At 38.7% G+C, this 144,179-nt stretch overlaps 7 protein-coding genes across 9 annotated transcripts; 4 read left to right on the top strand and 3 right to left on the bottom strand.

Moving 5' to 3' along the window:
- Nucleotides 1-33,967: 33,967 nt before the first annotated feature.
- Nucleotides 33,968-76,926, top strand: LOC124396142 (chromodomain Y-like protein 2). The gene is made up of 7 exons (XM_046865153.1): nucleotides 33,968-34,261; nucleotides 55,456-56,011; nucleotides 63,931-64,148; nucleotides 68,658-68,830; nucleotides 73,896-74,106; nucleotides 74,379-74,522; nucleotides 75,121-76,926. The coding sequence occupies exons 1-7, from the start codon at nucleotides 34,238-34,240 to the stop codon at nucleotides 75,277-75,279; spliced, it is 1,485 nt and encodes a 494-aa protein (XP_046721109.1). The 5' UTR covers nucleotides 33,968-34,237; the 3' UTR covers nucleotides 75,280-76,926.
- A 4,704-nt stretch (nucleotides 76,927-81,630) lies between these two features.
- Nucleotides 81,631-85,186, bottom strand: cmc2 (C-x(9)-C motif containing 2). Of its 2 annotated transcripts, none has more exons than XM_046865177.1 (4): nucleotides 84,957-85,186; nucleotides 83,704-83,802; nucleotides 81,892-81,963; nucleotides 81,631-81,752 (listed from the first exon to the last, which is right to left on the bottom strand). In XM_046865177.1, exons 1-4 carry the CDS (start codon nucleotides 85,023-85,025, stop codon nucleotides 81,669-81,671), a joined length of 324 nt encoding a protein of 107 aa, XP_046721133.1. In that variant the 5' UTR covers nucleotides 85,026-85,186; the 3' UTR covers nucleotides 81,631-81,668. The 2 variants fall into 2 exon arrangements, with proteins under 2 accessions (XP_046721133.1, XP_046721134.1); XM_046865178.1 differs by having other exon boundaries at nucleotides 85,047-85,186.
- Nucleotides 85,187-85,527: 341 nt separating this feature from the next.
- cenpn (centromere protein N) lies at nucleotides 85,528-91,284 on the top strand. Its single transcript, XM_046864549.1, has 10 exons — nucleotides 85,528-85,885; nucleotides 86,747-86,792; nucleotides 87,103-87,162; nucleotides 87,264-87,337; nucleotides 88,035-88,208; nucleotides 88,293-88,394; nucleotides 88,757-88,808; nucleotides 88,927-89,036; nucleotides 89,732-89,855; nucleotides 91,045-91,284. The coding sequence occupies exons 1-10, from the start codon at nucleotides 85,715-85,717 to the stop codon at nucleotides 91,164-91,166; spliced, it is 1,035 nt and encodes a 344-aa protein (XP_046720505.1). The 5' UTR covers nucleotides 85,528-85,714; the 3' UTR covers nucleotides 91,167-91,284.
- Nucleotides 91,285-91,829: 545 nt separating this feature from the next.
- On the top strand, nucleotides 91,830-99,893 carry atmin (ATM interactor). The gene is made up of 4 exons (XM_046865059.1): nucleotides 91,830-92,078; nucleotides 94,893-95,018; nucleotides 95,136-95,335; nucleotides 95,425-99,893. The coding sequence occupies exons 1-4, from the start codon at nucleotides 91,869-91,871 to the stop codon at nucleotides 97,157-97,159; spliced, it is 2,271 nt and encodes a 756-aa protein (XP_046721015.1). The 5' UTR covers nucleotides 91,830-91,868; the 3' UTR covers nucleotides 97,160-99,893.
- A 10,257-nt stretch (nucleotides 99,894-110,150) lies between these two features.
- si:ch73-103b9.2 (uncharacterized protein LOC100150067 homolog) lies at nucleotides 110,151-112,796 on the bottom strand. Its single transcript, XM_046864420.1, has 3 exons — nucleotides 112,658-112,796; nucleotides 112,363-112,554; nucleotides 110,151-111,274 (listed from the first exon to the last, which is right to left on the bottom strand). The coding sequence occupies exons 1-3, from the start codon at nucleotides 112,736-112,738 to the stop codon at nucleotides 110,351-110,353; spliced, it is 1,197 nt and encodes a 398-aa protein (XP_046720376.1). The 5' UTR covers nucleotides 112,739-112,796; the 3' UTR covers nucleotides 110,151-110,350.
- Nucleotides 112,797-113,653: 857 nt separating this feature from the next.
- On the top strand, nucleotides 113,654-122,193 carry LOC124395688 (protein phosphatase 1 regulatory subunit 3E). The gene has a single exon (XM_046864421.1). The coding sequence runs from the start codon at nucleotides 113,663-113,665 to the stop codon at nucleotides 114,605-114,607; it is 945 nt and encodes a 314-aa protein (XP_046720377.1). The 5' UTR covers nucleotides 113,654-113,662; the 3' UTR covers nucleotides 114,608-122,193.
- Nucleotides 122,194-133,554: 11,361 nt separating this feature from the next.
- Nucleotides 133,555-139,398, bottom strand: LOC124395850 (CBY1-interacting BAR domain-containing protein 2-like). 2 transcript variants are annotated; one of them, XM_046864725.1, is made up of 9 exons: nucleotides 139,303-139,398; nucleotides 138,048-138,282; nucleotides 137,165-137,233; nucleotides 136,235-136,336; nucleotides 136,133-136,138; nucleotides 135,731-135,835; nucleotides 135,532-135,645; nucleotides 134,253-134,411; nucleotides 133,555-133,874 (listed from the first exon to the last, which is right to left on the bottom strand). In XM_046864725.1, the coding sequence occupies exons 1-9, from the start codon at nucleotides 139,323-139,325 to the stop codon at nucleotides 133,692-133,694; spliced, it is 996 nt and encodes a 331-aa protein (XP_046720681.1). In that variant the 5' UTR covers nucleotides 139,326-139,398; the 3' UTR covers nucleotides 133,555-133,691. The 2 variants fall into 2 exon arrangements, with proteins under 2 accessions (XP_046720681.1, XP_046720682.1); XM_046864726.1 differs by lacking the exon at nucleotides 137,165-137,233.
- Nucleotides 139,399-144,179: the final 4,781 nt, after the last annotated feature.

The raw sequence follows: 144,179 nt of genomic DNA, 5'->3' as shown, positions 1-144,179 counted from the left end.
TCTGAAACAACAATAATTGATTCGATAACATTTTCCTTGAGGGTGATACATACGTCTACACAACATCTACGCAACATCTACGCACAAATGTTTACATTCGCGTGTTATGTACATTCATTCAACTGTGACTCTGACTTTAGACCTCAGACAAGTGATAGTGCTTTGTTCAAAGTGTTCAAAGTTCCCTGCATGTTACTTTGCCGGTAGATGAACGTGGGCATCAGAAAAATATCGATTAGACGTGATCGTATACAGTTTATAAAGCTTAGACGCTGCATAAAGCGCATATTCATTCGTTATTATAATGCTGATTTGCATTTATAATTAAGTCTTTTATGTAGATGTTCATAGTGTATGAGGCTGTAATGTGTTATAACTGTGTTATTCATTGACACTGTAAAATATTTTGTTGAAATGACATCCAATAAAAATATTCATACGCATGTTATTACAGCACAAAGGCATTGCAATGGCTATTCATAAAAATGGTTATAAGCTAAAAATGTGACTTACTTAGAATTAGTTTTTGTTATATTTCTCAAACAAATTGGAACGCATGCTCATACCTGATAATGTTGTTCATAAGACTTAATACCACCTACATATGTTGCCATAAAACCCAACATCAATATAAACTTTCTAAAATCTCTTTTCAAAAGGTTTCATCTCCTGTGTTTTGTTATAACAGCTAGATATTTGAGTGCCATGACATGTGCATTAACTTAGGATCCAGAAACATAATGATGATTAGAGATTATTATAAACAGTATATAACACTTAAGGCACCAATAATCTCCATTAAGCCCATATTCATGAATTATTATAATGTGCATTTTAAAATATATTTTATAACCTTTGGTGGAGATTTGTGCTCATTTATCCACAAGTGTGTTAGTAAAGGTAAATGTGATGATGTGAGGAGGCCTGTGGTGCATTCAGTGTTCACATTCATCAGAAAGGTGTTCAGTAGGGTTTACATTCTAGAGCAAGTGAAGGGAAAATATAATTCTGTTACATCCAGAGACGTCCTGAACAATTGTGTGCTTCCAAATTTGTGGCAACAGTTTGTGTAAGAACCACATATAGCATTTATGTATGTGTGTATATATATATATATATATATATATATATATATATATATATATATATATATATATATAGATATATAGATAGATAGATAGATAGATACCCCTCCTCTTAGGGGTCTTCACAGCGGATCATCCGTCTTCATACCCCCCTGTCCTCTACATCTGCCTCTTTCAAACCAACTACCTGAATGTCTTCCCTCACCACATCCATAAACCTCCTCCTTGATCTTCCTCTTTTCCTCCTTCCTGGTGTCTCCACCCTTAGCATTCTCCTACTGATATACCCCATGTCCCTCCTCTGCACATGTCCAAACCATCTCAATCTCACCTCCCTCACCTTGTCTCCAAAACGTCCTACATGCGCTGTCCCTCTAATATATATAAAATATACTCTAATACTGTATATATAAATACATATATGAACATTGAGCACAGGACACAATTCACCCTGGAACAGTGTTTGCATCTTTGATACGTTGAGCTCCCCACTGATCAGACACCTGAATACATAACGGCTGTTTTTGGAGCTGATCCTGTTTATATTAATGTTTTATTTAGTGTTTCGCATTATCATAATCAAAATGGCAATAAAAAATAACAAAGTGGAATAAAATATACATATCAAGTGACAGCCTGGTTCGGTAACCTGTCCCGCGTGGAATCTTGATGTTATGTTAACAAACAAATTAGCATTTAAATGAGTCCGGTGTTGTATTCTTCAAGGTTATGTTGTTATGAATATTAAATTATGGTGTACAGGGGGCGTGTGTGTGTGTGTGTGTGTGTGTGTGTGTGTGTGTGTGTGTGTGTGTGTGTGTGTGTGTGTGAACTAATATTGGTATTGGGAGCAGGGGGATAGAACAGAATGGGGGGTAACACTGCTGATGAATGGTTTTATGGCAATGAGTTGCTCGCTGAACATGAGCATGGAGTCGGTTACTTCACGTCCTCAAGAACACACCTTGATAAGTAAAGATAAATAAATCTCTAAAGTGTAGTTCAGTCTTTGGAAGTAAAACCGGTGAAGGAAAGCCATGGTACTCCAGGTCCTTTATTGTCCCTGCTGACAGATGGACAGATCCAGAGTGGCTTTTGCTCTGCATGTGAATAAATGAGTCTTGGGAACCCAACTTCTCGGAGCACTTTTGGTAGGTCCAACCACTCCATACCAAGAGCAATCTACAAGAACTGGAGATTTGGACATGTTCTGATCCCAACAACACAATTTGGTCCTTTTCAAAGCTGCGTACATTTGAATCACATTACCTGTTATTGGTTTCAATGTTACATCTGATTGGTCTTTATCAGTTTTAGACACAGGAATGGCTCTGATTCCATGCAACCTTCAAGGAAATTCTACAGCACCCTCCACTCATATTGGCATTCTTGGGAAGTATCTATTTGTCGGTATGATTGAGGCATTCTAGGACTTAGGCTTCACCTCTTCACCAGGGACCCACCGGGACAGACATACGGCCATCTTTAAAAGTTTACACCATTCAGATGTCTTACTGTGGCTGAGCGTCTCATCACTACACTGTGCTTGAAGTCTTCTGTAGATATCGCCATGTTTCACGGCTTCGTTCAGAAGAAACTTGCGCCACCTATCAGTAATAGTACACGCTAGTCACTTACTACTGCGTGTAGTACCGCCATGCTAGCATCTATTTTCATACCTGGAATAATAAAAGTCCAGGTTTAAGTTGAACGCACCTCGTATAATTACAACAACTGTAAATAATTTACTTAAAATACACAAAGATATTTAACAAAAAATTATTTTTGAGAAAGCCGTGTTCTCGAAAATGAATGATAAATGATCAAATATTTTTGTGAATTTTTTGGAACAAAGAACCAAAAGCTTAAACAAGAAAGACAATTTTTTACAGCTTGCCACAGTGCCAATATTTATGAACAGCACTTCAGCTGTATAAAAAACATATGATGTATTTTAAAGCTAGAGTCACAAACCCTGTCATTAAAGCCCAATTTCTACACCTTTAAACATTTTCCCTTCAAAATATTCACTGCAGATTTCCCACCATTTCTTCCTCCCAAACTAGATTTCTCAATTTTCTGGTGGCTTTTGTATCATTTCAGCAACATTGATTTGTTCTGTAAACCTAAGCTTCTGAAGCAAAGCCATTTTTAAAACACCTTTCCCTGTTTTCCCAGCGATATCGCAGAAGTCCTGTGCTAATCTCGAAGACAAACTAATCTTCTCTCCTTAATTCTTGATTCATGGGAAAAAAAAAAAAAAAAAAAAAACACGTCATGTTGCGTTTAATCTGCTCCTATCCAGCTGTGCAGCGATAATAAAACCAGGATTAACTGGTAAGTCGTTCGATGCGTAGGGTTTCTTTTTTTTTTTCATTACTGGTTTGTTCTCTACGACACACTTCACACTTTCCCTCGGTTCATCAGAGTAAATGTGTTTACTAATACAGTTAGCTCATAAAGTTGTCAGAACTGCTCGGCGAATTAAAAGAATTGTTCTGGGTTCAGGATCAGAGATGACGATTTCGGATCGGCGTGCAGTGAAAACGGATCAATCTTGTTTATTGAGAATTTTATCCTTCGGTTCTTTATATATACAGTTGGTAAATAAAATGGTGGCATCTCCTGGTTTAGCGCTCATTTTAATTTTTAAGTAAAAGGTAAGAATGTTAAATATAATACATTCACTATATGGAGAAAAGTATTAAGATTCATGAAATTTACAGCCATATGTTGGTTGTGCAACAAAGTTGGAGCGCAATTGTGTTGTGAAATTTTTCCCCTCACTTGAACTACGAGACCCAGATGTGGGTTGGAGAGGAAGATCTCCTGCTCTAGAACTCAAAATGTAATAAACACCATTGAGATAAACTGAAACTCACCCTGCATCAGTGGCTTTACCAAGTGGCCGAGTGAAGCACACTCTAAAACTTAGTAGAACATCTTCCAAGAAGAGTGGAGGTGATCATAACAGTGGAACATGAAACTTTACAAAGAACACATATCAGCCTGATGCTGGGATGTCCACATACTTTTGCCCATATTCTGTATTGTACATTCAAAAATAGGATTAAAAATGTACAGGAATTCAGTATACATTTATAATTTCTTTCATTTGTAATGTTATTGTAAAAATATTTTGCAGAAACACAAATTATACATTCGTTTTACAGAACGTTTGAATTTCAGACGTTTTGAAGATGTTGAAGATGTAAATTGTAGGATAAAATGTCCTCCTGCCCTTTAATACAATTTTCAATTATTGCAACGTAGGACGAAAAGCTGCGGCACGATCAGTTTTGTTCTTATTTGTTTTTTAAAGCAGGTATTTTTCTTTCCTGAGCCCCAGAGTAATTAATCATCGGAAGACTTGCTTTAAACAACAGCCTTCGGTAGATGTTCAGGATTTATTTTTTTTCTTTTCTATTGATAAAATGCGTAGCTGATTACCGTGGACCCGGCGATATTACGGATTCCATGAGCAAATATATGGAGGCGAAAGCTTCTTATTGAAACAGGAAAATATTTTAAAAACAGAAGAAACAAAAAAAGCAGTCATTACAAACATATTATATAATATGGTCACATTAATGTCTGATTTGCTTGTGTAAATGCAATAAACGGTAATAAAATATGATGTTATGTGTAAAATGTGTAGTGTTTGTGCGACATCACTGAAAAAAAATTAAATTAAATGAAATGAAATGAAATGAAATGAAATTAAATTAAATTAAATTAAATTAAATTAAATTAATTTCATTTCATTTCGTTTCATTGAAAAAAATAATAAAAGGAAATCAAATGAAATAAAATTTTTAAAAATAAAATAAAATAAAAATAATTTGATAAATAGATAAAAAATTAAAAATTAATAAAAATCCAAGAAAAGAAAAGAAAAGAAAAGAAAAGAAAAGAAAAGAAAAGAAAAGAAAAGAAAAGAAAAAGAAAAAGAAAATTTGATTCTAATTAAATATGAGACCTGGTAATAACATGAAAACACATGATTATAATTCCGATTTCTTTTCAATAAGGGAACAAGACATGACTTTTTGGAGACTCAATCATTCAGCCATCACAGTTTGGCTCTTGTCAAAGTCATTTTTCACACTTGCCCATTTTTCCTGCTTCCAACACATCAACTTTGAGATCCGACTGTTGACCAGCTGCCAAATAAATCCCCCTCATTGACATGTGCCACTGTAATAATTTCTGTATATCCGTAAATATCATATATGGACTTTGGCTCTGAAGGTTGTGAGTTCAAATCCCAGCCACACCAAGTTTCTAATCCTGGGCCCCTGAGCTAGGCCCTTAACCCCACAGTTGGTCAGTTGAACAAATGAGATAAATGTAAGTTTTACTAAATGTGGGCGTCTGCCAAATGCTATCTATATAAAAATAAATAAATAAATAAACAAATAAATAAATAAATAAATAAATAAATATATTGGTCATTCAAGGGCAGGATTGACTCTGATGTGAACACTCATGATTGAAAATTGACCCAGACAGAAATAACACATATGCACTACACACACACGCACGCAAACACACACACTTCCTACATCCTGTAAATATTTCGTTTCATCTCTGTAACCAATGCTGTGAAGGTAGTCCTGAAATGCAGAGGATGCATCCGCGCCGGTTCCTGGCGCAACCCACTCTGTAATGGCAGATCATTTTCCTGCCTCCTCCTCCTCCAGCCGCCTGCCTCAGTCTTCTATGTAGAGGTCATGATATCCAGAAGAGCTATAGCGCACAAGCATATCACCGTATATAGCGTCCAGATCATATGAGGCACATCACCTCTCCTGAAATAGAAGAGAGCCGGATGCTTGCCTATGTCACCTGCTCAGATACAGAGTGAAACAGAGAGAAAAGAGGAAGGAAGCGTATGGTACAGATCTAAAAATACATGTGAATTATTGCTCCTGAAATCAGAATTACAGTCTCACCCTTTACAGGGAGCAGGAAACACACAGGTCAGAGGATTCAGGCTGAAAGAATGAATGAGGCATTTTACTGTATTTTATATTAATTTATTACAGATTTGTTTTAGCAACTGGATTTTTACTTAAATATTCAATAATATGGTCCAGATATAAAATATTGTCCAAATAGTATAATTAATCCTGCTGGAATGAAGAGTTTCTCCATGTGAGACGCACCAATGTCAGATTTTTAATAATTGGGGTATATTTTGAATAAGGATAAGGATTATATGAAGGTCTGAATATTTGTGTGACATTTAATGCCTCATAATTGCAAATTAAATGTTAAAAAATGCTTTGAGTTTCTATCAATAATAATTCATAACCCTAACCCCTAACCCCTTATCCTAACCCTAACCCTAACCCCTAACCCCTAACCCCAACCCTAACCCCTAACCCCTTATCCTAACCCTAACCCTAACCCTAACCCCTTATCCTAACCCTAACCCTTACCCTAACCCTAACCCTTACCCTAACCCTAACCCTTTATCCTAACCCTAACCCTAACCCTAACCCTGGCCTGGCCTAACCCTAACCCTAACCTAACCTAACCCCTTATCCTAACCCTAACCCTAACCCTAACCCTAACCCTAACCCTAACATTAACCCTAACCCTGGCCCCAACCCTAACCCTAACCCCTGGCCTAACACTAACCCCTAACCTGGCCTAACCCCTGGCCTAACCCCTAACCCCTTATCCTAACCCTAACCTAACCTAACCCTAACACTGGCCTAACCCCTAACCCTGGCCTAACCCTAACCCTGGCCTAACACTGGCCTAACCCTGGCCTGGCCCTGGCCTAACACTGGCCTAACCCTAACACTGGCCCTAACCCTAACCCTAACCCCAACCCCAACCCTAACCCTAACCCTGGCCGGGCGGACACTGGCCCCAACCCTAACCCTAACACTAACCTAACCCTAACCCTGGCCTGGCCCTGGCCTAACCCCAACCCTAACACTAACCCCAACCTCAACCCTAACCCTGGCCTAACCCTAACATGAACCCAAACACTAATCCTAACCCTAACTAACCCTAACCCTGGCCCCAACCCTAACAATAACACTAACCCTAACACTGGCCTAACCCCAACCTTAATCCTAACACTAACCCTAACCCTAACTAACCCCAACCCTAACCCCAACCCTAACACTATCTCTAACCCTTACACTTGCCTAACCCTAACCCTTTATCCTAACCCTAACCCTGGCCTAACCCCTGGCCTGGCCTAACACTGGCCTAACCCTAACCCTGGCCTAACCCTGGCCTAACACTGGCCCTAACCTAACCCTAACCCTAACCCTGGCCTGGCCCTGGCCTAACCCTAACCCATTCTCACTAACCCTAACCTGGCCTAACCCTAACCCTGGCCTGGCCTAACCTAACACTAACCCTAATCCCAGCCTAACACTGGCCCCAACCCTAACCTAACACTGGCCTAACCCTAACCCCTGGCCTAACCCCTGGCCCCAACCCTGGCCTAACACTAACCCTAACCCTAACCCCTGGCCCCAACCCTAACCTAACACTGGCCTAATCCCAGCCTAACCCCTGGCCCCAACCCTAACCCTAACACTAACCCTAATCCCAACCTAACCCCTAACCCCAACCCTAACACTAACCCCAACCTTAATCCTAACACTAACCCTAACCCTTACACTAACACTAACCCATTCTCACTAACCCTAACCCTAACCTAACTAACCCTAACCCCACCTTAACACTAACATTAACCCTAACACTAACCTAACCCTAACACTAACCTTAACCCTAACACTAACCCTAACCCTTTCCTAACTCCAACCCTTACACTAACCCTAACACTAACCCTAACCCATTCTCACTAACCCTAACATTAACCCTAACCCCACCTTAACACTAACATTAACCCTAACACTAACATTAACCCTAACCCTAACCCTAACCCTAACTCTAACACTAACACTAACCCTAACACTAACCCTAACACTAACCCTAACACTAACTTTAAAACTAACCCTTACCCTGCACAATAAAGAATGACAGCAAAGGGGTATCCAAGGCATCAATTAGTGACCCCAAGGGATCCTGAAGAACGCATCCATATGCGACAAATTTGAAGTGAAAATGTGTAGGTCTGAGTGGTTGGTATTATTTGCTGGTCGTTTAATTGATTATCTGCATAAATTACTCTTTCTAACGGTGTACAGCTGCAGCATATATATATATATATATATATTTCTTTTTTTTTTTTCTTTTTTTTTTTCTTCTTTTTTTAGCTCATGACTTTAGACGCTGTCTGCATATCCATATAAAATAATGTCACTATTTTTGGTAATGTATATTTTAAGATAAATTGTAACGAGCAGGTGCACAGCAACAAAATGCAGTGTAGCATCTACCAGTAGTGCAAATAGTAGCATTTTGCAAAATATAAATATATGTACAGCAAATAAATATAAAGGCTCTGGCGGTAAAAAAAAAAAAGCAGATGCTGTGCACATAAACTGCCACGCATGGATCAAGAGTCGGAAACCAGAATAAAGTCAATTCAGCTTTATTTGCCTCAGTACACAAAGCATGAGCCTCCAGAGTAGCAAACACCAGAAAACGGGTAGGGCACAGAGCATTGGAAGTCCAGGGATCCCTACAGTGCAAACTGTGGATTTGATCGTGAGCAAGACAGGTGTGGGTGATTAGTAGGAAGGAGAGGCTGAGCGAGTGTGCTGAGTGTAGGATGGAGGTGTGGCTGGTGGTTCTCTGACACAAGCAGGTTCTAAATGTTCTTATATAAATAACATTTGGCTCTTAAACTGAAATACCAATTGTACTATATTTAATGGAAGGTGTACTTTTAGTAAATTTACCTGAAATTGTAAATAAAGTGTATGTTAGTGCAGGCTGTTAGGTGTGGTAACTGATCTCAAAATTGTACTGATTAGCTTTTTGTGTGTTTATTAATTTCACAGCTTAGCTAAGTACAGCTTAACAATGGCTAATGTTTCGCTAAGACACACTCCTGTCATTCAGTTGCTACAATAATAAAAAACCCTTCAATCAGTCCAGGTGTTGATGGTGGAATCAGTCGTGCACTGCATTGCAGATGAATATACGCTTATAGCTAATCTCTCCTGTTTAACACAGCGCAACATGTTCGCACCTCACCGTGGCGCTGGGGGAAAATAAACGCCGCTTTAACTCTGCAGTAATTACGCTGAAATGGATTCGGATTCACGTTGCACAATGCGGCGCTCAATTAGCGCATGCTACGTCTCCAACTTTAAAGCTTCTTTCATCTTCATCTAAAGCTCAGCATTAAGAATCGCCTCTCCATCACAAAGATGTTTCTAAGTGCTTAGAAACGACTGCAGGTTTTAATCACTTTCATCCATTTTAAATGAAGTAGATAAAGTGCAAAGAAAATGGAGGTTTTTTTTTTTTTTGCTCTTTTTTCACCTACCTTAAGTGCATTCCTTCCTTTCGGCACTGACATGTTTATACTGTATATTTGTGTAATTGCAAAAGCAGGAATTCATCAAGAGAGCACTCTTTGATGCATTCAAACTGAACGGCTTAATAGGGGAAAATATAAACACTTTTCAAATCCAAGGAGTCACCCATTGGTTCATTTCTCTATATATACTGATCAGCATAACATTATGACCACCTGCCTAATATTGTATTGATCCTCTTTTACTGCTAAAACAGTCGTGACCCATCGAGCATCAACAGCATAACCTTCTTCAGGGGTTTGAGTTACAGGAGCTCGTCTGTTGGATCGGACCACACGGACCAGCCTTCGCTTCTCACGTACATCAATGATCCTCGTTCCCCACGACCCTGTCGCCGGTTCACCACTGTTCCTTCCTTTGATAGATTCTGACCACTGCAGACCAGGAACATCCCACAAGAGCTGGAGTTTTGGAGACGCTCTGACCCAGTTGTCTAGACGTCACAATTTGTTCCTCATCAAACTCGCTGAAATCCTTACGCGCGCATATTTTTTACTTCTAACATCAACTTTGAGGATAAAAGGTTTACTTGCTGCTTAATGAATCCCTGATGAAGAGATAATAAGTGTTGTTATAACATTATAATGTCAATGTTTGCATGGACCTAGATAAGGGGAGACCCAGCATGAAGCATGACCGCATAAATAAAACGTAATAACTAACAATCACTATTATTAGTATTAGGAATAGTACTATAGTAAGAGCAGAAGCTGAAGTGGGAGCTCAGTGGTTAAGGGGTAATAATTAGAGGGTCAGGGGTTCAAGCCCAAATATTGCCAAGCTGCCACACTTGGGCCCTTGGCTAAGACCCTTAACACTCTGTGCAGTATCATGGCTGACCCCAGCTTTCTTAAATTTCTGGGATATAAGCGAAGAAAGAATTTCATTGTGCTGTAAAGTACATGCAATGATTATTGTCTATATAGAAATAGTACAGTGCAGTTGGAAACTTCTGGAGTTTTGTTACTTTGCATATCCCAGCATTTTTTTAGAAAGTACCCCAGGAGCCCAGAAGGGCCCAAGCGTGCCAACTTGGCAATACCAGGGCTTGAACCCCTGACCTTCCAGTTGGTAACCAGGAGCCAATCTCAAATACAATCTTAAAAACAAGGTATGGATTTCATTCTGATTTTAATCGATAAAACAGTGCAGAATATGGAAATTCTGAGGTAGCGTGATCGCTAGGCTAAACTGCCGTCCTGCCAGCATTGTGATGACACTTGAAACACTCCATGTGCCCCTCCTTCTATGATTTTTTATGATGCTTTTGGGAAGGTCAGCTTTAATTATCCTAAATTAAAGTATTCAGGAATTGAAATGAGAACTTTTTACTTTGCACGCCTTTTTTTTATGTCGTTTAAACAACAAAAACATAATGTAATAAAAAAGCAGCAGGTTGAGAATCACGGGTCGAGTAATCTAGTAGGTTATCAGGGGACAAATTGCCATGCCGAGAACTCGTGAAACGCATACACACACACACACACACACACACACACACACACACACACACATATACACACTCTCTAAGCTCAGCACACTAGCAGTGAGTTAATTTTGTTATTCTGCACCTCTTTTCATTTCCCCTCTGTCTCAAAAGACGAAGGCTTTTTGCCCTAATTGGCTCCACAGCACATTTTAAAGCGACAGTCTTAAGCGGATCTGAGTCCCATTCATCTCAGCTCGCTTGTAACGATCATTCTGCAAACAACACCATCGCCTTAATAAGAGACCAGGTGGGTAATTGATGTGGTTACTAAGTGGCTCATTTGCATCCTTTACTCACATAAAACAAAGCAGCAGGGGAGGGCATTAAAAGGCATCTCAGACTTTCTGACGAGCCTTGGCGCTAACTCCGATCGGTAATTAAACTCTTCAGGGGTTCCACTTTCGCTCTCCTTCTCCCCCTCCTCCAGGGATGTTCAATGAAAAGATAAGCAGAAAACTTACAGGTAATCGGGGAAATTAAAACATGCTTCCAAGGCGATCTTCGTTAACCATCAGCTTAACCCACATTTTCCGAGTGAAGCCCTGATCTCTCCTGGGCCGTGGGCAGTGAAATGATGAGCTGGCTGAAAGAGGCACTTGACCCAGCACTGAGTTTTAGGTCTCTAACCGTGTTAATGGCCCAACATCTTTAGTTCCCATCAGCCACTGCCTTCAACCCAGCCATGAGTTCAGCTCTGCAGCTGAATTAAAGGTTTTTCCATGTTCCAGGTTTTTGGTGGTGGCTTTTCCTTTTTCTTATGTGTTTGTTTCTATTGTGCTTGCTTTCTACAAAAATACATTTCAAATTTATACATCAGACCTTGTATGTTTTTCTCTAATGTGTGACCCTGGCTTGGAAAAACCTCCCTGAAATGGTATGAAGAAGAAACCTTGAGAGGAACCAGACAAAAAATAGAACCAATTCTTACCTGGGTGACACAAAACATCCATTTATTTATAGTTCCATCATTGTTGAGGTTATCAACTGTTATCTGGTGGAGACTTAAATCTTGAGCCGTTGTAGCAGACTTTTTATATTAATTGCAATCCTAATCCATCCATCCATCCAAAGATTTTAGATTGTTGACATAAAACAATTCTCAGCAGCAGCGAGTAGCCAGGAATTGAAGAGAACTCAACATCGAACCTTGGGAGTTTTAGCAGGTGAGGGAATGAGCTTTTATAGCTGTAAATAAGAACAGGAACTAGCGTGTTTCATGGATGATCCACAACATGTGTGTAAAAAGTGGCGAATTTCTGATGTATAAGTGAAATAAAACACTTCGAATGTTCACGTATAGGAATTTCATCGCCTGAACTGATTATTTTGCTATAACGGTGTACTGCTAGCCTGTAAACAGATTCGGTTTCCAATTCTGCACCTCTTGACATTAGCCCCAGGATGATATATTGCTGAATCAGCCTGGCAGTACCAGCTACAAGTAACACGCTAGATGTTTTTTGAAGGAAAATCAACATTATTTAAATAAAAATAAATGAGAGGAAAGTCATCCACACCGCCATGGCTTTAGTCTGTCATGCAGGTGAGCAGCTGCTGTGCAGTAATCACACACTGTCTGGGTAAAAGCATGTGCTGGAGGCCTGCTTGGTTGTAACTGTATAAAAAGTGATGCTGATGGATGCAGTCAGGATGAGTGATGGAGTAAATGGTGGTGCTGAAGGTTTCACTCAGCCTTACAGCTGAGCTCGTGCCAGAGCCCTCGATTTACCCCAGTGAGAGGGAAAATGTGCAGCAGTTACAAACGTTCCTCCTGCACACTGAGGTTTCAGACAGAAATGCTTGGTTCATAATGTGTCTTGATCTTTAGTGTCTGCTCTTATTATATCTATTTTTGGTTTAAAATAAACCTAATTCTGTAATCGAGACTGGTTTTATTTCATCCAGATGAAAATTCCTATGAACGTTTGATTTAAAACAAAGGCCCTATAGTACAAATTCTCACTCACTTCTTTCCTACGATAGAAAGTTGATTGTTTTGCCAAAACTGTATGAGTTTTACAATATTTGCCAGAGACCCTTATCCCCAGCGACTTGCAATTATCTTATGTATACAACTGATCATGTGAAGGTTAAGGGACTTGCTCAAGGGCCCAGCAGTGGCAGTTTGGTGGGGCTGAGATTTGATCTCACGACCATCTGATCAGAAGTCCAACATTTGAACCACTTCCCTGAGTTTTTTTTAATGCTGACTCCACAAAGAGTGTTGAGGTGTACAATTTTATTTGTCTTTTAGGATCTAAAACCTCACAAATCAGCAGTTTTTGGCTTCTCACTAACATGTCTTGGTGTTGAGGACGAGTGCATCGTTGATATAAAGAATCAAATACTCAAGAACTGTTCAAATCAGATTCTCTAAGACTTTTACTCGTCATATTGGAATTGGTGACTTGGAGTAATGGAGTAAATTTTGCAGTATGGTATCTATATTTTTACTCAAATATGATTTTCAGCTTTTCTTTACACCCCTGAGATTAACTAATGTTTCTAATTCACTGTATTTCGAAACATTTGAATTTTGCTCATAAGAAACAATACATTTGATTAAAATCACTTTTTTCTTAACAAAGCTGAGGGCGATGTCTGAAACGTACAAAAATGGCAAGCAAAATTGTCTGTATTGTCTAAACCAGGGAGCTCCAAATATGGGTTGCGACCCAGTACCATCCTGTGAAAGAGTTTCAACCGAGTGAGAGCCATGTTTCACATTTACAGCACGATTTTAGAAAAAACATTCCACACTTGCAACTGATTTAACTAATTATCAACATAATAGAAATAGAGAGAGAGAGAGAGAGAGAGAGAGAGAGAGAGAGATCTGATAGATTTATATTTAGCAGATATATAATATATAAGCAACCAGTGGTGGACAATAGGGAAGTAAATGTAAGTTATTACTGTACTTATGTAGCTTTTTTGGTGTATCTGTACTTTTTCCATTTGAGCAGACTTCACTTTACTTCACTACATTTTAAAGTTAAATATTTAACGTTTTACTCGACTACACTGGTGAAACACGCAGCGAGTCACCAATCAGGATCGAGCGCACGCTCTGTTTTACACGTGTTCTGATCGCCGCTTGGTGCATCTACTGATCACCAACATACAGTTCAGCATCAGTTCAACATCAAGCAGAACATTTAGAGAGGAATAAATGATGAAGAAACTCCAGACTCGAACTCACCACAACACACGTGACCTGATATACTGTACATGATTTTTTTAAGTAGTTAAAAAGACATTTTTGGGCTCATGATCATTGTATTAGAAATCAATCAGTGTTCGATATTAAATCAGTATTTTGGATACTTAAGTACATTTGAAGGCTAAAACTTTTGCACTTTTACTCAAGTGAAAGTTTAAAGAGACACTTTTACTTTTACTGTATTCTCTCAGCTTTAAATCAAATACATGGTGTATTTTTTCCATCACGGTAAAAAAAAAAGGAAACCTGGCCTGTGATGTACAAAGGGTTGGAGATGTGTGGTGTACAGAACTGGTCTGTGCTCTCTGTCACACTGAATACGTTTCTGTTACGAATACGTGTCTGTCGAAGTTTCCTGTTACAGAACTGAGGGTGCAAAGTACTCGAGCTGCCTAATGGCACGTCTCCCGAGAGCACATCTGCTGTTTAATGTTCTGCTGTGGTTTATGAAGGCATCGCATTGGGCCGTAAGAACTGCACCTGCAGAACCGTCCAAACAAGAGAAACAGCGCTCTTATTGTAAAGTGCCCTCATAACGTAAATATTTCTCTTCTCCTCATTCTAAACTCCTGTAATGAAGCAGACAAATCCCAAACACATGGGTCTGTAGCACAGCGCTCCGAGATAGATTAGGAGCGAGGGAGGAGGAAAAAAGGGAGCTGTGTTATGACTCCATGAGAAATGAAACCCGAGAGAAAGGACACGCTGTTCATCGGCACAATACAATGCATTAAAATTTACAACCGAAATCAAATGGAACAATAAAACATCCCAAATAAAAACTTAAATATGATAGCGGTTTAATATTTTATTGTCTTTTACCGCATTCTTTCTTCATTTTATCTGTTCAGGGTCATGATGGATCTGGGTATTTCTATCGAGACAGGACATTTAAGGTGCTTGTGTGAACCTCTTGTCACGTTGAGACTAGATTACATCAGCTCACCACTGGCACGTCTTTTTTTAAGCTCCATTTGAAGTCTGAACCTGCTCCAGACGGCAGATCTATGACTTGTTTTCAGCCTTCCTAAGTTATCCAACACCACCCCATTGCTCCACTCCCTAGACATCCTCTAGCTGCTGCATCAAATCTAAACTACTGATTTATACCTACAAATCAACCTGTACTGTACTGTACTGTACCATGGCCCCTTAGATAATTCATCACCACTCGACTGGTCCCACCATCTCTCACGCCACAAAGAAGACCTACTTCAAGACTCCCAGAGATGCGCAAACAGATGAGTACTAAATGTCTTCAAACAATACCTACAAACCTTCTTTTTCCAAAAAATGTTTAAATAATGTGTGCTTTTCTCACTAGATTACTCCCAAACCGAGATGTAACCTCATAGTCTGTGACCTTATGAACCTGAAACAGGATGCATTTACTAATCGAGACTTCAAAGCACTTGTGTAAGTCACTCTGGATAAAGATGTCTGAGATATACCCGAAATGTAAAGGTAAATAGATCTTCAGCTTTTTTCCCTGAAATGCTGTTCTTAAGAAGGAAATATGTGTTAGATATGAAAACAGGCCATTGCAGGGCATCACACACTCATTCACACCCACCGAGATTAGAGTCATCAGTCCACCCACGGCTGTAAAAACAAATCCAAACGATTTGACTGAAGGCAAATCTTACAAAAAAATGTGTCCTGGTAAACAAACGTTCATTAAATGCGTATAAAATACTCATGCAACGCTTCCTTTTTTGTACAGTTTGGGGAAAGAAAAACAAAACATAAAATTGCTTGTCATTTTTTTATTAACTCAGTTTATTATTATTAACATTTGAACATCAACAGTTTTTTGAACTATTTTATATCAAAAATATCTGCTTGGTTAAATGATAAATAAAATAATATTGTATAATATTTTATTTAAAAAAATATAAAAAACATTTTTATATTGTATTAATTAATTAAGACTTTAATCAAATTGGCATAAATAAAATAAATTATATACAATTAATAAATGGAAATTTGGGTACAGTGTATATAAGTGTGTGTGTGTGTGTGTGTGTGTGTGTGTGTGTGTGTGTGTGTGTGTGTGTGTGTGTGTGTGTGTGTGTGAATATAAAATTTTCTAAATAGATGCTCTACTTTACTGTTAACTTTTTTCAGCAAACTTTACCAAATGTCTTTATTCCTTAAACAGGATTACATTCGATACCCGTGTGCACCAAACCAAAAGCTCTGTACTGAAAATGTCTGGAAAATGTTACACCCCTAATATAGAAAAAAAGAATAATAAAGTCTAGAATGAAATGAACTTACTTTCCGTATCTAAAGGTTTATAAAAGAATGAACAGAAATAAATCACTGATCAATACATTGATTTGTGTTACTAGTTTTTTGCTCGTACAAACACATGGCAAAAAATAAATCTGTTCTCACATGTCTTTGTTTTCGACATTTTCATGACCGAGTCCTTCATTGAGCACTGCAACCAGTTTTGCTCCATATAAAACAACAGGTAGGTAGTTATCCGTCTCCTTTTTCCTCTCCTTTACCAGTCATTTCTGCTCGGTTTCAAATATGAGCTGAGCAAATTGTCCACGTAGCATGAAGGACGGAAACCTCTACGGCTGAGATATCTCCACTGGCCATGTCTATGAGATGGACTCTGGAGGACATTTTCCTCGCTCAAGGATGTACTTTATCGAGAGGAAAAAAAAGAAAAAGGGAAAAATAAACTAGTCATAATGTATGAGTTACATCGGGAAGATGTGAAGATATCATCCTTAGCAGCATTTAATCATTTGTGAGAAAAAATTATTACTTCTCATTTATTAATAAATTAATTATTATTGTTTATTAAGGGTTGTGTTAACTAGTTATTGTTGAAATATCACATTGATGGCTAAAGTAGTGTTTAAAGTAGCCTTGTCCATGGGAGTAGAGTAGAGTGATAGAGTACTAGAGTAATTCTGCCTTCATCTCACACACATCCAGAAGAATTCCAATCAATTCAACTGAATAAATCAGGACTAAATCACCACATCCCCCCCAAATTACCTTTGATTCTGCCTATTTATTAAGGAATTCTCACCAATCTCTTCTGTTCAAGAAGGAATTCTCACCAACCCTGTTTGAAGTTTTGGCTTTTAGATTCTTGCTCCTGGAGGAATTCTGACAAATCCTACCCAACCCTGATGGAATCATCACCACCACCACCCAAATCCCTGAACGAACCCACCTCCACAGAAATATTGACCAACTCCTCCTACTTCTAGACAAATTCTGATGAACCAATTCCCCTCCCAGATGAGTTCTGAACAATCCCATTTCCTTGAAAAATGAATCATCACGCACCCTCCTAACCCCTGAACATGTTACAGTACGTTTGTGGACTCTAATTTGCGCAAACTCCTCTGGAAAGATGTTACTTGTGAACATTTGTGCTCATGTACTCATTTACTGCTCATTTACTGATGTGAGTGAGGTGAGGAGACCTGGGGTGCATTCAGCATTCCAATTCATCTCAAAGGTGCTCTTCCACTCCAACTCATGTAAAGCATCTTCATGGAGCTGGCTTTGTGTGTCTCCTTGTTCAAGTGAAGTTAATATTTCATCCTACAACATCCAAAGACGTCCTGAACAATCGTGTGTCTCGAACGTTTTGGTTATAATTTAAAGACGAACCACTTATGGCTGGGAAAACTCAAGTGTCCAGACATTTTTGCTGATACAGCGTATTTAATACTAATGCATGCTATATATTTGCATCGAAAGCTTCGTGTAAGGACGCCTCCGCATAGCCAAGCACCAAACAAATGTGGGAAATTGCATGGGATTTTATAGCCTCTAAGGAGCACTGGCATCGATTGCTGATTTAATGAAAGCTACTGTTCCTCCTGGCTCCCACTCCCGGCTCTCATTCCTCAGTCTTTCGGGTCACTTCGCTTAAAATGCCTCCCTTAATCAGATCTCTGTTAAAAGCTGTAAATAGAGTCGAGGCTCAGCTGCCAAGACACACTCGTGGTGCACGGTCCACGGCTCACCAACCTGTTTCTCTTTCAGTGCAACAAGAGTGCAGGTGTGTAGTTTGGGTTACATCTTTATTCCTCTCACAGATAAAGAGAGAGAGAGAGAGAGAGAGAGAGAGAGAGAGAGAGAGACATCTTTACGGTTACTTTTTCTTGTCCCTCAGCCAAGAATGCTATAAGACCAGAAATTGGCTGCAATCAACCCTTTCACAAATGATCTGCAATCACTGTGATATGAGATAGGATTACTGTTGTGTAACACGCTCATTCCACATATTTATTGTTCAAGTGTGTCGATTAGATTGATTGAAATTGTTTCAGGGTTTTTTTCGCATTGTAATAAGCATGACAGCTGCATAAGTAAAGCTTCGTGAGGTGTGTAAAAACACACATTTGAGGCTCTGTTTATCCATCTTTAATAGACATTTCATCCCAGGAAACCAGGAGATCCCTGAGGAAACCCCAAATTAACAGAAATTGGTATCAGTATTTTAGTCCAATGCTTTTATATATTACTAGACATATAAAACTTTCCTTATTCAAAACAATATATCATACATCATGTATCAGGCATTTAATTTAATCATATAATATTTCCAAATATAAAAGTTACAGTGTTATTTACAGGTCATTCTGTAGCGAATCCCATACGTCCAGCATCATAATACAAAAAAACATAATACATAACATACACATGCATATACATAAAAATATATAATACACAAATTCTGATTAATTTTTAGATTTAATTACAGGATACAGTAATACTTTAATCATTTCTAATTATCGCTTCATCTTTTGTGAGACTCTCAACATATGCATTTTATTCTGATAAAATCAAAAAGAAAATAACTGAGTTTTTTAAATCTTCCTATAGGGGGCGCTCATTCGAAAACATATCAGGACGGGTGATTAAAACAAGATATAGAGAAAACACAGGGATAATAACCTGAAGAATATATAAAAACGATGACAGTCATCAGTAAAACTGCAGCTTGATTCTGATCTGATGTCTGCAAAATTTAATTTTTAATTGGATTCAATTCCATTCAAGTCAAAAAACAATAAAAAAGATTAAGGTAGGAATTAGAGAATAATCAAGACCATAGGAATTGCAGTACATTATAAAAACATGAATATTGTATATACATTATAATTTATTCTAAAGGGAAGACGAATCCCAGCTCACTAAAAACATACATTTCGCATTCAGATACAAATCAGGACGAGAAGGGGGCGGGGCTTTTCCTTTGTTTTTGTTTTTTTGTTTGTTTTTTGGCAGAAACTCCTTATTGAGAGCAACTTACAACTGACCAGTTCAGAGTTCAGGGTATTGCTCAAGGGCAGTTTTGTGGGGTGGGATTTAAACTTTTGACCTTACATGTGATCCCACAGCAGCCCTGACTATAGGGCAGGTTTATAGAGTATCAATGCACTTGTTATAATTCCTTAATAACGTGTGTGAGTGTTCACGTGTGGAAGAAGCCTCCAGCGTTAGCGTTTTGTTAAGTTTTCATGCTAACATAAAAAGCGTTGTTTTTTTTTTTTATATTAACGTTAATGTTAATATACATTATACATATTAATTATTATACATTTGTTTAGTTTTTTAAAATAATGAAATAAACACGTGTGTGTGTGTGTGTGTGTGTGTGTGTGTGTGTGTGTGTGTGTGTGTGTGTTTGTGTGTGTTGATTCATACAATATATTCATGTGTCTTTTTGTCTGAAGAGGTATCACTGTCTGGGATTCATTCGTCTAAATCCCCCTTTTTTTCTGCTGTTTATCCACGAAACAGTGTTTTTGTTCATAGTTTTGGATTTTTTTCACGTCCCCGCTTTGTCCTGTTCACGTTGTTCGCTAATCGATCAAATTTTTGTTTTCGTCCGCTCTGTATTTTTATATGAAATAATCTTTTTACGCGCCTGCATCCTCCTGCATCCTCCTGCGCTATAAATAAAACACTTCTGGATTTCGGTGATGAAGCGGCTGAAGCAGTGCTAACATCACAAAGTTGATCTCAAGAGCAGGAGCGTCACGTCGCGCTTCGTTCTTCACCTATCGGATTGAAAACTCCGGTGATTAGTTAAGAGTTAGGATATCTCTCTAATGATCAGTGACCAAAGAAATTCCATAGCGTTTATTACGCCGCTCAATCAACATGGACGAGCCGCTGTGATTACACACGTTTACATATTTCCAAATAATTAAAACTTCATGCATATCGCAGATGCTGGACTGTGATCCCGTCTCACAGGCTTTTAAGGCAATTAAAGGATGGGCCTTGAATAACAATTTCTCCTTTCCTGATGCGATGAGGTCTTCCTGTGCATCCGTAATGCGTTCATAATGCATTATACACACTGGTATAGTTGTTTTTAATTTTTTTTTTTTTTTTTGTACACTTTAGCATAATACACACATCAATATTCTTAACACACTCAACTACAATTCCAAAGAAAGTGAACCCAAAGTTCATATCATTAGATATTATATTACCACATAACACACTCATGAACTGAATTTCTTTGATAATAATTCATTGAGGTTCCAAAGACGTTCAAGTCATTACCATAAAAAGCCATTTTTGCTTTACCATGTACAGTATAATGCTTTATTAATGCTATTATTACGTTATAAACGAATTATACTATCGTAAAAACATCCCATGTGATTTGTGGCACATTATTAGAGTCTTATGAGGCATTATAAAACGACCGAACAATTAATCAATTAACAAAAGTTCTAACAGACACATCAGGATTTTATTCTGCGCGACGTGTTCGCAGGATTTGGTACAAAACGTGCACTAATAATGTATTAAATATGCATTGAACCATTTCAGCGTTACGGAATGTGTATAAACTCTCCAGGTTTTATGAGATGAAGAGTCTTGAAACATGGAGAACAGCACCACCTAGGGGTTAAGTGCGGAAGTTCTCTGATGGAACAACATCGTTTATTGATTGTTCCAGTGTGAACAATTAACTACTAACATGTTTATAGCAACAGATATAATACATTATTAATGACGGTATTTTACAGGATCACGTGAATATTTCTGTATATTTCCGTTTGATAAAAATTGCATTATTATTTGAATCACAGTACAGTTGTGCAGTGTCTGGCCAAAAGACTTTCCCAGCCATATGAGGTTCTTCCCCCAAACTGTACCCACAAACTTGGATTTTTTTAGGATGTTTTCGGATGCGGTAACATGAAATGTTCCCTTCGTTTGTATTAGAAAAAAAACTGCTCCAAGCACAAATCCACCATGAAGATCTGTTTTAGACGAGTTGGAGCAGAAGATCTCCTGTTATAGAGGCCTACTCAACAAGATGAATGTAAACGCTGACTGCACTTCAGACCTTCTCACCTCACCTACCTGACTTTACTAACACCCTTGTGGCTGAATGTATCCATCACAAATCCCCTCAAAATCTAGTGGAACATCTTCCCAGTAAAGTGGAGGCTATTATAAGAGAAAAATTTGGACAACATGTGGAATGAGACGTTCAAAATTGCTAGATTTTAACCACATGAGCCTAATATTTACAGATAAATGTATTACTTCAAATATTTATATCCCGAATCTACATGTGTCTGTACGCCGGCTTTGTGACGATGTATAAAAGCGAGTTTTCTGATGGTGAAACACTCTGTTATAGGGATCCACATAGAACCTTCAGGGTTTCCTCCAAAGATGCAAATGTTCTAATAGTGTCGGGTTTTGTAGTGGGGATGTCCACAAACTTTTGGCCACATAGTATAGGTGTAACCAGAGAGGAACAAGACTCGAAAGAAAACCTCGTCTTCCACCCCATCGGCTGATGGACGCTTGTGCAAAGCTTTTCATAGCGATTGTATTCCTAAACCACTGCAGCGCAACTGTTCATATTAATTACAATTTATATCCATCTTCATGGTTTTTAAGTGTTTAGCATCTTTCCTGTCCAAGCGAAACCGTCCTGAGCAGCAGTTGATGAGAACCGATGGAGTAATACATCATGCAATCTGAGTTTCATTGGCATAACACTAACGCTTGTGGTTTTTACTCTCAGAAATCATAACTGATCATAAAAGATAAAAAAGATGTGTTTTTACTCATTTTACCCGGCGTTTGATGGAAAATGTGCATAATAACTGTATTATAACGTGATGAACGCATTTAGAAAAGACGTGACTTTCTCCACCAACACCATCGCCAGTGTTTGTGTGTGTGTGTGTGTGTGTGTGTGTGTGTGTGTGTGTGTGTGTGTGTGTGTGTGTGTGTTCCGTCCATTCATAGCCGCATTGTGGAACAAGGTCACGTCTGGTATCAGGACATGTAGATTATTATCTTCCTGAGAAACTTCTGAGCAGAAAGTATGAAATCTTTTGTCCTGGAAGTGTCATAAAACCTTGAGTTGAGACTTGAAAGGTTATGAGTTCAAATCCCATCATCACAAATCTGCTTCATGATGCCCTGAGCTACTTGATGAGAGAATTGTAGGTCACTCTGGATAAAGCTGTAAATCTCTCTCTCACTCTCTCTCATCAGAACGTGTTTGTAGTATTCGAATAACCATTAGAATTAGAATCTATTCCTTGAGGATCCTTTTGATCTCAACACTTTGAAAGTTTTAAACAAAATTCGAACATTGCAATTTTTCAGGTGAGAAAACTACAAATATAATAAATAATTAATTTAATTTTAAAGTAATTCGGTTAAATAAATAAAATATCAAATGAAAAATGGATTTAAGAAAAAATAGGCAAACAAATAATAACTCTGACAAATAAATAAATAAAATGAGAGCAAAATATGCAATATTTACAAACGTGTAAAGAAAAAAAAAGATAAATGAGCCAGAATTAATACCTAAAATAGAAACGCATTATAATATTTAATATAAACAAAAAAATGCTCTGAAAAATGTTAGTAATTAAAAAAGCAGTAAAAAAATAAAGCAATAATAATAATAATAAATAAGAAGAAGAAAAGAGAAGAAGAGGATGAAAAAATATTATTATTATTATTATTATTATTATTATTATTATTATTATTATGCTATATAATATTTTATTATATTTGGTGACAAATAAAGTGTAATAAGGGTTCATTAGGTATCAATACAGAATATTAATCAATACTAAATAAATATTTGTGCAGTTTATTATTATTTAAATATTATATATTTCACTGTAAATTACACTATTATCTTTATATTCCTTAAAAATTACTCTTTAACTCTAAATAATATAAAATCGTGTTCTTAAATGATTAATATAACAAAAATTCTTTTTTTATTATTTATTGAGAGATTAAGTGAGAAGTTGTGTGTCCAGGAGTGACGTGTTCCAGCTCAGGAGATCGAGACGTTCCGCACGAGCGAAGGCCGAAGCAGGAAATATGAGGACATGCGCCAGACTGATGTTGATGGATACGTAAAAGAAGGGTGGCTTATAAATCTAGATATTTGTAGATCCAACATGTAGCGAGTGAGTCACGGTTTATTGAGCAACACGTACGTCTTTTTTGTGTGCATCAGATCCGAGTGAACTTCTTTCCACGTGTACGGTGCAGAGAGACACACCGCCATCCTTCAACAATACATTATCATTAAAACCCTGCGCTCGTGCAACAAACCGAATCGTTCACAATCAATCTGTGGTATCAAAAACTCCCGACTGTACAGCACCCACACACACACACACACACACACACACACACACACACACACACACGCACTCTAACACGCTGGCATATGTAGCCGTCTGCACAACATTAGCAGCCAGAGCTGGTGGAGAGTCGACGGTAAATAATGCGAACGAGTGCGCAGGCCTGCTAATGGGGATGAATGAGGCTCATCAGTGAAGGATGGAGAGAACGATGATGTGAGAGAAGAGGTACAGGTGCACCAGAGCACCAACATGGAGGCAGAGAAACTTACAGAGAGGAAACGGCCATTGCAGTCAGACACTATTTATATTCATTATGCCATCACACTCGACACGTCCAACGTGTTCATGGGTCACGTCCGAGGAAGGGGGGACGTGAGGGATTCGCACGGCATCGCCGAGGTTCGGAGAGTCCTCATAATGATAATAATAATAATAATAATAATAATAATATTAATGTTAATAATATTAATAATATTAATAATAATAATCAGCAGCAGCATAATAATAATAATAATAATCATAATAATCATAATATTAGTAATCATAATAATAATAAATATAATCAGCAGCAGCATAATAATAATAATAATAATAATAATAATAATAATAATAATAATATTATTAATAATCATAATCATAATAATAGTAATCATAATAATAATAATAATTAATAATGATAAAATTAATAATTAGCAGCATTTTCATTATTATGATAACAATAAACAGCAGCATCTTCATCATCATCATCAACAGCAGAATCTTTGCCATCATCATTTTAATAATAATCATACTGATCATCATAATCATCATCATCATACTGCTACTACTGCTACTACTACTACTACTACTACTAATAATAATAATAATAATAATAATAATAATAATAATAATAATAATAATAATAATAATAATAATGGCCATTGTTGGAAAATATTATTATAAATAAATAAATAAATAAATAAATAAATAAATAAATAAATAAATAGAAGCATGAAATAATCCATGACTGGTTTTACACATTTACAAATCGTCATAAAAGATGTTTACGATGTCCTTTTTTATTTTTTTATTTTTTTTGTATATTCCATAAACAGCTATTATTAGGACACTTTGTACACATGTACATCTGGTGTCTAAACAAGAAATATAAAAAATATGCATTAAATATCCAATCACACGTTTTAAATGGCAAAAAAATATTACTAGTTGTGTTGTTTGCTGGTGGGAAGTGGTAACGCTGTGATTAAGGTGTTTAACTTTAAACTCTAAAAGCTCAAACACCAGCATCACCAATCTGCCACAGCTGGATCTTTGAGCAAAACCCTCAAATGCTTAGCAGTATGAAATAATGTCAAGTTGCCCTGAATACAGTAACGATTATATTCAGCTTGGGTGATAGAAGTTTATTCAGAATTTCAGTTTTTTTATTGTTTTAATCATACGGTTGTTTTTTTCAGTTATATATGGTATGAGATCAAACACATGAGAGGTGAACTGCTGATGATTTAGAAATTCAGCTTTGAAAAGAAAAAGAGGAAGCAAGTATGTAATGTTGTAGCTCCATCTAGTGGTTGAAAGTTCACAGTGCAGATGAAAATATCTGACCACAATCTTCTAAAACATGTGCATCCTTATCAAATGTAAAAAATTTAACTAATAATAATGTAGTAATAGTAGTGATAGTAATAGTTATATTACTGTTATTTTATTCTCTGGTGTCCTAAACTCTGTTAGAATCACTTGTTTTAATATTTTTTTATAATAATTATGTATTAAATCATTTAGTAACATAGTCTATTATTTTCTATTCAATCGATTTTCACATTGTGTATAACCATGAGGCCTTCAGAAATAACCGGCGCACTTCTTGATAGCTACAAGTCAATGTTGCTTGAAGCTGTTGGTTTAAACGTCAAATATCAAGTTGAAAAAATTATATATAAAAAAATATAAATTTTAAATATATAAAAATGTAGTAGTTGTAGAAGTAAAAGTAGTAACAGTATTAGTATCGGTTGTAGTTCTACAAGCTCAACCATCGTAACCAGTAGTACTAGTTTGGATGCAGTTGCTCACAGTAAACTATCAAAGTGAAGATTGAAGAGAAAATTAAAATGATGCAATATGTATGTATATATATTACTGCTCATAATTGCCCGTGGTATCAACATAAGTGTGGCATATTGAAAAATAACTATATATTATCTCTATCACATCACATCTCTATCGTGTGTTGTTGTAGCTGTTATAATACTTGTAGTTGTAGTTATTACTGATAGCTGGTATTATACAAGTGTTAATAGTATTACTAGTAGCAGTAGCATTAGTTATTAATAATACTAGTAACAGTCGAAGGACTAAAGGCAGGTTGAATAGTACTAGTAGTAGTAGTAGTAGTTGTAGTAGTAGTGATAGAAGCTTTTAATTAATAGTAGTAGTATTTGTGGTGTTACTGGTAGTAAGCTAGTAGTAGTGAAGGCAGGTAGTACAGTATTAATAGTAGTATTAGTAAAAGCATACTATAGTATGGTGTAGTATAGTATAGTATAGTATAGTATAGTATAGTGTGGTATAGTGTGGTGTAGTATAGTGTAATATAGTATAGTATAGTATAGTATAGTATAGTGTAGTGTAGTGTAGTGTAGTATAGTGTAGTATAGTATAGTGTGGTGTAGTATAGTGTGGTGTGGTGTGGTGTGGTGTGGTGTGGTATGGTGTGGTGTGGTGTGGTGTAGTAAAGTATGGTGTAGTGTAGTGTAGTATAGTATAGTATAGTATAGTATAGTATAGTATAGTATAGTATAGTATAGTATAGTATGGTGTAGTGTAGTGTAGTATAGTATAGTATGGTATAGTATGGTGAAGTGTAGTGTAGTATAGTATAGTATAGTATAGTATAGTATAGTATAGTATAGTATAGTATAGTATAGTATAGTATAGTATGGTATGGTATGGTATGGTATAGTATGGTAAAGTGTAGTGTAGTGTGGTATAGTATAGTATAGCATAGTATAGTATAGTATAGTATAGTATAGTATAGTATAGTATGGTATGGTATAGTATAGTATGGTGAAGTGTAGTATAGTATAGTATAGTATAGTATAGTATGGTGTAGTATAGTGAAGTGTAGTATAGTATAGTATAGTATAGTATAGTATAGTATAGTATAGTATAGTATAGTATAGTATGGTGAAGTCTAGTATAGTATAGTATAGTATAGTATAGTATAGTATAGTATAGTATAGTATTGTATGGTATAGTATGGTGAAGTGTAGTATAGTATAGTATAGTATAGTATAGTATAGTATAGTAGTATAGTATAGTATAGTATTGTATTGTATGGTATGGTATAGTATGGTGAAGTGTAGTATAGTATAGTATAGTATAGTATAGTATAGTATAGTATAGTATAGTATAGTATAGTATAGTATAGTATAGTATAGTATAGTATAGTAGTAAATTAGTAATAATAGTAGTGGTGCAGTAAATGGAGTAGTAGCAAGAGTGGTATTAGTAACAGTATTAATTGCAGCATTACTAACTAACACCCCCACACACACACACACACACACACACACACACACACACACACACACACTCTCACCCAACTGTCTGTTACTGAACTGTAAAACCTGAACTCAACACACACTCATTACTCATCTCAATCCATACAACCATTTATTTATTATGATTTATACTTCACCATACTACACTGTTTACAGGCTGTTTTGTTTTGCATGTCTCGACTTATACAAAGTGACACTGGAGACTTCTTCCAAAAGCATTACATGAAGCACCATACAAGTCCGTGTGAATGTGCTTTTACTACGGACACGTGACCATTAATATGAACTTGTGATTTGGAGCTGGACCTCATATCAGTTCTTTATTTCTTTTTCCTGATATAATGTGTATTAATCCATATAAACAACTCATGCATCAGTAGCAAGTGCAGACTGTTGGAGAAAAACGGCTGTGCTGTGGATCCTGTCTGGTGGGATTTGTTTCTGAATGGCTGACTGACAGCTTCTGCATAATGCATTAATTGGCTGGAAGATAAACAAGAGATGGGAACAAATGTCTGCATCTGCTTCCTGCTTTCTCAATCTTTCATGAGCAGAAGCTCTCGTTACATCCCTCTGTTCACATGTTTAGCAGCATGCTTCCTGACTGAGGCTGTTTCTATAGAAGAACATCTACAGCATATATAATTGCAGGTTTTGAACAGAACACTAAACTCTTGGGTGGTTAATCCCTGGTATACTGTACATCGCATGATTCTGTCCCAAACGAAAGATGATTGAGGTGAAACAATCATGGGCAATTTTGTAGGTCATGGATCCTAAACAGTGAGACTACATATAACCATGGAGAGAGATTCAAAGATGTCTTGTGACTGCTAGCACTCCATTTTTTTATTTGATTTTTTTGCTTATTTGTGCTGATATTGTGCTTGTCAAAAGTTTACAAACACTGAGTCTTTCATGGTTTTTGATAAAGAATAATGGATTAATCGGTTTTGACTTTTAATCGGCACCAATATATACTATCGTTGATCAGCAAAAATCTATACAGATAGTTTTTCACATCTAACAGTTCCACATTTGACCACAAGAGGGCACTGTGTTCTGATGACTAATTCATTTAAACTAATACCTGAATTTAACTGGTTTGTAATATCTTCCAGACATGACCCATTGGGTTTTTTGGTGTTCCTGGTCCAACCTGTTTATATTTGTGTGTGTAGTTTACCCGGGGTTCCGTCTACATTAATACCAATGAGCAAAACTTAATTTGAACCGCGTCATTTCCGCCTGTCTTTAATTAATTTATTGAAAATCCATCATCGTTTTCGAAAGTCTCCGTTTCAGGGTCGTCACCCATTTATGTGGAAAAAGAAAATTAGAAATTTTCATTGACTGGCAGCGCCGTCTCCTAGAAACAATGTTTTTTTATATGAAAAAGTAATAGTGTGGACATGACCTTAGTTATATTAATTCTGTGTACATTTGATGTGTACTTTTTCTCATAAGATAATCTGCACTTGGATCCTTGAATAAAAGAAGAAGAAGAAGAAGAGGCTGAAGAACTTCCTCCACCAGTTCTTATCAGCAAGAGAAACCTAGATAACTTATTACAACTAATCCAGCAATCCTTTTCCTTCAAGAAAATCCTGCAAGTCGCTCCTTCTTCAAAAAGCCGTAGCTAAAACTGGTGTTTTTATTCTGATATCTCTGTTTGTGACACATGTCAGAGTTTCCATCTCCACGTCTCTTCTATAATCTCCATTACCCTCGAAATGTTAGAGCAACACGGCTCTTATATATCAATATTTATTTTCTGACAGGAAGAAGCCTAGATTTTGAAAGAGACGTGGGTTTTTAGATTGTCAGGGAGGTTGCTCCATGAGTGAAATTCAGAACATCTAGTTTGAGAGGAGATCTTTCTACACCATGTACCATGTCATGCAGGAGAATAAACTCTGAAGTGAAACTGGACTGGTTTGTCACAAGGAATCAATTGGCATAGAAACATTTATTATAAATGTTGTGTATTTTGATAGCGTTCTTGCTAACAGGAAGGGTGGCAAGGAAGGAAGGAAGGAAGGAAGAAAGAAGGAAGGAAGGAAGGAAGAGAGAAAGAAGGAAGGAAGATAGGGAGGAAGGAAGGAAGGAAGGAGAGAAGGAAGGAATAAATGAAGGAAGGAAGGAAGAAAGAAGGAAGGAAGGAAGGAAGGAAGGAAGGAAGGAAGGAAGGAAGGAAGGAAGGAAGGAAGGAAGAGAAAGAAGGAAGGAAGATAGGGAGGAAGGAAGGAAGATAGGGAGGAAGGAAGGAAGGAAGGAAGGAAGAGAGAAGGAAGGAATAAATGAAGGAAGGAAGGAAGAAAGAGAGAAGGAAGGAAGGAAGGAAGGAAGGAAGGAAGGAAGGAAGGAAGGAAGGAAGGAAGGAAGGAAGGAAGGAAGAGGAAGGAAGGAAGGAAGATAGGAGGAAGGAAGGAAGGAAGGAAGAGAGTAGGAAGGAATGAATGAAGGAAGGAAGGAAGAAGAGAGAAGGAAGGAAGGAAGGAAGGAAGGAAGGAAGGAAGGAAGGAAGGAAGGAAGGAAGGAAGGAAGGAAGGAAGGAAGGAAGGAAGGAAGGAAGGAAGCAAGAGAAGGAAGGAAGGAAGGAAGGAAGGAAGGAAGGAAGGAAGGAAGGAAGGAAGGAAGGAAGCAAGAGAGAAGGAAGGAAGGAAGGAAGGAAGGAAGGAAGGAAGGAAGGAAGGAAGGAAGGAAGGAAGGAAGGAAGGACAGAGAGACAGACGTGTCTGTATTTTTTTAAGGAATGATAAATAATCCCGTCTCCTCTGTAGTTTCAGAAAATGTAATCATTCTTCATCTTAAACACTGAAACGGCCCAGTTGTTATTACAAGAATGAGCAGTGAGTTTTCATCTAGACATCTGGTTCTACCTCCACTTTCTCCATCTAACAAATGCAGAACTTTCCATCACCAGTTTCCATCAGATTCTAATATTTCACCATCGTAGCACTGAGTCACTGAGTCACTGAGTCACTGAGTCGTAGCACTGAGTCACTGAGTCACTGAGTCACTGAGTCGTAGCACTGAGTCACTGAGTCACTGAGTCACTGAGTCACTGAGTCGTAGCACTGAGTCACTGAGTCACTGAGTGGAAGCACCTGTGTTCTGTGTCACTTTAATTCCAGAATGAATTCCTGCGAGACTGAGACGTTTGACTGAAGACTGAGGTGAATTTCTGAGGTTTGATGGATGTCCTTATCAATCCTGGAGCTTATGAATAATTCATTACTCACAGGTAGCGTTACTGGCGCTGGATCTAATGTCCAAAAGATATTAATATGTCTTCTTTAGATCTTGTGTCAGCTGGTGGCACATTTCTGTTATTTAAAATGAATAATTTTCCTTTTATTTTTCGGATATTATTTTATTGTATTTCATACATACGTTCAGCACGTCATCAAAAAGTGTTATACAAATTAAGTCATGAGGAAAAACTCTGCCCCCTAAAGTTAACCTTTAACCTTTGTCACATTTCATACACATTTCGACAAATATCTTACGTACTACACATGCATTAATATTATTTTAAATAAGAAAGAAAGAAAGAAAGAAAGAAAGAATGAAAGAAAGAAAGAAAGAAAGAAAGAAAGAAAGAAAGAAAGAAAGAAAGAAAGAAAGAAAGAAAGAAACAAACACAAACAAAATGAAAGAAAGAATAAAACATACAAATAAAAAAGAAGCAAGAAAAACAAACAAACAAACAAACACAAACAAACTAAATAAAATAATGAAAGAAAGAAAGAAAGAAAGAAAGAAAGAAAGAAAGAAAGAAAGAAAGAAGAAAGAAAGAAAGAAAGAAAGAAAGAAAGAAAGGAACGAACGAACAGAAAGAAAGAAAGAAAGAAAGAAAGAAAGAAAGAAAGAAAGAAAGAAAGGAACGAACGAACGAACGAACGAACGAACGAACAGAACAGAAAGAAAGAAAGAAAGAAAGAAAGAAAGAAAGAAAGAAAGAAAGGAACGAACGAACGAACGAACGAACGAACAGAAAGAAAGAAAGAAAGAAAGAAAGAAAGAATGAAAGAAAGAAAGAAAGAAAGAAAGAAAGAAAGAAAGAAAGAAAGAAAGAAAGAAAGAAAGAAGCCAACATTAGCCCCTGTGCGCTGCTAGCGTGTTTGAGATGATATTTTTCTTTGAATAGACATGGATCTTAAATCCAGAAATAGACTGTTGGGACAGAGGTTCTGGTACAGAGGTTCTGGGTGTATAAGTGTGGTTCTGATCTAAAGCTTTAAGAGAAGTAAACAGGAAGATGGAATGAAATGAAACGAGATTTGACTGAAATCTAATGGAGATGTGGAAGGCGGCCGTGCAATGATTATGAGCTTTAGATGAGTGTGCATGTAAGCGCAATTCATTCCTTTTTTACATATTTAGCAGACGCTTATCAAAAGGACATACAAATAAGGCAGGATCCAGACGAAGCTCAGAGCAGCAGCAATGTGTGAGATTTTTATAGGAAGTGTATAGTCACTGCTCTGGTTGTTTGTCCTCCTTACCTGCAGAGGGCACCCTTTTGTATTTAGTATTATTTCTTTTCAAAAAGTACAAAAGTATTGGTACACCTGACTTTTCCACCCATATGTGGTTCTTCCCCACAGTTGAAGGCACACAGGACGTCTTTAAATGCAGTAGCAATACATTTTCCCTTTGAACTAGGAGACCTAAAACTGTTCAAGCATGACAATACCCCTGTGCACAAAGCCAGCAACATGAGTGAAGATCTGCTTTACATGATTTGGAGTGGAAGATCTTCTGCTATAGAACTCCAACTCTCACAAACACATCTGCATCAGTACCTGACTTTACTAACACCCTTATTGCTGAATGAATCTCACACAAATCTCCAAAAGCACACTCCAAAATCTAGTGGAACATCTTCCAAGAAGAGTGGAGGGAATTAGAACAGCAAATGAGAAATAAATGTGGAATGGGATCTTCAAGATGAAGCACATACCAATCTGTCAGGTGTTTTGCTTTTTTTTTTTTTAACTACAGATACTTTATTTTTGTTGACAATTATATGAATTTATTATTCGAAATTCTGTACACACCTTTTAATTCAGTGTTTTGAAGACATCATGAAGACATCCAAACTACGAAAAAACACAAATGGAATCATGTATTTAAAAAAGGGTTAAACAACCCAGAACTTATTTTTTATTGTCCAAACGAACCTCCATGCATTTAGCTGTGATGACAGCATGGCAAACTCATGGCATTCTATCATCAGATTCACAAAGATTCACCTGGAATGTTCTTCAGGTCACAGGTTGAGTACAGAGTCAATAGCCGAAAAATATCACTCCCATGTGTAGTCTTCAAAACCATCAAATTCTATGATAAAACAGGCTCTACTTAGGACCAAGAGCTACCTCTGCTGCAGAGGATAAGTTTATTAGAAAACACAGATTTTCATGAATGCTTCTCGGAGTTCAGACATTATAAGATCCACAGTTCAGAGGAGAATGTGTGAGTCAGACCTTTATGGATTGAACAAAGAAATTGTTACTTCAGAGGAACAACAAGCAGAAGTAACCTGCCCAGAAATGCTATGAATGGACATGAGATCAGTGGAAAACTATTCGCATTTTTGTTGCCTACACAATTCCTTTATGTTCCGTTATAATTTCAGTGTGTTCAGAAATAATGTACAATGTTAAAAGCAAAAAAAAACAAGGTGAGTCCAAACATTTGACTGGTACCGTAGGTCTTAGTGCTTTTTGGATTATAGTTAAAACGCTGTAGTAAAGAAGTCAAACTAAATTCAATCTGAATTTTATGATGGTGAAACTCTCTGTTATAGGGTTCGACTGCACAAAGAACAGACAGACAGACAGACAGACAGACAGACAGAAGAACAGACAGACAGACAGACGAACAGACGAACAGACAGACAGAAGAACAGACAGACAGACAGACAGACAGACAGACAGACAGACGGGCAGACAGACAGACAGATGGACAGACAAAAAGAAAGAAAGAAAATTAAAAAGAAAAAATGAATGAATGAATGAATGAATGAATGAATGAATGAATGAATGAATGAATAAAAGAAATGGGTAGAACATTTCAAAAAGAAAGAAAGAAAGAAAGAAAGAAAGAAAGAAAGAAAGAAAGAAAGAAAGAAACCTGAAAGGTATGAAAACCTGAACGTGGAACTGAAGCTGAGGGAGAGTGAAATAGCGAGATGTTCCTCTGCATGAGGTGTGAAAACTCTGACGTGCAGGAGAACCTGCAAACCTGGGATGATTCAAATAAAGATAGATCTGATCTGATAAAGCAGAACTTTCATACTTCTCCTGGAGTAGAAACGTTTCAGTGGATTGGAGTTGGAGTGATAAAACAGTGCATCAGTATTATTTTGCTCCAGTGGAACTGATGTGATTCGCTCAAGGCTGGTGATAAGATGGTAGTGTTTGGTATGTATGAAGGTTGAGGAGCAGGCAGGCAGCACCACCCCGCTGTCCCTCAGCTCGTTTACTGAGAGTGAGGTGTGCACGAGTGATCCATCGCAGCCGCGCTCGATTAACACTGCCTGCCTGCCTGCCTGCTTTAGAGATCAGCTTTACTGCGGCTGCCTGCCTGCGAGCTCAGAAACACGGCAGCTGCTTTAATACGCGTCTTTACCGGGACTCAGGACCTGGACGAGGGAAGAGAACGCACAAGAACCGCAAGCGATCAGCCCGGAGAGGCGGGTCGGTACCGGGTCGGTACTCCAGGATGGCTTCAGGGGAGCTTTACGAGGTACTGTTTCACTCCTCAGAGTCACATTTGTCAAAATACTTCTAAATTTGAAGAATGGAGGAATTAGGAAGTAAACAGGAGGAAGGTGCATGGACGGAAATAAATATATATATATATATATATATATATATATATATATATATATATATATATATATATATATATATATATATATAAAGAAAGAAAGAAAGGAAGAAAGAAGGAAAGAAAGAAAGACGCCGCTGCTGTTCTCTAACTAGGAGACTCTCAGGTCCACATGAACTCCAGGGTTCTTCAAAGAGCTTTCAGCTTGACAGACCCAAAGAATCCAGAACGTCTAGCTAAACTGAAATAGACCCAACACCCACCCGGACCTGTGGGATTTAAACATCCATCTTTTTCCTTATTTTTAAAGTCTTTCTAAAGTGCAATCATTAGTTAATTATGCATAAATTAATTTAAATTATATATTGATCAGGTTTGATCTTTTTTTTTTATCATTTGAATATGTGTTTATGAGTATAAGAAGATCTACAGGTGTGTCAAGATCTTTTTTTCTCCTGCCAGCTGTCGCGTTGTGTCGCGTTTAAAACTCGATATAAAGTGACATCTTTGATTGACATTGTGACACGCGGTCGGGTTGTGACGTCACAACTCGTGGCGAAAAGAATTAAAACAAATAAATAAATAATGCACCGCTATTTTGATGAAGAAATAATCATGAGGTTCCAGTGGGAATCCGGTGTTTTGCGGGGTATTTTTATTTGTTTTTTTTTTTATTTCTTTTTTGCGGGATGGTGTGTGTGTGTGTGTGTGTGTGTGTGTGTGTGTGTGTGTGGGTGGGGGGTGTTATGGTTTTTGCCTGGACTTTAAAGCATGACTTGGTGGAATGGAGAGAGAGAAAGAGAGAGAGAGAAAGAGAGAGAGAGAGAGAAAGAGAGAGAGAGATGTCATGGCGTCCGTGTTTCGGTTTCTTTTCATGACATGACGACTTCGTTTCCGAATGAGCCTCTCATATTGGTCACTTTGCAGCAAACAAACAAACAAACAAACAAAACTTGTGGAGTTGAGGAAACAGCTGACTTGTTTTTTTTCCGAAATGTGAACTTAGGCTTAAGATAATGTTGGAGATGTTTCTATAATGGAGAAAAATTATGTATCTATATTATGTTTTTGCTTGGTGTGTGTGTGTGTGTGTGTGTGTGTGTGTGTGTGTGTGTTAAATTTCTTTTTATACAAAATGTATTTTCCTTGACGTGTCACCTTTCCTCACGTGACGTTTGACATCTGATTTGATTTTGGTTCTCGTTCAGGTCCAGCTGAAATGCATTTCTTTTCACATTAATTATATTTCACAAGACAAAAATTGCGTTTTTGCGTGGATGAGATTTGTCTTAAACCGAGGCCGAATCCTACGAATAAAATCCCGAGTGCTGAAAGATTCTCCAGCGTGTTTCCCTGGAACCTGCTCTGTACAAGGTGAAGTTATAAAGTTTGTATGAAGTGGTTCGTATTGATTTTTTTTCCAGTCCACTGTATAAAAAAACGGATGCAGGTTTTTGTTTTTTTCTTTTTTTTATGGGACAAGCAGAATGTTTCGAAAGCTCATTGGTTAATTATTGTCTCATCGAGGACAGAAAATGTCCTGATATATTTTATTATTCAGTCTGAAGCGGATTGTGGACTTTGTTTTCTACGTGTCGGGTGCAGGCTCGATGTGAAAAAAGGAATCGTGAATGTGGGTCACATTTAGTAGTTTTAGTCAAGTTTATTTCTACTGCGCTTTTCACAACACACATCGTCTCAAAGCAGATTTACAGAATTTAACAGTGAAGGTGAACGATGTGTGTTTATCCCTGATGAGCAGCCGTGGTGACTGTGGTGAAGGAAAAACTCCCTTAGATGTTAAGAGGAAGAAACCTTGAGAGGAACCAGACTCAAAAGCAGAACCTCATCCTCATTTGGGTGACATCAAGAGTGTGATTATAGTCTTTAAACACTACAGAACACTGGAGAGTGAGAACTAACATGAGCACTGGAGTGTGTGATTATGAGTGATGATCTTTCTACAGTCTTATTCAGTCATTTGACGTTATGGAACCAGGAGCTACTGAGCAACTCATAAAATATCTCAACATCTGAGATCATCACAGATTCAACACCAGCTTCTTCATGCCAGAGCCTTTAAACATTCAAAGAGGTCCAGTGTCCAAACTCCACATGAGGTGGGATCCAAACGGCGCTGGTACGTCTCTAGATGGTTTGGGATGTTTGTGAGCATCTACTCCTTTAAAGGTCCACAATCTTCATGAGGTGGGCGTGACTGGAGCTAGAGCAACCTCAGGATGCCTCGGAATGGGGAGAGAAAGAGAAGCAGTGGAGAGGAATCATTCATGATATTAACAAAAAATAAATCATATAAGGCAATGATGAAGCCTTCTCTGTGAAGATGTGCTTTAGATGGGTCGGGGTGGAAGATCTCCCGTTTTAGGATTCTGTTGAACACCTTTGGGATGAATGTGAACACTGACTGCACCCCCAGGCCTCCTCTCCTTCTCACCTACATCACTACCTGACTTTAATAACACACTTGTTGCTGAAGAAATCTCACACGTCTACACAAAATCTAGTGGAACATTTTCCCAGAAGAGTGGAGGATATTATTACAGTGGAATCTGATGTTCACAAAGCACGTACCAATTTAGCTCAGGTGTCCACAAACTTTTGTTCTCTTGAATATTATATATATATATATATATATATATATATATATATATATATATATATATATATATATATATATATTTAAAAAGTGTTAATAAATACTGTGAGAATGAAGTTAAATACTTCAAAATGATAATTTTGAATAATTGATGTTTTCTGGATGTTTTCCAAGCCAGGTTATATTAAATATATTAAAACCGCGAATTTGTGTGTCAGGTTTTTGTTAGTTGGTTAATTAAAAAATTAATCAATTAATTAATTATTTAATTAATTGATTGAATCATAAATTGAATAATAAATTAAATTAATTGCAGGATCAAATATGTAAAAGTTTCTAAGAATTTAAATTCAAGTAATGACCCATGTGACATGTTTTGACTCCCTGAAAATGGCAAATTTACAAAGCAAATGTTTCATTTTTTTTTATTCTTTTCATGAAAACATACACACTATATGGAGCAAAAGTTTGTGGACACCCATCCATAAAATTGGTATGTGTTTTATTGAACATCCCATTCCACAAGTCTCTATTTGCTGTTATAATAATCTGCACTCTTGATCTTCTAAGAAGTTCCAGTAGATTTTGGATTGTGCTTGTGGAGATTTGTGAAGATTCATTCATCCGCAATGGTGTGAGGAAAGTCAGGTAGTGATGTAGGTGAGAAGGTGAGGAGGCCTGAGGTGCAGTCAGTGTTCACATTCATCCCAAAGGTGTTCAGTCGGATTTAGAGCTCTGGAGGAGCAGGAGATCTTTAAAGCGTAGCTTCATGTATCTGGCTTTGTGTTTGATCTTTACTTGGTCTCCTAATTCAAAGGAAGGAAATTTTTCACGTTTGTCAGTTTGTCGTTCCATCTTTAACACCGATAAACTGCTGTGTATTCGAAACGTGTAAATCAGTTCTGCACATTTGTCTGATGTGAAAGGACAAGAAATGCAAACGAACTCATTGATTTCTCAAATTTTTTTCTTAGCTGCTGAGAGCGAGCGCAAATGTCACATCCATAATGCTGAAATTCAGAATAAACAGGTTTCGGTCTCAGCAGGATCTGAACGGTCCTCTGAAACACAGAGGGAAAAGAAGCAGTAGCGTTTTTTGAATATATTAATGGTTTTATTTGCACAGTAAACGTGTAAATATCAGCGTTAAACAGCAAAATTAAAGAAATATGTACGTACATGGACGTAAGTATGGACACTCGAATTCTCCTGCTGTATATGGTTCTTCTACAAGCTGTTACTACAAAGTTGAAGGCACACAATTGTACAGGATGTCTTTGGATGCGGTAGAATTTTTCCTTCCCTTCACCCAAATCTGTTTCAGCATGGCACAAAAACTAGGGTTGGAGTGGAAGATCTCCTGCTATAGAGCTCCATTGAAACTCCACAAATCTCCACAAAATCTAGAGGAACATCTTCTCAGAAGAGTGGAGGTTAATTATAGCAGCAAATGTGGATTAAATGTAGAATGGGAAGTTGAAAAACTACCAATTCGATGCTCAGGTGTCCATCATGTGTAAATACGTGAAGCTCAGTCTTGTTAGAGTTGACACGGTACACCGTTCCTCACGATTTACAGCCATTTTCAGGTCAATGTGGTTTCCGATTAAATACGTTGAGGAAGACGTTCAAATAAAAATGTACTTTGTTTGTTTTTTAAAGGTTTTCCACTGCATTTTCATCACCATCTTATTAATTCGATGAAATGATTTTTAAAACATCACCTCGTCACAGCCGCCTGAATTGGAAACCAAATGAACTCCATGTCCAATGAACCCTTATTAATCCAGGACAGATGAAGCACCACGAAGAAATCTCACATAGTGAGTGTTAAAATCCAGGGAAAAGAATACGATTCTGAACAGAGCCACTGATACATAAAGAAACTTGAATAAACTCAGAGCGCTGAGCATTTCGTTTCTTCAGAATTCTCCGTACGTGGCGTTAATGATGTGGGAGGCAGCGCCCCGTGAGTACGCTCATAAAACTCATCTGCATCGCTGTGAAAAAGACGTGATGTTATGTTTTTTCGTGTAGGAGGTTTCACCACATACAGCCACTGAAGTGCTTTGATTATGCATCCGACGAAGCTGTTCTTTCTGAATAATTATTTCCGCTTATTGCGCTCAATCCCTGGACACCAAACCGAACGAATGAAGGCTGAAGGTTAACGGGGAACGATGGTGCGCTTTGATATTGAGTCCCATACACTATTTTTTATGATCAAACTCTTGATGTCACCCAAATGAGGATGGGTTCCCCTTTTGTGTCTGGTTCCTCTCAAGGTTTCTTTCTCATAACATCTAAGGGAGTTTTTCTTGCCACAGTCGCCACGGCTGCTCATCAGGGATAAACACACACCATTCACCATCACTGTTGATTTCTGTAAAGCTGCTTTGAGACAATGTCTGTTGTGAAAAGCGCAATAGAAATAAACTTGACTTGACAATTTGGAACGGAAGTTTGTGGACACCTAACCAGTAAGATTGGTATGTTCTTCTTGAACTTCACATTCCACAATTTGGTTCCCGTTTATGATATAATAAGCTTTAAAAACTGTAAAATAGATTTTGTGGAGATTTGTGAAGATACATTCATCTATATAGTCTTTAGTAAAGGCAGGTAGTGATGTAGGTGAGAAGATAAGGAGGCCTGGGGGGTAGTCAGCGTTCACATTCATTGTTCAGTAGTGAAATTTATAGCGGGAGATCTTCTACATCTTCCAACACATGTAAAGCATATTTTCACGGAGCAACAAATTTGTGCACCAGTGAAAGGTTATAACAATGTTACACCAAACAAATTCAATACGATTGCATACTTTCAAATTTCTCATTTGGGGAAGAACCTCATATCGGCGTGATGGTCAGGGATTCAGAGTTGCACAAGCATCTGGTTATCAGGGAAAAAAGGGACAGAAATGTGATTTAGATTGGAAGAGGATTTATATTTATTAATAAATAATAAGTAGATTGTGCCGGATGAGACGTTAATCATCCCAGAGCAGTGGAAAGGAAATTGTCCAGAATGTCAGGATTCACCATGTCAAGAGCTGCACCATGGTTCATCAAAATAAGCACACTGACGGCAGCAGAATCAGCATGGAGAGATCATTAGTGACAAGTTTGCTAGAGCAGGTTGGTTAAGATGCAGTGGACTGGACTGAGAAGAGCTCTAACATTCTGTGAAAATGCAGACAAAAGTATTGGGACACTTCACTTTTCCAGCCATTTGTTTTTTTCTTTACCAAACTACACAATCTTCTTTCCTTCCCAACTAGCAGAAGCAAACCTGTTCCGACATGACAATACCCCTGTGCACAAAGCCAGATCTATGAAGATCTGCTTTATATTAGATGGAGTGGAAGATCTTGATTGACCTGCTATAAAGCTCGAACCCTATGTAACGCCTTTCGGGGTGAATGTGAACGCTGACTACACCCCAGGCCTCCTCACCTTCTCACCTACATCAATACCTGACTTGGCTAAATGAATCTCTTCAAATCTCCACAAAGTCTAGTGGAACCTCCTACCATGAGGGTGAATATTATTATTGCCAGTCGGAACTAAATGTGAAATAAGATGTTTAAAAAAAGAAGCACCTACCGATTTTATGGTCAGGTGTCCACAAACTTTTGGTAACTAATTAAAATGCCCTTGCTATTAGCATGAATGATAGATTTAGCTTTACTTTGTATTTAATTATAATGTGCAGCAATATATTCCAACCCATGACTTGTTTAAGAGTAAAAAAAAAAAAAAAACACTTCTGGCCCAAAACGAGGAAAATGAACAAGAATTAAACAAATGTTGTTACTTACAAGGCTGCAAAACATTTCAAGTAATTGAACCATACTGATTATATTATCTATTCGTTTAATTCTTGCACAATCATTTTTAATTAGGGTTGAATTATGATTATTATTTGAGGCTGGCAGCCAGTTCTTCATTCTTGAATGCATATTTCCTTTGATTTTTAAAGGTTATAATAGTTAAATGTCACCTTAATCATGGAATCACGCCTCTAAATTGAGAAGCCGAGGCACGTTTTTTCAGTGTATCCAGAGTTATTTTAAGCGCCGAGGTACGGAACCACGTTGAAAGGACTTATTGATGAAGTGGGAAATGGGGCATGAGAAAACAGATGAGATGAGGGCGATTGGAACCAGTTCAAGCTGCCAGATGGAGGGAATAGATTTGGAAATAAGCACGGAAACACAGCGCAACGTGAGTCACGTGGTTGAGCAGGTTTAAGCTCTTCAGCTGCCTCTATTGATAGAAAGTGTGTTTATTTGATCTCTTTATTTAAACGGATCTTTTACGCAAGGCCCTGACACGGACAGAGAGATCAGCGGACTTCATTAAGTGCTTAACAATTTACTACAGGTTTCCATTCATGAGGTTCAGAGATTAACCAATGAAGCAGCGTATGGTTGTGAACTAGGTTCGATCTTTTTCCAACCAGAATTGGGATCGGAAGAGTGATGAGAAAAGTAGGCAGGAGAACAAGGAGATGCAGAAGCAGGTGAAGAGGGAATGTGGTGAAAGCCAAGAAAAAAAAGGCATATGAGGAGCTGTATGAGAAGTTGGACACTAAGGAAGGAGAAAAGGATTTGTAGCGATTGGCCAGACAGAGGAACCGAGCTGGGGAGGATGTGCTGCAAGCTGGAGCAATAAAAGATGGAGATGGAAATGTGTTGAAAAGGTGGAGGGAGTATTTTGAGCAGCTGATGAACGAGGGAAATAAGCGAGAGAGAAGGTTGGATGGTGTGGAGATGGTGAAGCAGGAAGTGGATAGGATTAGTAAGAGGATGAAGAGTGGAAAGTCGGTTGGACCAGATGACATACCGGTAGAAGCATGGAGATGTTTAGGAGAGATGCAGTGGAGTTTTTAACAAGATTGTTTAACAAGATTCTGGAAGGTGAGAAGATGCCTAAGGAATGGAGAAGGAGTGTGCTGGTACCGATCTTTAAGAATAAGGGAGATGTGCAGACCTGCAGTAACTACAGGGGAATTAAGTTGATCAGTCACACCATGAAGTTATGGGAAAGAGTAGTGGAAGCCAGGCTGAGAGAAGAGTTGACCATCTGTGAGCAACAGTATGGTTTCATGCCGAGGAAGAGCACCACAGATGCCTTATTTGCTTTGAGAATGTTGATGGAGAAGTATAGAGAAGGTCAGAAGGAGTTGCATTGTGTATTTGTGGATTTAGAGAAAGCGTACGACAGGGTGCCGAGAGAGGAGTTGTGGTATCGTATGAGGAAGTCTTGTGTCAGAGAAGTATGTGAGGGTGGTGCAGGACATGTATGAGGACAGTGTGACAGCAGTGAAGTGTGCTGTAGGAACGACAGACTGTTTCAAGGTGGAGGTTGGATCGGGTCTGAGCCCTTTCCTGTTTGCAGTGGTGATCTGGGTTATAAGACTCTGGGTTACTGATCATGGTTGCAGTATCATGGCCGAGTCTACGCTCTGACCCCAGCTCACTAACATCGTTAGGATCTATGAAGAAAGAAGTTTTTTTGGAAAGAAGACACTTTGGGCTTAACTATCCATAGCTATCCATAATGCTCAAAAACATCATTAACACTGAATTGCCTTGAAAATCTTCAGTGCTGCATTGAAGTTTTTTTTATTTCATATACAAATACATAAAATCAGTCCTGGAGCAATCCAGAAAAGTATTTTGATGGAGATATCATGAAAAAAAGCAATTTCTGCAAACATTCACATCAGGGAGATTCTGGGTTTTGGGAACAGTGGTTAACAATGATTAGTCAGTGGGACCAAATGTGATCTGAGATTGTTTTCAGGAAAAAGATCAGTGATTGGTTGTAAGGAACAATGGTGATTAGTGATTGGATTTTGGAAACAGTAATGATTATGGGAATTGTCTGATCAGGCTGGTCTGATTTTTTCTATCATAGAACGGTCGTATAGTGCAAATTTGCCGATCTGATTTACGTGTCTAATATCCTGTGTTTGTCACTTGGCCCATGTCCAACAATTCTTAGGAAAAACAGGAATTGTCTGCTTGACCAGTTTGTAGGAATCTAATTGCCAGCAGAATAATAAACAGTGAGGCAAAGTCAGCAGACACACACATACCAAGGACTCGGAAGTAATCAGCAGCTGAGCAGAGAGTGTTGTAACTATGGAGTCGGCATGGTGTATCGCTAATTAGCATCGACCAAAAGCGCCAGCAGCCCTCGAGTTGGTGCCGTATCCCCTGTACACATTTTACATGCACTCAGGAGGCGACTTGGAGACAAAAAAACAGCCATTAGCCGACACTGGCAAACCAAGTCAAAATCCACAGTCAGGGAAAAGTCTAGCTACACTGACATAACTCAGCTAATGAGCTACACGCTAGCCGTCATGGCGCCAGAGTCAGTGGGACAAGGCTCGGGTCTGGCCATGATGTCCATTAGAGTGCATTTTGGAAACAACGGTAGAGTTTTTACAAATATGTAATCAAATACAAAATAAATGAAGATGAAGCACAAAATCAAAGCAAAAAAAAAAAGAAAAAAACACAGTCATAATAAAATCAGGTGAAATTGCTTAAATGGAGTTAAGTTAAATGGACCTCTAATATTTGGGCCATGTTTTTTTGCTAAATCGCTTTTATACTTGTGCTATGACCGTCCTTGACATCGACTGTGCTACTAAAGCTACGAACGTGAGCATTGTGTTTGTGAAAATCTCAGCACACGAGGCGGGATTTCAATTGTTTCAATTATTGATGCCTAAAATGCAAGAGAATAATTGTCTTATATTTGTCTTGTCTTGTAATTGTCTTGTGGAGCTCTGAGAATATATCTATTGTTTATTACCGTTTAGCTTATTAGTCCTGCAGACTTCATCATTTAAATGAAGTCTTCATCATTTAAACTTTTATCACCTTGTCGCGACTTGACAGTTAAAAAAAAGTCCAATTTTGTCGAACGTGTTCACACGCTAGCCTCAGAGTCCTCTTCATTACGGAGAGTGGAACCTGATGTGGTTGTTTCACTGCAAAAAAAACAAACAAAACGTATAAATATAAGAAATAAATGCATTATTTAAGAAGATACAGACTAGAAACAAGTTAAAAACCATCTGCCAGTCTAATAAGATAATAACGATGTCTTAAAATATGCATTAAAACACTTATTTAAAGCCGTCAATTTAGCCAAATTATATTAAAACGATCTTGTTAATCAATTAATAAACAGTTTGCTTTTCTTAATTTGTAAAAAGACCTTAAAACCAGAGAACAAGAGAATTCCTCTTCATTTAGGAATCATCATTATATATTCTGTCTTAAATTAAGACAAAGCATTTAAACTAGAAACAATGTTACTATTAAAATCAAGATTTATTTATACAAGCTTTTGACACGTAGCCTCTGTTTCGACTGCTATTTTATTGTGTTATATTTTGTTGTCTTTTGTTGTTTTCACTGGAAAGCGCCTTGTGCTCCTTTTGGCTGTTGTAAGGCGCTCTATAAATAAAATTTTATTGATTGATTGATTGAAGATCACGCACACATGCGTTTCGTCAACAATTATTTATTCGACTGTCTTGTAACACAGTAGTTACGACGCAAAAGTGACGCGAAATCATTAGTTACTGCTTTTTAGAATACTTCAGTTATTACTGAACACTGAAAGATATTCAACATGAGAAACTAAAATCCAACTACAGAACAATTTTTTTTTTCTGAAAATCCTTATAACCATTCTGTTACATGCTGTTTTTTCGACCTCTTGACTGCTGGTACTGCTGGGTTTTTTTGCACTGCATTGTGTCTGTTTATATTTACTCCCAGTTATAGTTTTTATAGTTCTTTTTGCACAGTACTGTATATTTAGAGTATACAGTAAGTTTACCGGTCGGCGCTTTCTTGGGTTATGTGTTTTGTCTTGTGTTTCTGTATGCACTGTCTGTCTTTACTGTTTTTTGTCTGCACTGTTTGCACTCAATGCACTTTATGTAGCTTTGTGTTGTAGCTCTATGTTGTTTAGTGTAGCACCAGGGATCTGGAGGAACAATGTCTTGTTTTTACTGTGTATTGTATACCACTGTGTATAGTAGAAATAACAATAAAAGCCTCCTGACTTGACTTGACTTGACTTGACTTGACTTGATTTGACTTGACTTGAAAACCAGTTATTTTAGTGCAACTGTATTCTTAAAGGATACAAAGCCTTAAATGACGTCTCTGAAGGTAATTAAGCTCACTAACTAAGTAAGAAAAAAAATCTTTAACCAATCAGAATAATCTTACAGGTTCCGCTCTTGCGTAGTACAGATGGTCCCCAAGTTACAATGGTTCGAGTTACGATTTTTCGATCTTACGATGATGATATCGATATGACAAAATTTAAAAAAAATATAAAAAATTTCGTGCAACAGACAGCAGTGTACGATGTACGATACGTCAGACTCTCCCCCACTCTCGCTAGCGGTCGACGGAGTAAAGTTGTCCCAGTGTGTATTTTTTTCTGTTTCTAATGGTTTCAAACAGCAATTCTAGTGATAAAAGCATGTCTTCCAAGCACCCAAGTAGGTCTCCTGCTGGTAGTAAAAAAAGAAGATGAAAGCCATCGGTTTAGAGCAGAAAATGAAAATTATAAATCAACATCAGAAAGACTGTGACAGTCACAGCACCATCTTAGACTTAGGATATTACGATGGGGTCTTGGTAACGTATCTCCATCATAGGTAGAGGACTACCCGTATTTTATTCTGAAAATAAGATCAGTAAGATTTTGATGTTTATAAATAGGATTGTAAGTCTTGACTGGATGAAGAGTTTTTGCAGTGTTGCTGTTGTAGTTCTACTTTTCATTTGAGATGCTTTTCTGCTCAACACAGTTGTAACGAGTGGCTAATTGAGTTCTCGTAGCCGTCCTGATAACTTGAAACAGTCTGGTCATTTTTTTTCCCTCTCTCTCTTTCTTCACTTGCAGTATCTTCATGGTTTTGTTGTGGGTTTTTTCTCCACTGTTCTGTTTCAACCTTATGAAACTGGTGTGGGTGAAAACCCAAAAAGAGAATTTTTTAAATACTGAATACAAAGCACCATCAGGCTCGCTACAGAGAATCACATGTTTCACATATTTATCTCCATTCTGATGTTTGATGTAAAGATTAACTGAAGATCTTAACCTGTATCTTTACCTGAGGTGAAAAAAGGCAAATATGTAGGACATTAATCTTAATAGCAAATGTGTCGGGCATTAATGCTAATGCAGAGCGATTTCTTTGCAAATCTAAATCGAGCAATTTGAAGCGAATAAACTCGAGCAATAATATTGATTTTCTGTGCTTTAACAGAACACCAGTGAGTCAAGCATTACTGCACAGAAAGTTCAGCAATGCAATTTACTCGCTTTGGCTCTCGACTCTCAATCTGAAATGAAACAATGACTGCGAGGTTACAGTGCAGATGGCGATTTCAATCAGCCGTTATGGGCTGCGGAGTGGCAGGGAAACTGTATATACTGTCAGGGGGATGAGATCTAGAGCTGGGGTTCCTCAGGTTGTGCTAGAAGATCCAAAAGTGGGCAGTAATTATGGTTGATAAGGAACAGGAGGAGGATGTTATAATGGAGGGAGTTCATAATGTTGCTGACTGTGTAGGATTTACAACCAAATACCGAAACTCATATCTCTATCAAAATGTGTTTACGATTTATTTATTTATCATTATTTCATTTATTTTTATTATTTCAACAACATATCACACATTAATATCATTCAGACTGCACAAAAGTGGTACTTGTGTGTCAGATGGTTTTTTTTTTTAGAATAATTTAAGTTTCCTACAATAACCTCTGCAGTGTTCATTTACTAATTATGACTCTGTGCTGATGTGGAGATAAAGTAAGAGTTAAATCTCCAAATCCTCCACATCCATTTTATGCAAAACATCGAAATGTTATTTGCATTTTTGTGAATTGTATTTTTTTTTCTCAAATATTACCACTTTAATCGCGTATTGCTTTGACTTTATTCTCAAATATTTCGCCATATTCTCGATGTGCTACGACTTCAATTAGCAAATTTTCCAAAAAGTTTGTTTGGTTCTAGGAAGGATGTTTGTTACTATTCTTTGGGTAAAGTTTTGTGACAAATTTAAACTTTTGTAAAGAAATTTGTGAAAAATTGTAAATTGAATCATCCTTTAATCACATTTTTTAAATACTTTTTCATTGTCATATTTGGAAGAAGTAAAGATTTTGCATTTTGTCCTCAAATTTCTCTCATTTGTTTTTGGTTTAAATAGGAAGCTGCTCACATGTCAAATGAGGAAAATGTAAAAAGTTCACAATATTGCACATTTTACTTGTGAATTTGTGTCACATGACTTAGAATCCACTTGAGTATGTATTAACGTGTGTATTAACTTGTCCATGGATTGTGACTTCACTGGGCTTTATAACCAACAATGAGAAATGATACACACAAAACGATACAGCTATTCTTCTGTTCCGAACAAAGAGATTCAATTTCAACAAATCAGTATCGGTCTTCGTTTCCTCCAGTGTTCTTCCAGCGACAGCAATTCAAAGCTGAAAGATCACCGATTCCCTGGTGACAGAGGCGGTTTGTGGTAGCAGTGCTCCTGAAGATATCAGCCTTTGGCTACAGAGATGATGTCGTTTGAAACATCAAAAAGTCTATGACATGTAGAACATGTGGTGGAAGAATCTCAGACACACAAGCAACAGAATTCTCACAATTTGGAGTCACATGAAGAAAATGTATTCCAAAGAAAAGCAGAACGGAGAAGAATGGGTGAAAGAAAAGTGGTGAAAATCTCATCTCGTGAATTGAATTAATTTATACAGTAACTTTGACTTACTACTGTTTGTCATTCAAATACCTACATACACTATATGGACAAATCAATTGACTTCCTGTCATGTTTAGATCTTTCTCAATCTGTTACAACAAAGTTGGATGCACAGAACTGTATGTCTTTAGATGAGGTAGCATCAAATCTTTACTTCACTTGAACTATGAGACTCGTACCTGTTCCAGCATGACAAAGCCAGCGCCATGAAGATCTGCTTTACATGGGTTGGAGTGGAAGATCTCCTGCTATAGAGCTCCACTGAACACCGTTGGAATGAATGTGAATGCTGACTGCACCCCAGGCTTCAAACATCATAAATCTCCACAAAATCTAGAGGAACATCTTCCCAGAAGAGTGGAGGTTATTATAACAGCAAATGGAGATTAAATGTAGAATGGGATGTTGAAAAACTATCAATTTGATGCTCAGGTGTCCATAATGTGTGTGTGAATACATAAATAAAAGCTCAGTCCTATTAGAGTTGACACGGTACACCGATCCTCACGATTTACAGCCAATACGACCATTTTCAGGTCAATGTGGTTTCCGATTCAATACACTGAGGAAGACGTACAAATAAAAATGTACTTTGTTTGTTTTTGAGGGTTTTCCACTGCATTTTCATCACCATCTTATTAATTCGACGAACTCCTCGTCCAATGAACCCTTATTAATCCAGGAGAGATGAGGCACCACGAAGAAATCTCACATAGTGACTGTTAAAATCCAGGGAAAAGATTACGATTCTGAGCCACTGATATTAAAGAAACTCAAATAAACTCGTTTTTCAGAGCGCTGAGCATTTCATTTCTTCAAGATTCTTCATACATGGCGTTAATGATGTGGGAGGATTTATGAGAACACTCATAAATCTGTTCCCCTGACTGAACCCTCAGGCCTCACCTACATCAGTACCTGACTTTACTAAGTAGCTGAATGAGATGAGCTTCACAGAGATAAAACAGTTACAAAAGAACGTATAAGTTTGTTAATAATAATCGGAAGTTTATCCATAATGAGTGAGCCAATGGTGAGTGTGGTGAGTATAAAACTCCCTGAGATGCCATGTGGAAGAAACTCCAAAGAGAACCTCATCCTCAGCCTCAACACTGATTGTACATCATTAATGATGAACACTCAAATGCAAAACTGTGCCTGTGGTTTTCCACACATTGTAGCAGACTGATATTAATCACAATCCAAATCCATCCTCAAGGTTCTTGAGTTGCTCAGACACACAGTGAAATTTGTTCATCATGTTCACTATAATAGAGTATATAGTGATGAAGTATATGGAGATTCTACACCATGATCATGGATTGATTTAGTCAGAGTACAGAATTAAAACAGCTGATGTTCGACTGCATTTATTTACAGCCTGCATTGTGTATAAAGTCTTTTAACCCTGCAATGGACAAACACTAAAGGACACACAAACCACAAGCTCTATTTCAAGTCATGAGCGTGGGAGGCTGTTTTCTGAAACGCTGAGTTGCATTCAAACACAGAGAGAGCGAGAGAGGAAGAGATGTGGTGGCTTTCATATCATGAGAAAGCGATCTACAGAACAAAACCACGACTGATTTTTTCTGTAAAAAAATCTTTCACACATTTTTTTGTACTATTCGAGTCTGATTCAGAGTCTGATTCTGAGGGAAATTGATCATTTAGCTTTGTTTGGTTTCATGTGGATATAATTTTAATGAATCGAGCAGCAATTCATTGGTTGGAAATGCTCAGGCTGGAGAAATCGCACAGGAATTTGATAGACTTAATAGAATAGCTGATTATGTAATTTGACAGGGTGATCGACGTTTCTAGAACAGGCATTGCACTGTAAGTGGTGATGGGACGAGCTAGGCGTCAAAAAACCCCGCAACTGGAATGACAATTCAGTCACAATGAAGCAGTGGATGCTACAGCACCAATGGAAGTTCTTTGAAACATGTTCCCTGGACGCCTCATTTCACATTTCAGCGATGTGCTATGTGCAACAATTCTAATTCTTAAATCCCCATAGAGTCTTTACCACGAGGTGCCATGTTGAACATCTAGTGGTCAGTATAAGAGAATTGAACTCACCAAAGTTGGCAGTTATTTAGACAATAATGGCTGTATCTCAAGTTATTTTCAGAGGACAGTAAATCTAATTTAAATTTCTATAGTATTGTCCCTTGGGAAGATACTAAAATGGTTGCTGGATGTGAGGGGTGCACTCACTTTTTTGAGATACTGTGTAACTTGGTGGTTTAGGTGTTAGACCTGTGATTGTGAAGTTGAGTTCAAATCCAAACATCAATTGGCTCAGGGGCCACTGCTGGGCCCTTGGGCAAGGTTCTTAACCCCTTAACTGCTCAGTTGGATCAATAGGATAAATGTAAGTCACTCTGGATAATGCCAAATACCATACATTTAAAACAGAGCTGCTGTTCCACAGAATGAATCAACACCCTCAGACCAATCAGGAATCAGCTACAAGACTTGTGTCTATTTTTATAAAAATGGCTGATGATGTTAATTTGAATGAAAAGAGATGGTTGTGGATAAATTGTGTTTGAAACCAGCTCGTCTATCAAAACTGCTCTTGCGTAAAGAATCAACATGTCGCCATCGCCCAGTGATGTGTCCAGAAAACTGTACTACAAGCTCTTTAATCCATTTACTACAACACATCTGTTATAGAGTATTTTGAGAGGTTACTCGAGTCTGTGTGGCGTATCGACGCATTTCATTGTTCAGAGTGTAAATGAAAAAGAAGGACACAGGAAAATAATCAATAATTAATAATGGCATAATGAGGCAGAGTTACTGATACTACTGCACAATGTATTGCTTTCCAATAACAGCACAGAATGAATGTATTTACATTTATGGCAATTGGCAGATGTTCTTATCCATAGTGACTTTCAACTGAGCAGTTTATGGTTAAAGGCTTTGCTCAAGGGCAGAAGCCTTCTTACACCACAGAGGTGTAAATAATGATATAATAATATTTTTGAAAATGTAATATATATATATATATATATATATATATATATATATATATATATATATATACTGTACATATTTAACATTTTTTTAATATATTTTATATAATGTAACATTTATATAATGTAATAATAATATTGTAATATACTACAATAGAAATGTAATTTCATTATTTACATCTTTTTTTTATGTACTTTTTTTTTTTTTTTACTTTTTTCTTAATTTAATAACAGCACATTGTACTTTTTTCCCATTTAAAATTACAAAACATTACATTTTGTGGAACATTCACATTGTTCTTGTTTTATGTAGTCCCTGTTCTCACTTTCGTTATAGCAGCTATAAACGCTCATTCCCTCAAGAGGCTCACATTTTCTCTCTCTCGCTCCTAAAAATAATAGGATAAAAATAATAATAGTAATAATAATAACAATCATCATCATCCTCATCATAACGATTATAAATTTTATTTTTATATATCGGAAATGTGTAATGTTACGGCTTTTTCTCTGACTGCTGACAGACTGTAATTTAACTGGAGACCTCCATAAACTTAAAAAAAAAAAAAAAAAACGTCTCAACAGCAGACAGTTATAATACGAGCCATTACCATTGAAACGTATTAAACCGACGAATGCATTAATATTAACCTCCTTTTAACTGCACTACTGTACTACAGAGCTGCTGTTCCAGGAAATGATCAACACACCCTCGGACCAATCACAAATCAGCAGCACCGTGTGCTACAAGAATTAGGGCTCACATGGTGTCGTGGGGGTCTGACCCTCACAGTTTAACACGTGACTTAAAAATTTCTGCGCAGACGTTAAACGAAGAGAGCAGTGAGATAGAGAAGAACATCTTGGAGTTCTTATCTGTTTCTCACAGCAGCTGATAAACAGGAATGAAACCTCCCTATGAGGGTAGAAGGGTTTGTGTTTTTGTGTTTGGACTGGGGCTGCAACTAGCAATTATTTTGGTAATCCATTAATCTGATGATTTTTTTATATTGTTCGACTAATCGGATGAAAAAAAAATTGTTAGATGTTTTGCTTATTGCAACTATAGAAAACCCTAATTATTAGTATGTATGTATAAAAGTGTACTTAAAAATACAAAAGCCAGACATTGAGTTGAGACATTTTAAGCTTTTAGTGGCTGCTTGTCGAGGAGTGAATGTTGGATTTCTCCTTTAAACAAATTCAATCATGCTGGGTTTTCTTTCTGTAAAAAAAATAAATAAATAAATAAAATAAAAATAAAAAACAGCATTGGAGAATGCAAGTTGACACAATTTGTGACAATCAGGCTTAAAAAACTCTCCATAAAATATTATACCACATTGTTTTGACAATTTTTGTTTCTAGCATCTAGAATATATAATCTATTTAATTTTATAATAATAAAAATGAATATGCATAAATGAAATCATCGAAAACAAGCATTTAAAACGTAGTAAAGTCGCAGTAAATCACGTTCGAAAACAGATACATACTGTTAAAAGTATAAAAGTTACTGTTGCATACAAATGTATAGAAAAACGGTTTGGAACGGAGAAACGCAGCAAGCTAACGTGCTTGACTTAATAAAAAAAAAAAAAAAAAAAGGGAAAATATACATTAGTGTACAAATGCGTCATTCCCTAAAAACCACAACAGTGACCAAAAATGTGATCGTTTACTGCTGCTGTTATTTGCTCCTTTTAGATTTGGTGTTTGTTCGCACCGTTTTAATTGAATCATCACGATGTTGCGAGCGAGCTGATTGCGCAACCCGATGCTCTCGAGTCACGACAGAACAGATCCAGTACGACTTTCCCGAAGTTACAAACAGTTTATACACCATTTTCACATGATGAGGATTAAACAGTTTTCGCTTATCGTGCTGATGTTTCACATACGAGATACCAGTGTGTTTTCTTTTCTCATGCTCGTGCATCACTGTGGTACTTCCATCCCACACATGCTCTGCTTTGCATGTAACTTCTAGGTACAGTTTTCTTTGTTGCATTTAATATAAAATGTTCCCTTTTTTAAATATAAAACTTCACTTGAATTAGGAGACCCAAACCTGTTTTAGCATGATAACGCTTCTGTGCGCAAAACCAGCTCCATGAAGATCTGCATTACATTGGTTGGAGTGGAACATTTTTTGCTATGATGCTGACGGCATCTTAGGCCTCCTCACCTCACCTACATCAGTACTTGACTTTACTAACTGGCTGAATGAGCATGGATCTCCACAAACACACTCCAAAATCTAGTAGAACATCTTCCCAGAAGGGTGGAGAGGCAAACACATTGTCCACATAGATTAGTGTGTATACATATAACCACAGTAACAATGATGATGAAAACATTAAAACGCAGAAGCACTTAATTTGAACGAGACCCAGTGGCTTAGTCTGTGTTTATAAACCCATGTACGCTCTCATAAGCACCATTGGAGCAGTAAGTCTGATTAGCATGTCCTTGGGGAAACCATATTAGTGTCTCTAATGGATCAGATCACAAAATAAAGCATTACTGATGCAGCCAACATAATCATTTAATGGGAAATGAATTAACACTTATCTGTGTGTGTGTGTGTGTGTGTGTGTGTGTGTGTGTGTGTGTGTGTGTGTGTGTGTGAGCGTGTCTTTTTATCTCTGCTATCACTTCCCAAAGTGTTCACTGACCCGTGTAGATGTGTTCATCTGTAATTATTAATATTGATGTAGTAAACGAGGTTCACAATCGTGTTACATCTCAGCGCTGTTGCATTCCGCATTTTGATTGGTCAACAAATTTACTACTGTTGCTTTGTAAAAAAAAAAAAAAAAAGGTCTGTGTTTACACTAATCCGTATTTGAAAGCGCCGTTTTCCAAAATTCGCACATCCACACCGAAACGTCTGAAAACTTTTATGTAATGAACATCGAGATGCGAAACGCATCGACCCTTAGTTATGAAGACGCGCATCATTTATATAAAGGTGGTAACACGTCTAATCACTAATCTAACGTGATACTGTATCTCTCCGCCTGTTCCTGCTCCGCCTGTCACTTACATGGATTTTATTCTTTTGAAATCGTGGATGGGTCGTGTATATGGATTTCATTATCGTGTTTTAGTGACTGATCTTTATTTAGGAAAACGATTAGAGCTCGAAGCACAACTAATTACTGCAGCACCGATAAGCACTCAACTGCCGGTGTCTCCTTTTTCTCCACACACACACACACACACCGGAGAACCGGAGATCCTCCTCCAGATATCATCATTCTTCTGTTCATCCACAGCTTTTTCAGTATATTAGACTTTTATAAATGTTAATTAAAGGTGTATTCAGATCACATTCTAAAGACAAAGGTTTTGTAATTATTAATATATAACCACGGTTATAAGTGTTACAAAAATGGCCAAAAATAACATTATACACTCGTTTCTATAAAAACATCTCATTCACAGGGATTTGGAGATCGGATGGGTTTAGAGGTGTGAGATATGTGTGGTACGTGTGCATCATGTTTTCAGCCAAATTCTTACATTTAATCAGTCAATTTGAAAAATAAGACATTTTGGCTGTTACCAAGCAAAATAAATCAGTATCAACTAAATTCCTGAGACCTGAGATGTTTTATGGTTTAGAGACAGTGGCATTGAGTAAAAGACAGGAGGAGGAGCAGGAGGTAGCAGAGCTGAAGATGTTGAGATGTTCATTGGGAGTGACGACGATGGACAGGATTAGAAACAAGTTTATTAGAGGGACAGCACATGTAGGACGTTTTGGAGACAAGGTGAGGGAGGTGAGATTGAGATGGTTTGGACTAGGCAGAGGAGGGACATGGGATATATCAGTAGGAGAATGCTGAGGATGGAGACACCAGGAAGGAGGAAAAGAGGAAGACCAGTGAGGAGGTTTATGGATGTGGTGAAGGAAGACCTGCAGGTAGTTGGTGTGAAAGAGGCAGATGTAGAAGACAGGGGGTGTGGAGACGGATGATCTGCTGTGGCGCCCCCTAAGAAGAAGAATGCAGAGGAAGTTAAGTGGCATTTAGATGCGTTTACACACTGTTTAATGCTGCTCAGAGGGACATGCGATGCTTTAACCTGCACTTACGAACGCATAAATAGTTTTGATATCGAATAATTAAAACAGCAAGCAAGTCACTTTTAATGAGTCGTTATAATTACAGTTACTCAGAGACACAAATCAGTGCTGTGGCTTTGTTCGGGATAATTTTTGTTAAGTTTCTTAATATTAACTTTCCCTTTATTGGACTGTTGTATAGAATCAATATCTAAAATTTGAAATTGTGCTGGTTTTTGGAGGTTTTTAAGTGAATAACGATATGAAATGATATAAATTTCACATCATTATATATGTTTGATATTTGATTATAAATTGTACAAAATTATACATTTTCTGCCCCATGTGATGCATTTTAATAGACTGAATCATGCGAAAGAACGCACTCTCGTTAAACAACAATTGCGATGTTATGATAGAGGATATATAACGCACCCCCCTCAAAGGGCCTCATAAATGGATTTCCACACGTGTGAAACTGATAAGACCTTAAGGTTTCCCTTAAGTCGTTATATATGACTCTGATGGAAGGAGTCTCCAGTGTCAGTTTATTCCTTGTTCCTTTATTTCTTGTTTCTTCTCTTGCAGGTGGAACGAATTGTGGACAAGCGGAAAAACAAAAAGGGCAAGTGGGAATATCTGATCCGATGGAAAGGCTACGGGAGGAAAGAGGACACGTGGGAACCTGAGCATCACCTGCTGCACTGTGAGGAGTTCATCGACCAGTTCAACAACCTTCGCCTGCAAGATCGGCGCTCCAAATCCACCAAATCCAGCACCAGGGTGCGGGACACTTCCAGATCCCAAGGAGAAACACGGAAAAAGAAAAGGACTAGCGGAGGAGGAGGAGGACGAGGGGGAGCAGCACTGGGACCAGGCGTCCCACATAGACCAAGGAAAATGAGTGCAGGGAAAGTGTCTGGGGATAAACTGAGCAAACCGGTGATTTATAAACGAGTGAACGCAGGGCTGCAGTTTGTTCCTCCGATCAGACGTCCGACAAATGGAATTCAGAACGGAGAAATGGATGGCGTGCATTACAGGACCACTGGCAGGACCCCGGGGGTCTCGAGCGGCCGGGCAGAGAGGATGATGGGAGAGGTGGAGATATGTGGAGCTGCTGTACCACACAGAGATGATTTCGGTAAGGGAGATTTAATGAGCCACTTCCTGGATTTATTACGATGTTGGAGTGTCCTCAGTTATTATGAAGCTTTTATAATATAGAATTATATAGCTGAGGCCAAACTTGATCTAAATCCAACTATAAAGCAAAAGACTGTAATATTTGGTCTTCATGTGTAAAAATGAACCTCAACTGATTATAGCTGATTGTATTTGTTTTATTATCAGAAAAATATGAAAAGAAAGGTGTTTGTTTTCATGTCACATGTACATTTTAAAGGAAAGAAAGCTGGGGTCAGAGTGCAGAGTCAGCCACGAGGGTAAAGGGCCTTGCACAAGGGCCCCAAGAGAGCCAGCATGGCAATTTTGGGGCTTGAACCCTCGATCTTGATCCCTGATCTTCCACCTCCCCACCTTCTTCACTAAGCGATTGTTGTTGTGTGTTTGGATGAGAGTGATATAGAGCGCTGACCACAACCCTATTAAAAACCTATGGGATGAATATGAACACCTTCTCACCTTCATCAGTACCTGACTTTACTAACACCCTTGTGTCTGAATCTCACACAAATCTCCACAACATCTACTGGAATATCTTCCCAGAAGAGTGGAGGATTTTAATTATAGCAAATGTAGAAGGTGGAATGAGATTTATTTTAAATAGCAGATAAGAAACGTATGGTCAGGCGTCCACAAACTTTTGCTTGATCTTTTCATTTATCCAAAAAAATTTACTTCCTTTTTTAATATAGTTACTGCTCAAACCATGAGAGTTATTATAGTCATAACTAACGATACTGTAAATCATTTGTGAGATTTATTACTGTATAAAAGAAACTACACTAGACCACTATACAGCAGTGATTGTGTTTTCTAAAAGGGATCACAGCTCTTGGAATTAACTCTGTGTCAGAAGATGATCCTCGTAAAAGCATCTGTTGTGTGCAAACGAATAAAGCTCAGCTGGCGTTTCCAGTCCCTGCTTTGAAAAGGGAAAAGATGTTCAAATAATTGTTGCTGCTTGTGATGCAAATTGTTGTCTGACATTTTCCTTGCTGCAGGGTCGGGGTTTATCTTCTTATGAATGTCACCTTCACCAGTGTGGGGCTTCTCAGAGAGGCTGATGCTCATCGTCTATGCAGATCGCACCTCACTGTTACTTCCGCGTAATTACAAGCCCAGTGTGCACTTTCCATTTCCAAAAGTTTGTGGACAAGTGACCATTTATCCTCTATTTGCTGTTATAATAACCCTTACTCTTCTGTGAAGATGTTCCACTAGATTAGGTGGAGATTCCTTCATCTACAGTAGTGTGAGTAAAGTCAGGTAGTGATGTAGGTGAGAAGGTGAGAAGGCCTGAGGTGCAGTCAGCGTTCACATTCATTCCAAAGGTCTTCAATAGGGTTGGATCTTCCACTCCAACCCAGATCTTCACAGAGCTGGTGTTGTGGATAGGAGCATTGTTGTGATGGAACAGGTTTTGGGTCTCTTAGTTTAGGTGGATAAGTAGTGTTCATCCTACATTTTTCTACACTGGTGGCTGGTAGATAGAATCGTTTAGAATGTGTATAATAGAATTACTGTAGAAAAACACGTCTTTATTCGAAAGCAGTGTTGGATGAAGTACACAAACTATGTATTTGAGTTACAGTCAGTAAAACGTGACTCCAGTAACTGTAAAAGTGTCCCTTTAAATTTTTGCTTGTACAGTGGAACCCCGTTGTACGAGCAACCTATAGTACGAGCAAACGGAGATACGAGCAAACTCGCTCGCAAAATTTTACCCTGTTTCACGAGCAAATTTCGAAGGCACGAGCAAACTCACGCTGCCGGTTCCCCGTTTTCGGCGGAGGGTCGCATCAGTCGCTTAGTTGATGACGTATCACTCGGTCGCTCTCGTTGTTCAGTGCAGCAAAAAAGTAACTGTGGCAGCGGGGGCGTGGCCGAGCGGCGGTTTGTGAATGGAGGGCGGGTCCGGGAGCAGATAGGCAGTGGATTGCCTCACCTGAAGTTAATGTGACCTAATGATTGTTCTCTCTTTTCAAGTGATCAGAGGGTGCACTTAAGGAGGAGAGCGCGTGTGTGTGTGTGTGTGTGTGTGTGACATGCTGCGTGGGGAACTAAGCAGACCGACACAAAAAAATAAATAAAAGTGGATGTGAAGCCTTTGCACCTGACCTGTTGTGGCGTTCCTTATTCCCGTATTCATACGCTCTCCCACAGTAACCTTTTTTTAGCGTTATATTTTTATTTCACTAGAAATCTTGAAAAATGTCTCCCAAGAAAATCAGTGATGGTGCTGTGAAAACGAAAGTAAATAGAATTACATGGAAACCGAGGAGGTTACGAGCGTGGTGCGTGTCTCACACTCGCAATCAACCACTATCACATGAGTAAGTGTTAAATTATGTTTATATTACGGTCATTTGCGGTGTATTTGTTTTTAAAAATAGGCTACAAATACTTTTTAAGTGCAGAAATAAGCGATCGGATGAGATCTCGGAACGGATTAAATCACTTTTACATTCATTCCTATGGGGAAAATCAGTTCGAACATACGAGCAAATGGACACACGAGCAATTTTCAAGAACGAATTATGCTCGTACAACGGGGTTCCACTGTACCTAAATATCCAAAGTAGTGATTTATTATTAATATAATGTTCCTGTTATCATTTTTATCACAAGATTCTTTACTTAATTACATCAGTTTATGTGTAAAGACTCGAATGTGACTCTCAGGACACTGATCTATTAATAAATAGAAACACCTTCTTTTCAACTACTTACAAATAATCACGTATATCAGGTCACGTGTGGTGGTGAGTTCGAGTCTGGAGTTTCTTCATCATTTATTCCTCTCTAAATGTTCTGCTTGATGTTGAACTGATGCTGAACTGTATGTTGGTGATCAGTAGATACACCAAGCGCCGATCAGAACACGTGTAAAACAGATACGTGAAAAAGCTCCTTCAATACAGTAACCAATTACATTTATAACATTTAAGTTTGTGGTCGTATGATTTTATTTTATTTATTTTTTTACCAAAATGCATAATACTTGCAACAATTTATTGGTTTACCCTCATTTCTGGCTGCAATTTCTTACCTAGTGCTGATGGTATGATTAAATTATAGTTTTTTCTCCTTTCTTCTCTGTAGCTTGCTCTTGGTATTCACCAAATGCATCATCTCGCTCCAGGATGCTATTTCTGTAACCAGGCTAGAAACATTTATTTTGTTGTGCCACTTGTGATTAAACTGTAGAGCAACGACCTTCCCTGTTTATTTCTTAAGCCATTTTTCACCGCCGATTTGCGCTGCCTATTTGAGATGCGATCCATTGATGGAATCAACTGACACTTTAATTAGATTGTTGTGACACACAGAGAGAGAGAGAGAGAGAGAGAGAGAGAGAGAGAGAGAGAGAGGGAGAGAGAGGAATAGTAGACGGATGAATAGATTTGACAAGAAGAAAGATGAATGCTTTCCCTGTAATGAGTTGTACAGTTTGAGGATTCAACTGGGGAAGAAACGAGTTGAAATATACAGGAGTTATGCAGAGCTTCTAATGCAAAGAGACACCAGAGGGTAAAGTTCAGACTTTAAGCGAAAAAAATACACCAGGAAGTAGAAGACGATCAGAAATTCAAGATAAAAGGAAGGAAATGCGAACTGAGCAAGTCCTAATCATCATCTAAAATCAAGGTTTCTAAGCATGATGGATCCCGTTGGCAAATATGGTTTAGAAAAGCTGGGAAATGTTTAACGACCTCACAAATAAAATAAAAAAACAGAACATATAAACAGTGTTTGGAGATTTTTTTAATGATCTGGTGTACATTTGTGTGGGTGCTGCTGGTTATTCTCCTGAGTTCTCCGATGCTCTTCACTGGACATCAAGAGCCACCGATTGAGTTCTGTCCAAACGAAATTTGGATGTTCTCCTTATTAGAGACCTGCACTCCCACGGGATTTGACGCAAACGAGTGTGGCGCGACAAAATTGGTGAATGGTAAAATATTCATGTTGCAGGGAAATAAATTAATTCGCGGGAATCCCACAAAATACTGTTCTGTATCTACTGCACAAAAGCAACAAAGGTCTGAAGCACAGGACAGAAGAATCACAGAGTGCTACAGAAATCACTTCATTATTAAAGAAAGGAACGAACAACACAACAAAACCTTCACCTGTTTGTTTGTTTTTTATAAGATATCGTTTCAGCTGATGTTCAATTCTTGAAAGATTCCTTGTTCACGTCCATGTTCATCATTTACACAAAAAGTCAAACTTAAATCAAATGAAATGGTAATTTTTTTGTTTCTGGACTGAAAAAATCGGTCTCTATCTGCGGGCAGGAGTGGGACAAGACATATAAATATAATAATATATATTTCTCACTGAAAAATCCGCCCCAGGTTTCTACTCCAGATGTTCCACCACTGTCTAAAAGGCCACTCGTGTTAATGCAGCTTCAGGTCGAAAGTTCCATCCATATTTACACCAGGAAGCTTCTTCATGTCCAAAGTTGGTTCACCGAGGCACTGAATTTGATTTTCTTAGCAATGGATAAAGATTATGAACATTACGTGTATGTAGTTCAGGTTTGTTGATACCAGACCATGTGTTTCTTTTTGAACATCTCGTTCCACATTCAGTTGCCATTTGCTCTTATAATAAGCTCCAATCTTCTGGAAAGATGTTCCACTAGATTTTGTGGAGATTTGTGGAGAAGTCATGTACTGATGTAGATGTTGAGGTGAGGAGGCCTGGGTTGCATTTAGTGTTTTGTTTTATTTCCGAGCTTTATAGCAGGAGATCTCCTATTCCAACATGTACAGAGAATATCTTCAAACAGCTAGTTTTAAGCACAGGGGTATTGTGTTGTTGAGAATGTTTTCTATGCCATATCTTTTTTGGATGTGATATTTTCCCTTATGTCTATCCAGATCTCACTGAAGAAGGTGCCCACGTCTCGGGCTGTTTCTCATCCTTGCATCATCTGCTGTTACATAACATTTCAGTACTTAATTAAAAGGAGATCAAAGAGGATATCCAGAGAGATGTTTTGTTGTCTCTAGCATGAGGATACATCTCTGTTGATAAAGTCTGTATAGGCTTAACGGCTTAGCCACTGAGCTAACAATCCTTCACCCATACAGTCTAGAAATGTTTTTTTTACACTTTAAAGACCAGAAGAGACTGACTGTATGTATGTATGCATGAGAAATGAGTCTGGAATGATAGAAGAACCAGAGCATGGCTTTTAGTTTCGGAGAAAGAATAAATTGGTAAACTGTATTGTTAGAAAGATGGGTGAGACCAGGATGGACTTTTTCCCAGGATGCAAATGAAGAATAGAAAGTAGTACCAGTGAAACCTAAACTGCTAACTCAGCTTTGGGTACACAAGGTTTCCTGCCAAACAGCAACACCCTTTTTTTTTTTTTTTTTGAGAAGTAGAACTTGTTCCAATATGTTGCTTCTGTTTGGCTGAAATTAAAACCCACCACCCACACCAACCTTTTAAAGATGACATTAGACAACCCCAGTATATGTGACTACTCTGAGAATCTCAGCCAAGAGTGAGTCACTTTTTCTTTAGTCCAACTGAGTTTTACCTTTAAGATCTTATGAAAGTGGTTTATTTCTTCATAGATGTTTGGAGGATAATCGTGGAGTCTGCCAAGACTTCTTCTAGGAGAATCTTATGGATCCAGCATCTGCGCTGCAGTCAGGTCCTGGGAGGCTTCATTGGCTTGCTGCCATTCTTGAGAGAAAACACATACATTTGTGTATATTCATATAAAAATAAATGTTCTTGCCAAAAAAGAAGATTGCCGCACATCTCAATTTAAGGTCAGAGTGCAAGGTCAGGTCTGATCTGGAGTCAATTGAAGGGAGTGTGTCAAGGGCCTTGCTTAAGGTCCATCAGCAGCAGCTAGGCAGTGCAGGGTCTTGATTTCACAATCTTCTGATCAGCAGCCCTGAGACTTAATCATGTAGACACCAATGCCCCTCAAATGCTAATCACAGTATCCAAGGAAAGACTCCAAGGCAAGCTAATTGCATCTAGACGTTCTCATAGAGTGGCGCCAATGGGGACTACGAGCCACGATAATACTGAAGGCAAATCTCATTCGGGTACAATATCCGGGGGGAGTGAATGCTCACCAGATGGTTCATTACGGTTTTAAATAATGACACAGATTGTTCAGAAATTTGGCCGAGAGCAAGATTTTCTCCTTAAAATGCAGCCTTCCAATCTAAATCCTTCCCCTCGAGCATGAACGTAATCACCATGGTGTGTTAAAACTGTCCTTGCATGTTGGACAGATGGAATAGTGTAATAGAAATCCTTGGTGCTTATCTATATTCTTTCACCGTTATCCAGAAGCCGAGGAGTCCAAGTGGCAAACAGATTCTGTTATGCAGCTTTGCAATACATGGTTGTTCAGGAATGCTGGGGGAGGTGAGCTGAGCTGGTTAACCATGCCTGCAAGCATGGGGCGTAAAATGAGCAAGCAGTCAATACTGTACATCCCCTGTAGCTGTGTACTCTTGATTTGATGGGATCCCACAGCTCTGAACCTCACAACGACAAATCGAATCGATTTTTTTTGAGGCTACTGTTATGCAAAAACCTCCAATGTGACTGTAAAACAAACTGAAAGGTAGTTCCAAAGAATGAAGAATAAATCCAAAGTAAATCCAAAAAGTTCCTGAGGTATCTCACATAGGGAAACAGTGCTATACTAGCAGCTAGAGGTCAACCAATTCATTGGTTTTGGGAATTAATTGTCACCGATAGTGTCCATATGCATACAGATAGTTTTTCCAGGTTGCATCCGTTGCTGGAGGAGGTCCACTGTCATAACAAACATGGCCTGTTTGGTTTTTACATGGGAGTCTGCGTGGTGTACAGAGAGCACACGGTGCATGAATAGAGAGATATATTTATTATTTAGCATTTATTAATTATATAATTATAATTATTAATTTCTGGGATTTTCGTAATAAATTTCAGTACTGTTTTTTTAGGAGTGTTTGATCAAATAACTATTAAAAAGCTATCGGTCGATTAATCAGTTATCAGCAAGTCGGATCTAACCTAGCTCTCGTGTCGGTAAAATCCGCTAGTGGTCGACCTCTACTAGCAGCATGGGTGTGTAACCTGAAGTTCGTACAGGATGTAATGCTTTTTTCCAGCCGCTGTTGTACTTGTGTTTTGTTTCCCCTCTCAGTAAAAGCACACAGCCAGATCCAGACACAATCCAATAATATGCTGCTTCATTTGTCTTCAGGTTTATGTAGAAATTGCCTTGTCGAAGTAAGTCAAGGTGAGTGGATTTAAATTCCTGAGGGTGTTTTGTCACTGGTGTGAAGGATTTCATCAGTTCTGCTGGATCTATTGACGGCGTGGTGAAACATTTGCAAATGATTTGAATGACTAAAAAGCATTGCAGGCGTATTAAACAGAGAATCAAATCCAGTTTCGTAGAATGGCGTTCCCAACCTTGCGTAACAAAATACCTGGATTTATTCCCTTTTTTTTAAAATATACCCGGAATGTAAATTAAATTAAATGTATAATAAAATACAGTGACATTTTTATTAAGGAGAGGCTTACGTTTTCAGTGTTAGCGTTAGTCTCCAGGGAAATGGTAACTCAGTAGTTAGGGCTCTGATTGGAAGTTTGTGGGTTCAAGACCCAGAATTGCCAAGCTGCCAGTCTTGGGGCCCCTGAGTTAGGCCCTTAATCCTCTGTGCTCCAGATAATCTATAGATTTAGATAATATAACTGTGCTGTAATGTACATGTGACAAGTATAAAGCACCTTTACCTTTTAGATCATTGTATCAATTAAATTAACGATTTGTCTTTTTATGATGACGTATTGCTAAATTCGTTGATACTCTTCATCACTCATGTGCAGGTTCACCGCTCCCGAACGGAGACACGCATTTACACAGTTCAGCCAAGAGGAAGCTTGCCGAGGACAAAGGCTACGTTTTCGACAAGAGGCTGAGGTACAACGTCCGGCAGAGCGAGGCAAACTACAGATTCAGGGACATCATAGTGAGGAAGGAAGAAGGTTTTACACACGTCCTGCTGTCCAGCCAAACATCTGACAACAATGCACTAACACCAGAGGTATGGCACTTTCAGTTAAAAGCTTTTTTTTATTTGTATAGAACATATAACAATTATCCTAAAGCAGCTTCACAGAATGAAATCAATTACGAATAGAAATTCCAGCATCAGGAGTCTTAAAGAATAATGATCAGTCTGGGATAATGTACTGTAATTACTTTATAATTTAACTCGTTACAGTACATAATTTAGCAAAACAGAGCAATTTACAGTACCGTATAAATTAAACAGTATACATATATGTATGTGGACGAGAGGCGAGTTTGCGAGTTGAGGGCGGAGCATATATGCTGCTACGTTTGCCTACAAAATGCCAAATATTTCTACAATTTTGACGTATTGTGTTTAATATCAGAAAAAACGTAAGTCGAACCGTCGTGACTCGGGGACCATCTGAATATTGTGTTCAACGTTTTTATGAACATTTTTTTATGTTGTATTCAGGCAGAATTTCTCGTTTGCTTAATTCCGGTTGTTGTGATTATGACTCTCATGATCAAATGATAAAATGCGAGTGATAAACATGTAAATGAACTTGAGGGAAAAAATATCTCGTCTGTATCACTTTGATTAGTTGCTCTTTAACACTTTGTAGGTGTAATTAATCTCCAGGCTTAATGACTTTACGATCCAACCGTGTCTTCCTTCAGTAAAGAACTCAGTGGCCTGTGATTATCATCATTAAAGTGTAATAAACGAGAAGATGCCCAAGTTGTTAATATAACTAATCAAATTTTAGATGAAATAAATGTGTTAAAAGACGAGTCATTTTAGATTTTAGTTTCCTTCATCTCCTAGCTATGCTCCCAGCTGTGCTAGCATACCTGCTATTAGCAGGATTTTCATAAATACCGTTTATAACATTGATAATTGACATGAAAATGTTGTTGCACAGTTTAAAGAGTTTCTGCTGCATTTTAAGTTGGTTTTGTCCTGAAACCCGTGAGCTCTGAAGACCTCTGTGACTCGCGTGTAAAGATGAGATTATTAGGATTTAGGTAGCTGCGGCTGCAATTATACTTCCAAGTGTGATGTTTGCTCGGAGTTCCCTTCTAGGGGATTATGAAAGGAGGACAAGATTATGTATTTTAGGTAATCTAGTGTGTGTGTGTGTGTGTGTGTGTGTGTGTGTGTGTTGATGAAGCTTCCGCCATTATGCTTCACAGAGCTTTTTAGTTTTTTCATGACTCTGTTTGTTCAGAAAGATAGACGGATTAGTCATTCAAAGGGGAAACTCACAGGTAGCAAACTCTGTGTTCTTTTGTTTAACCAAATTTTCGGCAAACCCTGATGCATTTTCTTTTCCTTTTTTTCGAAAAGTCATTATGGACATTTCGATACCTTTATTCTTTTTTTTTATTCAATACTGGAAGAAAGAAGAAAATGGCATTTTATGGTTTTATATATATATATATATATATATATATATATATATATATATATATATATATATATATATATATATATATATATATATATATTTTATATATATATATATATATATATATATATATATATATATATATATATATATATATATATATATATATTTATTTATTTATTTATTTATTATATATATATTTATTTATTATTATATATTTTAGCAAATAGATAAAAAATAAACCAGAAAATACCACCATGATCTCTTAACTTTTGATTGGGTGGGCAGCCCAGAGCCAAACCCAAAGAAATAGGAAAAAATAAATATAATAATTAATAAATAACGTAAATAAACCCAAAATGTACAACATTCTTCTTCTTCATTCCAGATTATTAAATTAATAATTTACATAGTCCATCAAAATGTATGTAAATAAATTTAATTGGTAATTAAAATTGATTCATATATTATGTTTTGCACTAGAATAATTTTTAACAGGAAACGTGGTTATGAATTTATTCCAAAAAAATTTTATTCAATGAATCTTCAGTCGACAATAAAGAAATTAGCTAACAACCTTTGCGCTAAACTGCTAAAGAGCTGTGTGAAGGTCTGTAACCTTGTTTGAGAAAAATTAAACTTTTTTCTATCAGTAGGGTCCAGTGAATAACTAGAATTTGTTATTCATTGTAAGGGAATGTTTTTTATAAAAGCAGCATGCTTGTTTCAGTGTAACTTTATCCTCAGGCAAGTCTACTTTATCCTCTGAGCAGCGAACAGTGTGGGTTTAGCGCTAGCGTTTATCCGCGCCTCTCTTCCTCCCGGCTTTTGGTTCTGTCTGTAAATCGCTTTAATTCTCTCCACTTTACAAACAAGTGCTGTCAAGAAGCAGAGAGACGAAAAGCAGTGACTCATCCCCGAGGATGGAGGCTTACAGAGCAGATTGTTTTCTTCTGTTCTGGTTTCTGGGGTTCTGTGAGCGATAAGTGTGTACATCCCACTCGTTCGCGAGACGACTACAAATCTAATTTGCTCAACGAGGTGAACAATGAATTAAAAATTTAGCGTCGGATGTTGTTTTTTTTTTCATTTCTTTTAAGCTACGCCATTTCAAGGAGACTTGAATAAATTAGAAAGAAAAAAAACATGATCTGACAAGAGATGCTGACCTATAACAATGAAAAAACTCAACACACGATAAAGACCCAGAAATACGTCGCTTTGTACTTATCGCATGTACGTTACAGCGCAGTGAAATTCTTTCTGCGCATATCAGAGCGCAGGGTCATGATACAGCGCCCCTAGAGCACAGAAGGTTAAGGGCCTCGCTCAAGGGCCCCCATTTAACATGAACTAACTCCAACAACTCAACTCTGGGAAGTGGTCGCTTAGTGGTCATCAAAAGGTCAAGGATTCAAGACCAAATATTGGCAATCTGTATGTGACATGTGCTCATGTGCTGCCTCTGGATGGTGTTTTCTTCGATTGGAGGCCTTCCATGAAATTCCAGAGTAAGAACGGGAGCTTTGAGGATGGATTTGGACTGTAGTTAATGTCAACAGTCTGCTACACTGACTCAGGACTACGGTTTGCTTCAGATCACCATCACTGTACCACACAACATCGTTTATCTGTAATAAATGGACATTCGGTGCAACCCAGACGGGGACGGGTTTCTCTCTTGAGCCTGGTTCCTCTCAAGGTTTCTTCCTTATGCCGTCTCGGGGAGTTTTTCCTTCACCACAGTCTCCATCGGCTTGTTCATCAGGGACAAACTCACACTTATAAAGAACATATAAATTTTTTATCACCACATTATCTGTGTAAAGCTGCTTTGAGACAATGTTCATTGTTAAAAGCGCAGTACAAATGAACATGAATTAGATTGAATTGAATTTACACTGTATGTGATCATTGATATGTGATGAAGACATGGAAGATACAAATCATGACTGCTATTCGAATTTATGAAACAATATGAAAGTCTGGAGCAGAAATTGCAACTGAGGTTACAAAATAAAAGAATCACTTTAGATATTAAAGATGTAAGCAGGCAGATGATGAGGAAAAGGTTCTGGAGGATCCCTGTGGAGATCCCGACAGGTGTAATCAGACTGAGAACATGTGATGTCTTCGTGCTGGCTGTTTTGTCCTTGATTATTTCCTTCAAGCAGCTGTGAGATGGTTGTAACATCACCCTCAACACCAGCAATCATTCGTTTAATGTTTGTCACTCAAAGGTTTATGTGGTTAAAATCTAAATAACCCTTTGTTTTTGTTTTTTTTCTTTCTCTGTCTTTTCAGGATAATGCTCATTTTATTTTGAAGGTGTTTATAATCGTACAGAAATATGCTTCTCGCCTCTTCCTGCGTAGCGCTAGCGTTTATTTATAGCAGTGTTTTCTGTCAGGATTAGGCGCACTGGTGCTCTGAGACTGTAATAATGAGTTGGAGGAAAAAGAGTAGATTCCTGTCTTATAATTAGTTGCTTTCAAAGCTCAGTAAATAGCTGCATCTAAATCCTTAAATCCCCTCCAGCTTGTATTTGCTACGTCACAAAGTCCACGTCAGGAGCGGTTCATACGATCGAATACAATTTGAAAAGTTTGAAGAGTTTGTCAAAACCATTTAATGTTCAACTATAAAAGTTGTAAGAAAACAAGAAAAACACGGGTCAAGGTAAAAAAAATGCGATTACAGTAGAGACATCAGCACCAAAGCAGCATTCGCTTTTACTTCGATCGAGGAAACGCGCAAGATTTTCCCGATAAGGAGATAACGACATCTGTCATGCAGTACATTACGATAAAAAACAGCTACACAAAGGAAAAAAAAAATTTGAGGTCCAAGGTCAAATGTTTATGGACACCCGATCATCATATTTGAATGTTTTTTACATGGTTTTGTGCACAGGGGTCGTGTCATCCTGGAACAGGTTTGAGTCTTCTTCTTCAAGTGAAGGGAAAAAATTCCCTCTGTGGCATCACACCACAGGTGTCCCAATACTTTTGCCTATAAATAAATCTGAGTAGGATTTTTTTTTTGAGCTGTAAGTCAACTCTCCTTTCTCTTCATTCTTTCCCCGAAGCTAGCCCAGCTCTCACTCTATTTCTTTTTTCGTTTCCCAGATCATGAAGGAGGTGTGTCGAGCTCTGGGTACAGCGGCGATGGACGACAGTAAGCTTCTGTTGCTCAGTGCAGTAGGCAGCATCTTCTGCAGCGGCCTGGATGCTTCGTACCTGATCGGCCGCCTCTCCACCGACCGCAGGAAAGAGAGCAGCAGAATTTCTGAGGCAGTGAGGTAATAAACCTGAGAGGGGTTTCCTAAAAGCGTAACAGCCACAACTTTTTTACTTCGTACATTTTCAAAACAGACTTGTTACTTTAGTTTTAATCAATTCGGTGACATTTCTTCTCGCTGCGCCGTTTTCAGCCCATCAACCATTGAGCAGCTTTTTTAAATCTACCACTGGTGCATCATTTTCTGTCTCTCACACACCACGACGTAGACTAGTTTCTGAAGCTCACAATGAGCAGCCAGAAGGCAGTAAGAAGTCTGGAGTTAACGTGGATGAGACAGAGGGAGTCAGTGATGAGAACATAACTGAGAACAGAGACTTATATACTATATTTTGTTTCGTGCCATTAATTAATAATGTCGTCCTTCCACACAACATCCACGGTCCTGCTCATGCTTCTGCATCTTATTTAAGTATTTCTATTTCTAATAAACACTCATTTCCCAAAGGAAATGCTGTAACAGGATTCCTGGAGCTCAACACAATCATCATTACTGTCAGAATGATTCGAAAAATTATGGTTATTAACTTTGTGCAGCTCTTCGGGGCGTTCGTTCTTTTAACTTATAACCTCTGCTTTCTGAAATCCGCACTTTTCATTCATAAGTTAATTATGAACTGAGTGATGTTGCACCCTGTAAAAGGGGGAATTGCAATGCAGTGTCCGAGTCAGAAGTTCAAGTCCACCACAAGTTAATTGCTTTTTTTCTTTATTCTTTTTTTTTACAGAAATTAGTCATTTGATAACACTTTCCATGAACGGCATATTTATAATAGAAAGCCTTTCTAATCTAATCTAACCCTATTAAGCATCTATAAAGTCTTATCTAACATGTACGACACTTTATAATACGTTATATCTACGCATAATGCCTTACATAAGCCTATAAAAATGCTCCTACACAGTTAATTTATAATAGCTTATGTAGCATGCATTAAACCATATAATATTTGACACAATGTTATTTAAATGTTCGTAAGCAGTCCCGAGCATGTACGATGTGTTATAACCACTTATGCCATCTTATATAAGCCTGCACAAATGTGCATTTACTTTTAAGCATGTACCTCATAGTACTTAGCTCAACCTGTATAAATGCTCTTAAAAACACTATAATGTCAAAAGTTTGTGGACACCTGACCATAAAATTGGCATGTGCTTTCTTTTTTTTAGTCCAATGTGCCGTCATAATGAGCTCCGTTTATGTTTGGGTTTTTTTAGTCAGATGTCCCAGTGATTTTGTCCATATAGTGCAGTGTCGTCCTGAGCATTTATAATGTGTTATACAGAACATGTTACACCTATATAGAGCCTGCATAATGCTCAGAAATGTCCAAAGTGTGAATATTTTGTGGGAAGTCAAGTCAAGTCAAGTCAAGTCAAGTTTATTTGTATAGCGCTTTTCACAACAGACATTGTCTCAAAGCAGCTTTACACAAATCAACAGTGATGGTGAATGGTGTGCATTTGTCCCTGATGAGCAAGCCGTGGCGACTGTGGCAAGGAAAAACTCCCTTAGATGTTATGAGGAAGAAACCTTGAGAGGAACCAGACTCAAAAGGGGAACCCATCCTCATCTGGGTGACATCAAGAGTTTGATCATAAATCTTTCAACAATACAGAACACTGGAGAGTGAGAACTAACATGATTACTGGAGTATAAGATTATAAGTAATGTTCTTTCTGCAGTCTTAAACAGTCTATATGGTTAGTAGCTCCGAGTTTTATAAGCTCAGCATTTGTGATCACCACAGATCCAGCATCAGCTTCTCCATGCCAGAGCCTTTAAACACTCCAGGAGGTCCAATGTCAAAACTCCACACATGTAGCGGGATCCAAATGGCACTGGTACGTCTCTAGATGGTTCAGGATGTTTGTGAGTTCGGCATCTACTTCTTTAAAGGTCCGTAATCATCACGAGGTGGGAGGTGACTGGAGCTGGAGCAACCTCAGGATGCCTCGGGATGGGGAGAGAAAGAGAAGCAGTGGAGAGGAATTAGCGTAGCTGCTGTTCATGATATTAACAGCACAAGTTGATAATGTGCATGTGATCAGATGTTCTGGAGCACAAGGTTATGATGTGATGTGTGTTATGTGTAGGCTTTGCTAAAAGATCGTTTTAATCTACACTTAAATTGGGTGAGTGTGTCTGAGCCCCGAACACCGTCAGGAAGACTATTCCAGAGTTTAGGAGCTAAATGTGAAAATGCTCTACCACCTTTAGTGGACTTTGCTATTCTAGGAACTACTAGAAGCCCAGAGTTTTGAGATCTCAGGGGCGTGGCGGATTGTAGCGTGTTAAAAGACTGGATAGATACACGGAGCCAAACCATTTAGTGCTTTATAAGTGAGAAGTAATAGTTTGTAGTCTATTCGAAACTTAACAGGAAGCCAATGTAGGGACGATAAGATCGGGGTTATGTGATCATATTTTTTTGACCTTGTAAGAACTCTGGCTGCTGCATTCTGGACTAACTGAAGCTTGTTTATTAATGAAGCAGGACATCCACCTAGTAACGCATTACAGTAGTCTATTCTGGAGGTCATAAACGCATGGACGAGCTTCTCTGCATCGGATATAGACAACATATTTCTTAGCTTAGAAATATTTCTAAGGTGAAAGAAGGCTGTTTTGTAACCTGATTGATGTGATTTTTGAAAGACAAGTCGCTGTCTAAAATAACACCCAGGTCTTTTACCGTTGAACTAGTGGTTACAGAACATCCGTCTAAATGCAGGTTGAGATGCTGGAGCATCTGTATACCAGTTTTTGGGCCGATGAGCAAAATCTCAGTCTTATCAGAATTTAAAAGTAGAAAGTTATGGGTCATCCAATCTCTTAGTTCCTTAACACACTCAGTCATCCGGGTTAATTGAGCTGTATCGCCTGGTTTAGATGAAATATATAGCTGAGTATCATCAGCATAACAATGGAAGCTAATTCCATGCCTTCTAATAATATTTCCTAACGGAAGCATGTATATTGTGAAGAGCAGGGGTCCTAGAACTGAACCTTGCGGCACGCCATAATTTACTTGCATTAGCCTGGATAGCTCTCCATTCAAATCTACGAAATGGTAACGATCGGACAGGTAGGATTTAAACCAGCTTAATGCCTGTCCCTGAATGCCGATGTAATTTTGTAAGCGATCTAGGAGGAGATCATGGTCTATAGTGTCGAATGCAGCACTAAGATCTAGTAAAACCAACAGCGAGATGAAGCCTTGGTCTGAAGCTAAAAACAGGTCATTAGTTATTTTAACTAGAGCAGTTTCTGTGCTATGATGGGGCCTAAAACCTGACTGAAATTCTTCAAAGATATTGTTCTCTTGCAGGTAGGAACATAACTGTGCAGCGACAATCTTTTCTAAAATCTTAGACATAAATGGGAGATTTGAAATTGGTCTGTAATTTGATAACGTGTTTGGATCCAGATTAGGTTTTTTAATGAGGGGCTTAATAACTGCTAAAAAGTCCATTGTTATCCAGCACTGCCTTAATCCTCCTGGGTGTGGAATTCACCTGAGCTGCACAGTTTGTTGCTGGGATCCTCTTCCACTCCTCCGTAATGACATCACAAAGCTGCTGGATGTTACACACATGTTGCTTCTCCACCTTTCGCTTGAGGACCCCCTCAGGTGCTCAATAGGGTTAGGGTCTGGAGACATACTCGGCCACTCCATCACCTTCACCTTCAGCATAGCAGTTTTCATCTTGGTGGTGTTTTGTGGGTTGTTAGTGTGTTAGAAAACTGCCGTTCGGACCAGTTTCTGAAGGGAGGACATCATGTTCTGCTCCACAGTACCAGCAGCACTCATGCAGCCCCAGACCATGTTGCTACCACCACCATGCTTAACTGTAGGCAAGAGACAATTTTCTTGGTTCTCCTCACCAGGGTGTCACCACACATGCTGGACATCATCTGAGCCAAACAAGTTTATCTCAGTCTCATCAGACCACATGGTTCCAGTAATTCATACTTTTGGACTAGTTGCCTCCAGCAAACTATTTGCAGGCTTTTTTATGTGCAGCTTCTGAGATGACGGCCTGCAAACTGACTTGTTGCCGTGTGTGTTTAGTCTGAGCACTGACACGTGGACCTTCTGCTTCTGCAACATCTAAAGCAACGCTGCAGCACTCATGCGTCTGATTTTTGAAGCAGCTTCTGCACCTGACACACAGCACGAGGACTCGACTTCTCTGATGGACCCTTGTGAGGTCTGTTCTGAGTTGAACCCGTCTTGGAAAACCTCTGTTTGACCCTGACTGCTGTATTGTAACTCAGTTTCAGGGTGATACTGATCTTCTTATAGGCTTGTTCTTCTTTGTGGAGAGCATCAATTCTAACTCTCAAATCCTCAGAGAGTCTTTACCATGAGGTCCATGTTGAACATCCAGTGTTCAGTATGAGAGAATTGGACTCAAAGCACCAAATTATAAGATACACACATTTGTATGGTTCTGTCAAGCAGACAAAACCATGAACATGATGAATAGGACGTGTGGCTTTGCCTGGTTACACACGTACAGCTGTTATCACTGAGGGAGTACTTACTTTGGTTGCCAGTTATTTAAATATTAATGGCAGTATGTTGAGGTATTTTCAGAGGACAGTAAATCTGTACCACTACACAAGCTGCAAATAAAATACTTCAGGACATTCTCCAGTCACCCTATTATTTTAAATTTTTCTTTAACAGCATGACACTGAGGATTTTATTCTTCACTTATCTGATTTATTAAAAGATGTACTTTTTTTCAGGAAAAAAGATTCATAGCCGAATTATAGTACAGTGTATTATTTTTCTCAGTTATAATGCGTTTGATATTTTATAGATCTTGACAGCATGTGTCACTCCCATCTCACTCCTGGCTCACCCCTGTCTCACTCATATTGCACCCCCTCTAACTCCCGTCTCACTCCCATCTCACTCCTGCCTCATCCCGTCTCACTCCTATTTCATGCCCACCTCACCCCTGTTACTCCCATCTCTCACAGTCTCACTCCTATTTCACCCCCCATCTCACTCCCGTCTCACTAATGTCTCACTCCCGTCTCACTGCAGGGATTTTGTAAAAGCCTTCATCCACTTTAAGAAGCCCATCGTAGTGGCCATCAACGGTCCCGCTCTGGGTTTGGGCGCATCGATCCTTCCCCTGTGTGACATTGTGTGGGCCAGCGAGCGGGCTTGGTTCCAAACTCCATGCGCTGCACTGCGCCTTACGCCCTCCGGCTGCTCCTCATACACTTTCCCTCAGATCCTGGGAGTGGCTCTGGTGAGTGAATCATTTCATCAGTTTGGATTTGAAAAATAATATTATATTGATTTATAAACACATTGTGCATGATCTCAAAACACAAAGCGTTAAACAATTGATGAAGATAAATAAAAAAATTTTTTTTATTCAGTAATTATTGATAATTTTCCACACACTGCACACCCACCGTCTTGTGACTGAGCTGTTACTGTAAACAAATTGAAGTAGGAAATAAAGTTTCATGTTTGTAGTAGAATGAGGTGACTTCTTTCTCACGTTCTGGTTTGTAGGCCAATGAGATGCTGTTCTGTGGGAGGAAGCTGACAGCACAGGAGGCGTGTAGCCGAGGTTTGGTCTCGCAAGTCTTCTGGCCGACCACCTTTAACCAGGAAGTCCTGCTGCGGGTGAAGGAAATGGCGACCTGCAGCGCCATGGTAAATCTTTAACGCTCGTGTTGTGTCTGTTCGAATCAGAATCATTTGGATAAAAAAAGAGAAGAAAGAGGTACAACGCAGACATTAATTCATCTCGACAGTGTTCTTATAAATATATTACAATGCTTTATGAAACATGATGTAAATTTAGGCAGATGTTCATGCTTTCAAGGTTATGACAGAATTATGAGGTACTACATATGTGATGAGTCGTTCATGAACGATTCGTTAATTTTGAATGAGTCTTTAATGTGAGTCAGAAGGATGAGTCGTCTCAAAAAGTGATTCGTAAATTTTCTACTGAACAGAAAACAAAATCATGTAGTTCATCTCTCGGCTCTTCTACTCCGAATCGTGACTCCCGTATATGCTGTGAAGGTGATTAAAGGATCAAAGGATTTAAATGAATCAAATGACTCAAAAAAAGATTCAAAGAACCAAGTCACCAAAATGATCCGATCTTCCCATCGCTACACCATATGCTATTCCACCAGTTATAAATACATTTATAATGCATTATGGACACCATATTCACGTTTTTTTTTTTACTTTTATTATTATTATTATTATTATTATTATTAATATAATGTGCACTTAGGTACTGGAGGAGTCAAAGGGTATGGTGCGCAGCATCCTGAAGTCCATTCTGGAGGAGGTGAACGAAAAGGAGTGCCAGATGCTCAAACAGCTGTGGTGCTCCACCAAGGGCCTGGAGGCACTTTTTACCTACTTACAGAGTAAAGGTTACAACGCCTAAACATCTCGCAATGTCAGTGTGACCGCAGCACTAACGCTGCAAACCAACCCCCCGCCCGCCCAAAGCCCCCACCATCTGCAGACTCGCCCACCCGGAGCACACCATGATGTCATGTAATTTGTATGAAGTCAATATAAGCCAAGAAATCATGTCCATGCTTATTAATAGAATACTAATTATTTATAATCCTGACTGTATCAGAAAGGGTTCAGGTTTTTTTCCCCCCAGGATGCTTCCAGACCAGCATTCAAAACACTGCTAATTCAGTCATTTTACGAAATGCCTTTAATGTTGTCGTTCTTTATTTATTCAGAAAAGCCATTTTGCATACAGGAGCAAACAAGGAATTCAATAATCCTGTGTAGATGTACAGTGTAGATAATTGTGGCTGTATTATTTAATTTATTATCACTCTTCTTGTCGAATGGGGTGAATTTTCATACCAAAGGTTCTTGGGAAATAAAAAATTAAAATAATTACTATTATTCTTTATAAAAAATAAAAAGAAAGAAAAAAAACCTTTAAACGCATTCATGTCCTACAGCATCGTCATGGAGAAGTGCAGTAGTTTGTGATGAAGTGTAAATGAACTGAAGTTCTCGATGTTTTCTTGTCTCCTTTTAATAGACCAATTACTTATACATCTGACCACCTGTATGGACACCTGACCATAACATTTCTGTGTGCTTTTTGAACATCTCATTCCACATTTAGTTCTCATTGGCTGTTATAGTAAACTCCACTCTTCTGGGAAGATGTTCCACTAGATTTTGTGGAGATTGACAGATATTCAATCAGCTACATGGTGTTAGTAAGCTAGAGCTCTATTACAGGTCATTAAAGATCTTCCACTCCAACCCATGTCAACCATATCTTCATGGGGAGATCATTCACAGATATCTTCTGCATTGTTCATCCCTGATCCATGAGTCTATGCAAATCCAATAACAATTTATTTTTTTGTTTAGGTTTTGTTGTATTTTCATTTATTTATTCCGATCGCAGATCAACTTTCTGTAGTTTGAAGTTGAAAATTAGGTGACATTTTACGATGACGTACGTGCATCAACGTAAAACCAAGTCGCGGCAAAAATCAACGACTCGTATTTCACGTACTTCCAAAAAGCACACGATCGGATTGATTTTCCGATTTAATACATACAGCCACGCCTCTGAGTAATGTGAAGGGCTGTGATTGGACAGCGTTTGCATTTCAGTGTAAAACGACTGCGATGTAGTAGTAAGTGAACACTTTACTTCATATTCATTATAAAGCAGGTATAGATGTGTATTTACTTACTTTTTCAAGCGGAATTGTACATGTACTGTAGTGTCAACTCAACAAAATAATGTGAACTACTCGTCATAAAGGTTTTATTTACTACTTTAAATAAATAATACAATAATAAAATAGTTTTTCAATTACATTTTTTATGTAATTTACGTGAATTTAGGTGAAATATCAACATTTTCGCGAGTTATTCTCAGTCTGGGTCCAAATGAAAAGTCATGAACTATCAAGGTCATGAGTGTCAAGGTCACGAGTATCGACGTTCTGCTGTTTATATATATACAGCAGGGAAAATAAGTATTTGACACATCAGCATTTTTATCAGTAAGAGGATTTCTAAGTGGGCTATTGACAAAATTTCCACCAGATGTAGCATCAAGCCAAATATTGAATTCATACAAAGAAATCAGAACATTTAAGTCTACAAGTTGAGTCATAATAAATAAAGTGAAATGACAGGGTTTCTTTCTCAATACTGACAGATTTCAGGTGATCTCCTGGCTTTCCATGCCATTTTGCACCTTGTTATCTTCATGTGTTCAATACTTATTCCCTGTGTCATTTCACTTTATTTGTTATGATTCAACTTGTATATTTAAATGTTCTATTTTCTTTGTATGAATTCAATATTTGGCTTGATAACTACATCTGGTGGAAATTTTGTGTCAATCGCCCACTTAGACTGACTGATAAAAATGCTGATGTGTCAAAAACTTATTTTCTCCGCTGTATGTATGTATGTATGTATGTATATGTACTGTATATATATATATATATATATATATATATATATATATATATATATATATATATATATATAAAACAAAACAATCATAATGATCTTCACTTTAATAAAGTTCTCTTCTGGTATTCTCTTCTCTACTGCTATTCGATTGTATTGAGGAAGTGTTTTGTCAGTGTTTGAAATCTGCAGGACGTAAATCAAACATGCCATGCCTTTTGAGCTGTAGCATTTTTTTATTTTGTAGATTTTTTTAAACTGACATGAACCGATTCAAAGAACAGAGCTGTAGTGCTGCAAGGACGCCGAGATTTCAGAGAATTTGGGCTGAAAAAAACATAAATAAACACTAAAATGCGACTCTCAAAATGTTTTAACCCTTGTGTTCTGTTTGCTAATCAGCAATGAATGTACTAATGACAGGTTATATTGATATTAAAGCAGCACGTGTGTGTGTGTGTGTGTGTGTGTGTGTGTGTGTGTGTGTTCAGGTATAGTGCCCTCCGAAAGTATTGGGACGGCAAGGCCAGGATATGTTTTTCTTTTATATTTTAAATGCTATATCCTGAAGTCATTTAGGTTCAAAATCAAATAATGAACATGAAATAATCGATCAGAAGTTCAGCTTTCATGTTTATGTAGATGTGCTGGAGCTCTTGCTAAAAGACCAAGCAAAAGTGAGCAAAAGTATTGGAACAGTGGTCTTCAAGTGAACTAACACTTAATTTTTGGTTGCATATCATTTGCATGCGATAACTGCATTCAACCTGGCAACCGACTGACTGCTTTATTCTTTTTCTGATGCTTTTCCACAGCTTTTTTTATTATTATTATTATTTGTAGGTTTGTTTTGAATTTTAAATTCTCCCTAAAATGCTGCCCAATAGGTTTAATGTATGGTGATTAACATGGCTAATCTAAAAACTTCCACTGTTTCCCCTTGATAAAGTCCTTTGTTGAGTTGGAAGTGTGTTTTGGGATGTTGTCTTGCTGCATGATGAAGTTCTTCCCAATTTCCTCAGACATGATGCACTTCTCTGTAAAATGGCAAAATTCAATCAATAAAAAATAGTGAGTTTGTTTCAGAAGCAGCCATGCCAGCCTTATTCATGACATGGCCTCCACTATACTCGTCTGATGACTTTTGGATCATGAGCAGATCCTTTCCTTCTCCACACTTTTGTCTTTCCATCATTTTGATTCATTCCGGTTTTAGGAATTTTGTGGATTATATCTGTGGCTATATTTGGGTTTTTAGAGGTTTTGGATATGTGTATAGGTTCTATAGGTTTTACATACATATATGTGAGAGTCTGAAAACCAGGACTTTCTCCATGAAAAGACATTCAGAGCTACTGACTGATTAAACAAACAGGACACATCGGGGGGCAACAGGAAACACCTGCCAGTCACATGTTCCAATATTTTTGATTATTTGAAATGTGGAAGTGGTGTAGAAGATAAACGTTAAAGATTTGTATGTCATATTTTTTCGGTACAGAAAAAATGCAACGCTTCATACGCTTCATTTAATGCGTTTCATACAAAGCGAATACAAGGGTTGGCTTTTTTTTTCAGTCTCTATATTCCTGATGCGTTAATGAATAAATGAGATTACAAGGACATTTTTAACCTCATACACCCCTCATCCAGCATTTTTTTGTTGTCCATTTATTTAAAGTATATCCAGTGTGAAACCAAACCAAATACCAGACACCGATTTCTTTCTTTCTTGTGAAAAAAAAAAATGAAATTTACAATTTTTTATTAAAAAATCCTCACCACATTCAACCAGCGATAACTGCGACTAGGACACAGGGTTAATGACGCTCAATACTTCACATATCAAGACTCAATAACATGATTTCGTCCTGTACCACTCGATCATCTCCTGAAAGTGCGTTCGGAAATGACACATCCTGCTCCTGATCCTCTTTTCATTCACTAAACTCAATAAAGCCTCATTTCTTTTTATTTCTGTTGGGCGGAGAAGCAGACTCGTAATTACAACTTCATCCCGGTTCTTTTCAGCCTTTTGTGATTTGTGTTTCTGTCAGGAAACGATGAATTAAATCCTTATTGATGCAGTGAATGAAACGGATCGGTGACGGAGGAAACGTGGCGCTGGAAAGCAGACGTTATTCTGTATGTGTAACGTATATATGAATCTATTGTAAAAAGGACTGTTTTTAACAAAATACCACAGATTCTTGATTATTTTTGTAAATAAACACTGAATAATATATATAAAAATATATATATATACGTGTTTCAGAGAGAGTTGTCGTGTTTCGTGGACGTTAATGCAGATGTGGCTGATATATTTGCATGCTAATTTGCATATATATTTATGACGTCATTCTGCTCGGCATTTGTACATGCTTCATTGTAATCGTGCATGCACGGGATTGTAGATAAATCCTGCTTGTTATTCAGATCTTTATACTTTCTGATGTTTGTCTGTTTATTCATGACTTTAGGAATCTTGCTGCTTTTTATTGACAAACGCAGAGAGAAATCCTGTGCAACGGCACGGCCTTTATATATACACACACTTTCAGGGTTTTTTTTGTTTGTTTGTTTGTTTCGCTGAGATAATTTATCATTGTACATTGACAACGTACAGTCCAATTAGTACCATTGTATGCATAAGTTTTGGCACCCTATGTCAATCATGCCCTGTTCATTTTCTACCTGATAAGAAAGTCTACAGGAAGCTGCATATATATACATATATATATATATATATATATATATATATATATATATGTATATTTTTTTCCAGACAGGCTGGAATGAATGCCCGAGTGGAAATAAAATGATTTAATTGGTTATTTAATTGTTTTAATTGCCACTTAGAAACTAAAGAATAAATGTGCAATATGATTTGGGGTGCACAAACTTATAGATACAAAGGTTTTACCCATTTGGAGAAAAAAAAAAGATTGCATACAATATAAATGCTCCACTGTGTAATATTTTAATATTTACTTTATAATACTGAATTATTTTCCTTTTAAAAACTGTGATGAATTTGCTGTAATGTATTTTTTTCCCCCATTTTCTGAATTTTGTATCTGAAATAATTACATCCTGTTTACCAAAATACAGATCGTACTTCAGGAACAAGTTTTAGTTCATCATCAAATTTTAATAATATAATAAATTGTCATTTTTATCAATTGTATATATAATTAATATCACATATTTTATCATAGTATATGTAAAACTAAATAGGTCATGCTGTTAGAGGAAATTGAGGAAATGTGATTTTTCTATAAACTCCTTCCGTAAATAATAAACAATACAAATACGAGTCGCTGCGAATGAGTTACTATAGAAACGTATCGGAATAAACCCGTGTTTCGTATAATTGAGCTGCTGTTATAAAAATCTATTCGACCAATCAGGATTGAGAATTCGACAAAGCTGTGGAATATTATACAAAGGTGTATATATATATATATATATATATATATATATATATATATATATATATATATATATATATATATATATTCAGTATATGTAGAAAGGTTTGTGGACACCTGACCATAAGATTGCTATGTGCTTCTTCTAGAGCATCCCATACGACATTTAGACTCCATTTGTAGCTCTTCTGTTAAGATGTTCCACTAGTGTTTGGACCATTCAGCATTCAAATTCATCTCAAAGGTTTTCAAAAGGTCTATCAGAGCTCTATAGCAGGAGATCTTCCACTCCAACCCATGGAAATCACATCTTCATGGAGCTGGCTTTATGCACAGGTGTATTGTCATGCTGGACCAGGGTTTGGTTTCCTGGTTCAAGAAGACAACACACAATTGTTTGCTGGAAGTCAGGTGTCCCAATACTTTTGTCCATATAAGTGTATATCATACAGAACAAAGCAATGTTTTTTTAAATGTCACCGGTTATCATTTATTATTAATCCTTGGGATCGAGGTTGCCATGTATAACTTTACTTGTCCTTCACTGTATTAAACAATGAATATTTCCGGGTGCCTTAGAAGTCGTCATTCCAGTGTGTGTCAGTAGGAAACTGTGTCTTCTTTGTGTTCTGAGAAGAACGCTATCTAATAAACGTCACGATTCATGCATTTTGTGTATTTCGGCTGTATTTCTTTTATTTTGGGATTGAAGCCACGTTCTATATATTTAATTCAATACTACTCAAAGATTTAGTACATTTACAGCTGCATAATAATCAGAATGATCATTTCATTCCCATCTAAATGAATTTAACGTCTTCTACGTTCCACTATGGATCAGCGTCCTGTGCAGAACGTCAGCCTTCCAGAAAAAAAAAAGTCCTGAATAATATTTCACATCTTTTATTTTTTTTTGCAGAAAATCTCAGGGTTGGGCTTTAGGACCGTCTCTGATCCGCTGTCTCATCTCTTCTGCATGAGCTTTGCTGCGTTCTCGCTTCACCTGATACTGAAAAAGAGAAATGAGAACCAAACGTAAAAGTTCTCCTGAGATTTCGGGGTTTTATTCCGAACAATTATTTATTCGCCAGTGCACGAGATCAAAGAGGGACGAATCCTTTGTAGCTTTTTATAAAAGCGTGTCTCACCTCCTTCTTCAGACACTCCCTCATCGAGCGGTCCACATCGTTACACGTCCCGAAGAAGCGCAGGACGTTGTGCTGAAGACACGTTTCACAATAACGATCAGTCGTAAAGGAAATGCAACTCATTTAGATCACGAATGGAGAAAGAGAAAAAGAAATGATCAAATACAGAAAATAAATCGTTTTATGTCAATCGTTCCAGAATCCGAAACTTTATCGATAGAAGGTGGAATGTAGTTATAATCGATCGTCAAAGTGTGGAAACACCGAGTCTTTTATGGTTTTTCAATTTTCAATCCAGATGTTCCACTTTATTTTCATTAAAAAATCCTCCTTTAGCGTGAGGAACAGCTTTACTACATCCGGACTCTTCGTTTCTCCAAACATTCAGCTGAAACACTTTGATGTGTCTCTTGTAAAACTCGTCTAAGATGTTCTTCACTGGTTTTCTTTATGATGCAGTTCATCTCAGAGCAGTTCAGTAGGATTTAGGATGCAGTGACTGGGCAGGTCATCATGATAGATATCACTCCAGACGTCTCTAAATAACACTTAAAGAACTCAGACGTGAGCTTCGGCTCATCGTCTTGTCGTACGGTGAAGTCGCATCCAATGAGCCGCAGTCCAGACGTTGAAGTGTGGAATTAAACCATGTTGGAACAAACAGTGGAGTCCCTGGCCATCTTTAAGTGGGGGAGTCTGATCACATCTTCTCTCCTGTTCTCTATCTCAGACAAGTTCTTCTGGTAGAGACTCAAATGTTTCATTTGGACTCCATAGATGTTTCTTCAACTTATTCTCTTTCCATTTCTTGTGTTTTTTTGTCTATAAACTATTAAACCCTCGGTGTTCCCAAACTTTTGATAGAAGCTGCAGCCTGACACTTCAAAGCACCAGAAGTAGAAACTTTTGACAAATATACACTAGTGCCATCAAACTACCATGAAGAACAAACGCTGGAACATCAGGTAAAAAAAATTAATAGATATTTCAGCTTTTTTTTTTTGCTTTTTTGCTTTTAAATGGTTTTAATATTTCATATATTTGTGATTTTGTACTTTTTAATTGTTTTACAATTTTGTTAATTTTTTTTTAATGGTTTTTAATATTTTTACTGACCGAGGTCAACTCACGTCCGTCAAATTTTATTTTCCCTTATTATTGTTACTATTATTATTACATTATTAAAGGGTGGTAAATTTTCATAAATTTTTCAGAAACTTCCTATGGGAACTTCATCTGGGGAATTTTGGAAATATTCCAAGTTGGAAACTTACTAGGAATTTACGAGAATTTATTGGAGTTTATAAGAATCTGTTTGAAATTTTGGGAAATTTATATAAACTATATGATATACACACATAAATATAAACATTTTGTTTGGTCATAAGCGCAAATAGGGGGCGTGGCCTCATTAACCCTGCAGTAAGTGTGCTGCGTGCATGTGATTGGTGAATGTTTAGGGTAGAAATTCACCTGAAATTTCATTAAATCAGGTTGTTTTAATCAAAATTATCCTGCAGTTTATCCCACGTTTAACTTCCCTGTTATTGGCTCACCTGCAATTTTGCAAACTCTCAGTTTATTCCCATTAATTCACATGAAAAGTTTCCAGTCCCTGAATTTTGCACCGCTAGCTGTGAGCTAAACGAGGTTTTATCTGTACGCACGTATTTCTCGGAAAAACATTTGCGAGATGGTTTTATTTAAAGATTCCACACATGTGAAGGCATCAGATCTTTGAAATAATAAGATGTATAAAAGATAAATAGCAGATAAACAGATGATGTGAGGATGATGATGTTTTTTTCTGACCTCTTTGTGACACTGTTTGAGCAGCGAAATCAGTTCATTGCATTCAGCAGTGTGTAAATGCGGCGACAGGTCCGGGTGCATCCTGAGATCATGAAGTACCTGGAGATACGGGAGAAAACAAGCATGACATCATGACCTTTACATCCAACACCATCTTTATTAGAGAGAGAAACCTGAGTGGCCAAAGACTTGCAAACAAAACAACGTATATGATCGTGAGGAGCAGAAAAGGAAGTGCCTCAGTGATCAGTTCACACTCATATATCCTTGGTGAACATCTCATATTCCTTTCTTACACATTATAACGAGCTCCAATCTTCTGGAAAAGCTTTTAGGGTGTAACTGTGAGGATTTGTGTTTATTCAGCTCCATGAGAATTACTGAGAGTCAGATCAAGTGTTGGTGTTGAGATGTTCAAGCAGCTCCAGTTCTTTCTGAAGGTGTTCAATGGAACTGATGAGGATGTCAGGGCTTTGTTTAGGACGCTCAGGTTCTTCAGTTTCAAACTTCTCCAACACCAACACACATGTCTTTGGGTTTGTGCACAGGAGCATCGTCATGTTGCGTTGTTTAGCTACAGAGACATTTTCTTTACGATTGTCTATTTCCAGGTTTGGGTCTGTTGTTGCTTGTCAGACTGTAGGAACATCTCCTGCCAAACAAATCTCTAAACATACACTGTATGACCAAAAGTATGACTTTTCTATCCAGATGTGCTTCTTTTCCAAACTGCTACCAGAAAGTTGTAAACACAATTTCTACAAGACGTCTTAAATCCCCCCTTGAACTACTGGACCCAAATTTATTCCAGCTCCATAAAGATCTACCTGACTTTACTAACACCCCTGTAGCTGTAAGAATCTCCACAAAATCTAGTGGAACATCTTCCCAGAAGAGTGGAGGTTGTTCTAACAGGAAATGCATGAGGACTAAATGTGGGTGAGATGTTCGAAAAAAGAAGCGCATATCAATCTAATGGTCGGGTTTCCACAAACCTTTGCTGATAATTTTGTACACTTTGAATTCCTAATTAAGCAGATTAATCACCTAAAAGCCAATTAAATCATTCAATCAAATCCAATAACAAGGTGAAGGACAAAAGCCTGAGGTTAACATTATTTGACCTCGAGTCGTGTATGCATTAAAAGAAGACGAATAATAATAATAATAATAATAATAATAATAATAATAATAATAATAATAATAGATGAATACATAAAGATGCAGATAATGAATTAATTAAGCATATTTACAATAACAGCAGCGTGCACACATAGAAGTAGTTCACAATCGGAGGTTATGCTTTTCTTTTTAAGGAACATGCAATAATAATAACCACAAACCTGTATTTGGTTTCCGTGGGATATTTAATGTTGTTTTTATTTTTATTTTATTTTAAAAATCCATTAAACTTCCGCTCTTCGTCCTGATATCCACCATGCTCGAGAGCGTGCATTCCATTTATGGCCGATAGATGGCAGCACTATAATAAAATATATATATATTTGTATATACGCACACAGAGTGATTTACTTTCAAAATGTATTAAATATTGTTTAAAATGTACAACATATAATCAAAGCATTTTATTATTTAAAAAAACACACTGGATTGTTATTGCATGGTGATATAACTTTTGTGCTTTCTTTTACTTTTAAAGTAAACAGACTTTTATTAAAAAAAAAAAAAAAAGCAATTCCGGGACTTTTATATTTAGATCCGGTTTTGAAGCAGGATGTGGCGTACACGGAAGTACGCCTCCGCACCAGCTTACTCTTCCTGTGTTTTTCCCGCTGACCGGAGATCAGTTTTTGTGCTTCACCCAACGTGGTTGACGTCACCATCAGGGTTTCACGAGCTGGTCTCAGATCAGTAGGAAAATCCCAACGCTGTTTGCTGGACTTGGCGGTTTATTTTGATTGTGTTCGGAGTGAATATGTAGCTCACACGCGTTTTAACAGATTTTCTTCACTATTTTTTTTATTCAAAAGCTCAATTTCGGTCCAAAACAATGGATGAACAATCGCGAGCTATTTTACAGCGGATTTTAAGGAAACTCCCCGGAAAAAAGACCCAGAACACACTGAGAGTCTGGGGCTGTTTATCAGCTGAGCAGCTCCAGGATCTGGACTTCACTCAACCAAAATGGCTTCTTTTAGAGAATATCATCTCTAAATGTGAGGTATGGACACAAATATATAATCTAATACACACACACACACACACACACACACACACTTGTACGTTTCATAACGTAATAATGCATCATCTCACAATACAGGGGCTGCTCGATATATCGGTATTGTATCGACGATAAAACAGTGTTTAAAAAAAATGATTTTATGGTTTTTTTTATCCTTTTGTTTTTTTGCAACAAACTCGGGTAAAATCACACAATGTGTTGTGGGGACATTGTGTAGTGAAGACACTGATGGTGAGGACACAGTTTGGGGGAACAGTGTAGTGAGGACTCTGAAGGGAGGGACACTGATGGTGAGAATACAGTTTGGGGAGGGGCACTGTTTTGTAAGGACACAGTTTGGGGGAGACACTGTTTCGTGAGGACATGGTTTGGGGACACTGATGGTGAGGACACAGTTTGGGGGAACACTGTACTGAGGACTCTGATGGGGGGGGGCACACTGATGGTGTGGACACGGTTTGGGGGACACTGTGTTGTGAGGACATGGTTTGGGGGACACTGGTGGTGAGGACACAGTTTGGGGGGGACACTGTAGTGAGGACTCTGATGGGGGGCACTGATGGTGAAGACACAGTTTGGGGGGACACTGTATAGTAAGTACATGTTTTGGGAGGGACGTTGTTGTGAGGACATGGTTTGGGGACACTGATGGTGAGGACACAGTTTGGGGGGACACTGTAGTGAGGACACTGATGGTGAAGACACGGTTTGGCGGGACACTGTATAGTAAGTACATGTTTTGGGGGGGACACTGTTTAGTGGGGACACTGGTTGTAGGGACACTGATTGGATACTGTGGCTGGGAAATGAACTAATTGTGGACTAATACGTGTCTTTCAGGAAAGCAGGCTACGTTTAAAAGACGTGACGAAGCTGGAAATGGTCTGTAAGTGACATTGTTCCTTATCAGCGATATTCTGAAGACATTTTGGAAGGTTTATGCAGAGTTTGTCTGTCCTCACCCTCATCCTAAAGGACCTCCATGACTGCAACGCAATCCAACATTTCAGATTTATTTATTTATTTATTAAACCGTGCACTGGTGGTTTTGATCGTTTTTTTTTTTTTTTACATTTCATTCGCAAAATGCAGTTGTGCTGTGAACGATTTTGTAGCACAGGGTGAAATATTCAGTAAGTGTTGCCATGTTGGTCATTTCAGTCCCCTGTGTGTGATCCGTGTGTCTCTTGCACTAGATCACGTAGAGAACCCGAATCAAGGAACATGGCACGCCTATAAACTCGCCGAGGCAGAAGGTAAGTCTTAAAACTCTTCAAATGAGATCACCTTGAATTACAGTCAGATTCAAATCAAGTCCATGAACTTAGAGGGCGTGTGGGTTTTTTTCTCTTCACAGATGAAGCCCTTTCAGTGGATTTCACACAGTTTAAGGAGATGTTTATATCTCACTTGGAGGAAGTCGTCCAACACGTAAAAGCACATTTTTGATCTTTTCAATGCAGTTTTGTGTAAAAGACACACACACAGACATGAAACTCCTCCTTCCTCCATAATTATGTACATCACAGTGTAGAATAGTTGCACTTGGCTCCGCCCACAAAACACCATAAAAGGAGAAAAAACCCTGAAATGACAAGTAAACCACTGCTTGTTTATTTATATATTTGTTAATAATTTTATTTATTTATTTTAACCACCGACAGCCAAAAGTGTCCCAGTGACTGTCTATGACCAAAAGTTTGTGGACACCTGTGGAAATCCCATTCTACATTTAGTCCCCATTTGCTGTTATAATAAACCTCCACTCTTCTGGGAAGATGTTCCACTAGATCTTGTGTAGACTTGTGCTCCTACAGCTACAAGGGTGTTAGTAAAGTCAGGTAGTGATGAAGGTGAGGAGGTCTGGGGTGCAGTCAGGGTTCACATTCATCCCAAAGCTCTATAGCAGATCTTCCACTCCAACCCATGTAAAGCAGATCTTCACAGAGCTGGCTTTGTGCATCATCCTACTGGAACAGGTTTGGGTCTCCTAGTTCATGTGAAGGGACAATTTCATACTCCTGCAATTTTTTTATGAGAGTTCATTATTTATTTATTAATACGGGATCTGCTCAGGATCTGCTCAGGATCTTCTCAGGTTCTTACCCACCAGCCTTTTCTCCTTCAGGTCTCCATCAGGATGAAGAAGCAGGAGGACGACGCTGTGTGGATCCGGATCGCTTGGGGTGATAATTTCACCAAACCCAACCACCTGAAGCCGACATACGCGGTTCATTACCTTCAGACTCCCTACGTGTTCATCCTCAATCTCGCCTCTAAACACAAGCCTTTTCTATATCAGGTCTCTTCTTTCTTTTCAACATTTGCATTTTTTTTTTTTATTTGTCTGTAGCATTATAAGTGTTCTTACTGATCTTTCTCTCAGGCTTTGGTCCTGTCCACCCGGCACGCAGCGATAAACGAAGCTCACCTCACAGGTAGAAGTCTCACCGCCCTGCGAGACCTTCTCATGAAGCAGTATCAGCAGGTAACCTACTGAAAATATTCACCAAAATCTTAAAAAAAAGATAATAAATCAACTTAAATATATTTCTAATATATATAATGCACATTTTTATTTTCCATTTAATATATTCCTATTATTATAGTATTATAAAATTTCTATGTTTAAATTCTATGTAATTTTCTTTTCTTTAAAATTCAAATTACAAAGAAAATTCAACTTTTAGATTTATAATACTTTATAAATCTATTTATAGTTACACTGTTATTTATATGGCTGCTTATTTATTTATAAAATATTATTAATAGAATGATGATTGTATTATAAAACTCAATCACACACAGAGATGATCTTATCAACATCATGAACTTTTTCTTTCCCTGCAGGTTTTCCCAAACCAGAACAGGACCTTAAAGGAAAGAAACATCTCTCCATCACGTGTGTGCTTTTTGTTTATTTTTTTATTTATTTATTTTTTTTCTCTCTATGTTTATTAAACCTCAGGATTATATTGGCGTATTTATTTCTTTTACCACGTCTTTATTTCTGTCTGCAGACCCCAATATCGATAAAGAGCATGCCGAGGTAGCTGAGAGAACCCGTCAGATGGCCTGCGAGGCTTTCGGTGACGGGGCGGTGCCTAAACTGGAAACCGCCGTTTACAAGGTGAGTAAGAGACACAAGCCGGAGACACAGTTATCAGGATGAAAGTGGGAGAAGAAGAGTCCTGAACTTCTCAACACCACTGAACACTTTCGGAAAGAACTGGAGCTTCTTAATCATCCCAACATCAGCTGGTGATCTCACTAATGTTTATAATGTTAATGGGCTTTTTTTAATTTATTCCTCTATCAAAAATCCTTTTGGAATGGATTTCCAAGGTACCTTTATTATTGTTTAATAAATGCTCCTTAAAGCATTTATAGCTGTTTGTCAAACTATGGCTCCTCTAGACAACGGCATATTTTGAAACTGTAATATCCCTCGGTTATCAATAGAGTTCATGGCACCGATGGTTGATTGCTGGAACAATCAGCTATCAGCAAAAATCCATACCGATAGTTTTTCCGGCGTCCGGTCCGCTGTCGTTACGAGAGCGGCCTCTAGAGGCGAATCCCTGACTGCATGCTGCACGGAGAGTGCGATGTTATATTTATTATTAATAAATCTTTGATTAAATTTGTTTATTAATATACTTATTTAAATGTATTTTTAAAACATTAATTAAGTTTTTTACTCTTTTTACATGGAGTGTTATGTTTGTTTTATATCCAGTATCCATTTAAAAAAACGGTTGATCTCTCTTTTATCGTTGAGTACAACCTCGCTGTTGGTCCTGAAATGGCCTCTGCTCTCTTCAGCTCGAAACCAGGTACCGAGGCGGCAGTAGCGACGCACCCGGCGACCGAGACGAGCTCTTCAGGGGCGTGGTCAAATTCTCCAGCCCCAACCTCCTGGAGTCTCTCCGGCACTGCGTGTCCACTGGTGAGCGACTGGTTCATTTAAACCTTTTCAAATGATGTGCCGTCACAGGAACATAACATGTATAAAGCCCTGAACTTGGAGAGACTCCTTCTATAAATTATGCTATATAAATGCAGTATATGGACAAAAGTATTGGGACACCTATCTTTTCCACACCCTGGTGGTCCTACTACAAAATGTTACCACAAAGCTGAATTGTATAGGACCCCCTGTGCACAAAGCCAGCTCCATGAAGATCTGCTTTCCGTGGGGTGGATGGATGCTGAAGATCTTCTGCTGTAAAGCTCCAACCCTATTGAACAATGGTCAATGTGGTCCGATCCAACAGACAAGCTCCTGTAGCTTTAACTGCTGAAGAAGTTCATGCTGTTGATGCTCGACAGGTCACGACTGTTTTAGCAGTGAAACGGTGACCAACACAATATTCGGCAGGTGATCAAAATGTTATACCTGATCTGTATATTTAATATAGAAAAAATACTATTGCGTCTTTATAGACAATTGTGTTATTGCGCTGAATGACCATTAGGTGGTGTGAGAGAACCAGTATGACTGCAGTGTTTTTGCTGTAATGGCTTTGGGTAATTATTGATTTTCTGTAACGACATGGCCTGCAAAATAGCTGAAATAAGGCCTCAAATAATCCATGGGTTATAATTAGTAATATTACACATGTTGGATTTGGTGCAAAAGTTTGTGGACGCCTGAGCATAAGATCGGTATGTGCTTCTTTTTGAACATCCGATTCCACGTTTAGTTCCCATCCATTTGCTCTCATAATAACCTCCACTCTTCTGGGAAGATGTTCCACGAGATTTTGTGGATATTTGTAGAGATGACTTCAGCCACAAGGCTGTTAGTAAAGTCAGGTACTGATGTGGGCGAGGTGTTCAATAGGGTTTATATCTCTATAGCAGGAGATCTTCCACATACATCCAACCCGTGTAAATCATATCTTCATGGAGCTACAGGTTCGGGTCTCCTAGTTCAAGTGAAAGAAAAATATAATGCGACTGCATCCAAAGATTGTAGTAACAGTTGAAGAGCCACTTATGGCTTGAAAGGTCGGGTGTCTCAATACTTCCGTCTGTATTGGTTTGGATTGTCGTGGAAACGCTTTTTTCCGGATGCGATAACAACTGGAATTCTGATTATGAATCTAACGTGTGTCCTGGTGCGTGTTTGACAGGCATGTCTGAAAGCCCCGTCACTCCACTCTTATCCTCCATCACACAGAAAGGAAGAAACTACTTCGTGATCGCAGAGAAAGTTCCAGGAGCCGCGAGCCAGACGCCTGCACACACGACTTAACATGATTCATACCCAAACGCTCTTCATGGTCTTGATGTTCTTATGATGTTCTTATGCTGTTGTTTTTGTTTTTTGTTTTTTTTACACTTTAAACCCTGTTCAAATGTAATAATTTTAAAAAGTTTTAAATAAAGGTTTTAAGTGTTCTGTAATGAAATCACTGGATTTCTATCTTCTACACCGCTCCTTACAGATCTGCACGGAGATAAAGTATGGAACTGGAGCCATGTTGGTTCACTTTCCGGAACCTTCCCTGCTCCAATATTATTATTATTATTATTATTATTATTATTATTATTATTATTATTATTATGTAAACTTTTTTTTATTTTAAACTAATAGATTAACAAAATGCTTTTTTTAACCAAACAATTGTATTTATTTTTTTTTTTAAACAAAATTCAACGTGTACAATTTTGTTGTTTAAAAAGATTATAAAATAGGAATAAGATAAGAATTACATTCAGGTTACTTTATGGTAAAAAAAAAATATGTAAAAATATATACTAGTGCTACTACTACTACTAATAATAATAATAATAATAATTAAGAAATTAATCAATTGCTGTAATGCATTTAAAAGCGGTTGCTAGGGAACCGTGACTAGGCCGCCGCGTCGGTTGCTATGCGAACCCGGAAGTAAAAGCGCTCAGGGGTAGGAGGTGTGAATCTGCGTGACTTGTCGAAAGAGGGATTTCCAACATGGCGGCCGCCGCGGCGGGTGAGTCCGTCTGTAGCGGTGCGAGTGGCGGCGAGGATCCGCCGGTTCAGTCCCGGGAAATCATCAAACCCTCCGTAGCGGAGCTGACCAAAGTGCGGACCAATATCCTGTGTACGGTGCAGGGATGCGGCAAAATCCTGCCCAACACTCCGGCGCTTAACATGCACCTCGTCAAGTCCCACAGAGTCAAGGTACACACACACACACACACACCGGTGCGTCTTGTTCAGCTCCAGGCCTTCTTTTTATCATAATACTTTCACTGTATATGTTTGTAAAAGATGAATCCAGCAATTCGGCCTTTACCAGTTAGACCCTGCTTCAAGAACATGAAGACCCTCCTATTGTTTTCAATACGATTTTCAGGGGAAAGTGTCCATCCACGTTCTTAAAGCTGCTAGTATTCACCGGATGACGTCATTCACACGTTCAGAACGTTTTAGGGTAACATGTACACAGAATAACCTGTAAACGGACAGTAGTCGATGAGAAGGCTGTCTGATGACGCTTTATAAACACGTTCAAAACAGAGTTGACACAAGAAGTTGTTTAGTCACAATAAGCTGTAACAGTATTATAGACAATAAACGATGAGAAGATGAAAAGACGCGATGATGATGATGATATAATGATTGCTACAGACGCAAAAAAACGCGTTAGGTGACGTAAGAATTCGCCTAGACGGAATATTTCACGTTTTATTTTATATTCTGCATTCGTTTCCTTGTGATATTTTATAGTTTATACTTTTATGCATTTCATTTGTGTTGTTAGTAAAAAAAAATGATATTCGTTCTCTATTTTTGTTCACATGTACGTTCTTCAGTATTGGACAGTCGTAAGCATTTTCACATGTCGTACTCTGTATAAATCTGCATGCGACAAATAATAATTGATTTAAAACGAATCCCCACCTGCTGACCAATCAGAGCGGAGAATCCAGCATTAACGCGATCCTGATTGATGTTTTTCACGCGGGTGAAAACGTGAATGGACCCGATTAGCTGATTAAACGTGTGTCTGATTATCGAAATCTCTTCGTTATCAGTCGTATGCAAATCATTGATGATGATGTGCAGATACAGACCAAGGAACTTCATTTCTGAAGTTAGCAAACATCAGAGCAAACCGGACAGTTTTCGCTCGGATCGTGACACGATTAGATTTTTGTTCGTGCAACATTCAAACGCAGGATGGTGCGAAAAACAAAAAACATCCAGCCTCGTTGTTAAAACATGAACATGAAGAACTATAGAATTTCTCTAAACAGGAAAGCAACTCACAATATGATAAAACTGGTGGATGTGGCCACCAAATGCACTCATCTGTAAAATCAGAGAACCTGAAGGGTTCTGTAGCTGCACGGTTTTACGTCCTTGCGTTGCTGCTTCGTGATTGGATAATCGGCCAGTGGGTGGATGTAAATATGACCTCATGAAGTGGTTTCGGATGAAATATTTTCCCACCCAAGTGGATTTACATGTTCTCTTGGTGTATATTTTCAGTGTAAATGAAGTCACACCTGATGGACATGTGTAATTTAGTTTAGCAGATTGTGTCCAGTAGAGCAGTGAGGGCTAAAAAAACAAAAAACAATCCCGGTCTTGAGAAAAAAAGATCCGAGCTGGAAAGATCGGTGCTTCTGCATATAAAGTATCTCTCCATTTGGTCCTCTGTCCACACTCGTCTGCCTGCTGAGAGGAACGAAGACAAAAGGAAACTTCAGCCTTTCTGTCTCAGGCACATAAAACGGCTAAGTAGCCGAACCAAGTTGCCATGACCTGAATGCTAACACACACTTCTGTCCAGACTGTTTGAGCAGATTCCAGGGTGGATTCAAATCCATTAAATCTAAACTTTGCCAAAGTTGCACCTTAACTGATTTGACCCCTGGTAGCTAACATAGTAAAAAAAAAAACAACAATAATTAGCAAAGTTTGCTAGTAAAATGTCTCTTCCTAAAGCAAGTAGAAATTCCATTCAGCTGAACTTTGATCTGGTTTCATGAGCAAAAACTCGCACATTCCGGATTCATCCCACATGCAGGACCCGTCGTCATGACGATCTCCGCTACCCCGTGTTTTAGCAAACGACGTCAACAAAGACTGCTGCTGTAGAAGTAGATGTGTACCGAAATATAAATACGCATTAGTATCGCGATATTTTTGTTCGGCCGCACCATATTTTTGTGCAACAAAATCGTTTTTTAGAAATTCACCGGAAAGTTTTCTCCCCTTTGCAAACCCTATGTAGAACAGTGCACTTATTCCAGGAGAAAAAAAACACAGTACAGTTAGCTGGCTAGCGTGCTAATATGGAGGAGTCAGTGGGGTTTTTCCCTACACATGGAAACATGGTCAAAAAAACTTTTCAGTTTTGAGTTTCATTTGAGAGGTAAGTCGAATGCAGAATCAGTCCAGTAGTTCTACCAAGAGTTGCCCGATGTGTGTAGTCCAGCAGATGGTGGATTTTGATTCGGGAGCTTGAGGAGCTTTTTGGTTGGTGAACCTTCTTGTGTACCAGGACACTACAAAAGAGCTTTTCGTCCAGCCCTAAAGTGTCATTTACCTTTCTTTTTTTCCACTGAATTAGCAAGACCAGTTCTTGTCCATATGTAACAGGCTACAGTTATTGTCTATAGAACTGTAAAATGTTCCACCTGAACGAAATGTCCATTTCTCTGAATGACCGCAGTGATTTTTGCTCATGTCAGCACTTAACGCTTTTCACTTTAGCCTCCATTACATAAAATCCGTTCCAGTTTTCAACACGGGCACATTAGCATTTGTAATGTGGGCTAGTCACAGCGTGTGATCCTTGTTGTTAACACCCACTCGAGAAATATCTCTTGCGAAACCCATTTTGAATTTTGAGGTCAGCACTCCATTCATCAATGCAAGAGTGAAATTTGTCATGGAATCCTCCATAGGGTGGATCTTTGTCACACCTTTGTATCTAATGTGCTCGATCTTCAGGCTGATCCTCACTGTTTTGCTGTTTGATAGGAGGGTATCATCAACCCTACGGTACGAAAGGATATGAAAGCTTCGCACAAGCTTTACTGTTGTCCGATCGAGGGCTGTCCAAGAGGACCTAACAGACCTTTCTCCCAGTTTGCACTGGTTAAACAGGTAAAGTAAAACGATGACTCAGGTGACCTGCATGCACGTAAAGTATTGGATTTTTCCATGACTCTAATCTCGGTGTGTTGTTTTGTTGTTGTTGTTGTTTTCTTTTATACCGGTTAGCATTTCATGAAGATGCATGCCGAGAAGAAGCACAAATGTGAAAAGTGCAGTAACGGATACAGCACAGAATGGGACTTAAAGAGGCATGCTGAGGATTGTGGGAGGACCTACAGTTGTACATGCGGATGTCCCTATGCAAGTCGAACGGCACTGTTGTCGCACATTTACAGAACTGGTCACGAGGTTCCCAAAGAGCATAGGTATTTTCTTTTTAAAAGTTTCATGATGTAGCTTTACTTTTTGAATTAGCAAAGCACCCTGCGTCAAAACATTTCTTTTTTTACTTTAGGTATCCACCCGTCAAGAAAAGAAAAATGGAGAAACTGTCACGCAGTGCAACAAAAGTTGAGCCTAACGGACAAACTTACGAAACGGAAGTCACAGAAGGAGCAGTTCCTGCTGAGGGAGCATTGCACACTTCAGATTTACCGCAACACAAACCTGTTCACTCTAAAAACCTCCAAAAAACTCTGTTGCCCATGCCTCAAATGGCTTTGGTCAATGTCCCTGTGATGCAGCTGGCACAATCACCAGTTCTTCTCTTGCCAGCGGAGAGCGGTACCCTGAGGTCCGTGGTCTTTGCGATAGACACGCAGGGGTCTTTAAGTACATTTCACCTCATGCCTCAGTCATTTGGGGCAGTTGTATCTCAGTTAAACACTAAATGTTTCAAAGAAACCACGTCCGTTTCCAGATCAAACCTGGAATCCAACAGCACAGGGATCCAAGTCAGTCTCCAAAGCATGCTCTCCACTGATGAGCCGATCAAAGATTTGGGATCAAGGAGTAAAAGTAACTCGACCAATATTCAAACGGATATCTCATTCCTCAGTAAGGGATCTGTCGGAGGAATCGGAGGCATCTCTCCTGGAAACGAGGCCTCGGTTTCCTCCGGTTCACAAACTGACATTAGTGTGAGCCATCAGATCCAGCTACCGGTTAGCGTGCAAACTCAGACGTTCCCTATGAGGTCCAAAGTCACATCCTCCATTGGGGCCCAAACTGAAATGCTCGGTCAGATACCTTTCTTTACTGGTAATACATCGAAGGAAACTCAGACAAGTTGCTCCCCAGCAGCGTCAGTAAATAAGGCCCAAATGGACCAAGCTATAATGTGTGCAAATCTTTTCGATTCTGATATGCTCAGCGTCTCTACACAGACTACAGTTCATGGAGGACCCTTCGTCAATGATCTTGATTCAATGAGCAATGAATCAGGATTTTTCGAAGACAAAACTACATCGTCCTTGTGCTTTGGAGCTCAGACGGACATTTTACACCAAAGCACGGTAGCCGACAACCAGACTCAGACGATAAACCTTTTGAGTGATCTGGAAAACATCCTTTCTGACAGCATGGCAACCGGAGCTCAAAGCTGTGGAACAGGCTTAGTTCCAGTGCAAGAGCAGCACACGGGCATCGACTTTGACCTTGAGGACTTCCTTAATGCGACTCATATTCAGACTCAGACAGACGAGAGTGCCTTGGGAGGCTTGAGCTCAGAGACACCCTTGGAGCTCCTTGACATTGAGACGCAAACCGACTTCCGCCTGCTCGATGACATCGGGGGCGGCCATCATGCCGATGTCGGCACCAGGGTCCAAACGAGCGATCTCGAGCTGGAGATGTTTGATACACAAACCCAAACCGATCTGAAATTCCTTCTCGACCCTAGTAGTCACATGTCCTTTGGGAACATCCTCCGACACTCCAGCTTCAACATGAGCACAGAGTCTTCAGACAATGAAACCCAGACAGACAACAGGGCTTCTCCACCTCCTCTGCCCTTGTCTTGTTCCAATGATGGACAGATCAGACTTAGCAGCACTGAAACTCAGACGGTATCCAGTTCCTCCAGCCTGGGCCACCTTTTCCTAACCAGCAATGAAACGCAGACGGTCATGGACGACTTCTTGTCGGCAGACCTCGCTTGGAATATGGAGTCCCATTTTAGTTCGGTGGAAACCCAAACCGGTGAAGATCTCCTGTCCTTGTTTCAGCATTCAGACAAAGCCATCGGCTGAGCTCTCTGTCGTTATCGCATGTTTGCATTAGTTGTTACGAAGGAACTGTTTCTGGTGAATCGGCCAGAAGGTGGGCGACCTGAATGGAGCGAATGGAGTTCTCCCAAACGCTCATCTCCATAAAGCGCTCAGTTTGGAAGGCAATCGCGTTCACTTGTAGTTAATTAGCATTTTGAGTCATTCCACTGCAAGCAGTGTCTCAAAGCTTAAATCCGTGTCATTTAGTCTCCGTAGTCCGCGCACACTGCACTTACACAATGTCGTGCACAATACTTTTCTGGTATTGCTGTGATTCCTATCAGCGCAATGATTCGTCCGAGGTCTGATCTAATCCGAACGAATTTCCCAGTATGAGACAGGTAAAAACCCTAGGTGACGAAAACCAATTAATTTCCGTTGTTGTGCTGTGACCTGGGGAGTTAGCATAAAACTTCTATAGCATTCCTGAACCGGATGACCAGCGTTTCAATAATACTACAGGATCACATGACTAGCATCGTCCAATTTCATGAACAAAACAACCTGCAAAAACTCGTCCCTCCTCTGTCAAGGTAATATCGCAAGAAGAGACGCGTCAAAAAAAAGTTACTACGGAATGTCCTTCAAAGAAATGAACCTGGTCTAAGTAGGGCTTTCAGCTGCACTTTATCATTTTAGCGGCCGTCGTTTGACCGCTCTTTAACGTGTTTACTTTTATTTGCACAATTCTTTAGTACTTTTTCTGTTATTAAAATGGTCAGATTGTCATTTTCTTTCCGTGATGAAAACAGTGCTACTATGTAGTCGTATATTTAAAGTGCGGCATGAGTCTAAAATCCATCGAATAGAAACGACTTCACCTGCACATCAGATTTCTTGTGAAATTTCTTGATTTTCTTGTTTGGCTGCATCGTTATAGTTCCGATATTTTTTTGTTGTGCTTAACTTTTTTTTTATTACGTTTGCATCTGATTGTTGAAGCCAGATGTCTGTTACTGAACTGAAACACTTTAGATTCGTATAGTGGATTGTTTTTGTTGCATTTTTCCTAGAGCAGTATATTTTATCGTCTGACTCATAATGCAGCCTTTTGAAACGTTTCGCTAACGTACGCATATTTCTGCATGTCGCGAATATCGGTGACCTTTAACGTAGTAAACTCAGCAATGCATTTATTACGACGATTTGCATCCTGTACTGTGAGTGATTTAACGTGCGAATCGCAGTTGTTTACAGCAAAACGGAACCTTTAAGCACTACTTTCACTACTTTGCTTTAGCGTCGGTGCCTTAATTTAAGCGGCGAAATGCAGCGCCTGTGAAAGGTGTGGAGTCTTTTTACGGTTTTTGAAAGACGTGCACGTTCTTCCTGTTTCTCTGCAACAAACTCGGCCGTTTAACGGTATGACGATTGATTTTGACCAATCTGCTTTGTTCTGCTTTGTTTTCATTGAAAACAAAGTATGAAGAACAACTTTTACACACTTTCAGCAACCGGACACTTCAGCTGTGCCTCCTGAAAAACTCCCCAAAGTTGTTCTTCACTTGATGGTGATTTCTTGATGATGCAGTTCATCCCAGAGCAGTTCAGTAGGATTTAGGTGCGGTGACTGGGCAGGTCGTTTCATGAAGATATCACTCCAGACGTCTGTTTTCTCTCTAAATAACACTTACATCGTCTCGTCGTACGGTGAAGTCGGTTCCGATAAGCCGCAGTCCAGACGGAACTGCATGGTGTTGAAGTATGGAATGGTGGCCATGATGGTTCAGGATTACTTTCACTTCCAGGAAGCTTTCCTGCTCCAACACAACCCCAAACCATTTCACTTCCACCTCCATTAATGAATGTGGGGGTGAGGGAGTCTGATCACATCTTCTCTCATGTTCTCCAAGTTCTTCTGTTAGGGATGAAAAGAAAAAAAAAAAAAGTCACATTTTGGTATTTTTACCGAGTTTTCTGCAAAAACAACAAGGAAAATCTGAAGAACCATAAAAGACCAGGTGTTTCCACACTTTTGACAGGCGCCGTATGAAGACGTTTAACTCGCATCGGACATTGTGGTTTTTCTTTATCTTTTTTATAGTTTTTTTTTGTTTGTTTGTTTAAAGCGCTAGTTCTTTCTCTCTTTTCCAGTTCATACATTTCTCTCGTTCTGTATTATATTACGCTTTATTTATTACCTCGTTTATTCATCATTATCGCTCGCTATATATTTGCCATTTATAGCCTCATGTTATTCCAGTGTTTCTAACACAACGTGGCTTTGCCTGTTTTCCGTTTATTTATATTCAAATAGCAACGGAATGTAAATGACACTGTGTCTGACGTCGTAACCCGAAAAGGATTTTCTTTTATTGTCTCGGTGCTCAGCCAAGGCCGACATTTACATCCGACCTCCACACACACACACACACACACACACACACACACACACACACACACACACACACACACACACACACACACATGCACGCTATGAGGAAAGAACAAAAGCATATAGCTGTAGATTACTTGAAAGCATCAGCGTTCTCTCTTGGGTTTTCAGAAGAGCGTGTACGCAGTCCTGTTTCTGATAAAAACGTCATCGAGTTTGACTACATTTGGATTTTTCTTACATTTTCCCTTTTTTTCCTCCTGTTAATCAATGTATTTTAAGTTGGTCATGTGGATTTCTTTCAGATTTGATGTATAAAATGAACTGTGTTTTTGTTTAGGCTGTAGCAGCTGCTCCAAATAAAATTCTGTCGAGATCAAATTTGTCTTGATTTGTCTTCATTGGACAGAAAGTAACACATTAATTCGGTAAATAAAGTGCATTATTTATATATACACTATATGACAAAGGTATTGGGACACCTGACTTTTAAGCCATGTGTAGTTCTTTCCCAAAATGTTACTACAAAGTTTGAGAGACACAATTATACAGGACGTCTCAGGATCTGGTAGCAGGAAATTTTCCCTTCACTTGAACCAGGAGACCCAAATGTGTTCCAGCATGACAATGCCCCTGTTGAAGATCTGCTTTACTTTGCTTGGAGTAAAAGATCTCCTGTTATACAGCTATAAACCCTTTTGAACACCTTTGGAATGAATGTGAATGCTGACTGCACCCCAGGCCTCCTCACCTTCTCACCTATATCAGTACCTGATTTTACTGACACCTTTGTGTCTGAATGAGCACAGAAATCTAGTGGAACATCATTTTAGAAGAGTCGAGGTTATAATGCAGTCTAAATGGACACCAATTTTATGCTCAGGTGTCCACCTGTTTGGAGAAGAACTACACATAGCTGTCTACATATAAAGTCCTTACAGTGCATGTACCAGTCGAGTCACACAGTTCTGAGGTCAGCATTCCAGCACAGTGTCAGCTTCATGGTTTGACACTTCACATGACCTGAAGAATAAGATAGATCACAGATATGCAGAATTTCTAAATACAGACGGCTCTGAAACCGTAACCACGCTGAGTTATGTGAGGCCCAGTGACGGCGAGCACATTGTTGTAGCGAGGCACTTCGGTTGCCGGGTAACGAGGACGTCTCTTCCAAGTAGCCGTGAGTTCCAAATCAGAAACAATGAACGTGTTTGCGTTTTAGTTCCCATGGAACGTTACTTCTATTCTAATTTAGCATCTAAATTTTAACTTTTGAGAAATAGAGACATTATATTTTAGTTGTTTACTATGTGACCACTTGAACATTTCTGCATTTTGAACAGAAATGGATTTACTAGCCCATAATTATATTTATAAATCTAATATATATAAATATAATATGAAAAAATATACATTAATGATCCCATGAGTTTTTAACCCCATTAGTGTGTTCAGTTGATTTTCAATAACATACTTTAGTCCTTTGCTCTGTCTTCTGTTCTGTAGCTGTATGTTTTAACACCAGGGTCCTGGAGAAACATCTCATTTAAGTGTGTGCCATTTGACTTCGGAAAACATGAGTTATTGCTAAAATTGTATTGTCTGTGAGTTCTGGTGCAACCATTTCCTTCAGGAGTCACGTCACTGGGTGAAGATCGTCTACGTATCTGCTGTTAAAGTCGTCCTGGAAGAGATATTTACCTTCACAAATATCATCATGATAGTTGAAGTGGTTTAAAGACTCTACCACTGATCCCTCCATCCTCCACCACTGATCCCTCCATCCTCTACCACTGATCCCTTCATCCTCTACCACCGATCCCTCTATCCTATCCTCTACCACTGATCTCACCATCCTCTACCACTGATCCCTTCATCCTCTACTATTGATCCCTCTATCCTCTACTGTAAGGCGGGGAACCGCCCACTGGTCCAACGACGGTTTCCAGAGGCGTGGCGAAGGATTCTCGCGCGTTCTAATCTTTCCTTTCACATTAGATAATAAGATTTGGATTAATGTATTATTTCATTTTTGTTATTGACCTTTTATCTGACTCCATTTAGATAAAACAATAAATATTTGCATAGGTTGTTATTTTACTAATAGTATAATTTTGATGGATGTTTGTCTAGTTATTCTGATTAAGCTCTGGCATTACACTCGTTCATTCGGTTCACACAGTCGCACAAGATCCTAGTATGGGCCCTATAATTAACATACTGGTCAACGGTCATAAGCGAATCAGTATTGGTCGCTGCCAGAGGTTGGACTATATGCTTAAGCGGCCGCTCTCTGCAAGCTCAACTTTAAACATACTTTATTTAGTCCCCTTAGAGGTGACACTTAATTATTACAATAATTATTTCTAACCACAGATAATGAATAGAATAATATTGAAATAATCAGAGGTTGAGGCTGACCCTATTTAGAGTGATTAGAAATGTTACTCTAAACGGAAATACATATTGTTAGCCTCCACGCTTCTAAGTACACTTAAACTAACGCCAAGTGCTAGTCGTATCTCTAAAATCCTCAGTTGATATTTACTATCTAACTGGGATTTAGGCCGATCTAGCCTGATTTCCAGTCCTTACGGTAACTGCGGATGCAACGTTATTACTTGCAGTGTCAACATTTACCGAGCAACACAGAATAAAATCAAACATAACAATTTATTAACCAGGTAAGAAAATCACAATTCAAAGCCAATTTATAGTTCAATTAAAATATAACATAAATACAAACCAATAGTATTTACATTTAAACAAGAAATATAAAACCTTTCATACCTGGTACGAGACTACACACAGTAATCGTGCGGGATATCTGTTTACAGATTCCCTGAATTGTTGGTCAGTTCTCCTTAAATACCCAGATAGAGTAAGCATTATGTAAACATTATTTAGTCATGGAAGTTTGCATTGATTGGTTCTTACAGACCTGTGGGAGGCACCTCGCCTGTATACATCTGTAGTGGGGCACGCCCCTTGTATAGAGTTATGTTTTCTTTAACTTTATTAAAACCTTTTTTTATTATTTGTTCTATTGCTGTGGGAATGGGACCTGTGTACCAGTCGCGATAAACCTTTGTAAAGAAATGAAACATGAACATTTTCTGTCGTTATTTACATGTGATATGACCTTTCTTACACATAATCATCCGGTGTGCTGTAGAATGTTCTGTGTTGAGGATGTAACAGGAAAAGGAGGGGAAGAGGGGTCAGACACTTGTCTGCAGATCCACCATTTGTATGGAGATGTGGTGGTCAAGACCAAGGGTAGCTCTCCGGGGAGCCTACTGTATTCCAGGAAATGTTCTGGTTCTCGAAAGGGGGGTTGCAGGGTCGTTAGTCCCCTGCCGTGAGTCCTGGAGGAAAACGTGTTAGGCTCACATCCTGGCCCACACCCTCTCGGGCATCCATGCTGTGTTCTCGGGGCCGACCTTTGGTCAGGATCAAGCAAAGTCTTACAGTTTCCCACTTGGCCCCGTGGGCGAATTTGAATAGGGTACCATGGGTCAGACAAAGCAATTTATTTATTTATTTATTTATTTTTAGAGTCTTTGGAACACGGGTATCTGCAGTGGGCTGAGGGCAAGGCGGCGTGTGTGGATTCTTGTGTAGATCGTATGAGGTGTCTGAAGTAACAGCACTGGAGCATGGTGAAGGTGAAGATCAGGGCACTGCCAATGGCACATCCCCGGAACATCCAGTCCCACCAGGTGTAGGTGTACTGTGCTGATCGAGTGGATGAACTGGATAAAAGTTGTGCCGTCTGTCGTGCCAGGTTAGTTTCAACCTGTGCTTGGTTTAGGTGGTATTCAGTTTGCAGGATCAGTCTTTGTGTCAGGTCCATCGCGTCAACCACAGCTTGGGTGCCTTGCTCATAGAAAGTGTCATCCCACCATGGTGAGGTCTCTGTGTCCAATGGCATTCTTCCTAAAATGTTGACTTGGCCCATTGAAAGGTCCTCTGTCACTTCCAAACAGAACGAGTGATTAGCAGAGCAGGTCAGTCCTCCGTAGGTAAAGGAATTCATTTCACTGACAACGCACCACTGTGTGTGAGACACCTGGACAACATCAGAATAACCATGCAGTGACTGAACATTAATAAGTTTGGTGTTGTTGGGAGAGAAAGGTTGCAAAGTGTTACATGTACAGATAACATAATTGTGTGTTTTATGGCAACATGTGCGACTGGTAAACAAGGTCTCAGTACCCTTTTGTGTCATGTATCCAGTGAGGTGATCCCATTTAATTACCTGATCCTTCACTACCACGCCAATCGAGTATGGTAGTGGAATTTGGAAAACCTGATCTGGGTGTATCAAAGGAAAACTGACGAAAAATCCAATACATCCATTACATTCATTTCCTGTAAACATCATTATGGTGGATAGTAACTCAGAATATCTTACATTTTTAATTTTTCCTGATTCATACCACCTATGTAGATCTAAGATGTCTATGAGGTCATTCAAAACATGTCTAGGCGTTTTGTACAGGCTAAGATCTAGGATTTCTTGTCTAGCAGCAGTGAATAGATCTTGTGCATATGTCCTACAGGCTAAGTCACGCTCAATGGTACGGGTTTGATTGAATAATGTGTGGCTGATCGCAGAAGCGCCTGCGCTCGGATCGAACCGCTTTTATGATATTTTCATTGCTATTTGTGATATGTTGAAAACCAGTGGCCACCTGGTTCGCAAACCATGTTGAGAATTGTGATTGTTTGGTAATTTTGTAGTTGTTAGCAATGGAATTAACTGAGTCAAGAGACCTGCTATGTTTCCGAGCAGGTCTCGTTTTGAGCGTGCAGGTGAGATTTGCACGGCAAGTCTGTTTTTGTAGTCATAAATTAAATCATCGATTCGTGACTGTAGCCATGCATAGGTCTTATCATTGTAATCACAGTGATTGATATAAGCAGATAGGATGTTGGAAATATTGTATGATACATGTGTCATCACTAGATTCACATCATGAAATAATGTCTTGTTAATATTCCCTTTAATCAGTCCACCAGGAGGAATAGGATATAGTTTTGGACATTCCTTTGGTTTGCTATATCCACAAGTGGTTAAATTAAAACAATGTTTCATTATCCATGAGCAATTCTGTGGCCCGTGTAATTATCTGGGTCATTGACACATTTTCCCACGCAATACATGCCTTCTCTCCGGCTAGTCCAGACAAAGGCTTCAGGTTGATTGTTATGAGGTACATATGAAGTTATATCAAATTTATATTCGGTATAACTCATATGCGTAGTGTTGATTGTTTCAGTGTGTGTACACCTATATATTGCGGGTTCTAAATTTTTGGTTAAATAACAGATTTTAGGATCTAATCCATTGTTGATTTTTTCATAGAGAGTGCGATACTCCCAATTTTTGCTCCTGGTTCTGCTTTAAGTTGATACCAGGCCGTTATGTTGTGAAAAGATGTGCGTGCGGTGTGTCACCTGAAATGTTTACTATAGGGAGATGGTCGGAGCCTACTTTACAGCAAATTTTAGTTGCGCAATTTGGTTCCGGTACTACTCCGGGAGGCCACAAGACTATTTCTCTGGTTGAAAGTGTACTGAAAAATGTGGATGACCTCTTAGTGTATTTCCATACCCATCTCCCACATTCCAGTGTGTGTGTGAGTGAAACCCTTTGACCCAGCTTGATGCAAGTGGGTCCAGAAACTTTCCTCTTGTCCGGTCTCCATGGAATTGCTGCAGTCAACCTAGGAGATGAAACAGAGAGAAACTTTAATAATTATTGATTAGCAGAACCTTTGAAGATTTTGCACTGGGACATGTGGTACCATTTCAACTTCCCCTTGACACTTATGGCCACACAGCTATTGCATAAAGCTTTTATCTCATGTGGTCCATGCCATCTGGGTGTGAATGGACCCTGTTTTATAAACACCCGAATCATGATCATGTCACCCTCGGTAAATTTGATCTCAGAAGTTGGGTTAAATTGTGCATCATTCATTAGGTCAGACTGTTGCTGTTTTAAGGTGGTTTGTGTTTGTAACACTGCCAGTCTTTGTTGTAATTGTGTTAGTACAGTCTGTTGTTTTGCAAGCACAAGGGGTCCCAGATCTGCTGGGGTGATTTCTGGGTCTATGGGTAGTTTCATGACTCTGCCTGTCATGAGTTCAAACGGGCTGATGCCTGTGGCTTTGGATGGGGTTGCTCGCAAGACTGTCAGAACTGTTGGCAGTGCATCAGTCCACCTGTTTTGATGTTGCATTATTTGTTTGGAGATGCTTTCTTTTATCGAACGATTTGCCGTTCCACCATACCTGAGCTTTGCGGCCTGTATGGAACGTGAAATCTTTGTTTGATATGTAGCATTTCACATATGTGTTTCATTATCTGACCTGTGAAGTGTGTTCCTTGGTCAGACTCGATCTGAGTTGGTGTTCCCCAGATTGGCAGGATTTGATTTGCCATTACTCGTGCCACGGTGCGTGCGCTGTTGTCGTGAGTTGGAATTGCATCTACCCATTTAGAGAATTTATCGATTATGACAAGACAATAGCGATATCCCCCCTTGGCAGTGGGTAATGGACCAATAAAATCTAGCTGTAAGAATTCCCATGGTCCTTTGGGTGGTTCTGGGCGACACAAGTTTGTACGTCCAGTTCTACCCTGGTTGATGGTGGCACATATGAGACATGTGTCGCACCATCTCTCAATGTCTGATGCCATTTTTGGCCACCAGAAGTTTTTCTGTATCAGCTGTTGTGTTTTGGGAGCTGATACATGCGCATAATCATGGTATAATTTAATCACTGGTTTCTGGAGGGCCTCTGGAACGATGTATTTACCATCTCTGAGTTTATATTTTGATTTTGTTTCCAGTTTATGGCCCGTGGCAAAATACCAGGATACGTTTTAATTATTGCTCTATGTGAGATTTAGTCCCTATTCTTTTAACAGAACAAGGGTGTTTTTTAGCTTTAACGCGGCTGTTTCTATGAGTTCCTCCTCTATACTGCTTCTATAATGTCCCTGAGAATCCATGTTTCCTCTAAATTCTTATGCCCCACGGACTTCTACGGTCTCCGGTCTAACAATGGGCATACCGGCCCGTTCTAATTTATGTGTCTATATTGGGTGTGCAAAACTTTCCCTCAACACTTCTAATAGGCAAAAAGGAACGAACTTACCATAGCAGCTGTAGGCAGAGAAGGAGAAGATCAAACCTCATATCTTCTGTGGGAATCCAAACTGAATAGTCGCGTCGGAAAGATGTCACTCGCCTGTGCAGGTAGAGATCACGTCGAGGTCACCAACTTTGTAAGGCGGGGAACCACCCACTGGTCCAACGACGGTTTCCAGAGGCGTGGCGAAGGATTCTCGCGCGTTCTAATCTTTCCTTTCACATTAGATAATAAGATTTGGATTAATGTATTATTTCATTTTTGTTATTGACCTTTTATCTGACTCCATTTAGATAAAACAATAAATATTTGCATAGGTTGTTATTTTACTAATAGTATAATTTTGATGGATGTTTGTCTAGTTATTCTGATTAAGCTCTGGCATTACACTGCTCATTCGGTTCACACAGTCGCACAAGATCCTAGTATGGGCCCTATAATTAACATACTGGTCAACGGTCATAAGCGAATCAGTATTGGTCGCTGCCAGAGGTTGGACTATATGCTTAAGCGGCCGCTCTCTGCAAGCTCAACTTTAAACATACTTTATTTAGTCCCCTTAGAGGTGACACTTAATTATTACAATAATTATTTCTAACCACAGATAATGAATAGAATAATATTGAAATAATCAGAGGTTGAGGCTGACCCTATTTAGAGTGATTAGAAATGTTACTCTAAACGGAAATACATATTGTTAGCCTCCACGCTTCTAAGTACACTTAAACTAACGCCAAGTGCTAGTCGTATCTCTAAAATCCTCAGTTGATATTTACTATCTAACTGGGATTTAGGCCGATCCTAGCCTGATTTCCAGTCCTTACGGTAACTGCGGATGCAACGTTATTACTTGCAGTGTCAACATTTACCGAGCAACACAGAATAAAATCAAACATAACAATTTATTAACCAGGTAAGAAAATCACAATTCAAAGCCAATTTATAGTTCAATTAAAATATAACATAAATACAAACCAATAGTATTTACATTTAAACAAGAAATATAAAACCTTTCATACCTGGTACGAGACTACACACAGTAATCGTGGGATATCTGTTTACAGATTCCCTGAATTGTTGGTCAGTTCTCCTTAAATACCCAGATAGAGTAAGCATTATGTAAACATTATTTAGTCATGGAAGTTTGCATTGATTGGTTCTTACAGACCTGTGGGAGGCACCTCGCCTGTATACATCTGTAGTGGGCACGCCTTGTATAGAGTTATGTTTTCTTTAACTTTATTAAAACCTTTTTATTATTTGTTCTATTGCTGTGGAATGGGACCTGTGTACCAGTCGCGATAAACCTTTGTAAAGAAATGAAACATGAACATTTTCTGTCGTTATTTACATGTGATATGACCTTTCTTACACATAATCATCCGGTGTGCTGTAGAATGTTCTGTGTTGAGGATGTAACAGGAAAAGGAGGGGAAGAGGGGTCAGACACTTGTCTGCAGATCCACCATTTGTATGGAGATGTGGTGGTCAAGACCAAGGGTAGCTCTCCGGGGAGCCTACTGTATTCCAGGAAATGTTCTGGTTCTCGAAAGGGGGGTTGCGGGGTCGTTAGTCCCCTGCCATGAGTCCTGGAGGAAAACGTGTTAGGGCCCACATCCTGGCCCACACCCCTCTCGGGCATCCATGCTGTGTTCTCGGGGGGGGGCCGACCTTTTGGTCAGGATCAAGCAAAAGTCTTACAGTCCACCGATCTCACCATCCTCTACCACCGATCCCTCTATCCCTCTACCACTGATCCCTCCATCCTCCACCACTGATCCCTCCATTCTCTACCACTGATCCCTCCATCCTCTACCACCGATCCCTCCATCCTCCACCACTGATCCCTCCATCCTCTACCACTGATCCCTCTATCCTCTACTACTGATCCCTCCATCCTCCACCACTCATCCCTCCATCCTCTACCACTGATCCCTCCATCCTCTACCAATGATCCCTCTATCCATCTACCACTGATCCCTCCATTCTCCACCACTGATCCCTCTATCCTCTACTACTGATCCCTCCATCCTCCACCACTGATCCCTCCATCCTCTACCACTGATCCCTTCATCCTCTACCACCGATCCCTCTATCCCTCTACCACTGATCCCTTCATCCTCTACCACATCACCATGAATCTCTCCATCCTCTACCACTGCTCCACTGATCCCTACATCCTCTAAAATACCAATTATGCTCAGATTTTTTTTTTCTTCTTAAAAATATGGTCCATGGTTGGTTTGTTTTCTGCCCCAGAAGGTTTTCTAATCATTAAGAATGAAAGTAATTTCTTGTTTTTTACACCAAATACACAGAACTCCTCTCTGGAATCCATTAAAGCAGAACAGAATTAACACGCGTGTGTGTAAAAATCAGTCATGTTAAAAAAGGCCATTTCAGGCTGATTATTGTTGCCTTGGAGAACATTGTTTAAACAGAAATGAAACTCATTTCCATTCAGTTATTATATTATAAAGGTTACTGAAAAACAACAAAAAAACAACAAAAAAAAAAAAAACATTATTCCAACAAATTTCTTTGTTATCGTATGAAAGTATGAATGTATTGTTCTTCGAGTGTGCCTGAACTCGCATGTGGAAACTCATCGTTAATAATAAAAACGTTAATAATTCAGAACAGTGACTGGCAATTTTTTTTCCCCTCAAGGCACTCGAGAACATCTGCTACCAAATAATGAAATATTCTTCTACCTGGCATCTTGAAATCACAGTGAAACTGTAGAGCTGATGTTCTCACGGGTTACATGAATCAAGGATTTACACTTTCAGCTGCTTTAGGACCATTTCAGATTTCTCACCATGTCTGGTCTTCTTTTCATTTCTAAAGTGAAAAACCTCCATTTATGCTTTTTTACTACAGAATAATGTACAGTATATAAAATATTACAGCACCTACATCAACTGTGCAGTTATTACCTATAGGAACTCATTATTATATTGAAAACGTATATATTTTTATACTGTTTTTTTTTCCTTTACATTTTATTAAAGTGTATATTTGGACAAAAGTTTGTGGACACCTAAACATAGGATTGGTACGTGCTCCTTTTTTAAACATTTAGTCCACATTTGCTCTTATAATACGCTCCACTCTTCTGGGAAGACGTTTCTGGGTTGTGCTTGTGGAAGATTTATTCAGCTACAAGGATGTTAGTAAAGTCAGGTACTGATCTCCGTGAGGTGTTCCAATTTATCCCTTTATAGCAGGACATCTTCTACTCCAGTCCACAAAAAGCAGATCTTCATGGAGATATCTTTGTCCTATACCATTGCGTGCCTTCATCTGTAGTGATAACAGTTTGGGGGGAGAAAACAAAACACGTATGGGTGGAAAAGTCGGGTGGCCGAATACTTTTGGCAATACAGGACGTACGTGATCAGAACGGAAACTTAAAAGCGATCGTAAACCATAAATAAATTAATAAATAAAACAAACAGTTGTGTTCTTTCTTAAATACATTTAAAAAAAATTGTTGGCAAATTGCAGAGGTATAAAAGGAATCAAACACATCAAGGTAACAGCAAACGTGTAAAGATGTTCAGAACGAGAAGATACAGTACGTCGTCATTTCAGCATGCAAACGTCTTTTAATGTCCACCAGATGACAGAGAGAGAGAGAGAGAGAGAGAGAGAGAGAGAGAGCTACAGTAATCGGTGATTAGAGACTGCGATCTGGACCCTGGTGCCCAGCAGCTTGGGAAGCTCAGGTTCTTCTCTTTTCAGAGTTTCATACTTGATTCCTGACCGTGATCTGTGTCCAGACTTGTGCCTCAAAGCACACCTGATCAGTTCCTCTGCTCTGAAATTTCGCTCCAGGACAGAGGTGGAAACTGGCTGAGTCTCTGCCAAGGTCCTGATGGGAATCTGATACCCTCTGGAAATGTTTAAAGTTGTTAATAGGTGATGCTGATGATGTGTTGGTCCTTGCTTAGAAGTAATGGTGCCTACAGCTGAGTTGGGATGAGAAATAACCACCATTTGTTCTTGATTACCATTAACTCTCTCCCTAATAATAATCGGTCTTGCTGAGCCGTCTTCTGTCCTCTTTAAAGGATTCGAGTTGCTCAGAGTAGAGTTGGATTGCGCTGACATTTTCACCGGTGGCAGCACCATAACCCGACCGGGCAGCGCCATTTTTCCATCATTTCTACCTTTCTGGAGAAGAGAATCCGATTGCATTCGGGAAGGGAGAACTTTGTCAGGTGAAACCTGCCCAGATCCGTACAGCAGCTTGTTTCCGAGCACACGTTCTTTCGGCGAGCTCACATTCTCGAGACTGAAATCGGGTGGTTCTTCTTCTTCTGTGGATGAGGAAATAGTAGTGGCACTTGGGGTTCTGTTTAGGTCTTCCGGAGACGAGGAACTGTTGCTTGTCGAGGGCTCCTCGGATTTCTCAGAGGTAGCGTGCGAAGCAGCATGACTGGGAACGTTTTCTGGGAGCTTTGGGTCCTTCAGATCGGTGCAAAGAATACAATGAGGAGCCGGGTTCTCTGGTTTGACCTTTTTGCTCCTTTGTAATGGGGCAAAGAGGCCAGACAAGGGGGAACACTCTCTCCAACTTCGGATCTGTCAACAGAGAACATGAGTGATGCTCATGATTTTACAGCCACATCCAAAATATGTCAGGCAATAATACCGTCGTTATGAAACCTAATAAACACTTATAACCTGGAATACACCAAGATACATCGATCAGGCATAACATTATGACATAATAACATTATGAGTGTTGACGTGAATAACACTGATTATATCATCACGCCACCTGTTTGTCCTCAAAGCTGATGTCAGAAGCAGGAAAAATGGGCGAGCGTAAGGATTTAAACGACAAATTGTGTCGTCTAGACGTCTGGGTGAGAGCGTCTCCAAAACTGCAGCTTTTGTGGGATGTTCCTGGTCTGCAGTGGTCAGAATCTATCAAAAGTGCTCCAAGGAAGAAATAGTGGTGAACCAGCGACAGGGTCGCGGGCGTCCGAGGCTCATTGATGCACGTGAGGAGCGAAGGCTGTCCGTGTGGTTCCGATCCAACAGACGAGCTCCTGTAGCTCAAACCGCTGAAGAGGTTCATGCTGTTGATGATCGACGGGTCACGACTGTTTTAGCAGCAGAAGGAGACCAACACAATATTAGGGAGGTGGTCATAATGTCATGCTGATCAGCGTATACTCCGGCGTCATCATTTTTCATCACAGACACAAAATATCTCATGAAGATTCATGACTCATAAATACAACCAACTTGTGATTGGCACCATTTATGTGAAAAATTTGCATAAAAGAATATATAAAAAAATCTCAATTTTCATTCGGTATTGGCGCATCTAGAAACATTAGACAAGAAACGGAAAATGAATTTTTTTTTAAATGCAGGTGCATTTGTATAGATGCATTGTTGCAGGTGCATTGGTGTAGATGTACTGGTGCGGATGCATTGGTGTAGATGTACTGGTGCAGGTGCATTGGTGAATATGTACTGGTGCAGTTGCATTGGTGTAGATGTACTGGTGCGGATGCATTGGTGTAGATGTACTGGTGCAGGTGCATTGGTGAATATGTACTGGTGCAGTTGCATTGGTGTAGATGTACTGGTGCAGGTGCATTGGTGGAGATGTACTGGTGCAGATGCATTGGTACATTATACTTATACACACTTACAGCTTCATCCCAGCCTGTCTGGTCAAAAATCTCCTTAGGTTGCTGCTCCTTCTCAGAGATCTCCTCACTCATATCCACCAGCACCTCCACACATCTTTTGGAAAGCTTGCCCATCAGAGCACTGCAGTCTGGCTTCTCCAACCTCTTAGCGGTTTTCTCATCATCCATGGCCAAAGAGTATTCCTGGTATTCCTATGTGAATGGGGGAAACCGCGTCAATCGTTTCCATTGACGTCATAACAAACCCGTCGGCTGAAATGTAAGCGAAAGAGAAACCGGAGAAATGGAGACTAACCTGATGTGTGTCTGAGGCTAAACCTGTCTCTGGAGCTTCATCATGAAGTTTGAGGTGTCGGTCTGAGGAGCGGCGAGACATTTATTTGCGCGTCCTCAGCGTTACGTGCCGTTGCTATGGAGATCAAAGGGGAAGCGGTGCGCACGGCACAGTGACGCAACAAAAAAAGGAGGTGGGGCATTGAGGTTTAGGGGGCGTGGCCTCAAGGTCGCAAGTGCGAAGTCAATTTTCTATTTATTTTTTTTTCTTGTAGATGATCGGAGATCCTCAGAGAGGGGAAAGAAGCGTGTTATTTCATCAAAAATAGAATGTTTGGTCATTTGATTAGATACAATACATAATATAGCCTGGGTTGTAACACACACACACACACACACATACACACACTTATTATTACACAATATTATTACCAGAAGTGACGTCTAGATAAATTAAACAAAACCGAAAAAACATTAATTAACATATTTGCGCACACAGTGATGTATATTTCCTTTCAAGGTTCTGGTTCTGGTTCTGAGTCTGTCTATTTGGCAACGTGACGGTGTGCACGTTGGTTTCTCTCTCTCTCCTGCGCGCGCTCTCCCCCGAGGAGGTGTGTGTGTGCGTGTGTGTGTGTGTGTGTGTGTGTGTAAGGAGAGGAACCATCGCTTCCGCAATGCTCAGCGCAGATCAGCGCGTCGGTGCAGCCTGCGCACAGCTTCCGTAGACCGGTGCGAGCGCCAGGTTTGTTTCTTTGTTTCGGGCGACATTTCTGCAACAAGAAGAACGAATCGAAGTGTCAGAAGATCCGCAGTGGCGAGGAGATGTGAAGGCAAACAGACGCGCAGAAAGCCGCAGACGCGCAGACGCAGACGCGCGCACACACACACACATACACCGGCGCGCGCGCACGGACGCACGGACGCTTGTGATATCTGAGCCGGTTCTTATCATTGCTGACCGGACACGTTTTTTTTTTTTACACGTCGGCACTCCAATTTTATTTCTTTGGGTTTTTATCTGTTTATGGAAACCGAAACGACTGGAGAAGTCGCGGTCATGTTGCCTCCGAAAAACTGCCTGCCGAGAAATTACAGCTGCATCGCCGGCTTATTTGGGAGCCTGACCGCCAACCAGAAGATGGACGACGGGGAGAAGACCGAGGGTGAAGAAGAGGAGGAAGAGGAGGAATCCGAGGCCGTGACCAGTGACTGCGAGCCGCACGGGATGCGCGTCGTGGACGAGAAACCGCGCGGCCGTGAATCCCTCCCGAAGCCTCCAACGAGTCCCGGCCAACGCCGCCGCTGCAAATCCCTCCCGAGCTCCGCGGAGAGGGCCAAGCTGGAGGTAGCGCGAATCTGCAGCCCATCCAGCCAGAAGAAAGTGCGCTTCGCTGACTCGCTCGGTCTGGAGCTCATCTCCATACGCCACTTCGACGACACTGACGTTCCTGAAACACCTGACCGGTTCAAGTTCAAAAAGGCACGAGCTCTCCACCTGAACAACTTCGATCACTCCAACGGGTATACGCAGTCCACCTTCGTGGAGACTCTCTTCACCTGTCCGGGTGCTCAGCCCAACTTCCAGGAGCGCCTCCGAGTCTCCAGGGTGCTGCTGGAGTCCGTGGAGACGGACGAGTTCAGCATCTCGGGCTTCGTGCGCGTCGTGAACCTCGCGTTCGAGAAGCGCGTCACCCTGCGCTACTCGCTCAACAACTGGCTGACCTTCATAGACGTGCCGGCGTCATACGTGCCGCAGTCGAGCGACGGCCTCACCGACAAGTTCCACTTCAAGATCGTCACGCCGGCCTTCGTCGAGGGCAGCGGCAGCCTCCAGTTCGCCGTGCGGTACCGCGTCGGGGGCGACGACTTCTGGGACAACAACGACGGCAAGAACTACAAAGTGCGACGCCACCGATTCAAAATCTCTCCTCCACGCGAATGGGATAACGGCTGGATCCACTTCATCTAGTGTGTGTGTGTGTGTGTGTGTGTGTGTGTGTGTGTGTGTGTGTGTGTGTGTGCACCTGATTATAAGGCCTGCATTGTATCTATAGAGCATCTACAGTACACTCATGGCTCCTCATGTATTCTAATTAATGATGCTTTTATTTTTTTTCCAAAAGCTCTCCTCTGATCTGATAAAATCCTTGGTCACTAGATAGACAGAGTGCAAAGGTTTGCACCCCCTTTACGCTTCTAGAAATTGCATGTTCGCATAAAGATTTATTTTTATTATACCGAGACTAAAGCCGGCTGTGCATCCTGCATCCTGCATCCTTTAAGAATCCTACCTCTGTTATGATGCGAAAAAAATCTTCATAAAACCTACCTGCTAGATTATATAATCAAACCTCTAAAGCATGTAGGTTCTCTGAAGATTTTGATTAAACGATCCGGAAAGTTTTTTTGTTGATGTTTTACTCTCGGATTTGTTTTTATACCAAAAAATTATTCGATTGTCCCGCGAGGTTGCGTGCCATCCAATGGCATCCTCCTCCTTCTGGTGGTTTTAGATAAGCATCAGTCACAGCAGCAGTGCTCATGTTCGATGCTGGCAGCTGTCTTTGGTCTCAGTGGTGTGAAATCATCTACTGATAATGTACGGTTATCTTTAGTAGCGAGCTCTTTATTCCCATTAGCGTGCTCTAATTAATTTAAGCCCTTTAAATTAGCTTTGTTTAAAGTGTCTGATATGCTTTTACATCTCAAATATATAAAGGGTTAGCAAAAAAAAAACACGTCACAAGGTCTTTAAAGCAAATCGGCCAAGTGTGTATATAATAAATGTCCTAAGCTATACGTATTGACGTATAAGTGTACTGTAAAGGGAAGAAAACCGTAACCACTTGACATGCGTTAGATGCCTTATCGTTTTCATTATTCATAAGCAGGGGTATGCAAACTTTTGCACACAACATTGTATATCAAATCTCAACTCAGCCAAGGTCTTTTATGTATTCAATAGACTGCTATTCTGTTTGACGGAGCGCCGAATATCGTCCTGTTTTAGATGAAAAAGCGCCGTTGTTGTGAAAGGTGATGTGGCTTCCAGGCCTCGTGACTCGTTTTATCCGCGTCCGCCGGGTGTACAGTCGTTCTCTTCCATCGTCCAACGCAGAATTGCGATCAATACTTGTATTATAGCTGAGTTATACTCGTACGCCGGTTAGAAAGGGCTGAGAAGAAACATCTTTGTTAGTAATTAAGAGCCCTGGACGTCTTCGAGATTCACAAGAACGTCAATCGACCAAACTCCGGGACTGATTACGCGACTTTCAAAAAGTTGATCTCCAACGTTTAACAACCTGCCTGGAAGTTTCCATCTCATCCCAAGGCGAGGTAAGGGATGGTCCGAGTGGAAAATCGAATTTGCATAGATTTTTCCTTTTTTATTGTAAACACACTTTTTTTGTTGTTGTTGTTGTTGTAGCTGAATAAGAAGCAGGAGTTTAGAAGCAGGCAGAAGTTCAGCCAAATAGCACCAAAATGACAAAACCATGCTGAAATAATTACACACTTAATGGTCCGGTCCAATCACTGACCTCGAATAACCTTTTAAACGTTTTAACATTTGTACAGAGTTTGGAAAAAGGTTTGGAGATATCTACAGTTTTGTGGGTTGTTTTAGAGATACATGCACGTTCCTTTAGTTTCTATGCAACAATCTCAATCATGTAATGGTATGAAGATATATATTTTGACCAAACAAATCTATTAATGTTCAGATGTTCCACTTTATATTGTTTGAAAATTATTCTTTTAACATGAACAACAGCTTTAAACACTCTGGGCATCCAAAAACTTGCCAAAGATGTTCTTCACTAGTTCTTTCTGATGATGCAGTTCATCCCGGAGCAGTTCAATAGGATTTTGGCGGGGTGACTAATCAGGTGGTTCCATGATAGATAACATTCCAGACGACTTTGGTTTGGTCTCTAAATAACACCCACAGAACTCAGACGTGCGCTTCGGCTCATCGTCTGGTTGTACTGTGAAGTCCAGACGGAACTGCATGGTGATGAAGTGTAGAATAGGAGCCATGTTGGTTCAGGATTCCTTTTACATTCCAGAACCTTCCCTGCTCCAAAACAAGCCCAAACCTTTAAACTTCCACCTCCATGTGTGAGTGTGGGGGTGAGGGAGAATCTGGTCATATCTTCTCTTTACTGAAAGTTTTCCAGAACTTTCTTCCACTCATTCACTTTCCAATTCTTGTGTTTTTGCCATTTTTTTCCTACTGTGTTTGTTGAATAGAAAACAAAAGGAACCTGCACGTGTCTTATAAAACAAAAAACTGGGTGTTTCAACACTTCTTACAGACACTGTATAAATTTGCAATATAGAACAAGCAAGAACATGAACTTACAGCTGATGAACTTACAGTCGTGCTGATGCCTCGTATCACCGCATGCTTGTTAGCGAGATGATGTTAAAGCGTTTCTGTAGGAAGCGGAGAATTATTATAGAATTAGTGACATTTGAGATGATGCAATATGACCTGATGTTCTGTTTATTTTTGCTCCTCGAATGAAAATAGAGCTTTAAAAAAAAAAGCCACACGTTTGGTCTACAGCAGGTCGGCTAGCTAGCTCACAACGACTGTACAATCGTGCGAAAGGTGAACTGACGAGCTTTCGGTTTTCACGTCCGTGGTTATAATGCTGGATATCGTATTGTTAGCCAGGTCTGCTGATGATGGCTTTAAAGTAAAACATCAGAACGCGGTTAAAGGAAATTGTATCCCCTGGTCACATGGTGTCAATGCTGGATTGTGATTGGCTGGATCAGAGCGTTGAACACACAGCTAGCTTTCGTTCGTCAGGTCGAATCACTTTTCCAAAAAATGCACTGCTTAGAAACTCCTGTAGACACAGTTCCTAACGATCCTATTGAGCTCCACGGAGGAGATTTGGTTCTGGTATAAATTGTATAGTGATTTTGATCAATAGGTCAAATTTGAGAAGAAAACGTTCAAATGACAAATATTTAACGAGAAACGGGACCTGTTGCATCACAAGCCCTGTTTGGACGGGATTAGTTTTACATTCGTCATCGATTTTTTTTCCCCCATGTAAGATTTTTGAATGAAATCCGTAGCGGAGGAACGAGAGCAGAGGAGATTTCAGATGTTTATAGTATTGTCAGCGATGCTCGTTCATGCGTTTATAGGAATCTAAATACTGCACGATATTGTGGTACGTGTGAATATAAAGTGGATTCTATCAGAGCGTAATATAATAACTGGCTCTTCAATCAGCCTTCAGGATCACGCTCGTTTGATTGATTTTGTTTTCTCTTCCGACTAATGGACTGACGATGCAGGCAGAATGGAGACTCGGGTGGAGACTCAAAGCATTAATGTTTTCATGATTTGGGAAGTTGATACGTGCGCTCGCGATGTGAATAAATGTAGGCGAGTTGCAGCAGTGAAAAAAGTCACGTTTAGGTGGATAAATTGATCGGATGAAGACGATTGGGTAAAATAAACAGCAGGTCATTTTGAAGGACATAAAAATAAAAAAAAACGATGACTGAAATAATTATAAGTTTATTATAAGTTATTGGTTTCCTCAAATTTTTTTAAACTGAATCCTGTCCATATAGGGCCGACAGCAAACCACATTTGTGGCATTGTTCATTTTTTTAACATTTTTTCAACAACATTTTTACACAATTTTGATAAATACATCGTCCTGATGTACGGATTTTCCCGACCAATCGTTCGCCTTGTCTAGAGATGCTTCCTTCACGTGACAGGATTGTTTGACCCACGTTCTCGCCCCGAAGTTTCTCTGTTTTCACGTCTATTTCCTACCAAACACATTTATACTGTGAGAAATTCTCGACCTCTCAGAACAGCTGGAGTGCCTATTCTTTCAGGTTCAATGTAAAGAAAAATAAAAGAAGAAGCAGATTTTATTTTTATGCAGTAGAACCAAAACTAGATGTATTTATCGAGTTAATATATAGATATATAAATATATATATCATTCCTGTCCTGGGTGTGTTTGCTTGCTCGAGTGTTGCGGTTTCATCTTTGTAAATATCGCCGTATTGTGTCGAGTCGTCGATGTTGTAAAAATGTAGCATTTGTGCAGGTTTCGGCTTGAACCTCGTGTTCTTTGTTCACATCATTAATTATTGTTTTTTTGTTTCACTTCGTATTTTTCACGAAAGCAGAAATCTATCACGCGAGATCAGATTGGATCTGACTGTCGATTTCTCGGTCGCTGAAGCTTGACGAGGACGATCGTTTGTCTGCTGTGTGAAGGTCAGACTAAATGAAGAAGCTTTCAGCTGTCAGAAGCAAATTCCAAGGCCTGGTACATGTTTTCCTGAAAGATTTTTGCACATACTTTTAAGCACCTGATTGTGAAAGTGGACTCCAGTTGCAGGATGTTTTTCTTTTTTCCGTTATTCAATAATGCATGGAAATTCTCCACAGAGTTACAGCACACTGTTACTGATCATGGATCCTGAATGAAACGAGGGAGTAGGTTCGAGGGATCACAATTATCAGCTCAATAAGACGTTTATTTATCTTCTGAAACATTTCAATTGGGCTCGTTGTATAAAATACAACCACCATCATGCTTATGAAAAGGATGTGAATTCTGTTAGAACGAGTGCAATTATACAATTAGAACTCAATGCATGAGATAAAACGAACAATTTATTTATTATACGTACAAAATCTATTGTGTTTCTGGAAGCACAGCATGTTTAAACTCATTAAAGCCCAACATAAGGAAAATTCTGGAATTTCAGCAGCTGAAAAATTCTGATCCGATGTTCAGATTGACGTTCAATAGGAAGCAACATTCAGAACGTATCATTCAAATCCGAATTCTCTTCATTTAGAAACAACAGGTTTTTTTAATTGTTCTTCAGAAGGTTCATGAACTAACTTTAGTGGAACACTTTCAATTAGAGAACTCTTTAATATTTCCCCAGAAAGTCAGTTGAAGGCTTCTAAAATCTTTTTGTTTGTTTTTGTTTGTTTGTTTGTTTGTTTTTTAAAGGCACCAACATCATTACTATAATTTTTTTAGGTGCAATATAAATTCTTCATAAACGTTTCTCTAAGATGAAAATCTAATTCATGTCCTCATGTAGAACTTTGCTCACTTGAAGAACGTCCCCAAAATACACTGAATCGATGGCGTGTTTATGCACAGTGCGTGCGTTACCCATGATGCACTTTGAGAGTACACAGACGTCCGCTTTAAACCTGACACTCTGAAACGGTAGTGATGTCTCTATAATGTCTATATTTTCGCCTGAAAAAATCACGAAATGACTCAGAGCAGCCAGATGATTTGCACAGGACACTGAAATGGTGGCGTGATAGTAATAAATTACGGTTGGACGTATCCAGGCGTCATGTAGCTACTCAAATAAATCCAGTTCAGGTTCCTGCGGGATCGTCAGCACTTTGGATTTATTTTAAAAAACACGAGTATGTTGTATATTTATACACTGGTATGTCTATTAATTGGGATTTATTTTTTAAAACAAACAAACCCTGAACGTCATGTTAATAGCAATACACACACACACACACACACACACACGCGGAAGTGCAATTAACCCTTAAATACCCAAAATTGGATCTGAAACCAGTTCGATTTTGCGACGCTAATTATGCTAGCGAGGATCGAATGAAAGGTCTAGGCGAGGTTCCAGGACCTCACGGCGCGCTGGAAATGCGAAGTTTGACCTTTTGCAACGTCAAGGTCGGGATGTGCCGCAGGGGATTCGGTGTCTGATTTTTGGGTTGTTATGTTGGTTTTGTTCGGAGATGTGTGTATTTGACAGATTAGATTTCTGCTTCTATGTTTTTTTTTTTTTTTTTTTTGTTATTTATGAAATATAGCTACTTTACATTTCTCATTCCACAAAGTGTGTCTTCCTGCTACGCGATAAATTATTTTGATGAAAAAAAAAGGCTATAAAATGGACTTTATCCAGTAGGTATATAAATAGTGTATCACTGTGTAATGTGCACTATTTAATAGATAAGTTATGTGCAATGTTAACTCAGAGTTTATCGAGATTAAAAATGATATATATATATATACAGATATATATAGATATTTATTTCCTGAAAAATACACTACCAGTCATAAGATCAGATATTTCACGGATGAATATATTTTTTGTGGTCTAATAAGATATATATACTTTATAGACAAAAGTATTGCGATGCCCGTCTTTCCCAGATATATATGATTTTTCTCCAAACTGTTACCATAAAATTGGAGAAACACAAATTTTCCCTGTTCCAGCATGACAATGCCCCTGTGCACAAAGCCATCTCCAAGAAGATCTGCTTTCCATAGGTTCGACTGGAAGATCTCCAGCTATAAATCTCCAACCCTATTGAACCTAAATTAGCACCTGACTTTACTAAAAACCCTTGTGGCTGAATGAATCTCCACAAAATCTACTGGTCGGAGCTCTGTAGCATCTTCCACTCCAACTCATATAAACCAAATCCTAATAGAGCTCGTTTTGTCGTCACGCCGAAACGCACGTTTGAGCTTAATATAAAAATAAATAAATAAAAATCAAAAGTTACAGGATCCAATATGGATCCTGGCTACCTGATTTGTGCCATTGTGATAACAGGAATTGTGATAATAAACTGCAAAAACATTGTTTATTTATAAATTATTCCACATTTCCATCCTTAATTTAATAGATTATTTATTATTTTTATTTGTAACCAAAGCGTAAAAAAAATACGATGCAAAATCAGATTATATTAAATAAAAACATTTGACTGGTAATGTATATTTTAACACTGTGTTTATTGTGTGTGTATTTTGTATTATTTTTAACGTGGTTCTATGACGTGTAGATCAAGAATCTGATTTAATATTAAAAGTTGGTTGTTAGTAAAAATGTGACTAATGGACGAATGTAAGATTCAGATTCAGGTTTTATTTTTTTTTGTTTGCTCACAATACACACTGAGTGCATGTTACGTCATCATCCTGCGACGGCGTGTGTCGTTTCTAACATCCTGTCTGCTCCAAGTCGAAATTAAATGTCTTGTCTTTGAATCATCGTGTAACGTTAGCTGTGCGCCGAGTTCCGTGATTCGCTGACGCGCCGCGTCACGTGACCTGCTGACAGCCAATGATGTGCAGACTTTGTTACAATACACATGAATGAAGCGACTCGTTTAGATGAAACACAGCCATATGCCACTAAAAAGTGCTAGAATATTTTTTCATTTCTGGATGTTTATTTAAAATTCATATATCTATAATAAAAAACAAAAACCTCTCCAAGTGTCTTTAGGTTCTGTTTACTCTGTTCGTTCCTTTAGATCTATGCAAAACCCTGCGTTTCCATTCTGTGTCCGTGTACAAAAGTGTTGGTCTTGATTTGAAATGAAAACCAGTGAAAATGTTGTATTCTCGCTGTTTAGCATGCCTCACAGCATTTTTATTGTCCTTTTTTTGTATGGTGAGTTTGAATTGTGGTTTTTATTTGAATCACGTATTCAATTCCATTAAAAGCATTTGAGGTAAAAAAAAAAAAAAAGTGATGTTTTGTCTTTGAATGCTGGAAAAGATCTTTCGGAGCGTGTCATGAGCTCGCTAGTCAGTCCAGAGAGGATAAATACAATATCTGTGATTGTCATGTATAGGAAAATCTTCCTCTTCTTTTGGCTTCTCCCATTTGGGGTCTTCACAGCAGATCATCCATCTCCACACCCCCCAGTCCTCTGCATCTGCCTCTTTTAAAACCACCACCTGCATGTCTTCCCTCACCATATCCATAAACCTCCTCCTTGGTCTTCCTCTTTTCCTCCTTCCTGGTGTCTCCATCCTCAGCATTCTCCTACTGATATACCCCATGTCCCTCCTCTGCACATGTAAAACCATCTCAACCGGGATTCTTTCACTTTGTCCCCAAAACGTCCTACATACGCTGTCCCTCTAATATATCCTGTAAGCTTGAGTAAATGAAATTCATGGGGCATTTGGGTGAAAATAAATCCCATCAGGACATAAGAAGCCTACAGGACAAACGAAGAACATGTTCATTAACATGATTAATTCAATGCATTGACTGTGCAAAAAAACATAACAAAAAACTCAAAGTGATGTCCACCTGACCAGGACTCCTATATGTACTTGTTGAACGATACATTTTAAAGGCTTGGCTGTAAAATGCAGTGGTTATATTGAGATCCACTCTTTTGGGAAGGCTTTCTCCTTGATTCCGGATCGTGACTGTGGGGAATCTGACTTCATTCAGCTACAGGAGCTTTAGGGAAATCTTGAAGTTCAGAAGTCGAGGAGGGTCCAGTTCAAGTTCATCTTAAAAGCTTTAAGGGTTGAGAAGGTCTGGGTTCTGTGTGGAACGCTCGAGTTCTTCAATTCCAAATTTCTCGCAGCGTGTCCTCATGGAGATCAGGTTCATGCGCAGGTGCATCGTCGTGCTGGATCAGTGTTTGGGCCTCTTAGATTTAAGGAAATACACAATATACACTGTTAAGTGTCCACTTACTTTCAGACCTATAATGAAGTACAGTATGTATGAAAGTTTAGGTAGAGTTTAATCTAAAAGATTATAAAAAATACCCATGTTTAGGCCACACCTACTTCCATTTATGCATAGTTACGCTGATCGAGATAGAGATAATGTCACTGTGTTATATTTATAATCTCTGAAACTTTTGATATCTCTCCATCAGCTTCCTTCTGGTAAATCATTTACATAAATCTAAGAACACCGATCTGCATAACAACATGTCCATCTGCCTGATATTGTGTTGGTCCTCTTTTACTGCTGAAACAGTCATGACTCATTGAGCATCAACAGCATGAACTTCTTCAGGGGTTTGAGCTACAGGAGCTCGTCTGTTGGATCGGAACCACACGGACCAGCCTTCGCTTCACACGTGCATCAATGATCCTCAGCTGCCCACGACCCTGTCACCGGTTTACCACTGTTCCTTCCTTGGAGCACTTTTGATGACCACTGAAGACCAGGAACATCCCACAAGAGCTGCAGTTTTGAAAATGCCCTGACCCAGACGTCTAGACGTCACAATTTTGTGTGCTATAAATCCTTACGCCCATTTTTCCTGCTTCTAACATCAACTTCGAGGGCAAAATTTGTGACTAATAAATAAATCCACCCACTAACAGGTGCCATGATGAAGATCATCAGTGTTACTCACTTCACCACTCGTAATCTTATACTGTCATAATGTCATGACTGAATGGTGTTTATTCATCAGTTTGGCTTCAGGATCATTCTCGATTTTATCTTCTGAAAAACGTATTTACAGTCCACCAGTTGACGGCCCCTGATCTATACGAACCTCAGTGATGGACTTCCTCTCATGTCTCATTGTAACACCTTTATTTCTCATAGTAAACGTCTGAGTAAATCCACCTACTTGATATTAAAATGTTTCTTCTGATTGTAATTTTGTCTGACCTTCATCTCCAACGCATCGGCATTAATAAAACCACCGAATGCCTAGACTGGAGTGATGAAAAGACATGTCCTTGAATCGATTGCTCTGGTCTGTGAGGTTGTGTGTAGAAGGACGTAAGGGTCAGATTGTCTTTCAGAGCTTCAGCCATGCAGAGCTGAGAGAGGAACCGGCTGTAAACTATCGCTCCTTTATCAGAAGCTTAATTCCACTCTGTTATTAGCGAAGCATGTCAGGGTAAAAACTCGGTTTCTTCCAGGATGTAGCAACTGCCTGTAATGTTGCGCAAAGACCAAACCAATGATGGAGCAATTTTAAGATATAAAGTTCATGGGTCATTTGCTTAATTAAAAACGTTTTTTTTTTTTTTTTACGTTTGTTTGAATCATCAGGAAGTAAGTTTCCTTTTTCAGCAGTGAAACCAAGTTTCACATGAGTCTTTTAATACACTTAGAGATTGCTGCTGACTCACATAAACATCAGGCCAGACACATTTCCTGCGAATCAAGCTGAAAATAAACAATCCTGAAGCTGAACAAACAAACGCTGGACATTTAGAGACGGTTACCGGATTCCCATGTGACACACTTTCATTAGCACACACACACACACACACACGGTTTCTTCAGGTATAAATGGTCTGGAAGTTTGCCTAATAGGATTGACTTTACACTTCCTCCACAGGTTGAGACCTAATACAGTGTTTTTACATCTAACAAAATGGTAACTGTGGTACTGTGGTGTCCCTTAACACTCCCACACACACACACACACACACACACACGTGCGCAAACGACCCTTCAAATAAAGTAATACCTTGAATATTTTCAACAAAGCTCTCATGACGTAATGATATAACAACATGCATCGACTCATCAGAACACTGAGGCTCATCATCCTCTATTCACAGATCAAATAAAAATCTGCCTCAGCATGTTAGTGTACTATGGAGACTCATTCCAACAGACTGCATACTCGGGCTATTAGGTTTTACAACAGATGAAAGTCCTGAAGCTCTGAGAGTGGATATTAGTTCGTGAGACAGACAGTGGACACTGGAAACAAGTTACGTCATAGTTGGCATTTGTATCGTGATGCATCGTATTTAACATATTTGCATTTTGCTGTCTGTTTGAACTGAAGAAATAAAAGTGAACTGTCTGAACCATGTTTAATTGCAAAGCATGATATTTTTTCCATTGCATCATATTGTCTTGAGTCGAAATCGGATCGCACTGAATCGCGATAGGTGGTGAATCGGATCGGATCGCGACGGTACCTGCTTCATGTGTACCCTTAATATGTCGCATCGGCGTCGGTTATAAAGATGCACATGCGTAATATTGATGCCAGTTTAAGGTAGAAGTCGCCTTAATCTATTGGCAGATTTTATTAATTCTATATTAATTGCTACTTTTTCTCACTTTAATCATTCTAGAAATGATCTGCCAATTCAAGAATGAAATAAATATCCAGAAATAGGTTTCACGATCTTGTATTAGGTTTTTTGCAGAGAATTGACAGGAGCAGGGGGATGCGCAGTCATTCCAAGGTATGTGATAAATTATATAAAGTTGTGAAAAATTATACACACTGAAGAACAGGAAGTTGTTGGTTGTCTGATGAGAAGCTCATGAGTTCAAATCCCACCACCACCAAGCTGCCACCACTGGGCCCTTAAGAGAAGTCCTTATCCTTCAAGTGCTCAGTTGTATAAGTCAGGGGTCGCAGAAAGTATACAAAATGAATACATTTTATTTTATTTCAATTTTAATTGATTTAATTGCTACAGATATTTTTTTGGTGTGCTGTTCGCTGTTCGCTCTGGGTCTCCACAACCATCCATCACTCAGTGGAAAAGGCATGAAGTTTGTTCATTAGATAGTGTGCAGAGTTTGTGCGAGTCAGGGCTGATCAGCGCTGGAATGTTAATATTTGGGGAAATAAATAATTTGACTGATACTCCACCTCAGCAAACACTTAGGCCATGGCGTTGTGCCGTCTAAAATATCGTCCTAGATGAAGTGGGTAAAGAAATGTTTATACTTAGGAGTAAACAGAAAGCAGAGCTTCCACAGCTGAGAAATACTAATGGAGCACTGTTAGGTTAAATACGTCCCTGGAAACTTTAAAATGTAAACTTTAAAATAATAATATGTGCAGAAAAGAAAAGTTACGTACCACAAATGGCCTGACGAGTCTCTACACTGTTTCCCTCGTTCTAACCTATAAATATGCGTGAATATGCAAATGAAACATGCCATCTCTATGATGTCAAAATTAATATTGTAGTATTTCTTCAGTTTGTTTTAACAGCAGCTGTATATCTGAGAATTTACCGTTACCATAACAACCAAGATTTAGTTTTGCTTTGCTGATGAGTTCATTGGCTCGAATTCCACATGTGATTGGTCCAAAGCTGTGGAGATTTAGTAGTGACATCACAAGGTGAGCTCATATATATATGAGTGGCTCCTTCTTTTAATCAGCCGCTAACTGGAATTATTTACGACTTCTCTTTTTGATTAATTTGTGCCATTTTATTTATATATTTTTTATGAATTTAGAATTTTTATTTTTTATACATTTATTATTTTTTCATTAATTATTATTTTTAAACTTAAAATAAAAAAGGATCCAAATAAAACTTAGGGGTTTTATTTCTTTATCTATATATATATAATTTTTTTAAATTATTATTTATTATCTATTTATTTTTTTATTTTTTATTTCCCCAGTTTGAGAAATAACTGAATTACTAATGAATTACTAACTAATTTAATATAATTATTTTTTATATTATAAAAAAAAAGCATTCGACCAGCATTGACCACAAGAGAACAATCTATCTATCTATCTATCTATCTATCTATCTATCTATCTATCTATCTATCTATCTATCTATCTATCTATCTATCTATCTATCTATCTATCTATCTATCTATCTATCTATCTATCTACCTACCTACCTACTGTAAAAACAAAAGAACAAAAAAAAAAACCATGATTTTTGCAAGGTCCTGGATCAGGATGATGTCACTACACTCTTATTATAAAGAGAGTCATTTGTATGATACGCTAATTAAATTTACTTCCTGTCCATCCCCCGAACATTAATATGCTCTCTGATTTCCTTCAATTGAAATGCTTTACTTCAAACTAATTAAAGAAACCAGAATTCCAGCATTCGTCTCATACTTTCCTTTCTGCGCACAATCGCTCGCGTCGTTGCTCCCTAAAACAGATCATTAATCACTGGGAGGAACTCATTACTGGTGAATATCCATGCATTAGGCATTAGTTAAAGAGGAGTGGTGCAGGAGGGCATTCTGGGAAATGTGTTGGTGCACATTGCAACACTAATAAATGTATTTTAAATGCAGTAAGTACAGATCAATACCGTATATTAATACCAATAATGTTCTGAGTTCATTTCCTTTTTTTGAAATGCAGTAACTGGACACCTGTAGTTTTAAATACATTTCGTCGTCCTGACTATGAATGATAGCATTTAATTTATGTTTTAAAGAAGAAGAAAACAAAAACATCTCATTTACAATCTTTCTAAAATAAAAATCTTCTGGAGCTCATTGACAATAAGGGCATTATATAGTGTTTATGGTGTAGTGAGGCGGTTTCAGATTTCAGGAAGTTTTAATGTGAATGCAGATACACCAAGAACCTCTTAAAATTCAACTTCTGCCATTCCAATAATTTCGAAATCCATGCAAGATCATGAGTAGAGTTTAAAGATTTGATGGTATTTTTAAGTCATTAAGACTTTTCTTAGTCATTTCATAAAATTAAGAATTCCTTATTGATCCCATTGGGAAATTGTTGGAGACTTTAAAGTGAATAAATACTTCATGACATAATCAGTGGTGGATGAAGAACACAAACCATGTAGTCGAGTTAAAGTAGAGATTCACTCAGTAAAATGTGACTCCAGTAAAAGTGTCTCTTTAAACTTTCTCTTGAGTAAAAGTACAAAAGTTTTTGCCTTCAAATGTACTTAAATATCCAAAGTACTATCATTTATTATACCTATAATGTTCCTGTTATGATTTTTATCACAAGATTCTTTACTTAATCACCTCAGTTTATGTGTAAAGACTTGAATGTGACTCTCAGCACACTGATCTATTAATAGAATGATATTAATGACTCAAACACTGATTGATTTCTATTACAATGATCATGAACACAAAACTTTTTAACTACATAAAATAATGGTGTAAATGAGGTCACGTGTGTTGTGGTGAGTTCGAGTCTGGAGTTTCTTCATCATTTGTTCCTCTCTAAATGTTCTGCTTGATGTTGAACTGATGCTGAACTGTATGTTGGTGATCAGTAGATACACCGAGCGCCGATCAGAACACGTGTAAAACAGAGCGTGCGCTCGATCCTGATTGAAGTTTTTATCCTCATAAATAAAAAGGAACGACTGATTTAGCAAAATGCAGATGAGTAAAAAGTCAAATATTTGACTTTGAATGTGAATGTGGTTCCAGAGAAGAATTGGTATCCAGAGCTGTTTATATTCCTGCGTGTGCTAAGAAAAGAAGTCTTACAGTAGCGATCGATAAGAGGTTCTGCTCCTCGGATCACAGTTTTCCCTTTTTATTCCTTTCCTTTCCCTTCCTTTCCCTTCCTTTCCTTTCCCTTCTCCACCACTTCCCTCTCTCTGCCTTTTGTTTGCTCCTGTTCTCCAGTGTCTGTTTCTCTCCGGGGCATTGAGAGGGTAATAATCTCTTTGCTGCATGCGTGTGTGTGTGTGTGTGTGTGTGTGTGTGTGTGTGTGTGTGTGTTGGAGATCTGACGTTATCGAGACCACTCCATCAGCATGTCTGCAGCCCAAAGTGGGAGAGTCCTGCGCCATACACAGCCATAAATAACCCATGCGCTGTTGCTCTCCTCTTCCTCCTTTCTTCATCTCAGGGCATACTGATTGCAAAAGTTTGTGCACCCCTTAATCTCATAGTTATATTTAGTTGGGAAAGAATGTACTTTTTATTTATTTTTTTATTTATTTATTTATTTATTTATTTTTATCAGGAAACTTTCCATGCAGGTTGTCTTCTGACCCTGTTTTCTTTCACTTTTGTGAATTATTTAACAGTAAGCGGTATAGGACGAAGGGTGTGTGTGTGTGTGTGTGTGTGTGTGTGTGTGTGTGTGTGTGTGTGTGTGTGTGTGTGTGTGTGTGTGTGTGTGTGTGATAATGAATGGAAACATGCTTCAATCTGAGGATTGCATCAAATGACTCTTTAAGATGCACATAAAAACAAAGAAAATTCTCAAGTCTCTCTCTCTCTCTCTCTCTCTCTCTCTCTCTCTCTCTCTCTCTCTCTCTTTCTCTCTCTCTCTCTCTCTCTCTCTCTCTATTTCTTTCTCTCTCACTCTCTCTCTCTCTCTCTCTCTCTCTCACACTCTCTTTCTCTCTCTCTCTCTCTCTCTTTCTCTCTCTCACTCTCTCTCTCTCTCTCTCACTCTCTCTCTTTCTCGCTCTCTCACACTCTCTCTCTCTCTCTCTCTCGCTCTTTCACTTATTGTGCTACATTTCTACTCAATTCTCCTACATGTCTCAGTCTCTGTCCATCTCTTTCTCCATCCCTCTTCTGTCTTACATGTATTACAATCTTACATTTCATCTGTCTTTCTGTCGCTCTCACTCTTTTCCATCTGTCTCTCTCTTTTGAAACATCTCTCTCACCCCCTCTATGAATCTGTCACACTCTACCTGATGTTCTCTCTCTCTCGCTGTTTTTCATGCCAGTCTGTTCGTCTCTCTCCCCCACATTTCCTTCCCCATATCTCCTTTAAAACCTGAGTACTCACTTAAAAAGTGATCTATTATCTGAGAACTTTGCAGTTCAGCTCCTGCAGTCTACTCAAATCCATCACCTGCTTTAATGGAGATGAATTTTTAATAATGTCAAATCTGAAACACCATTTCTCCTGTTATTCCACACTAGGGATGGAAAAATCGATGCATTACGGATTTGCGGAGCTGGAAAGACGCTGCATAACCATGTCACGTCTGACTGCTGATGAAGCCACGACAAACTCTAAGTTAATGTGAATTCACAGCTATTTAACAATCAGGATTAAGGGCCTTGCTCAAGGGCCCAGCCATGGCAGCTTGGTGGTGCTGGGATTTGAACCCATGACTTAAGGGCAGTGTCCTAATCGCTGAGCTAGCACTTTGTTCCAAGACTTTTGGATCCACGTCTGCTGTTTCTGGTTTTGACACGTTTGTTCTCTTGTATCATATCGTATTGTACCCTGAATACCTGTTTACCTGAATACCTGTTTACCTGGATCACCTGGATCACCTCACCCACCTTCTGCCTTTGGATTTCGTAATTCGGACGATTGTGTGTTGGGTTTCTTTTTATGTCTCGTTATTTATTTTAAATAATTGCTCACAACATCTTTTCAGAAGAGTGGAGCTTATTATAACAGCAAATGAGGAGTAAATGTGGAATAGGATGCTCAAGAAGCTCATCAGTAGTGTATGCGAGGTGTACTCTAGTGGCTTTTAGTGGAATAGTCTGAGCTAGCCATGAGCAGGGGTGCCCTCTGGTGGTCTGGAGGGAACTTTACCAAGCTACAAGCTGAAGGTCAAGTGCTGTATGAATGAAAAGCATGGAGGAAATGTTTTTTCTTTATATAGAACAAATTTGCTTCATTCATAAATATATTATAATTATTGTCTGTCCATATTTAATGTTTTAGTACAATTAGCAATCCAATTCTTTATCACAATCAACTGATAATTTGTATCTTATTATATTTTATATATAATATAATATATTAAATAGTAATAAATGAATAAATAATTAGTTACAGTCTTCTCTTCTTCACAGGGAGGGGAAAAGTATGAATGTAAACAAGTATAAAACATGCCTTCATATTGTCAGTAAATCCAAAAAGATCAAATTTTTTTCTTGCATATTTATTGGCACCCTGAATTCAAATTCTAATAGTGGACATTGTAATGAAGCTTCACGCTGCTTTCACACACCTTGTTTACCTCCATCCTCCATTTTCTCCTCTAGGATCACAGATGAGTGTGTAGCAAAGGACACAATGGCCAAACACACACACACTCATACACACCATGCTAGCCGTCGGCGTGAGTGTGAACGGACACGTCACAGGCATGCCCCAGTCTCACGTGACTGCTCTGAGCAAACCATCTCGTCTTTAATTGATTTTTTATTGTGGGTATGTGAGTAATTCATCACGTCCTCTTCAAGGCCACAGGGTGTGAGAGAGGATGAAGAGAAGAGCTGCTGAGAGAAGATGGAAGAACAGTTCAATATTATAACACACAGCTGCTCTCAAGCTGTTACAGGCTGCTGTAAGTAATGACGCCCTTCGATCATGAGAGACCGAACTCACACCTCTGACATTACACAGACTCTTACGCAAACCCGTGTCATTTCCTGCTCCACTGATTGGATGTTCATCCACACAGTATCTGTCTCTTGATTGGACATTTTCTCCAGTTTCTGTTTTTTTGGATTCTTGGTCACGTTCTGTTATTAGATCTGGCCTTCTGAGATCTGATCCATTAAAGAGTCCATGATGGAGTAATAAACACCTTTTTTGAGTCTAATTGGGAATTTGAGTGGCGAAAAAAGGTTTGTACAGCCATAGGATGAAATGAAAAAAGGTAGTATTATAATATTTTTATTATAAAATTATATAAATTAAGCCTCATATATGTGTTTTGTTTATAGGACTGTGGGTTTATAGGACTGTGGTGAGACCTGAGATGTTGTATGGATTAGAGACAGTGGCATTGAGTAAAAGACAGGAGGTGGAGCTGGAGGTAGCAGAGCTGAAGATGTTGAGATGTTCGTTGGGAGTGACGACGATGAACAGGATTAGAAATGAGTTTATTAGAGGGACAGCGCATGTAGGACGTTTTGGTGACAAGGTGAGGGAGGTGAGATTGAGATGGTTTGGACATGTGCAGAGGAGGGACATGAGGTATATCAGTAGGAGAATGCTGAGGATGGAGCCACCAGGAAGGAGAAAAAGAGGTAGTTGGTGTGAAAGAGGCAGATGTAGAGGACAGGGTGGTATGAAGACGGATGATCCGCTGTGGCGCCCCCTAATGGGAGAAGACAAAAGAAGAAGAAGACACATCTATGTGTTTTGCACAAGTGTACTATGTGAAATTATCTTTAACTTGCTCCATTACTGTTATTATTATTAGGGACGGATGATCCACTGTGGCGCCCCCTAATGGGAGAAGCTGAAAGCAGAAGAATAAGATTACAGTATTATTATTATTACTACCACATACTGCAATTAATCCCTAATTAATTAATTCATGAGTCTTTAGATTTTGTTGTTAAAATATGCAGTTTCTATTCATAAAAATAAATTCTCTATTGTAGAGTATTGTATTGCAATTCTGTAATGTAGATGTTGTTTATTTTTTGTCCATTTGGTCATAATCTTTTTGTCCCTTGCACTACATCAATACCGCCCTCTTTACATGCAGTACGCATTAAGTGCATTCCACATGGTGATGTTGAAATCGACCCGCATTCATTCCTGAAGGGTGAAGAACATCACAACGATCTGCATGTTGTAAACGTTGGTGCCCTCTTCTGACGGAGATGTTCAGCACGGTTCTCCTCGTTCAAGTCGAGACTCACATTTCAGTTCATTCACAGATTCGAATGTTCTGAATTGTTCTCACACAATCAGTGTGTTTTCTGGTTTATCGGGCAACATGTGAAAGTCAGTAGAATCATTTCCATCACTTTGATTCTGTATTGTTACAAAAGCATAAAGTTCGTTTGAAATATAGACATAAACATCTGTATAGACAGACAGAGAGATGAAAAGATGGACTGATCAATAGACAGGCAGAGAGATGAAAAGATATGCAAATTGACAGATAGATCAAAGATAGATCAGAGAGATCGTAAGATAGGCAAATCGATAGACAGTTAGATCAAAAGATAGAGAGATTAATAGACAGATCAAAAGAAAGACAGATCAATACACAAATATACCAGATCTATAGACAGACATTGATTAAATTATAGAAAAATTAATAGACAGACAGAGAGATGAAAATATATTTAAGAGAAACTGATGAATGGGTGGAAAGACAGATACAAAAAAAGAGGCAAGTAAGGACAGAGAAGGATGGATGGATAGATGGATGGTTGGATGGATGGATGGATGGATGGATGGATGGATATATAGACAAAAAAATATGAAAGGATAGATAAAATGTTATTTGAAAGGATAGATGTTAGATGGAGGAATAGATATGAATGTAACATTTCTTTGTTGAAAGAGGGGTGGATCAATTCATGGACAAAAGGGGAGAGAAGAAGAAGAAGAAGACCACTGAATTTTAAGCATTCATTCATATTTATTTATTTATGTAATTATTTATTTATTTAATCATAAAATACATTACCGTATTGAGTAATAAATAAAGAATAATAAATGCTTTGATTGGGCAGTAACTTCTGCTCTTGGTATGTCTATAATTTACACTCCGTATGACACGATCACTATCACAGTCACATGCCAGACTGAGGAACACTTCTCATTTCTGTTTGAGAGTTGTGGTGTACTGAGCAGCGTAGGATTGCCGAAAAGTCTGCGGCTCCTCCTCCTCATTCTCAGAGTCAGATCTCTCTTCTTCTTCTTCCTCTTCTTCTTCTTCCTCATCATCATCATCCTCCTCCTCATACATATCCTTCTGTCTGCGGACATTTCTGTTCAGAGTCTAAACATAAGAAGCAGGACAATGAAAATCTCTTGAAACACACTAGAAGACCCAGGATGGAGGTTCTGTGAATCTGCTCCTAGACACTAATTTATTGAAACCAAAAAAATGTCTATGGTTCTGCTCTGAAGAACATTTTCTCACGTTTAGTTAAAAAAAAAACTTCATAGATTCAAAAAAGCTCTTCAGATTCTTCCCTCCTTTAAAACTTTAATGATTTAGAGAACTCTCGAGGAACCTTCTAAGAGAAAGTCTCCTGTAAGAACATTAACAAGAAGAGCTGGTGCTCATTTATTATAGAAAGCAGTCATAAGTCATGAAGGTTTCGCCTTCAACTACATTTTCACTGATGACTTATTTATTTCCTGCTTGAGTCACCTTTTTCAGCTGATCTGAGCTCCGTATGGGGTTGGAGAGGCTCAGCTGCTGTGTCAGTCTCAGTGTAGATGGAGTAGGACTCGGGTATTGAGGCACAGCACTGATGGCAGCCGTGTTTTCCAAAAGAGGACCAGAAATCTGAATCTGGTTTCTGAAAAACTATAGAACAGCTTTAGGATATAGTCCAGCAAATGCTTTTTCTTTTTTTTTAATTCTACAATGTTCTGCAATAATTCTGCAGCAATGTGCACCTGCACCTCAACAAACAGCATTAAATATCCCTCTTTTCATATAGTAATACTTTCTTTATTCATTCTGTTTATCCATCCATCTATCTTTCCATATAATCACTGAATAACATTCATTCTTTACATCCATATCGTGTCATCTGTCCATCCAGCCATGTAACATTGCATATTAAATTCCAATCCAATTATCCATCCCACCAGTCATTTCTCTTTCCATTCATACATCTATCCATCCATCCATCCATCCATCCATCCATCCATCCATCCATCCATCCATCCATCCATCCATCCATGTAACATTGCATATTAAATTAGAATCCATTCATCCATCCAACCAGTCATTTCTCTTTCCATCCATCCATCTATCCATCCATCCATCTATCCATCCATCCATCCATTCATCCATCCATCCATCCATCCATCCATCCATCCATCCATGTAACATTGCATATTAAATTCCAATCCATTCATCCATCCAACCAGTCATTTCTCTTTCCATTCATCCATCCAACCAGTCATTTCTCTTTCCATCCATCCATCTATCTATCCAACCATCCATCCATCCATCCATCCATCCATCCATGTAACATTGCATATTAAATTCCAATCCATTCATCCATCCAACCAGTCATTTCTCTTTCCATCCATCCATCCATCCATCCATCCATCCATCCATCCATCCATCCATCCATCCATCCATCCATCCATCCATCCATCCATCCATCCATCTATCTATCAGTAAATCTTTTGAAATGCATTAATTCATTAATCTAACCATCCATTTCTTTTCCCATTCTTCCACCCATCATTCCAAAAATAATTTTATCCATTTATTTATCCAGCTCTCCTACCTATCTGTCTGTCTTCTGATCTGTCTATCTTTTGATCATCTGTCTGTCTTTCTAGCCATCTGTCTATTGATCAATGGGTCTTAAAGATATTCTGTATATCTTAATTTTGATATTTCACAAACAATTCCCCTTAAAACAGAGGGTAGACTTGAAAATCTATTAAATCACACAAATATTCACCTCTAGATCTTTGTCAATATCCATCATCTCCAGGTTGTTGAAGGTGTGCGTATAAACCTCCAGAGCTTTGGCATGGAACAGCATCTCCACCATGATGAAATCTGAGAAGATCCTCTAAAACAATAAAAGCTTTACTAGGTTGGTGGATGTATACCTCTGCACTTTCTGTGTATGTTGCATTGAAGACAAATTTACTGACCTTTACATCACACAGTTTCTGTCTCTGGAAGTCGGTGATGGTCTCTTCCATTTGCCTGGAGCTCCTGTTGGCATTGCTGCTGGCTTTCTGCAGGTTTGTTTCAGCCTGAGGAGGATTAATCCAATCCATGATGAAGAAACAGTGATCATCATCATCATCATTTATGTAGATGCTAAATATAAAGCTGTGCTCTAGAATTTGCCTTGAATTACTCGATGTATGAAGATCTGAAACCATTTGAAATTTTTAACTTAAAATAAAACGTTTTTTTGTTTTTGTTTGTTTGTTTGTTTGTTTGTTTTTTTTCAGATTTTCAGTCCAACCACATATATGTTCCAGAAAATAGTTTCAGAATTTTTGGCACCCTAAAGTTATGGTAACCTCCAGTCCCTCTGTGTTTACCTGCGTCTGATGAAAATAGGATTAAGGACAATAAAACATCGTCATGCTGTAATTTCTGTATTAATGTGAAACATGAAGAATTTGTGTATTGCTGCAGGATACGATACTCTGTATATCTGATGGGTTCCTCAGTCGGAGCTTTTCCAACCTCTGCAGCTCTTTTATCTCCTGGTTACGATCTGCGCTGAACCTCTTCAAGTCTGTCTACAAACCAAAGAGGAACATTAGAACTTAACAAAAAGTGTGAAAGGAGTGTGTGACTTCATGATTAAAGTATCAATCTGGAGCTAAAAGTGACTTTTGGAGTTAAATTGAGTTTCCACTTGATTCCATTAGAGTGCCACGTGGCATCAGTAGATGATCTCACTGTTTATCAACATACAGGTAAAATTAGTATCTTATTTTATTAACTGACTTATTTGAAATGCTTTAAATGCATGCATTTAGTCAATTACATTTAATTAAGGATCTGGTTATACATGTAGTTTCCAATAAATACATAGTACAAAAATATAATATTATACTATACTTTTATATATATATAATGATAAATTATAAAATGAAGTAAAATGTTAAAACAGTACAGTACTGTATACATAAAATAGCATTTTAGGGGTTTTGGAGCGTAAACACCAGGATAAACGGAGGAGTACCGTATAATATAATGTACTGTATTTTAACATTTGATATTTATGACATTCAGCAGAGAATCTTATCCAGAGTGATTTATTTATCTTGATTACAACATGAGGGGGTTGAAGGTTAAAGGCTTTAATCAAGGGCCCAGCAGTGGCAGCTTGGTGGTGCTGGGATTCGAACTCATGACCTTCTGATCAGAAGTCCAACATTTGTATCTAAAAAGATGCCACTTCACATAGTGATATAACATTATTCTCATTGAAAAAAACAATCGTTGTTAAAATAATTGCTCCAGTTTTTCACCATTTGCACTTTTAAATTATTTTTAATATTTGTTTGTAATAAAAGCAAAACCGAACCGAACCGAACCGAACCGAACCGAACCGAACTCACTCGTTTAGTTTTCACAATATTCCCGTACGCCTTTAACGGTGACACCACACGCGTTTCCAGCCTTTCAACCTACAGAAACCCAACATCATTAAAATATACAAATATATCATTGTAGTTCTCATTATAAATAACAGATATAATTACTTGTAAAAATATTTTACACATTAATATTTAATACAACTTTATATTAGTTTATAAACATTTATGATTATATACAGGTGAAATATTAATTACATCAATTAACTATATATATATATATATATATATATATATATATATATATATATATATATATATATATATATATAATTAATATATTTATATATTTTATTTTCATATACTCAAATACACTGTATGACCAAAAGTATTTGGACACTCGAATTTTCCATCCATATCTGGTTCTTCACAAAACTGCTACCACGAGGCAAAGGAATGAACTTTTACCTTCACCTACAAGATCTTAACGTGTTCCAGCATGACAATGTCCCCGTGCACAAAGCCAGCTCCATAAAGAGATTGCGTTACATGGGTTGGATGATGGGTTGGATAAAGATCTCCTGCTATAGAGCTCTGACTTTCAACCCTACTGAACACCTTTGGGATGAATGTGAACACTGGCTGCACCCCAGACCTCCTCACCTTCTCACCTACATCACTACCTGACTTTACTAACACTCGTGTTGCTGATTGAATCTCACACAAATCTCCACAAGCACATTCCAAAATCTAGTGGAACATCTTCCTAGAAGAGTGGATGTTATTATATTATAGTTTCTGAACATTCCATATATATATATATATATATATATATATATTTGTGCCACTGATTTATTAATTTTGTGTATTCATTTCAGGAACATGTGAGTCGATGTTCCTTCCTCACCTCGGCCTGTCTGTAGTCCTGCACCATGGCTAAATCTTCTGCAAAGTTCTTCAGGCAGATTCTCAGCTCAGGGCCTTCGTTGTTGGCGTAATCGTGCAGCTGCTGGACGAGCGAGTCGGCTTTGTCTCTCAGTTTAGCAGTTTTGCGGGTGTATGCGGCGAGAAGCGTGCAGAACTGACCCATGTACTTCTCGGCCTTGCTTATGGTCAACTCCATGCTCTTCAGCTGTGCATCTCTGTGGGAAAACACACACATATACACTAAAAGAAGTTGAAGTAAAGAACCACTGAACTCTACAGTACAGCTCATTTTCTTATAGATTGGAGTGGAAGATCTCCTGCTATAGAGATATAAACCATGTTAAACAACTTCAGGATGAACTGGTCCTCACCATCAGTACCTGACTTTACTGAGGAGCACAAATCTCAACTAACATGCTCCAAAATGTAGTTGAACATCTTCCCAGAAGAGTAAATATTATTGTGAGGAGTGAGGGATCTCTTACTGTAAGGTCCAATGTGTAGAAGCATGTAATGTTCTTATACAACATTATTTTTTCTTTTTATATTGAAGTACATCTATTTTTTACACACAAAAATGTAAATGCAGAAGCTTTTATTATTAATGGAATCATATTTTATTATGGGAATTATTAAAAATAAATATTTATTTTTACTCAAACACAGGAACAGTGTATTTCTTCCACCACTGCTAGACAAAATGCATATATATATAGATATATAATATAATATAATTTAATAAAATATAATATAATATAATATAATTATAATATAATATAATATAATATAATGTAAAATGTAATCAAATATATAATAGAATATAATAAAATATAATATAAAATAGAATAAAATAGAATAAAATAGAATAGAATTTAAAATATAATATAATATTATATAAAATGTAATAAAATATAATAGAATATAATGAATAGAATAGAATAGAATAGAATATAGAAGGTATAATAGAAGCCATTTCACCTTAAAGTGTATTTATTTGTCTATGCTTTAACATCACACACATTCACACAGTATTAAATATAAACTTGCACTGCAGCTGTACACATTATATTGTACAATATCACATTATGACCATGAATCCTTACTTTAGGACGTTTGTGAAGATCTCGATCTTCTGCTCAGTGTTTAAACGCACAGGTAAGGAACATTAATGAAATATATCATGCATATTTAATGATATAATCCCACTATCATAGCGCATTTGAGTTGAAATGTACCTGGAGAAGGCTGAAGAGGTCATGGTGGGATGAAAACTTAAAAAAAAAATTTCTTTTCTTGCTTTGTTTCTGCTTCTTGAAGGACGGGTAACTAAACCGTTGCTGTGGAGATGACAACAAACCAACTCTTCATGATGCACGACTTTGGTCCTGACCACTAGAGGGCAGCAGAATCATGTGAATCAGAATCAAGTGAATAAGAAGAACATTGGTGTGCATGAGTTCTTATGCATGTTGAATTGTGTGTTCATTTGTACTGTATGTTTTTTTTTGCCATCTTTTTGTTTATCAGTGTGTAAAAATGAAGGGCGAGTGTGTGTGTGTGTGTGTGTGTGTGTGTGTGTGTATAGTGCTTCCCTCGAGGACTGCTGTTGTGATAAACATCACAGTGTTGAGCAGCAGCGTGTCCCTAAAGTACAAACTAATGATGTGTCGGTCGCTAAAATAAGAAAAAAATGAGTCGAGTGTCAAACTCACTCAAGTAGATGTAAAGCTGTTGCATATTTAGTAAATATTTGTCTATTTATTTGAACAAATAAGCGAAGCAAAAAAAAAAACCACGCCTATTTTGCTCATTTGAAAGTAAAATATACAAGAAATGATCACATCAAGATTTTAGAATAGAAAGTAAGCAAAAAAAGAACAACTCTTTCTGCAAACATGGCCTGCTTTATGATTCGTTCAGAAATAGAAACAGTCGACTTTTATTTGTGGGGTCAAATTGTAAGTTCTCTTAAAAATATCCAGATATTTAGGACTACTGCATATTCCTGTGCATCAGATTATAATATATTATTATTCCATAACTAATGCTGATGCGATTTGCGCCTCGATGTGTAGCCAAAGATACGAAACATTAAAGATACACATGAAGCAGTTACCGATGTGATACGATACGATTCACCACCTATTATTGATTCGATTCGATTCAACACAACGAGATTCAATGGAAAAAACATCATGCTCTGCGATTCACTGTTACTGATAGTTCACTTTTATATCTTTGGTTCAGACAAACAGCAAATCATCAATTTACATACGTGCCTTCTGACTTTAGTCCTGTTGTGTCTCCAATAAGTTACAGCTCTACCTCTGCCATGTTAATCTGTATTCTATGTGACTCTCAGGACACGCCTCGGTCTCTGTAGTGTTACTTCATATTCACGTAGCAGCAGCAGTGCTGAGAGAATCTACATATCAAAAGTTTGTCACAAATTATTGATCACTTTCTAAATAATACAAGTATAGCGAATCTTCTAATAATGATTTATAAATAAATGGGTTTATAGCGATGCAAATATGTTTAAAACGATGCATAGGAATGGCAACTTGTATCCGATGCACACTTTGTGTCACGTAGAAAAAAGCAAGGATTTCTTTATTAATTTGTAATTTTTTTATTAAACAGCAATGTGATGCTAAAAACGATGAGTTCTAAAGCACACTGATGGGAGTTTCTATACACAGTGAATGTTCAGATCCAGCTGAACTTTAAATTGCTGAAAGATCTCCTTCTGAACCTAACAAGAACCTTTCCATGAAATCAAAATGATTGCGGCAGGCATCAGGTTATAATTTATGCATATCTTATTTCCTTTTCTTTCCCCAGCATGCATGGCATTAATTCCAGAGCGTGGCCTCTGAGGATTCTTTATTTGCTGTAAGACTCTCCAATCAAGATCATTCACCTTCACTCTGACTCTCAAGACAGGCAGCAGATCGTAATTCATCACTGGTGTCTCTGCGTGCCTTGTTTTCCCGTTCGGGTTTCAGAGACTCCGTCCTTTCCCGTGTCGCTCTCGGGGATGTGATGAGGTCAGAGCACTTTCTGATGTGAGGACAGCGGCTCTCTGATGGCCGTGATGGAGGAGGTGCGTGTTTACAAATGAGGAGAGAGCGAGCACTTGCCAGACCACAACCATAATACAAGCCTAGACTGTCTCTAGACACACACACACACACACACACACACACACACACACACACATGCATGCATGATCTAAAAGAGCCAAAACCTCAGGGCCGGTTTTACGAGACACACAGACATGGGAACACACACTGCGGTGATGATGTCAGGGACGGAGACTCTACCACAAAATGCAGAAGTTCACCATTGTATTGTCTCATTTGTTCGATGAGATTCACACACAATCGTCTTTTCATTTCGTTTTTGCAATAAAGTCTTCCAAACTGATCGTTTTCTGCGTGAAGATCGCACCTTCCTGGCTGCCAGTTTTGTTTTAAAGCCCTCAGGTCAGGAGTTTTTCAGTCGTTCCTTCAATTCATTTTGGCAACAGAACCACCTTCAAACGATTTTCAAACAAACGTAGTTTTTTTTTTTTTTTTAAACGATAAAAAAAAAAATCATTATTAAATACATATTAAAAGTATTTCATGTAACTTTTCCTGAATATTCCATGTAACCAGTGAGGGAATTCATGGAGAAGCAGTGCCGCACAGGTATAGGGGAATGTTGTGTTCATTCATTTTTTTATCGCAATTAAACAAATTAAAATGACGAGACCTTCGTTCCTTTTTTTTAAACAAAAATATAAAACTTTTTTTTGATGAATTTGATAAATCAGACAGAGAAAGTCACATGCCATACCAAAGTTCATGACTTTGCTGCATCAGCACATTTAATTGATTGACTTTTTTTTATCCATTTCTAGTTACGTTTATTTTTGTTCATAAAACGAGTCAGTTCTTGTTATGGATTATGTTCTTGCAACTATAAATACTCCTTCACCTGCAAATCAAGAAGATAAATGTAATCAATGGTTAAGATGTTGGCCTTCTGGATGAAAGGTTGTGAGTTTTAATCCCAGCACCATCAAGATACAGCTTCTGGGCCCTTGACTAAGGCCCTCAACTCTCACCTGCTCAGTTCTTGTTATCGCTTATTCTAGCAGCTGTAAACGGCCTTTCTTTCACCTGCAAATCAATTCATTCATAGTTAGAGTTAAGGGCCTTGCTCAAGGGCCCAGCAGTGGCAGCTCAGGAATAGTGGGATTTAAACTCATGACCTTCTGATCAGAAGTCCCACATCTTGTCCACTGATTCCCCTTCCCTCAACTCTAATTCCATGTCTGGAGAAGTGACGTTACTGAGAAACTCCTTGATGTTGACGTTTTTCTCGTGTCGTTAAACTGCTACAAAGTGCAATCACAGTGAAGACGTGTGAGCTCCGAATAACGAAGACGTCAGATGAGCGATTATTTTTTATTTCAAAAGGAACTGAAGTTAAGGGATTGTGATCAATGGCCTTCCCGTGAACAGGAGTGTGTAAGCCGGTGGGATTTATGTAAGAAGTAATAACGGTTTAATCGGCCAAGGTGGAGACAGAGACAGAGAGAAGTTGGAGAGTCTGTGGGTTAATCTGGAGGGAGCGATTATTCCGTCAGGAAGTCGTGTGTAATACATTAAAACGCAAGAGAGATTTATTTTATATGTTCGCTGATCAGTAAAACATGCAGCCCACATTAGATTCATGAAATAAGATCAGAAGAAGATTCAATTTCGCAGACTTTCACTGTTCACTTTATGAGCACGTATAGCTGTGTTGTGTGTGTGTGTGTGTGTATGTGTGTGTGTGTGTGTGTGTGTGTGGGTGGGTGTGTGTGTGTTTCGGGACTAGCAGCAGATTTGTTGTTCATATATGGGTCTCTAAAAGAGGACCTGTGTGTGTGTGTGTGTGTGTGTGTGTGTGTGTGTGTGTGTGTGTGTGTGTGTGTGTGTGTGTGTGTGTGTGTGTGTGTGTGTGTGTGTGTGTGTGTGTGTGTGTATGTGTGTGTGTGTGTGTGTGTGTGTGTGTGTGTGTGTGAGTGTGTGTGTGTGTGTGTGTGTGTGTGTGTGTGGCTGCCTGCTGCAGATTTGTGGTTAATGTGTGGGACTCTAAAAGTGTGTGTGCACTCTGTGTGTATGCATGTCTGGGTTGGCGTCAGGGCAGGCGCTGTGGTCAGCATCGCCGTGCCAACAGCAACACACTCGAAGTGTGTGTGTGAAAGAGAGCTTTTCACAGGTCACTGACACACTGAACCATTTCCTCAACCTCCTCATATCCTCCGTCTGTCAGCGACTCACAGCTTTTCTTCTCCAACTCCAACTCTTAACTCAGCTCTGCTTAATGTTCTTACTAGAACCTCGGACACTTCATTTCTTAGTGTTATTCCCTACACACACACACACACACACACACACACATCTATTGTCCAATCTAAACTACTACTGACATAATAAACACTGTACAGTCTCGTGCCGCAGTATCGAAGCGAAATAAATTATGATAAAGCTGCTTTTAGACAATGTCCATTGTAAAATGTGCTGTACAAATAAAATTTATTAGAAATAAAAGCGAATTTCATCGGTTGTCTTTTTTTAGGAAAGAATGTCCACTCTAGAGGTGTTTGCACAAATTAATAAATTGATACAAATTAGAGCAACATATTCAGATCGCAGACAATCTAGCAAAAGAGAGGCAGGAATAGTGCAGGAGGAGGCAGGGAGTTGCAGAAGCAGGCGAGGAGGGGCAGGAGAGGGCAGGGAGGGGCAGGCGGAGGCAGGGAGGGGCAGGAGGAGGCAGGGAGGGGCAGGAGGAGGCAGGGAGTGGCAGGAGGAGGCAAGGAGGGAGGCGCAGTAGGAGGCAGGGAGGGACAGAAGGAGGCAGGAGGAGGCAGGAGGAGGCAGGGAGAAGCAGGAGCAGGCAGGAGGAGGCAGTAGGAGGCAGGGAGGGGCAGAGGGTGGCAGGGAGTGGCAGGAGGAGGCAGGGAGGGGCAGAGGGTGGCAGGAGGAGGCAGGAAGTGGTAGGAGAAGGCAGGGAGGAGCAGGAGGAGGCAAGGAGTGTCAGGAGGAGGCAGTCATGATTACATTCACTTTTC

This window comes from Silurus meridionalis, chromosome 13 (genome assembly GCF_014805685.1).
Source record: "Silurus meridionalis isolate SWU-2019-XX chromosome 13, ASM1480568v1, whole genome shotgun sequence".
NCBI lineage: Eukaryota > Metazoa > Chordata > Actinopteri > Siluriformes > Siluridae > Silurus > Silurus meridionalis.
Note: the sequence above shows the minus strand (reverse complement) of the source record. Positions and strands in the feature narration are given on the sequence as shown.

Coding starts and splice junctions, on each gene's coding strand:
- cenpn (XM_046864549.1), top strand. CDS start 85,715: ATGGATGAACAATCGCGAGCTATTTTACAGCGGATTTTAAGGAAACTC. Junction 85,886..86,746: donor ATATCATCTCTAAATGTGAG/GTATGGACACAA, acceptor CGTGTCTTTCAG/GAAAGCAGGCTACGTTTAAA. Junction 89,856..91,044: donor CCGGCACTGCGTGTCCACTG/GTGAGCGACTGG, acceptor CGTGTTTGACAG/GCATGTCTGAAAGCCCCGTC.
- LOC124395688 (XM_046864421.1), top strand. CDS start 113,663: ATGGAAACCGAAACGACTGGAGAAGTCGCGGTCATGTTGCCTCCGAAA.
- si:ch73-103b9.2 (XM_046864420.1), bottom strand. CDS start 112,738: ATGTCTCGCCGCTCCTCAGACCGACACCTCAAACTTCATGATGAAGCT. Junction 112,555..112,657: donor TAGCCTCAGACACACATCAG/GTTAGTCTCCAT, acceptor CCATTCACATAG/GAATACCAGGAATACTCTTT. Junction 111,275..112,362: donor AGACAGGCTGGGATGAAGCT/GTAAGTGTGTAT, acceptor CTCTGTTGACAG/ATCCGAAGTTGGAGAGAGTG.
- LOC124396142 (XM_046865153.1), top strand. CDS start 34,238: ATGGCTTCAGGGGAGCTTTACGAG. Junction 56,012..63,930: donor ACCACACAGAGATGATTTCG/GTAAGGGAGATT, acceptor ACTCATGTGCAG/GTTCACCGCTCCCGAACGGA. Junction 64,149..68,657: donor ACAATGCACTAACACCAGAG/GTATGGCACTTT, acceptor TTCGTTTCCCAG/ATCATGAAGGAGGTGTGTCG.
- LOC124395850 (XM_046864725.1), bottom strand. CDS start 139,325: ATGACCTCTTCAGCCTTCTCCAG. Junction 136,337..137,164: donor ATATTGTGAAAACTAAACGA/GTGAGTTCGGTT, acceptor TTTGGTTTGTAG/ACAGACTTGAAGAGGTTCAG. Junction 134,412..135,531: donor ATATTGACAAAGATCTAGAG/GTGAATATTTGT, acceptor GCTGTTCTATAG/TTTTTCAGAAACCAGATTCA.
- atmin (XM_046865059.1), top strand. CDS start 91,869: ATGGCGGCCGCCGCGGCGGGTGAGTCCGTCTGTAGCGGTGCGAGTGGC. Junction 92,079..94,892: donor TCAAGTCCCACAGAGTCAAG/GTACACACACAC, acceptor GCTGTTTGATAG/GAGGGTATCATCAACCCTAC. Junction 95,336..95,424: donor GAGGTTCCCAAAGAGCATAG/GTATTTTCTTTT, acceptor TTTTTACTTTAG/GTATCCACCCGTCAAGAAAA.
- cmc2 (XM_046865177.1), bottom strand. CDS start 85,025: ATGTTCCTTAAAAAGAAAAGCATAACCTCCGATTGTGAACTACTTCTA. Junction 83,803..84,956: donor GTGTGCACGCTGCTGTTATT/GTAAATATGCTT, acceptor CCGTATCTCCAG/GTACTTCATGATCTCAGGAT. Junction 81,964..83,703: donor TCAAACAGTGTCACAAAGAG/GTCAGAAAAAAA, acceptor ACGTGTCTTCAG/CACAACGTCCTGCGCTTCTT.